The 144,179-nt window shown below is 36.0% G+C and overlaps 1 protein-coding gene across 1 annotated transcript; it reads right to left on the reverse strand.

Annotated features, from left to right (window-relative positions):
• Positions 1-23,350: 23,350 nt before the first annotated feature.
• Positions 23,351-104,392, reverse strand: LOC306799111 (cadherin-7). Its single transcript, XM_079299691.1, has 12 exons — positions 104,221-104,392; positions 95,102-95,520; positions 64,430-64,724; positions 56,893-57,012; positions 54,439-54,606; positions 52,891-53,078; positions 41,176-41,429; positions 37,334-37,470; positions 35,325-35,446; positions 33,822-33,939; positions 31,550-31,801; positions 23,351-24,166 (listed from the first exon to the last, which is right to left on the reverse strand). Exons 2-12 carry the CDS (start codon positions 95,309-95,311, stop codon positions 23,673-23,675), a joined length of 2,358 nt encoding a protein of 785 aa, XP_079155817.1. The 5' UTR covers positions 95,312-95,520; positions 104,221-104,392; the 3' UTR covers positions 23,351-23,672.
• Between the last annotated feature and the right edge of the window lie 39,787 nt (positions 104,393-144,179).

The following is a 144,179-nucleotide window of genomic DNA, read 5'->3' on the forward strand; positions in this document are numbered from 1 at the left end:
AGCCAGGGGAAGGTGTGTGAATGTTGGTAGTCACAACCAGCCTGGCCTTATTCTGAATTTAGATGCAAAGAAGTAGTGGTGGGTTCAAAAGTTTCATTTTCACAAATACACTATTTTTTCTATATAAAAATATTTACTTGTCATTGCAGTCTTGTCTCACTTTCATCCACTAAGTGCTTGTGTTCAGAAAGTGCTGGGTTCTCTCCATACATTTTAATTTCAGAATAAATATTTTGATTTTAAGTTGCTAAAATCCTATCTGGAAAAGCAAAGAAGTGAACAGTGGTTTCTGAAAGCAAGGAGGACAGATTTAGTTTTCTTTTTTTTTTGCTTGTGTTCTTGTAATTAGATAAAAGTATGCTTGCTATCAAAACTTCATGAAATATAGCTTCCCAGAAAGCTTCTGTTTTTTCATATGTGACTTTTCTGGAAGTGGGGATCACTAGGGTAAGATGATGCTCAAAAGCAGTACTGTCCTTGCTCTGTCCCCACAGCCCTGCCTTGGGCTCCAACAAGACAGAGGTGCCCGATGCTAGGGGCTGGGGCTGCCCCAGTGCCCTCCTGGCTGGAGAGATGGGATGGGTCCTGGCTGCCTCCCCTTGGCTGGAGTGGTGGGATGGGTCCTGGCTGCCTCCTCCTGCTGGAGTGGTGGGATGGGTCCTGGCTGCCTCCTCCTGCTGGAGTGGTGGGATGAGTCCTGGCTGCCAGGCTCTGCTGTCCCATGACCCCAGCTGCCACAGAGCCACAACACCCTCCTGCCGAATTATCAGGAAAGAAACTGCAGGCCATTTCCCACACGTGTTCAGCCTGTGTATGAGCTTACTATACTAGTATAATAAAAATTAAATAAACACTGAACAGGAACAAGAAAATGAGAACTCCTTAATTATTTTCAATTAATTTTAATTGCTGACATTTTAAGCACCAATTTAGTTACCTGAGTTCTTCCCTTCCCTGTCTCTGGATGACATGGTGGCTTCTCCTAGTTTTTTATTGTTTTGAGTTCTCTCAGTGCTGTTTAAAAAAGAAGAACTTTAACAGGTGAAAACTTTAAAATCCATTTTTGTCAAGTGACTACATGAAGACAGGATAGCATTTGAAAGCTTAGCAGTTTATTTCAAGGAGAGAAAAGGGATAAAAGGAGGCAGCTCATCAGCAGGAGACTGAGATCCACCTCACCAGTTTTGTTTATTTGTGTTATATATAGCCACTGCTGCCACACACACATCACACACTATAGAAAAACAGCCTCTGGAACCATTTGGACCAATAAAAAGAAAGAGGACTTTCTGACATAAAAATGGGCTTGGATGTTTTTTTTTTCAGTTTGGCTGGTGCTACTGTTGTTAAAATAGGACAAACATTTTAAGGTAAATCTTATTAAACAAGATGGAAGAAGACCAGCAGCCCAAACTGACAATAAAAGGCATGTGGAGTTTTAGATACCATAATCCATTTATAAGTACAGTCATTTTTCAGATGAATATTTCTTAAGATGCCATTTGCAAACACTTGCAAAACTCCCTGCAGTTGTCAGCTAGATTTGTCCCACATACTTTCCTATCCTTCACTGTGTAAATGCTGACACCATGCTCTTTTCTTAAATCCACAAGCCATTAATTACTGACAACTTGCCTTCTGCCTCTGAGGTACCTTAGTGACTATTAGATCTATTCCAAGTTCAAAGTTAACCATCTTATGCTATGTCAGGGGTTTGCTGCTGCTGCGGTTGTTTGCAGATAAATAATTGAAGTGTTCCAGCTATCTCATCTGAATCAATGTCTCTGTCTTATTCTACCTGTGCAGCTCACACCAATGACACACTTCTTGGTGCCAGTGTTTCCAGCATTATAGCCTGCATAGCTGTTTTTTATGCACATTAGCCATTATGATCAAAAACTTTGATAATCTGCTTGTTTCCTGTCAAGACATACTGCAAAAAAAAAAAATCCCTCAATAGCCCTCATGGTCAAAAATCACTAAATGATCAGTGATGTGTTCAGTGAAAATGGGAATGATTCAGATTGATTTTCCTGAAAGACAGAATTTTTATTTATTTTGAATAAATAATTAAAAACTCCTATAACTTAGTCCTGCATTTTAACAATTAAAATATGCTTCCACTAAATGTCCATATTTATAGAAAATGGTTACATATTGTACTTAGATAAAGGTGCAGCTGGATCTTTATGAGGCACCAGTTTTCTATAAATATAAAAATTTGGTAATTATCACTGTTGTGCAGCAGTAATAAGCACAGCTGGGGAATGCTGCTGCAGTTGTTTCTTTGGCTACAAAGCTTGCAGACTTGCAGGTTCTCTCTAGTTTTCATCTGTTTTTTTTATTCTACATGGAATAAAACAGCTCCATCATATCAGACATAAAGCTGTGCCTGGTCCATACATCTGGCTGTCAATGGCATGTCAAAGGCAGTGAAAATGGAGTTAGTATGACTGCTTCTGTGCCCGTGGATCAAGTCACAGACAACATTCAGAAGTGAAGCACTGACATATCTAAGCAAAAGATGAAACTGAAAACAACAACACACTTGCCTTCCTCTGCACCCTCCTCTGTTGTAAATTTCTTAGTTGTTACAATAAAAATCTGGAATTATCTCTTAACCCTTTCATGCTTTCTTCCTACCTTTGTCTCTTTCTCCTCTACTTTTTATTGAGCAATCAAAGACTGGTGATGTTTACACTAATGGGCAGTATGGAAGAATGCTAACTATGCAATGATAGACAGCTAAACTGAACTAATAGTCAGGAGGCTCTAATTGCTTTGAAATTATCCAGAGACATAGGCACCTGGTTGCTAACATTCTAAATTGTCACCTGCTAATTAAATGTGAGACATTCATGTACAGACTTCATTTATAGTTTGTAGAGCTTGAACTACCTGACTTAGTAGAAATTGCAGTTGTTTTCCTTGGTTTTCTTTAAGCAAATAGGCAATTAATTTTTACTTACTCTCACTTTGTATTCCTGGACCCAATATGGAGCTGTTTTGTCTAGTTCTTCTAACACAAGAGGGTCAGACAGCCCTTTTTTGAGGTTCATCCTCCATGACCTTATGCAATTATTCTTCATATAGAATTTACATTATCTCTGCACCTCCCTTTGGAAACAAGATATCCCCAAAAGCTGATTGGAAGAGTGTCCTTTGTTGCCTCTCTGCACTGGCCTTCCAAGCTGGCTGGCAATGCAGAGGACAACTGCATTTCATACTGTGAAAGCTGTGTGGTTGTACTTAATTCCTTATCCTTTTCTGATTTTATAACCAAGAAGTAAATCTTATTTCTCGAGTCTATGCCTTTGATACTGTCCTAATTTTTTCCAAATTACTTTGATAGAGAAGTCAAACTAACCACTGAACCTTTACTGAATTCCACAGGATTTTCAAGGGTTCAAGGTCTATGAAGTACAAAAAGCCAGAGCAAATTGTATACTCTGGACAGAAGACATTGGTTTAATTTCTGTTAAATAACACATTTTCGAAACTCGTTCCTAGTCTGGCTGTACTTCAGCTTCTGGCAATCTTTCTTTTAAACCTCTATGGCTGTAAAGTACTGTCTGTAAAACAAATTTTAGAGATTGCCTCCTAATTAGTTATTTGAGTTTCTTGGGGGGGGTTGTCTATTTTGTCCTGTTTTTTTCAGCTCATGCAGAAGGAAAATATTTGATTAAATAAAAAATAAAATAAAAACAAAACCAGAGAAAATAGGAAGTAATGTCATCACTTAGTAGAAAAATTATAGCAAAATGTAGTGCAAAATGTTATTTTATTAAAAATGAAATAAATGGAAATAAATATTTAAATAAACCCAACTACATTAGCTTACATTAACACCCATGCTCACATACTCACAGGTCCAGACTTCTATAGTTTAGCATCCTCTTCCATGTGCAGTGTCCAAGGTTCTTGCACAATCGTAGTTGTCCCCAGGACAATGCAGGTTTAAAAAAGCATCAACTCATCACCTCCTCAGTTTTTCTTAGGTGAGTGACTTCCTTGATCATTTTTCATGTGTTTATTGGACTCTTCAGAGATTAATCTCTCCATTTTGTTCAATCTCTACAATCCTTCAGAACTTATTCCTTTATTTGTCTCTTGAATCAGATGTTTTGCAAATCAATGCTACATCCTATCAGCACATGCTATTCTTACAGGCTTAGTTTTCTGCTTTTTCTTCCATTGCTTCTATAGCAGAAAAATCCTGTTAGTTCTCCGTTCTCAGCAATCCTAGTGATTTTACTGCAGTTCCATAGAAATGAAAGTTGCAGAACCAATTTCCTCTTAACTAATCGTGTCAACTAATAGATTAAAGTCATCTTTCAAAATGCAATAGCCTGGTTTTTACACAGTTTGTAAGGAAACTGTGCCAATAAGTAAGCATTACTGCCTGGTCAGATATGACAGCTAAGGAATATGCATGAACTCATAATGGATCTTGGTTCTCTGATGAGTAAACTTATCATTACCAAAGAATATGAAGTCTCTGAAGTATGTTTATGCAGCAATGGGTAGTTTGTTTTGAGGAAAACAAAGTATGAGTGGGATAAAAGGCAGGAAGAACATAAATGTCTAGACATGTGAAAGAACTTTCCATTCTTGACTTTCATCTGGGTAGTACAGATTAGGACATGCTGCATGCATTATGTCTTGAAAACACAATTCCCATCTCAAGCCTAGGAAAGTTTTTTGAGAACTTTCAGCACATAGTCTACTTGATAGGTTTCCTCTAAATCAGTTTTTCACTTTTGGTTACAGGGCCTTTATTCTGAACTATAGCAATTCTTAACATTTTTGTTGAACTTGCTCTCATCTGTGTCTTAACATACCAGATTTTCAAGGTTTCCTTGAATGACATCATCTTCTTATCCAAAAGGCTGATATAGTATTAGAAATTATTCACATAAATATGTTGTCATTTCTCAAAATTACAGCAGAACCTGGATATTTTATATCTGCTGCAGTTTCATCCAAACTGTGGTTATTACCACATATGAGTAAGACTGTGTGAGGAGGAAGAAGAACATAAATGATGGATGATTACTCTCCATTACAGTGCTGAAAAGCAGCCAGTTACATCCTTCTATGCTGTAGACCTCTACTTTCTGTGAATAAAAAATGTAAGTATGAATGAGAAACAGAGAGTTGATCATATCTTGTGAAGGGTTTTGTGGGACCATATGCAATAACAAACCCTGTTCAAATTGCAAACCTGCAGTCCTTCACCATAAACCTCCCTTTGAATATGTGACAAATTGATAAAGGTGTAGCAAAATGTATTCAAATACTATAAAAGATTGACAGATCTTTTAATTAGATGGTGTATAATCATTCCATGTATTCTTCCATGTTTTAGTTCCCTAGCACTCTGAACAAAGTACTAACAGCTACATTACAGCACCCCAAAATAATATAGGAGTCTAGTTTTCTAAGTATGTGTATAGGCTTTAAATAGGACTTTTGAAGAGATGAGTAAGTAGTATTTTATACAAGTATGCCACAAAAACGTAATTTTAAGTTGATCTGAATGCATTGGTAATCCATTGGAAAATTTTATACAGATTGAATATTTTGCCACCTGTCTGAATTCATAATTAAAAAATGCTTAATGCTACTGCAAACACTGGGGGGAAAAAAAAGCAAGTACTTATGAAAATGTATGTGTTACTTCTTGTTCTGTATTTTCTTAAATATTGATCATAAGGAATAACTCTTCCCTGTCTTTCTTGGTCTGATTCCACAGTGCCTTAGGTAATCACTATCTTGTGTGCAGAGAAATGTGGGTATGATCAGAATAGTAGCATTTTATATGCAAACTGAAAAGCTATAAGAAATTACAGAGGCTTCAGGCAGTAAAAAATTGGATTCCCTGACTGTGTTGGATTGTACACTGCTGGATGGAACCCAGTTTTGCAAAGGTAAAAGATGCACAGAAGATTTATAGACAGCTGTTCTGTCAGGCAGCGAAACTTTAAATCCGTACTTCCTCTTGCTCCTCCTGGTTTCTTACCAACTTATTTTTATTCTTGTTTTAACTAACATACAGAACCACAGATCACCCTACAGGAAAGCATATATAGAGTTTCTCAGAAGATTGAACTTATTTTCCTGACAAACTTTTGATAGGAATAATTAAAAAAGCCTATGTCAAGAAAAAAAATCACCTAAAATAACTAACTGCTAGTGTTACAAAAGTTATAGTTCTGAATGTCTTTCTGCACTGACTCATCCCTTGAAAGTTACACCTGCTTTGGGGAATTACTGTTCAGAAAAGCACATTGTGTTACCTCGGAAACAGCTGTGACTGCATGTGTATATTTAGATAGAAGGTATTTCACTTCCTTCACATTTCTGTCTGATATGCCATTTACTTTGTATTTAAGCTGTTAATGCAGTCAGTCCTTTGCTATCACATCTGCTTTCTTTTAGTCTTAAATCTGCCCAGCTGTAAAAGATGGTCTTATAAGTATGTACCTCTGCTGACACTGCCACATTTATTTTATTTCCAAATTTTCTACAGAAGAAAGAGTAACAGAATATTATTAACATGTTTAGGACCAGAAAGATAAATTCTATGCACCATCTTTAGAGGGTTCAATATTTCTTTAAGACAGGTCATCTAATAAAATCACACAAGGTGACTTCATTTCCTTTCATTTCACTTCACAATTGAGAACAAGGGTAGTTGTCTGTAAGACAGTTGCTTGGCAGGAATGAAGTATAGCTAGGTATAAAGGAGACTAGAATTATAGAATCTTATTTTTGTTACTGGAATTGAACTATTGTGTGGCCTTGGGTAAGTCAGTTAAATTGTCTGTGCCCTGATTCTTAGTTTTCTGTGTCAACAGAGTTTTAATAGTTGGCTAAATGCTACTGAGCTTCAAAAATACTTTGAATTCTTCACACACAGCCGATAATATATATCTGAAATATTTTCACTATAATTTTTATTTTTATTCTACACTGACCTTTCCGTAATCAGGGGAAACAGATCCATTACTGATTTAAATGCAGCATGATTCTACTGTGAGTGAATCTAATATTTTAAGTCATTCTGCTTTCTATATATAAATTGGTTTTGCTTCAAAAATATGTATTTCATAAAGATGATATGTAAAAACTAGTGTTTTAAAATAGATAATAAAAGAACTGAGAAAATACATCCAGCAATTTCCTGCTACTGTCTTGTCATGATAGAGCAGAAAAAATAGCAAAGAAAAATATTAAGAAAAAATTAATATCATCACACAAGTCTATTTCCAAACTGGTCTGCATTTATTTTTCCATATAAATATAGTAAAACTTTTGAAAATATTTTTATTTTTATAAGTATTAAAAATATCATTTTCTCCTTCCATAATTTGCCTTTTCTTTTTTTTTCCTAATCTAAGAAAACATATTTTTCTTTATTTCTCATTTCTCCTTTAGAGTCCAGTCAACAAAAAAACTGCACATGTCTTCTGGACTTCTTGCTCTTTTCTGTTCAGTGATATATATAGAACAACGTCAGTCATGATAACTTAGTGATGAAGACTCCTGTGTGCAAATATCACGAGGCTATTCCTGCCAGCCTGAGCTGTCTTTTCCCAATTAGCTACTAGGAAAGCAATCTTGAGTGACATACAGTAAAGGAATGACAACAGATAGTTTCAGGTATCCAGCCAGAAATGAGAAACTGGAAAAAGTAAGTTTCAGTAAAGAGACAAACAAACAAACAAAACAAAAAAAACAAACAAAAAAAAAAAAAAAAAAAAAAAAAAAAAAAAAAAAAAAAAAAAAAAAAAAAAAGAGAAAATTCAGAGCAGCTTAACTAAAACCAGTGATTATAGAGGTATAAACATTTACAGTGTTTAAGGCACTCTAACTTCTAGAATTTTGTTCCTTGCAATGTCAAAATTGTAAATTTCAGAATGTTGCTTTTAGGCCCCATCAAACAAGGATTGCACAAAATGGGATATTACTTCCATAATCATGTTGGAAAAAAAAGTCAGTAACATAGCTTAAATGCATAAATAAAAGCAAATAACTAAGGAAAGAGTAATTGCATGGAAAATAGACATTGATGCTCACCAGTCATGGATTGAATGGCATCTTCTTGGAAAGGCACTGGGAAATCTAAATTCAAAAGTCATAATAGTCTGTTCTTTCAACCAACTGAAGATTTCAGTATTTCTATATTAGATCAAAAGCTACAAAAATGCACAGAAATAAACATGAGAATGTCAAGGACATTGATACTGTCCTAGATTACAGGAAGAATATGAGCATTTGTCAGATGAAATTACTTAGGTAAGGAGACTGACAGCAAATTAAAACAAATTTCCAATGTTTTTGAGAGTCAATCTTCAATTACTTCCTGACTATTACTTTAATGATACATGATGATCACTTCAGTATCTAAGTATGAAATGCCATGTAGACACTCAAAATATTATCAGTATTGCTAGACCTACTTTTGAACCTGTACTCTAGTCAGTGATCTGTCTCCAAATGTTTTTTGGGAAGAGTGGAAGATGGAACACCAAAGGAAAAGAAAATTTATTTGTCTAGGATGCAGTCTTATTGACATGTAAATTTCACGTAGTATCAAAAAGCAGGATTGGCATTTTTGTTCAATGAAACCCTTATGTTTCTTTCAACGACCCTTGAAAATTTAATTGAATACATTAATTTAATTGAGTTTAATACATACAATCTTTCATCATGAGAATTAGAATTTTTGTTTTATATAATCCTTTTTCCTCTAATCTTTTCAACCTCAAGGTTAGAGCCAAGATCATTAGAAACACTATCCCAGGACCTTACACAGAAACACGTTTCTGATTATGTTAACAACATTATTCATGACCATATGAGATGAGATTCATAGGCATTGTCTTCTAAGGCAGATATCTTATCCTTCTTCCATATTCACATTTATGAAGAAGGTAAACTTCACATGTTTTACTATCTTTCTAACATGAATTTCTAGGGATTTTTCCATTTTCCCAGTCATCCTTACCATTTTTTTTTCTGTATTAAATTCTGGTAAATTTTATCCTTATCAGCTGAGTAATATTCTATACAACATTCTGAGTAGGATCATGACAATATATTTTAAAATAGGGGTAATATTTTCCTATCTGTAATGAGAATTCCTTGTTTGATGCACTTCAGAATATTATTATTTTCACGGCCATTTCACAGTCGTCCTGGTACTCAGCAATGTATTCCAGTTTTCCTTTCTTGCATACAGTGAATGTAGTTTACATCTATAGGCTCAAATTCTCATTAATTATAAGTATTTATCTTTAGAATTTGTACTATTCAATTTAATTTAATTTGCTCCCAAGTTCATCCAACTCTTCCTCTTACTGATCAGGTCTGGATGACGCTTTCTACTTTCTAACATTTCCACATTTCAGAGCGCCCATTTACTTCCTGCATAAAAGTCCCTAATGAAAACATTAAATATATCTGCCTCAAGAAGAATGACTGAGGAAAATAATTGCCAAATTTCTTCCCAGTCTGATCTGTTCAACTCAATTTTTGCTAGGTTCCTATTGCCTGGCTATTCATAATTTCTAATAAATATAAGTCCACTCCTCTATAGGGAGATGTATGAAATGCTTTGTAATTCTAAACAGATTGGAATGACTTGACTATGATGATCTAATAAATCAGCTGTCAGGAAATATGCATATATGTGTATTTCCAAAAAATGCATGCAGAATGAATCTACTGTGCTAGATAATAATTTTATAACATAAGGGTCCAAAGAGTTTCATAGATTTGGTAGATTTTTCTCTAAAATATGTTCTAGAACATTATACAGCACTGAGGCCTTTGATGTGCACATATGTGATGTACGTACAGAGCTGTGTTCTTTTCATTCAGAGAGAATTTCCATCATTCATTCATACTACTGGACTTTCAATTTCAAATTATATTTCTTTAAAGGACTAGATTCTTCAAGACAGACACTAAAGGACTATTCTGATTTTTTTTTTTTTTAATAATTTAAAATCAAAATTTTTATTCCATTTCAGATATTCTTATTTTTGTCGCATACTTCTTTTTTGTTGTCATTTCCTTGGTATGGGTTTTTAAAATTATAATTTTTTTTTTTTTTTTTTTTTTTTTCTGTATACCAGTTGCATTGAATAAAGGAAGTCTGAGGCAAAATTATTCCTTTGGCAATTGGATTAGATTAACATTGACCTTTTCTCCTTTCTGAGCAAGTATTAGTATCACTTCTCTTGTTTCCTTTTCCTGCTGACCCTTTTCTATTTTTACCTTTGTCATGGACAGATGTAATTATCTTTAAAAGACTCAGCCTAACTGTATTCTGGTTATTTTCACTTTTTTCTGTACTTCCTTGCAATTTTGTCATAGGAAAATTTATTGGAGAATCTTTTTCCATACTTTGTCATTGTTTTCCTAATAACTGTTTGGACATAATTTATGTTGTTTTTGTTGGTTCTTATTTCATTCAGTAAGACTGGCACTTCTTCCAAATAAATGGTCTCCTGCTTTGAATGAAATATCATATTCAAATTTGCCCTTTTTACATAAAATAATTCTTTGCTCATTCCATTCCAATACTTGTGTACATCATTCAAGCTAATCATCATCCTCAATTAGGAATAAAAAAGTCAGAGGCTAATGTTGATCTCCTATTTCAATATATCAGATTACTTTCTGTGGCTAACTCTGTTATTAATATGTTTTCTGATTTAAAATAATTTCTTTCTCTGCTTCATTTCAGCACTTGGTAGTGATATCTGCCCTCTCCATGTGCAAGAATGTTTTGTCCCTAAAGTTATTATGGTATCTATTTTTAAATATATGCCTAGAGAATAACAGAGTTTCAGACTTGTTTTACTTGTTACTTCCAGAATTTTACTGAGCTTACTACACTGTGACCTTCTGCAATTTCTAATAGCTGAAAGAAAAAAATAAAATAAAATAAAAAAATTTAAAAAAAGAAAACACACCAAGGAAAAAGGAAGACTGGAACTTTATCAAAACTTGGATTTAAAGTCTATCTAAACACATATCTAATTTAATGATTATTTTTGACATTATTTGAACATAACTGATGATTTGAAATTTGAGCATGGTAGGATATTAAACATCAGGAGGTTTTGTCACTGACCTTAACCTTAATTATCTTTGCTTAGTCAACAATCTTCTTTTTCTTCCAATGTTATAAGAGAAATGCTGAATAAACAGTTCATTAACATCTAAAGCTTTCTTGTTTTTCCTCTGTGACAGCTAATAAAGCTGGTATGGCTAAAGAAAAAGGCCTGAAGGAAACATTTTGTAATCAGAGAGAGGGTACTTTACTCTGTGTTGTTTTAGTTCTTTTTTGTCTTTACTGAGGTTGCTGGAAAAGTTGTTAAAATAATGGTCAGCAGTTATGTGAGGACTTACACTCTACGACCTAATTTCTAAACAAAATGCATTTGACACAGGCTTCCTGATTGCCATCTGAGTGTAATGTAATGCCTTTAACTATTATTGACTAGCAACTCCTTCCTACTCAAATCTCAGTTCTTGTAGGTTCTTCTAGAAATCAGGTTTTTCTTCATGATTAACTTCCTGAGGCACAAAGTACACAGTCTTACTCCATCCTTATGTTATATAGTGTCACAGCTACTTGAAAACTTTTATTATTTAATTCATAGAATATGAATATATTATATTCATGTGCACATAGATTCATGGAATACACATACAGATGAAGAAAGCATAAGGCAGTATACTGGGTTTATGTCTTTTGCCTGCCCTTTATAAAAAAAGGGAAAATTCTGACCATGTGTAAATAGTGTTGAAGGTGGATCTAGAAGGCAGCATTACTGGAAGCACTGATTACAAAACCCATTCCTGAAATCCAATTTTGTAACTCAAATAGTGAGAGTGCCTAGTATATCTTATCCTTTTAGAGACTGAGAGTTGAATAACAAAGCAAATTTATTAAAGGAGAAAATAAGTGACGGGGAATAAGAAGAGAGAAATAACAGAAGAAAGTGAAGGATTATGGTTTTAACAGAAGCCTGTAAAATCATATGAAAAGTCATTTATTTTCAAGCTCCAAGCATGGCTAACCTCCATAAAACTGGTGCACTATCATTGCTAAATACCTTTAAATTGTATGCTAATTTTATATTTTGTGTATATTTTAGAAATAGGAGAAGGTAAAATTTATTTTCTGGCAGTCTATAATTTATATATTTATCCTTTCATGTTCAATTGCATTTTCTTAAGTGCTCTGAGTTTAATAATTCATACCTAACAGCTCTCTGATGAATACACTCAGTTGTAAACAAGATGTGCTGTTTCTAAGCTGGTTAAGTTGCATTCTTTTAACCTAACATCATGTTGCCTTGTACACACTCAGTCTTCTGCCTCTTAGATGCAAATAACACTTCTCTGTGTCCTTGGACAATACATATACAACCCATAACATTTGCTGTCTGTCCTGTAATGCAAATGTCAGTAGGATCTCGCTTATATAAAAAGCATTTAAAAAATAAAAATAAAAAGTTGTTTCAGGAGCTATTACAATTTTATCCTAAGCGCAGGTAGTTTGCTGATCTTCTAAACACAGGATACTCTGATTTATGCATCTGTTCATATTGTCAAAGAAATTTTATAAAAGACTGAATAGTGTAAAAAAGAGCTTTATTTATGTATGGTTCTTCACCCAGCATATGGAGTGCACTGGTTTAATGCTGCCTGGATGCCAGGTGCCCACCAAAGTTGCTCTATCACTCAACTCCCAAAACTGGACAGAAGAGAGAAAATGTAGGAAAAGTTTCAGGAGCCAAGGGCTGGGTTTCACTCTCTCTGCTTACAGTCATGGGCAAAGCAGAATCAGCTTGGGGATATTAATGGAATTTATTGCCAAAAAAATCAGAGCAGGATAATGACAAGTAAAACAGACTTTAAAAACACCTTTCCCCCACCCCTCCCTCCTTCCCAGCTCTACTTCCTCCCACCCAATGCTGCAGGGAAACAGGTAATGGAGGTTATGGTCATTTCATCACACCTTGTTTTTGCTGTTGTTTGGGGAGACAAATCTTTCTTTATAAACTTCTCCAGTGTAAATCCTTCTCACAGGCTACTGTTCTTCTTCTACTGTAGTTACAGAAAGTCCTCTTTGAAAATTTTGAATTCGTGTCTTATGTTTCTCTGGGTATTGTTTTTATGTTTCTGTTCTCTTAAGCATGCTGAAAGCAAACAGTAGAACACATGTTCTGTGAGATCCCACTCAGTTCAGAAAATAATTTTGCTGTCAGAGTATTGGCAAATTTTTTATTCACTCTAAAAAGATACAAGGAGTCCAGATTTATTGGCCTGAATCTTGATGAATTATTTCACACATTATTTTTGGACAGCATGGCCACCTTTAAATCTAATAATGTGTTAATTTCTTCTGTATCAATTGGTTTGCATAATTTCCATTCACCAAAAAATTACAGAAATAAAGTGATAGACAAAAGCTTGGTTTTTTTCTGAAGTTGATAAGAGCTTACCTGAACTGCCTCCACTTTGGTTTTCTAAGAGTAGTGATTTTGCTTTTCTAACCTGATGAATCCCTAGGCACATAGCAGATTAATCTTAGAGATATCATTGGTGAGGTAGTCTGTTCAAGGCCATTAGCTTTTCTCACATATTACTTTGCCAATAAAACTTGCTGGTAAGGGAGCCTTTAATTTCTTTAATTTCTGATTTCCAGAGAGGACAGATTTTCAAATTTACAAAGCCATTGGGTTTTCTTATGATTAAATGGCAAGAAAGATGAATTAATTATCTCTTCTCAGGCAGAGGTTCCATATCAATAAAGTTTTTATTTTTTAGTCTCATATTAGTTAAACCATAAAGTTATAAAAATAGATGTTTTACTTTAGGATTGGGTAGTGACCAGCTTCAGCTATTGAAATAAGTTAGCTGAGGAGAAAATACATTCCTAAAACCTTTCTGGTTACTTGCAAATATGTCTTCTTTCATATTAAAACATCAATCAATTATTTGTCTTTTCCTCCTTGTATACACAACAGAAGGCTATGTAGCTTCATTTTACTTCAGTACAAAGTATACTAGTCTACCAAAATATTTGTATGCTACTATTTCATTGGGGATTTGAGAGAATGCTTACTTCAACACAGAATGACTAAGAAAATTAATTTAATGGCTCTTTCTTTGAAATTCTATGAATAATAAAAAGTATGAAATCAAAGTATTGGAAACCATTTTGTGTGCTTTTTTTGTTGTTTCTTTTTTTGCTTTTTTTTTTTCTTTTTTATGGCATTCCATCCCATTGGTGTGACTATCACATTGCATTTGTATGCCCTCTTGATGCCAAATATTTTTCAATACTTGTATTTTTTCTGAAGCTTCTTGGCCATCCTATATACAACACTGAAATTACATTTTTGCTGACATTGGCTAGGGAATAGTTTATTCCAGACTTATGCCAGAAATGAAATAAGTTAATAAAAAAACAAGCAAACTGTTGCATGAAGGCTGCCATATTATATTCTTTCTCCAAAATATTGAAAGTGCTCTGTTTTTCTTCAGGTCTTTTTGTCAACAGGCGCCAAAAATGGGTCAACCAGTGCCACAAATTAGATCACTGACAAAGCTGGGCAGATAACTTGATATTCTGATTCCAAGACCAACAATGTCTCTTTCTGACCATGTCATTGTTATTAGTAGTATGAATAATGTCAGTACTGCTGTTCTGTTTTTATGGTTTAATCAACATTTGCGATCAGTGATATAAACCACCATACCCAGGAACTTCAAAAATTTACAGCCCTCTTCTTAGAAATATCAGCTAGAGAAAGATGAGCAGTGGAAGGATGAAGAGTGAGGCATCAAGACATTGTCATTCACTGAAGGGAAAAACTGAGGCAAAAGTTAAAGAAGAACAGGAAGTTATAGCAACACAAAAAGAATAGAGGGGAAGGGCAGTTGCTGCTCCTTGGATGGAATGTGGTACACCCCCCTGATTTCCCACACACAATATATGCATGTGGGAAGGGTGGGATGAAACTGACAGTGGAGTAGAGAGAAATCACTCTTGCCGTATATAATTCTGATGCCCATCTCCATCCCAATGTTACCATAGATGTAACACTGATCCTCAGCTCCATCTCAAAGCTACCTGGCTCCAGGGTATGAGCGCCCCTCTCTGAGCATGATGTATGCCCAGAGTCACTCAAGCTCCACCTAGACACAAAGAAATATTATAAAAATAAGTTAATAATTGGGAGCAGTAAGGGAAGTCTCCATGATAAGTGCCAGGATTTCTTGACAAGCTGAACATGCCTTCGACCCCATGGGATTCTATCAGGTAAGAAACATTCTCTATGTACACTGAATTATTACTCTTCCAGGGGATTTGAGCTCATCCATATATAGTTTTGAATAAATTTTTTGCAGTCAAATACTATCATCGGCAACCTCTGGGCTTGTTAAAATTCTCTGTTATGATAATAATATTATTCTGTAAATGGTTCCTGTGAGTCCTTCAAGGGTGCTGGCAGTCACTGGCAGCTGGTAACACCCTGAACTGCAGGGACCTGGGAGGGGTCTCCCCTGTGCTGCTGGTGTGTGCCCTTGAACAAGTTAGTGGAACTGCCCTCCATTCCACTGGACTGCTCAGTGGAGAGTCTCCATGGTGGGATACTGACCAACAGGTTGGGCACAAGGATCTTGGCTTTGCTGAGGTCTTGACACACAAACCAAGCACAAGGGGTTTGAGGAAATCTTCACTTTCATGGGACATTCAGCATGGCCTCCCCACACCATCAGCTTTGTCCATATTGTAGGTGAGGTCAGACTTCCAGACTGCCAGTCAGTCACAGCTTTGATCTGTATTTGCTTTACCTCTTCATGAATGCAAAATGACCAGAAGGCAGCATAAATCTTTTCAGTTTCTGAAGTTGCATTTTTTTGTAGTACACAAAACCCAGACTGAAGTAAGACAACTCTTAATACAGATGACACTAATTGGCTAAATTAGGCTGATTAGAATGAACGCCATTGACAGATGCCTCCTGGGTTTCTGTCTTGCTTTCAGATGTAGTCAATTGGATTTTCATCCATCTTCACTATAGGTGTTAAATTCAAAGAGCTTGCCCTTCCTGACTTCTCTGGACATATCTACGTGTTCCCAGAAAGCCAAGCAGTATTGATTGTTGTTTACGTCTGTTTATTTCCAAGGAATAGAGGCTTCTGAATATTTAAATAACTCTACATTTCATAGTAGTTATTTGAATTAAAATCCCTTCATGGAGGTGCTTTATGCAAATAAAATGATACCAAGTTGGTCTACATTAAACTCTGAGTCCCAATAAATTATATTGACCTCTGCTAAGCTACAGTTAAAAAAAAAAATTAGATATTATATTAACCTATTTTTCATTATCAGCTACTACTACGTATCATTTTTCATATAATTTCATTTTGTTATCACGTACTAACTTCCACTGAAAGATAAGTCACAAACTACTAGAAACTGAAGAAGAAGAAAAATGAACAAATATCCAGACAGAATCAATAGCTGCATCAACAAGTTGCATGTCCTATGAGAGCTTTATTCATGTGTTCCTCATGAAGTTCCTTCACCTAGAACTGGAAAACTAAATCTCTTGACCCAATAAAATTTCTTATTAACCCTATCACTTATGTGTTTAATCTCTCCTCTTAATAACTGTTTCTTTATATTTGAATAAGAAGATGAGGCCAAGCCAGACCAAGCACTGCAGTCTGTTGGAAAATACTGTGTCCACAGGATGCAAATGTTATTACCTAAAATGAAATTGCATTCCAGTAGCAACTGGTAAAACATTATTTTCCAAATCATTAGATCATCTATGAAACACTAAAAATACCAGAAAAAGCTTGATACTTATAACCTCGCTGTTTTTTTCCCTTTTCTATTGTTCAACAAAATCTGAAGCATCAGCAAGATAAAATATTTCAAAACAAGAAGATTATGGTTAATTTGGATTGCAGTCCCTGAAGTCAGTAAAGCTACAGTTGGTCCAGAGTCTGAAGAAAGTATAATAATTTGACAGCCTGAAAACTTTCTATGTCATTTATTTTAATAAGAAACTGTGTTTTGGTTTGGTTTGGTTTGGTTTGGTTCTCCAGGCAGTATCTTACCATTGGTATTTCATCAAATGCAAACCTTTCCTAACACTGTATTTAGTGTGTGCACAGAAATGATCTTTATGAGTGAGGGTACTATTCAGGACAGTAAGATTATGTGTCCAATGCTGATAGTAAGTAAGTAGCTTATGCCATTAAAAACATCCAATTAAACTACTTTCATTATCATTCTAAGAGATTGTGTCTTCCAAACTGGGAAAGTCAGTCAAAGAGATTGTGTAAAAAGAAAAGGTATCCAGCTCAAAGCAACAATCTCCCGTCCTGATGATGTAAGTGATCATTTATCTGTCTCCCCTAACAAGGTATAAATCTTGACACCTCTTGAAAGCCATAGGGACATCTGCCAAGTGCTTCAACACGATCAAGATTTTGCCTAGCATTTGTAGGGGAATCAGTAAACACTTCTTTCTCCATAAAATTTCAACAGTCTGATGACAATAATAAAGGATGTTCTGATCATTAAGGAAATAGAAGGGCATTAAAATTCAGAATGAGTGTTCTTGTCAGACTCAAATGTCTAGTGTGGCTTGAATATCTGGCTTGATATCACACTATCCTAATTTATTAGTAGTTAGTCTCAAAGAGAGAAAAAGCTATCAGTGTATGAGGAATACCAAGGTAGAACAGTAATTTAAACGCTGCATTAAACGTCAGTGCACATAGGGGCATTTTGTACTAGGACTGGTTTACTTTGCAGTTATTTCTTCTTTTCCTCAACATCACGATATAAATAATTATGGTGAAACTGAGTTACGGGTAACAAACCTTGACAATTCTAAAATATGATTTCATTAAATGTGTAAAAACTGCTGATAGTAGTGCCAGAATACTTTAAGATTAGATCCATGTCATTATGTGACTGGTGGTAATGGCAGCTTAACTACGGAATTTATGAGTTTGTGTTTCAAGAAAATGACAGACCAGTTTCACTGCAGTCTGTTGATCCTCCATTTATCTTTTTCTTCATGCCTTCTTGACATCAAAGAGAGGGAACGTCTCAGGACTTTCATTTGGCTTTTAACAGTACAGAAAATAGTGGGTTTGGAGTCAAAATAGAAGAAAAGTCAGGATATACATAGCCAATATGGTTTTGACCAAAGAAAAACAAACCCAAACCAATCAATTAAAAAGGTCAGCTCATTCAAACATAAGCATTTCAGCAAGAATCTCAATTTTGACATTAATAATAACATGAACAAACAAACCTCACCCACCTCCCCCCCACCTCCACAAAACCACAATAACTTCACAGGTCTCAGGTAGAACGACTTAGGCAGTCAAGATATAATCAGAAAAGAATATGTGACTAGAATGTCAAGGTAAATAGTCTTTTAGCCTTTCTGAGGAAGAGACAAGATCTAATTACCCTCTGTGTTCTTAGACTCAACATGATTTTGCTTTGGTGGGCAATGAAATTTTGACTCTGACCAAGATACTGGGGAATAGAAGAAGAAAGTAAAATCCTTGGGTTTTTTAGTAGTGGTTCAGCATTCAGCACAATAGGTGTATGACCTTAGTTCATCATCCAAATATTAAATTCCATTTAACGTTACATAATTTCGAGGAATGGGAATTTCAATCTGATACCATCTCTTAAAAATTCACAGAAATCACAGTCCTTGATGCACTTCTAACAGCTTTTAAACTACTTTGGGTCAAAACATGACACCAATTTGTTTTCACTGTGGGGGCAATGTTAAAAGTTTTGCCTGAGTCTAAATTACATTTTTCTACATCAGTTATTGATGGGGATAAGCAAAGTTTTTGAGACTAGGATTACTTTTTTTCCAGATACTCTCTGATTGAAAAAAGATATTTTAAAAGAAATGTTTTGGGATTGGGATGTTTAAATATACATATAATCTTAGATCATATGTGTTCACAAATGGAAAGTGTTTGCAACACACCACTGCAGCTTCAAATGAGATTTTATTCTGATTTCCAGAAAATTCTTATGCTGATTTATTCTTTAATTGTGTTTTATTCGATATATAAGGTTTCACATAAAGATTTCATTGCAACCTAGTGTTATATAATGATGAGGTAAATCAAGTTTTTTCAACCAACATATTTCTGTAGGCAATTGTATGGTCTAAGGTTTCACAGATTTTAGGCACCATATGGAAAGATTTTTTCATTCTCTTATAAAAAAGGTAAATTATAGCAACAAAGTAGAACTTGCAATTTGCAGATTTTTTTTTCATTTCCTTCATAAAGAAAATAGATTATATTGTGTTCTGAGAATTGCTCTCATTCAAAGAACAAAAGTTAAAGAAGAAATCTATTTAAAAGAAACAATTAACACTAAAACACGTCTTTAACTGCATTAAAAATGAACTGAAGAATAATTTTTTATGCAAGGAATCATTCTGGCGAAAATATATCTTAGGATATATCCGAAAAACTTAGATGTAGATCTGGCAAACTTATGGATGGCATAGTTAAGAAGCGAATTTTTAGAGCTCTTGTAGACTTCCTTGTTTCTGTCAAATAAATAAAGTCTATTTCTATTTCTATTCTTTAGGAATTCCCTTTTAGAGCCACAGACCACTAAAAATATACTTGACCCCTTCTCTCCTAATGAGGTGAAGACAGTGATGCCTCAAAGCAGTATTGCTCTACATGGATTCTAAAGTAGACAAAAAAATGTATGTGTAAAAATTAAAATCAGTCAAATGATGGACTGCAACCAAGAATTTAATACTTAATTTGATATAGGTAATTGTGTTCACCTTCCATCTCTTCAAGGATCTTAGAAGCCAATGTAATTTTATGCTTTCTTTATATCTATATTTATTTCCTTTTCAAAAGGACAAGCTATGACTTATCTTTATATCATGCAAGAGTATTTGTCCATAAAAATAGGAGGCTGCAATTTTATATTTTATAGCATGCTTTCATCCAAAATCTCTAAAAGAATAAAATAATAGGAAATATTTTTTTATTACTTATTGCTAGCACCCAAATGGTAAACAGGAAAAAAACTTAAAAAATACCTTTACTGAAGAAGGAACTTTGTAATGAATTGTCCCTCTCCCTTTCAAAACAACAAATGAAAGAAAGAGTAAAAAGGAAGTTGGGTATTTTCTCCTTTAATTTTTAGACAGTAGGAGAAATTTCAGTTGATAGCATCAAAGTTTATGATTCCTACCATGATTGTGCTAAGTAGTTATCAGAACTAAAAGGCTTAGGAAGGCCTGTGCTATGTCTTAGTGGGAATATAACCTAAAGTACATTACATTTATTCTTTGAATAAGGAATTTAAGTCAGAATGTCCATTGTTTCACTCTGTTGAATTCAGGGGATTTCACAGGGGTCAAAACAGAAAAAGAAGTCATTACCTTAAGTCTTCTTTGAACAGCTTAATTTTATGTAAGGGTATTTTAGTAGTACTCTTAAAACTTCACTTTTCAAGATTCCTGGAAATATCAATTTAAATTTAGCCTATTCAATTGGTATAAGGGAAAAGGAAAGACATGTTTTTCTACTGTAAGATGGGAGTGATTGCAATATTTGACATATTTTTTATCTAGGATTTGTGGCCTTTAGTTAGATACTGAAGCTCTTCAGAAAGTTAAATAAATAAATATGATTAGAAGTCTTTAGAAACGGTTGTTCTAATTAATTTGCCCACAAAATTTGATTGCTTTTCTAGGACAGAGAAAATATTTTTTCATTTTACACTACTTAGTAGTAGAATATACTTTATGCCATCCAGCAATGCAACATAAATAAGACTCAGTGAAAGCATTTGAATCAGATTACAAATTGCAAAACCTATAGTCATGGTACTTTTTGGTGAGCATTATACAAGTGTGATTATGCACACCTTGATGTATATGCTATAGTAATATCTGTCATCAGACATAAAGGATTTCCACCTTCCTTTCTTACTGCAACAATACAATCAGTAGGCAAGCATGTAAAATGTAACAGGAAACAATTAAATTAGAACTGTGCAACTGAAAACATATGCAAGAGCTTTATGGTATCAGAATAAAGATTTTTTTTTCCTTTAGAAAGCACACCCAAAAAACCCCACCCAAATAGAGTTGCCTAATAGTGGAGGTTTTTGGGGGTTTTATGGTTATGGAAGTTGGAAAACCAAGGAAATTGAGCTGTTTGCTGTAAACCACATTTAAATTTCCTGCAAGTGTTATGTGCTAAACTCAGCATTTTTGACATCTTAATCCAGACACATGAATTATCTTCCCACAAAGAATAAGGAGATTAATGAAAAACTGTTCTCTCAGAACCTTGCTGATTTAATACCTGTTTAAATTCTGCAGCATATCTTGCTTTCATTAAACTGCATACACATGTTTCTGTTTGTTTTTTTTAATTTATTTTTTAATATTTTTATTGAAAAATCTTACATGTATGACTAAAAGTCATGGACCATATCTGTCAGTTCCATTACAAAATCTGTCATATATATATATAAGCCTATATATATATATATTTCGTACAACTAGAAGCAAATCTACTGAATTATGAAACAATGATTGTCTATTAAAATGTAACTCAAGTATGTTGTAGATGATTAAAATTGGTTTTCTCTTCTGTTGGAGCTGAAGGCCACTTTCACATAGTTAATTTATAATGCTGGGCTGCAAAAATTACAAAGCCTTAATGATAATTTCCCATCCCCCAGCCTCACATCATTCATACTTTAGGATTTTAGTACAATGATCCTTCTCTCAGAAAGAAGTACTTCTAGAGTGAGCATCAACCTCTGTTGAGCACCTTCCGTTCAAAAACACATTCTGTAAACAATTCTGTGTACCTCTCAATAATTGCAGGCAGGTCAAGTCATTTCAAATTAGGTACAAGCAAAAGTTTGCAGGAACACACTCGAATTTAGGAACTCATCTACATCTTATCTAAAGCAAAAAAAAATCTGAAATAATAGCTAAACCCACTATTTTACTGAAATATATGCCTTATTATCTAGTAATAAAACATGAAATATGAAGTATAAATATTGCCAGAATCATAAAAAAGTTGTCTTATTCTAAGAAATCCTACTTCAAAATCATACAGTATATTAACCAACAATAGTTGTCTTTCTGTTTTGGCACACCTGAACCAGCATAGAAATTATGTGTAGTTTGTTAACACCTTGGGGAAATAATACTTATGTGCAGAAGGATCTAAAGATGACTTCTGAATTTAATAGATTTACATTGCTTAACATAAGAAAAAAATAGAAAAATCTTAGACTGTGATTCATCAGCAGCAAAAGAGAAGTGGAAGGAGAAAAGCAAGGTGTTTACAGTCTTTGAAGCATATAGTGTGTTTAACCTTGAAAATTAAATCTTGCATTAAAGACACTCCCAGCTACCTCTGCAGTCATCTTTCAAAAAATTCAATGTACAAATGTTTTCTTTAATGTCTCAGACTTTGTAATGGCTCAGAAGAACAACTGCGCATCCTTGGAGCTGCTCTTCTTTCTGTGAGATGAATGGTGGGTGGCATTGTTTACTGTAATTTCTCCACTTCCATGCTTCATTTCCTACATTTATCTGAGACTGGAGAAAAATCAGCATGTTCTGACAAGTCTAAAACCATGAGGCAGTAAAATGGACCTGAATTTAGTGGAGATTGGAGTTCCAAAATAAATATAACACTTTATGTCAAATGATAATAAAAAAGGATAAATTCTCCTGTACAAATCAGAAGAGAGAATAAAAAATAGCAAATAGATAGCAACACCTTTTTCATGCCTACATGGGCACCACAAAACTTCCCAGTCATAAGACTGCAACTCCATATTTATCGTTTTATGTGGATTTTAACCTACTTTTAAGGTGATGACACACTGTGGAATTTCTTAGTACGAGCAATAATTTCTCAAAATTATTGTCAAAAACTACCTGGAAAATTAGACTGATTTCTAATTAAATAGCTCTGAGAACAAACAGGGAGAACACAGAAAAAAAGCCAAAAATTCCTGGGCTTTTGTTTGTTTTCATCAGTCCTTGTGTATGTACAAAGTAAAGAAAATTTGCTAAACAAAACCTTGCCAGTGTGAATACTATGCACTGTAATACTGAGTTGTACATTTGAAAATTTATTTCTTCTTAAAACAGAGACTCTGTATTTTCTATATAGCAATACTGTGAAGGTTTCTACAGAGTGTCACCAGATCACTGAGGAGACTGCATAACATACTCTTGAAAGTAAGTTGCCTCTGCAGGTATTCGAGGGTTGCTATCTATTTGAACGTGGCTGAACATTTCATTTTATCAAAAATGCCACCAAATGCTCATATTCTGTATGGTCAGTGCAGTCTCTAGGAAAAGTCTAATGAAGATATGTTCCACCAAGGAAAAAAAAAAAAAAAGAAAAAAAAAAGAAAAAAAAAGAAAAAGCAGAAACAAAAAAACCTAAAACTTTAAAAATGGAGAAATATTTACAACTTTCCTCAGTCTGTTAGGTTGAGTTTTCTGTTTTAATATTCTTCAGTGCATTTTCAGAGAAAGGATCCAAGGCTAGGAGTATAAACAGTCTGGTCCAGTCCCATACATGTCTGCAAGCCTTTTAAAGCGAGGGCCCCAGTCACTGAGGTAATCGTAGTTCTGGTCAGAGTTTGAGCTGATGGAATCTAAAGAGCTGAGCGACTCTGCCACCGAGCCATTCCCCTCAAATGCGTACGTCTGCAGGGAGTCGTAGGGTGGCGCGCATGGGTCCACGTCTGCTTCTTTTAGTCTTTCCCAGATAAATTCCCTAAAAATGACATTATCTGGGATACTTTTAAAAGTTGGTCTGCTCAGGAACTGAATCTCTGGTGTCACGTCCCTTCTGGTCTTGGTGTCGCGCATGATGTTGAGGTTCCTCAAGGCAGCCATGTCAAAAGCCTCTGTGTCTTCTTCTCCACCACCCTCATCATCGTACCTGACAATGTTTTCTCTGATATCTCTCTCTTCATCAAAAATGAGGGGCTCTTTTTTCCGTCGCCTCATGGTGACAATCAGCAAGACAAGAACTGGAACAAAGGAAAGCTAGAGTTTTAGATGTGCTGAAGGTTTCTTGTATTTTTCTTAATGTTGAAAGTACTCATTAATTTATATGGCAAAGACCCAAGAAAATAACAAGCAATTTATGCTGTTAAATGTGAGGCCTAGCAGATTATGAAATAACACTTAAAACATAAGCTTTTTAGGCACTAAATAATCTATTTCTCAAATCATTCAGGATTAGCATCTCCATCTCTAATTCTAATATCCGATATAGTCCGATAAACATAAATTTCAATACTAGTTCAGTCTGACTATGAAAATTTCACTGCCAGAAAATATAATAATTAAAAAAACAAACAGCAACAACAGCAACAAAAAGAAAACAAAAAAAAAAAAAACCCAAAAAAAACCCCAACAAAACAAAACAAAACAAAACCCTACCTTTCCTGAACTCTTAAATGCTCAAGTGATAAAAACACCATATATTGACAGAATAGAATGAAAATAGCAGGATTTGTTAAGTGACTGAATTAAAGTGTATGACCAATATCTGCTGAATAAAAATAAAGTTAAAAAATTTATATCGGAGAACACCAAGTTTTTAAGCAATGTGTAAATAAGACTGTCTTAGTTTATGGAATATAAACACCTCTATATAAGACCTTGCTTTCCTGAAAAGTGCAAAGTACTGCACTTGAGATTTATGCCTTACATCTAATGAGAACTGCTAGGGTTAGAGTTTACTGGATGAACCAGTACTGGAAATGCAATTGGTTATTTAATTTTATCTCTTAAAGTTTCTTTCAGCTTTAAAGTTAATACTAAACTACAGTGACAGTCCAATGCACTGCAAAAAATTAGCTCAAGGTTCCTCTTGTTTTAATACAGTTTTGGTGGAGAAACATCACTGGCGACACAAAAAATATGGAACCAATACTATGAATATTGCACCCATCTGTGGGACATGATGGAGTGTGAATCATGCTCCTGGAAAATAATTAATACTATATTGTAGCATCTGGATAACATTTGGTGAGTTAATGACACTCCTAGGAAATCACAAGCATTACTATGATTGTAAAAACAACAGTACGTTGAAAAGTGTCATTCCACATGTAATTAATCTCTTCTGATTTTATGATTTTAATGTTAAGAATTGTGATTATATGCTTTGATTATGTCTTCAATCTTTACTTACAGTGCATATAAAATGCTGTAGAAACATATGGACAAGCAAAAGCTAAAAGGTGATAGAGATAAAATTAGGCTTGAGGTTCCCTAGGTATTTCCTACTCAAATTGCATGATGCAGGACTACCATTCTTGAAAGCCTTTTCATGGAGGGATCTTAAAATCAATATCAATCTAATCATTGTGAGGAATGACTTAGTATTAGGATCACTTGGCTAGAATAAAACAAAAACTTGTATCTGCAAGAAAGCAGTATATATCTACAGATATTATGGTACTATTTAGAATTGGCTGAAGCTGGAGCTGCCTTTGTGCATTATTTTTATTTCCCTTTGGAGCTGCACATATCTAAAAATAAAACTGCAACTACATTCTTTCCCCCTAAAATTTTTGACAATTATATTAGGCAACAATTTTTTCCTCTTTTCTCAGTAGCTACCAAGCACATCTTCAATAATCCATCTACTAATAGGTGTCTCGTGACTATGTTACTACATAAACAGCATCACCCTTTTTTGTTTTTTGCCCCTGGCATCTACCTGATTCATCCTTTATGCATTGAATTCAGAAGCCACTAGTCTAGGGTATTTTGCTTTGAACAATATTTACATAAGCAGTTTAATAATATGAAATATTGACCTTTAAAGTGACATTTGGGAAATTTCAAAACATCCTGATATTTGTATAATACAAATTAAGCTGTAAATTATATGGCAGGGAATATAAAATTGTGATCAGATACAATTGCACTCCCCTCAATATTTTCTCCTTATTATAAAAGGTATTTTAAAATGAAAGTAGCTTGCTGACAGTACAAATAGATATTTAAACCAAGATTTCTATTGACATAACTTCTTTCTAATGAGTATTTTTAACCTTTACTGCCATATTTTTATTGCCATATAAGTGAGCATCTAATCATTTACTTTACTCAAGTGTAAATGCATTTTTACTCTACCGTCCCTCTTAACATACTTCAGGAAGAAAGTTAAAGACATGCTAATAAGTGTAAAATAAGAAACTTAGTAGGAAGGTCTGCCTAAAGGTACTATAAAAATCAAGATACAATGAATGTTTTATATAGTGTTCCTACTACCTCTCACACTTGCTTGAAGCCAAGAAAAATATGGAGTCTTTCTAAAGGTTAAATATTTTAGCATTTAGATGACTTTATAAGATTATTAATTTCTAGCCTTTCCAACAGCCATGAACAATAAAGTTTAACCTCTAAATGAACAAAGCTTTAACTGCATTGCAGGAGCTTCAGAGATGAATACAAGCCCTAAACAATTTCCACTGCTATCTAAATCAAATGCAAATGGTTTCAAATTTTTTTTTTTCTTCATTTCTCATTAAGTCATGGTGGGTTTTTATTTCCTATATTTATGACAAAAGCAGAGGATAAGTTAGTAATTAGGGACTGTCTGAACTTCTAAAAAACTATTTTCATGATTCTTCGAAAAGAAATAATACAATGGAAAAACTTTAGGTACATATGAATTGCACATTGAGGGCACTACATTGGCTCCATACTGATACATCCAACTTATACTTAAGGAGATTAAATGACAATACAGATTCTGCATGTGATGTAACAAATAAACCAATCAATATTTTAAGCGACTAATTATAAAGACTTAATAACCAGAATTAACAAAGACAGATTTAAACTAACCTTTTAATTCTTCTGATTTACTTGAATTTTTAAAAATATTGATTTCCTTTAATAGGTAAAATAGCCAAGAAAAATGTCTTTAGTTTTTATATTAGCTGTGGTAATACACAGTCTTATCCTTGTGTCTAGTACACATTTAATGTTAGTGTTTGCAGCTTCAGTACACCCAAATGAGTCTTTAAACAAACGCCTTTGAAAAAAGAGTGGATTTTTGCTTTGCGACTTTTCAGTGTGCTTTCTGGAATTACCATGAAATTTCCATTTTGGTGTGATCTGGTAATAAGGTTTAGTTCACCTGAACATATTTCTCTGGGTTAGTATTAATTTTTCCTTTTGTACTGAAGGCAACTGCAACATAATTGTAAGGAAGCCATAAAAGTCGTGAGACACCCTGAGGGAGAAGGCTACATGCAGAGCTGTAGGGAAAGGCACAGAGCTAAATCACAAGCATTACCATGCTTTGTATGCACTAGTCCCCTAAAGCCAGGAATTTACTATAGCAATAAGCCACATCAGCTGCGAGCAGATCTGCACACTGATTTGTGCCTTAGGAGTGTCATGATTCATAAAGCTGATGACTGGAGATCCTCAGCCATCTAAGCAGCACACTAATAGGTTATTACCTATTTAGTTATACTTTGCAGTTGCCAGTACAGTCAGATAACATTTGGGGATTACAGAGACCAAGACTCAGGAAACTTGAGTTTAATTCCCACTTAACAACCTTCTCTTATACCTGTTGTTTAATCAGTTTGAAGTGATATTTGCAAAGTGACTCTGACCTTTAAATGCCCACACTGAGTGACCCTAATCAGCTCCCTAACTTTCAGAAAACAGCTGCTTCATTTCATACTCAACCACTTTCTGAAAGGGTTGCTTAGGGTACCCCTAGTTAAATGTTCTCCCTCAGTTACACATTTATCACTTTTAAAACTGCAAGGACAAACCCTACACATAGCACATAGTCACATTCTATACACATGATACCAATTTAGAGAATAGAATTCTTATGACTAGCACTGTTTCTTCTTGATTACAAATCACAATTATTTGTTCCAATTTAATTTGGGTTTTGCAGGTATTTTGATAATGATAACAAATGATTTTTCAACTGAAAACAAAATTATTTAAAGCTATATTTTCAAGTTTTATCGGCATCTTATTCTTGAAAACTCTAGTGCTGCACCAAGAGGAAGCTTTCTTCAGTCTTCCTAAGAAAATATGTGACAGCAATAGGTTACATTCAGAAATATGAAACACAAAAATAATGAAAAAGTATTATGCCAATCTAGCTTTCCATTGTATCAATGCAAAGAAAATACTTAACCTCTCAAATAATTAGGCTATCTACAGGTGAACATTCTGCATGTGTGATTTTATGTAAACATTTTTTGCTAAACAGCTGTTACAAAAACAATTACTGTTTCTGGAAGATGCTAACTGAAAAACAAATTACCTTGAATTAAATTACCATACAATTTTCAGAAAAGTTAAAAAATTCCTACTTACTCTCCTTAAAATTATGTGCAGTCAAAAATTAATCAAACTATCTTTTCATATGCTTTTATATGATTTTTTAGATTTTTTCTTTCTGTAAAACTTAGCTTTACTGCATAATTGGAAAGCTGTTTTGAATAATTAAAAAGAACTGGAATTTTCTTGTGAAATAAAATTTACAATTTAAACTCCATCAGTTAGAGTGAAGATAGAAAGAGATTTTGTTTCTAAATGTTCTTAACTTTAAAAAATTTGTTTAGTTTGAAAAAATAGTCTATACCATGTTATATGCAATTATCATAAAAGAGTGTGATTTATGTTTATGAATAATCTTCCTTTTTAGAGACAGTGAAATTATTGTGCTTATCTAAAATTGATTAAGTAGAAGCAATAACACTAAGAAATCCACTGAGATAATCTGGGTCTTAGTAAAGACAAATGGTTAGATATCAGCCATAGGGATGTACATGGCAAGATCAAAAAAGCATTATCATGCTAACTTTAAGACACTAAGAGCTGGTTGAGAATTCAAGACACTGGGGCCAGAATGCATGTATTCATTCCACTATGCAGATTTCATGCTTTCTCTGCTGTACAACTGGCACCCCACATTAAGATGGCATTGATTAATGTGACTGGATTTGCACTGTGTGTTATTTTGGGTTAGGAAAAGATATTGATCCAGTAGACAGGATTCTCTTTTCGCTGATAAAGTCTTACAGAAAAAATGTGCATCCCTTGTCCCAGTCCTGGAACCACTTGCCAACAGCTGAAGCCTGTTTTTCATTCTGTGCTAGTGGATCTTCAGCATTTTTCTCAGAAATGAATGCAAAGAGCAAAAGGGAAAAAGAAAACTCCTAGAAATACCACCATGCAGCTGGTCCCAGAAAACATTTTCTAGGAGCAAATGAGAGAAGAAAGGCTCAGGGGCCAGACAAACAGCTGGGTTTCACTGGCCATCAGTGAGGCTTAAGTACCTCTTCCTTGTGAACACTGGCATATGGTTGAGACTAAAACAGGATACAGTACCAAAGTGCAGCACTCAAAGCCAGGGTTATACAAACCTGCTCCTACAAGCCTAACATATTCCTGCAGTTTTGACCTATACTCAAAAGGAACAGTTTAGACTAGAAGTGATGATACATGGTACATAAAAATATCTTTTTGGATAAACAATGCTGATGCCTTCATACAGATGACTTTGGAAACCCAAAGTCTTTGACAAATAAAATGGTGAGGTGAGGTGGTGATATGCAAGATTTTTTTACCAAACCCTTGTTCAGGCCACTTTAAAAATAACTGAAATATAAGTTCAAGTTTGTTGGTTTATTGGTTTATTTGACCTTTGGTGTACCATGTAGAATAAGCAAGTTATTTGGGGCCAACACGCTGTGTTTCCACTCAATGGTCTTCTTGCAGTCCTACTGCTTCTATGTAAGAAAAGTTTATGACCAGACCAAGCTTCATGGTACCTAAAGAAGTTTCCTATATAATCTTCAGAAATGCTCTTTTCATGTATAACAAAAATTGTGACAATTCATTTTGGGATCAAATGAATTGCTATGGTTCCAGGAGTTTAGTCCAATATACTTAGAAGTAAAAGTTTAAAGTGGGTGTTTTTTTACTGATATTAATGCTAGTTGATATAAGGGAATATTTTTATATCTTTTTGAACTCTAACATTTAGCTTCATGTCCAAATTCATTTGTGTACATAAGTTGGCTAGAAATGCCACTGGAGAAATGGTATATAAAAATCTTCATTAAAACTTTTGGCAATAATTCCCTTCCATTTCTTAAACCTAGGCCTAACCATGTGTTGAGTGAGAATGAAGTCTTATGGTGCTATAATTTTTTTATGTCACGGAGATGGAAAACTTTAGAAATGCCACCTCCTATATATATATATATATATATATATATATATATATATATAGCTAATGAGTAAGTTGGTTGAGTTCATTGCAGTGGTAGGGATTTTTATTATTCTGTAGAAAAAGTATGCAACTAGTTTTTTGTTTTGGAGTCCTTCAGAAATAGTTTAGCAGAAGGAAAATTTTCTTCTAATAGTTTCCAGATGCATAAATCAGAGCACACAAGAAAATATATCAATACGTGGTGGAAATATTGCCATGAACAGAAGCTTGGACACAAGTTTCTTGATTTTACCTATCCAAATTACTTTGATAAGAGTGGCAGACATAACACCCCTGTATTATTACAGCCTAAGAAGACTGTGGTCTTCTCCCTCCTTAGACTGGTATATAAAAACAGGGAATAAAAAAATCTCCTAATTGATAGCAACATTGATGAAAACTATGAAATTACCCATGTTGACATATGAATTTTCAGGTAAAAAGCAAAACTTCTTTTTTGCTCATTTTATCCTTCATCTTTATTTCTTCATTTGACCCTTTACTCTCTCATTTACTGTTTAATGACTAGGTATTACATTAGAAATGCTAGGCAAACTAGGATGTTGACACCATTCCACTCTTTTCCACTGCCTTTTATCTAGTTGCAGTTTCACTGCTCAACATAAAACCCAGCTGTGGTACCATTTGCAGGAGCAACAAAAGATCACTCTGTAGATAATTAATGTCAATTAATTATAATTCTCATCAGGAAATTGCATCTGTTTTATTTTCTGAATATCTCTTGTTCTATGCAAATCAATAAATGTTTAAAAACATTGGAAAAAACATATGGAAAAGGGACCCATTGATACTGGTTATATGGTGAGCATGCTAAACCAAATGCTTCCATTGACTGTGTTGTCTATCTCTTAAATATTGCATTTGATGCCAGTAATTTTTTTTCTTTTACTGTTATATGTGTTTGGAGGCAGCTTGAAATAGAAACAAAGTGTCTAAATTGATATTCCAATTCTAATGGGTTTTTGGTGTTATGTTAATAATACAAAATGCTGTTCTTTCTTGAATATTGTCTGTGCCTGTTTACAGAAATCAGGGGAATGTTGAAGCTTATATTCATGTATTTTTTGGTACAATTCATTGAATGCAAAATAAGAACAGAAAGAAGACATACCTAGCAGTGTCAAGACACAAGCCAATATTGCAATCAGGGCTCCAGTGCTAAGTCCTGCAGGCAAGATATATGCTTCTGCATTGCATGTCTGAGCAATTCCATCTGCGTCACAGTCACAGACCCTGATGGTGAGAGTATTAGTGCTACTAAGTGAAGGTGATCCACTGTCCACTATGAATATTGGCAGGTAGAAAACAGACTGCTCCTGTCTTCGAAAGCCATTTCTTTTGGTTAAAACTGTCGCAGTATTATCTAGACAAAGGAATATAAAGACAAATTATAAAATGTGTGACTTTTCTAAAACACAAGCTTATAAATACTATAGCCTTTTACTTAAAGACTTCATAAAAACATTGATATTATTTCAACAAGTTTACCTTTCCCAGTCATATATTTTTGATGCTGCAGAGGTAAGATCAACTGAGAAATCACATAAAACTAAACAAGAAGATTCTTATTTTCCATAGAAGAATATTTCAAAAATGCAGAAGTCCATTTTTTTTTTAGCTAAGCTCACATTTTCACAATCTGGATAGACAGCTGAAGATGAGATCATTATAAAAAGAAAAAATACCCTTCAGTGATCAGATTAGGTATCTAAATACGTTTCCACTTAATTTACATGCAACCATTTCAATTATTTACAGATACAGATATCATGTTAATGGAAGCAATGACCATATTAATAGCAGAATAAGTTCTGAAAATCAATGAAACATTTTTGAATGCAAAATTATTCCAGTATGTGAAAAAACAAGGTAAGCGTGCATGCAACAAATACATGCTGTTGTTTTCAGACTCTTCTGAGATTCAAGATGACTATTATAATCAATCTAAAATGCATAGTTAGACACTGATCTGATTTCTGTGATTAAAAATCTTGTGTGTTCAAGAAGACATGTAAAACTCACTGTGTACAATACAGTTTCATAGTTCCTGAGAGGTAGGGAGTTACATCCCCCAGGACATATATAAATGTTCATTCACTTGGTCTATCTGTCTACTTACCTATCTATATCTTATCTATACTTACCATAGACAGATATATTGCTAATCAATAAAGTTATCTTAATGTCTCATCTATTATGATCTATCTGGCAAAACATGCAAGCACTTCTTGATATAACATCAAATGAGAGATGCATAAAATTAACTAATGTTGAATGAGACAACTGCTGCTGTGTCATGTGCCTCCACTGATTTTACAGGCACTATTATTACTTTTATCAAATTATAAGTTGTCTGGAAGAGTGTCTCTATTCATGAACTGCTTTATGGTTCTTATGATGCCAGATTTCTGAAAAGCCCTATTCTAATGCTCTTTTATTATTTTGATCATTGCTACTATTAGTCTTCAGTTTTAAACTGCAAACTGTTCATATGAAGAAAATTAAGCATTTCATTAACTACTCATATGGTAAGGCAATGAAGATCTCCGTGAAGGAATTTTATTAGTTCACACATTGTACCTACTGAATATTATTCAGAGTCCTTCAGTGTCCATGTTTGTTTTTCTTGTTTAACTAATAGGATGACTTTGCAGTTCTGGTTAAGTACTGATCCATAAAAGAGCAATGCAAGAGCAATACCCTGTCTATTTAGTTCTGTTTACTACAGCTAATAGCTAAACTACTGACACGTGCCCAGCTGCTGTATTGTGCAGTGCAACTAATGAGGGCAGTAATTAGGGTGTGTTCTCATATATTTTAACTAAAAGTAATGGAATGTCATTGGGATTCTTTGAGGAAACACTTACAAGAAGTCTGTGCAAATATTCTAGGCAGCTTTCATTATCAAAAGCATCCTTCAAAAGGGGCTAAGTTACTGAAAAGATGTGTTTTTCTAAAATCAAAACAAAATCCCCACAAATCACAAAACATCTCCATCTATTGTGCACTCATTTTTTATCCCCTGAGTTACATTAATAAGGCATGAATTCCTGGACATTTTTCAATCACTGCCACAAGGTGAAATCTAATTTAGATAAAAAACTTGAAATACAGGAAAAAAATTTGAAGAGTGGCTAATGAAAAAAAAAAAAAAAAAAAAAAGATTTAAAGATTTGATGCTGCTCTGTTTGGCTCAAGGCTTTAAAAGACTCCAACAACAGCTTAATTCCTTTGAAAAATAATCTACAGATAAAATTATTTGGCAGGCTGATTGTAGTTTATGTCCTTATCAGAACAGAAGTTTATGTAGGTCATAATAAGCATGTTGCATCAAAAATGGAAGGTGCTAGTGGTGAATATTTACCAAATCAAAATTTTCTTACCTTTGTTGTCCTGCAATGTAAAATTGTGGTTATTTGCTGCCTCTGCTGTTAGACTGAAGTAGAACTGATGGCCATTTGGTGGGTCATCCTTATCAATTGCACTAATTTTTTGGATCACCTGTTTTGAGATACATCAGGGTTTCATTGAAGCATATGTACATATTCATTATATAACCCATCTGTTACCTATCAAAATATCAACTCTCCCTCAAGTTCCACTCATCTTGCATTTTGGTTTCCTAACCTCCTAAACAGGTAGAGATTGTTCATGTGTGACTCAACTCTTTCCATGTAGCAAATCTATTGGCCAAAGCAATGCTCTGCAGGATCTGGGAGAAAGTTAGGTCTTGTCATTCACCAGAGCTTGGAGTAATAAACTGCATAGCAGTAGAAAAAGTGAATCTTCTGGACAACTCTTAGTGTAGCTATCAGTGGCTACAATCAATGTTGTAAACCTTCACATGGAAACCGTGATTTTTTTGAGGATTTGAATTCCTGTACTTTTTGTTTTTATTATAATGAAAACCAGAGTAGCACTTCATAAGTATACTGTTATTTCCTGTAATTTCATTGCTATTATTATTTAAATTTCATTTTCTAAAATCCTGTCAAAATCTACCTCTAATGAAAGTGTCACCACTGCTTAAAATATTAAAAAATTGGAAATTACAATTCTCTGGTCCATTTCTGATCAGAGTACAGGGAAAATAGAGAGCAAAAAGAGAATGCATAGTCTGAGTTTCTTGTGAACACAAGCTAATAAACATAATGGCTTTTTATCAGAATTTAAATTATGAGATGATTTTGAAATATGTGAACACAGGAAGGACAATACACTGGGAGGAGGCAAAAATGACCAAAGCCTTCCAGGAAATATATTGGATCTATACAAGTGCAACATCTACTAACTAGTCCTCAGGAAGTGGGAGGAGGGACTGAGAAAGTGCATGTATTTTGTGAGGTCTTCCATAATAGAGAGGAAAAGGCAAATATGAGGGACACCAAGGAGAAACAAGAAGAGGTAGATTTAGTTAAGTCTAGAATCACTTGAAAATTTTGGCATTTGAAAATGTAAGAATAAAGAATAGTATTATATTCCCCTTGTGAAACTCTGTCCCTAAGGTCCATATTTCCTAGGGGGATTAAAAGTGAGTACTCATTTTTGGAATGGTGGGCATTTAGTCTCAGAATAACCTTTGTGTTACTGCTTCCCACTTCCCACAAAAATTAGGAGAAAGTATGCATTCTCAGTATTATTCAAAATTAGATGAGTTAAGCAAAATGTATCACTTATACATGTAAGAAAGCCAGAGATTTTAACACTACTTTCAACCAATAATTTTTATACATGGATCTTTTTTATTGTTTGCTTTTTTTTATTATTCATCAGGGCCTCATTTTTACTGTTATAAGATGATTTTTCTTTATCTTAAAGCTGGAAGGCTTCCATAAGAAATGGCTGATTATCTGGTAAAAATAAACATAGAACCTATCAAGACATACCTGACCAGGCTGAGCATTTTCACAGACAGTTGTCTCATACTCCATGGCAAACTCAGGGGCATTGTCATTGATGTCAAGAATTGTAATGGCTACATAGCCTCTCCCAATCTGTGCTGGATTCTCTATAGGAAAAAGTCCAATAAAACAATTAAGAGGAGATTCTGGCAAGTTATTCTGAAGGTCAATAGCTTTTTCAATCACATTCTTCTTTTGGATATGCATGTCAAATCAATTATAATCCCTCCCTCAAATATAAAGGAAACTCTTGTCTTGATTTTCTGGGCCAAAATTTATGTTCTTCAGCTGCTTCAGTTAACCTAAGATTTTACTCTCAGGATCTAACTCAGTAATCACAGCACTGAATCAAATCACATGGAAGGATAAGAGCAAGATATGCAAAATCATCACTAGACAGAACAAAAAAGCTAGCTAGAATATCATTATTCATACTGGGAATAGCATGATTATCATGGGTTAAACTTTTTCTTTTCTGAACTTTAAATGGACCAGATGTCAAAATCATAATTTTATCAGCTATGTGTAAGAGAAGAGAAGGCTGCCTTCTGAAGCAAATCCCAAAGTATTTAAAGTGCACACACAGCTAAGTATTTCAATACTGTAATTAACAGGTTGAACACTTAAATATGAATCAAATCCTCAACTGATGCACATCTCTAGCTAAACTTTGAGTATGTTCAGTGTCCAATGTCATAATTTAACCTTAAACAGTAATTATATTTTGGACTAAGGTCAGGGACATCAGTGAGTGCAATAGTTATTTCACTTTGCTTTTGGAGCAGGAAAAAGAGTTCTTGCAGCATTTTTACCAAAAATGTTGATATTAGTGTTACAGAAGGATAAAATTAAAAACTTTTCAAAACTTCAAATATATATCTATCTTTTTATACTGCATTGCAACCACATTTTAATAAATATTTTAAGCATCCAAATGTAAATCACAAGGTGGGGGTTTTTTTGTTTGGTTTTTGTACCACATGTGAAATACCAGAGAAGCAAGCCATTTTGACACCAAATTTTTCCTCCACTGGACTAAGTTTATTGAAAACTGAGCAAGGATGAATATAATTAAAAGCAGTACAAGTTTTTACTTGTGCTCCTAGACTCTCATTTGTGTGAAGTATGCCCCTTATCTGCCTCATCAGTTTTGCTACCATCTAGGAAAATTTTTGTTTTGTATTTTGGGGTTTTTAAACCAAAATTCTACGTATGATAATACAAGAGAAATTCATAAAGACACTAAAAGATAAATCTCAATTTTCAGGTTAAAAGTTAAGTTAAGCTCACTGAAATCAAGAAGTGATGATTTTTATAATAGCAAGACAGAGAACTTAAAACTTTTTTATTATCACAGCCCAACAGACTAGTAATAAGGATAAAATTTGAAGATATGAATTCTTCAAATCTAAAAGCACTTCACAAAGTGTATTCAAAGCAGAACGAGTTTTGGTTTGAACCTGCCTCAGAAGATTTCTTGTATCCATTTGAAGCATTGCATTTTTTTAAAACACTTTTCATCTTAAACCAGAAAAAAAATACCAAGTACAAAATAATTTCAGTGATATCTTAGAGTCAGGAAAATGAAACCACATTAGCATTCACATCCCCTTTAATTTATACCTTCTAAGAATGCTGTGGTTGACCAACAGCCATCAACTCTGAGTGCCCTCACTGAGATGGGCTAACAGTTCTCCCCTATCTTCCATATCATCTGTCCTGTAATAACTAGTGTGAGAATGCTCACTTAATATATTTTATCTTCCTCTGTTCTTGTATTTCAGAAGACAAAATGATACATAAGGTGTGAAGCAAATGAAAGAGTGAAGCATTTTAAAATTTTAATCATACAGATTTCTTTTGCATTAAGTAATATGTTATTTTTATTTGCAACAGTTTGCAACTGCCAGATTTTCTCAAATTGAAGTTCATCAAAACCAAGCCTGAAGCTTTACACATAAACTGTAGATAAAAATCTTTCTATGGATACTTACGACTTTCCATGGCCAAAACTGTGATGTTATGAACAGCATTAGTTTCCCTGTCCAAAGATTTGGCAGTTGTAATGACTCCACTGTTGGCATCAATATTGAAATACCTTTCCAGGTCTGTGTTTCGATCTATTGAATACCTAGGAAAAGGATGAAAAAAACTTTTCATTTATGTTCAATTACAGCTTGTAAAAATATTTCATTGATTTGTTATTAGAGGAAAACAGTTTCCACTTTTTCCTTAGCTTGAGCATTGCTCAGTCCAGTTTCCCTAGGGCATTGAGAGAAGAAAAGCCACATGCAAAGGAGAGAGGATTGCACAGTGACTTGTGCTGACAGTGGTGGGCTGCACCCCCACAGTGTCAACTGAGGTTGTAAGTATTCCTCTGTCTTTTCTTTCTTTCTCTCTTCTGTAAAGCAAACTCAAGCATTAATCAAAGAGCATCCTCCTGGGAGCCAGCTAAGGAGAAGGTGAATTGGAATTTGCTAGGAGGCTGTACCAGCAGGTGCTGATCCCATGGGGCTGGCAGTCTGAGCACAGAGCCTTCTATCACCAGCAGAGTCTCGGGCTGCAGGGGAAGGGGGAAAAAGGAAAGATGATGCAGACTAGGGTCAAGAGATTGCATGTCATCACTGTCAGCTCACAATGCTTTACTGTCATTAGACAAACACAGGGTCATGCCCTAACTCTTTGGCTTAACATATCTTTACCTCCAAATTTGTTTTAGGAAGGGGAGCTCCTTGGGAGCTCCTTAGCAAATTGAAAATAGCACAAGAGAAAAGGTCAAAACACCTGTGGGGGATTTGTTTAAATCTCTTCTGAGAGTAAAGGACAGTTCATTAGGCAGATCTAGATTTACAACTGGAATATTCTTGACATTAGATTTGTTATTGGGTCAGATTCTTGACTCTCATTTAGGTCAAGTATGTACTCCAGAGCACTTCCCTGTGCTCAGGATGAATTAAAGTGTCTGAACTAGATGAAGTGTGATCATTGCAATTACTGACACACTGATGATATATTATATTATTGATATAACATGAACCAAATTCTTTGAGCAGCATGGAAAGAAAGAATTATGCAAGACAAAAAATGAGACTTCCAAATACAATGATCTTCTGAAACGATTTGTTTGCTCTGTGTTGCAATATACCATCTTCTTTTCTGTGTTACTTTTTTATTTATCCCTCTTAACTGTATAATCAAAGTGCAGAGCCTTGTTACATAATTAGAATTGTTTTGCTGTATTATGTCACAGTGAGAGAGAGAATATCAAGTTGTAACAACAACAGTACCAGCAGTTTTTTGTGGATTACTGCTTTCCCTCTTTCATTTTTTCTTTTCTTCTTTCATTTTGTCTTAACTGTAGGCCATTTTTCACTTTATTTTTTTCCAGTACTGCTGTTTATTTGGTCATTGGTACTCTACAGCTGCATTTTGGCTGGCAAGTTTCCCCATGAGACTATACCTGTCACCTCTGCTGTGTAGTCAATCTTGGCAGGCCTCATAGGTGAGATTCAATCTCCTGCCAGATTTCCCTTAGAAATCCTTAGATTTCCCAGTTATTAAGACTATCACTATGCAACTTGAAGAGTCAAAGGAGGAGGAAAAAGGAGAAGGAGAAGGAGGAGAAAGAGAAGGAGAAAAGGAGAAGGAGGAGATGAAGAGGTGAGAAAGAAAAAAATAAAGAAGTAAAGGAGGGAGACAGGGAGGGAGGAAGGGAGAAAAGCAAACAAGTTATATAAATTGGATGACAGACCATTATGAAACAATGAAAAAAAATTATGCATAGGAAGTAAGCAGTTTCCCTTATTTATAAGCATTGTATCCATATTCAAATTCTAAAAAAAATATTTTAAATACATTTAATCCTTTAATTCCTCACAGCCATAGTACTTGAAAATCTTTGAGCTGCAGGAGTTTTAAATCCTTTAGTTAAGCTAGTTCAAACATCAATAGTTCTCTGGTCCTTATTTTCCTTATTTCCTCTCCCTCTTATTTTCAAAACATTTAGTATTTTCTCTAGCCCTTGGTATTTTCAAGGTTCTGTGTCTGATCTTGTAATTTCAACATTCTCCAAATTGTAAAAAATCTAGTTTTAATCAGCATGGATATAAGCCCAACCTATGGAGGTTGGAATATTTATTTATAGATTAATAGTTTAAATTCCTTAAACAGATCATGAAAAGATTTATGCATTAATCCTCCTTAGCACATTTCCAATTTTAGTGTATGTAGAACAGCTTTAAATTATATGATCTTTCAGTACCTTTGACCATGTACATAGCAGATTCGCAAGAATATAGATAAATCCTCACTACTTTCTTCTTTTGCACTCCCTCAAATTTCAAGAAACTTTGAAGCAGAAGGAATCTTCAAGATGTTAGCAGGTGATATAATTACTTTTTATGCTGAAATTGTAAAAATTAACCAGATCAAGGCCAAAAACCTCATCTTTATGTTTATAAAGGCATCAAAAACATTCTAAGCATTGTCTGTATTAATGGAACTGTTTTTGAGCCTATTCTAAATTATTCTGGTAACCAGATAATATACACCAGATGCTAGCATCAGTGCCAGAAAATACTGCCACAGTAAAGATAAATTTCGCAAGTAAATCCATGCCAAACACTCATCTAGGACTTGTTTATACATGATGGGAATCAGCTATTTGGAATATGTAGCAAATACATAATGAAAGAGATGGAACACTTGCATCACCTCTAGGAGTGAAACATATGCTTAATTTTTGCAGCATAAAATCTCTTCTTTAGAAATTACACTAGACTCCCAAGTTCATTTTCAATGCATGAAAGGAAAGACTTAACATTACCAAAAGAAGTGACACCCAAACAAGTACCCCACAAAGATCTTTCCAATGTATGGCCAAAGTAGCAATAAAAACAAATGAAACTATGCACTAACTTTTAATTGTGTATTAAGAACCCTGTGGTATTTAAATTCACAGAGTTCCTAAGTTATTACCATTACTCTCTAGATCCTTTACATGTTCTTTTGAGAATTAATATTATTACTCTGCATAAGAAAAATAACAAGTAGCTCATTACTGGTTTTGCTAAGGTGGTGAGTCTTTGCCCTTGAGCTCTGACCTTAGATGCAATCAAACATAAGATTGAGAATTTGTGTTCTCACAAATTCTTACAGTTTCTTAATGATCTTGGAAATTATATTGTGGAAGACTTGCAGGTTTTTCAGACACTGAAGACAAAGTAAGAGGGCCTTGACAGTTTATGAATCTCCAGTGATCATACCTCTTCCCATTCAAATGGAAGATATTTGGCCTGCAAAAAAATTTACAAAACTAAAACCCTTTAATCATCCTGACAAGAACAGGATGCATCTCATCCTGTCATGTAAAGATTTTTTTACTAATGTTTCCTGCTCTAGGACCTCATCTCCAGTATTCCTGTGGGAATTTATGTCCTTTTACATTCTGATTCCTAGGGCATATAGACTATGAATCATTAGTCAAGCATACATGTATATTATAGATATAATCTTCGATCCTGGTTGATTTAAGGGAGCATAACTTGCTGTAGATAGTAACAGACTCTTCCTAAGCTTAGAGAATAATAAATATGAGCAATATTTTTAGGTGATCTTTTTCCTTTAGGATTCTAAAACTATCTTATTTTCTTCTTTCTCTTTTCACAGAGAGCTCAGGTTATAAAAGTTAAAACATGCAAACTCATAGAACATCTGAATCTCCCTTCACAAGGGAATAAAGCTTATTAATTATTTTCAGTGTAATCAAAACCTGTCCCACCACAAGATGAACAACTTCAATGCAAAGGCTGAATAAATAGTTCCAATTTACAATTACCTGACAGGACTATTCGAGGCATCTGGATCATGGGCTGCTACAGTTCCAATGATGGTGCCAACCTTTGCTGCTTCAGACACCACCATGGAGTACAGACGTGATGTGAACACAGGCGGCTCATCAACATCTTCCACAATTATCTTCACTGTTGTCATGTCACTGAAGGGCCCCAGACTCAGGAAACGAGGGTCAACGTGCATATTGGCTGCTTCTATCCTCAAGGTATAGCTTGTCTTAGCTTCAAAATCCAGCTCCTATGCACGCAAAATTATTTGGAAATGTTATTATTCATAATAGCATCTTGATGCAAAACTGTTTTGTTTAAAACTTTCAGTTATGCTTTAAGTATAAAATGAAATTACCTTTGCCATTTGTATACAACCAGCACTTTTGACTGAAAGAGCATAGTTCATGTTTAGCTTTCTCAAAACACTACTTGCAGTGTCTCACTAGTGAGTATTCTGCAATGACTTTAGTGATAAAGATAGTTCTTGTGAGTGAAACAAAATTCTCTATAACTTCTGTGAGGACCAGATTCTCACTGATTATTTCACCATTATGAATTAATACTTATTTTTGTCTTATTATTATTTTATCTTAGCTAATGGCAAATACAATGTGACATACTACCCAGACATAAGAACTCAACATAATCTTTACAGGTTACTTACAGGTGAAAATTGTGTGTGGGATAATTTTGTTTTGTTTTGTTTTAAATTTGTTTTTTAGTTTATTGGTTTTTGCATAGTATTTGGACTGAATAAACGTTTTTTCTCCAAGCTCTTATAAATTTGTGTAGAAAATGTGGCAATGACTTAAATGTCACTGCTTATGTCAGAATATTTTGTGCTGAGATACAGTCTGAAGATTGTTTTGGTTTGCTTTGCTTATTAAGCAAAATACACATTTTTTTTAATACCTTCCTTCTGCTTTAATATTTTTCAGTGGAAGTGTAGTTTCTTTTCAAATGAATACTGTATTAGAATCAAAAATCACTCTCCACAATACAAGAGATGTCTGTAATCTGAGGATATTCAGACTCTTCAGAAACAAAAAAAATAATTTAAGGAAAAAATTTTAGCTCATGGACTGTTATGAAAATAAACATCAAGTTAATACTAAAACCAACTACCCCATATCTATAGTCTTAGTTTGTCAGTTGCACCGAACATCCAGCTAACTATTCCTTTGTAATTCCAAGTTTAATCATTGAAAACAGCAGCAAAATACTGAAGCACTCTTAAATCTGCAGTCTGGTTACTCAACTATGTTCTTCAAACTATAATTCTGAGTGTATAAAACAGATTAAAAATGTTTTTCTGCAGTTCTGCTACTGAATACATCACAGGGATCTGAGATGTGCTTGCAAATTAATCCTCCAGCATCTGTGAAACATTCCAGTATTCACTCAGAGGAGCAGCAGAGGTGAAACACACATCTGTTGACCTACAAGGGCCTAAGTTCTCCATCTAGTTGCAGTCAGATAAATCCCAAATGAGCATCTTAAAGTCAGCGATTATGTTGATGCTACAGTACAGCTGCAAACAGTCTAGATTTAAATATGAAAAATGAACTGCAGCGCAGCACACTCAGAAAGGCACTGAACTTCTACAAACTCTGTGTGGCAGCAAAAGGCTTCTCCAAATGGGAATACATGTGATCCTCATATTATGCAAGCACTTCTTGCATTGAATCAAAGCTGCAGTATCCCCAGCTCTTGGAAAACAGATATGCTGAAATAGAAAGTTTGTCTGGATACTGGTCCCTGTACTGGTCAGTATTTATTAGTAAAGCATGTCTAATAGTTTTTTTTTCATTTTACTTTGGTTTCATATTTAAAGTACAATACATGTGGTATGAAACAACCTCACAGTCATAAAAGTAAATGCAATGTGATGTTGGAATGATGAAAACTCCAGAAACTCCATTCTACAGTGATAAGAATTAGGCAAGTGATATGACCAGATGAGCAGCAAGGTTAAAGAAAGGACAAACAAGCACACAAATATCTTAAGACATCATATTATCTAATAAAAGCAAACTATTAGTTAAAAACTATAACCTGATAAAACAGCATAATAAATAAAGAAATGATAACCTGAAAAATGTCAAAGTTAAAAGGCTAGCATTTGTGGAACTAAAAATAAACCCAAAAAGCACCAAAACCAAAACTTCCCCTCAATAAAAAAAAACACCAACGCTTTCACAAACAGTATATTTTGAGTCAGAATGTACAAAAGTATGTAGTGAAGAAAGGACAGATAATTTATCCACAATAATTAAACCCTCACTAATGAGGGGTTTCTGCTGAAATTGGGTGATTGAGATTACAATGATACCTAATCAAACAGATGTAAACTTATCATGAGACTGCAGAAAAGATAGCTTCTTCTGATACACTAATGTCAACAGCACAGTCCTTCAAAGAAAAAAAACATAAATTTCTGATTTCTTATAGAGAGGATGTATACCAGATATGTAATTTGAAAAGTTATATCAATTTAAATTTTATTTTAATAGACTAGCATAGCAAAAAAGAAATACTTTTTTAAATTAAGGCACCCCCATGTTTCTATTTTGATTAAAAAAGACTAGAACTTTATTAATTGGAATAATAAATAAGTGTTTTTGCATATGGACCTTTATCATAAAAGAGTGTTAGACTAGTAGGGAATTCACCAAAAATACGCATTCATTAGAAAAGCATGGAAAAGGATGGAAAACTAACAGTGGTGTGGATACATACTCTAAACAGCCTTACTTACTAAGTGCATGTTCAACCTTCTCTAACTTAGCCCTGTACATCTGAGAAAATCACCATATGGTCCTTAGTGTGATAGTAGCAAAATTTTTCCGGGAAAGATATCAGCTGGTGAGTGCTTGGTTTCACCAGTCACTAGTAAGGGAGTCTCAATAACTGAAAGAAGTAAACATCTGCTCTCAGCAACATGAAACCTTCCCTAGCATTCCCTCAGATATCCTCTGGTACCCAATGCTGCTGGCAGTACTCAAAATATATAAGGGTCCTTGATAATGAAAAATAAATAAATAAATTTTAAAAATCTAATTTATGTACACATGCAGTTGAGAACAGTTGGTGTTTAGAAGAGGGTAATTCTGGATTGACTAATGGATTTTACAATATCAAGTGATTGTATTGCAGTGGCAGAAATGCTATTTTCAGTTCTTTCTAGCAGAACCTGTCTTCTGCTACAGTCATCTTCAATCTATTGCTGTAAAGTATACAACTTCAGATCCGGTGGGGAATACATAGCTATCAGAGTCTGAGGCAGTATATAATCTGGGAAAAACAAACAATATATCTATGGTATGATTAATATGCAAGAGCTTTTGAACTGGTGTAAATATTTCAATATTTCTTAGCTAATATAATGAAGAAATCGCATGATACACACACTAATGAAAGACTGAGAAAGTGAATGGAAAAGATTTTCTGATTTTGTTTCTTCTTGTCTAATTATCATTGTTGTCTGTTATACAGAGAGCATTATTTAAATGGCTTTTGGATCATGCCTTCATTGTTTCCTACTATAACAAATGCACAAGATTCCAGTGATGGAACACCAAGTTAACAGACTGCAAATCACTACATCGATGGTGAAGGTTAAATGGACAATGTGTACTTCAGTCCCTCAGTACTGTGAATAGAACTTAACAGCTTCATTAATATCTGTGCATTAGTATTATCTGATTAGATTCTGTGCAGGATCCATTAATCTTTCCTTTTGTGAGGTCTGTGTTTCTTTTTTTTTTTCTTCTTCTTCTTTTCCTTTTAAGGGATAAGAATTTTATCCTCTCTGAAGGAAATTGCAAAACAAGTCTTCTATATAGAGAGGCTAGATATGAAGTTATAACTCACAGAAAGCCCGTTTTTATAATGTTCATTTTTATTGCATGGTAACTTTGTAATAATGTACATTTCAGAGGTGAAAATCCCATTTTTAAGCCCAGTTGAGGTTTTATACTGAAAACTGCAGTACATCAAACAAATGCACACAGTCTCTCAAAGGAACCAGGGAAGCCTCCAGTTCTTACATTGTAAACTCTGATACAGAATTGAAAGAAAAAATTCTATCTAAAATAAAATTTAAAAAGAAATGTTAACAGTAATCGAAAGATAGCTTTTCACTCAAAAGCTTATACATAAACCCTCTCCTCCCCCCACCCCCATTTTATAATTACTAATATTGCTTTTAGAATGAACTCAGGATTTAAAATAATCTCTTAGCAGAAAATTTCTATGAGAAAATTTTTTAGAACATTATTTTTCCCTTTAACATTCATACCAGTTTGTGATCTTGGTAGTAGGGCTGTGTATTGAGAGTAGAAATGAAGGCAAAATGAGCAAGAACTCTACCATGGGAAATCTTAATGCTTGTCACTTTCTGCACTAAGACATTACAACCCTCACTCTACAGAGTATTTAGGGGATTTTGGTCTTCCCCTCCTACCCCTTAAACCCACTAAAATCTCTCCATAGACTTCCAATTGGCTTGAATCATGTCTCACACTTCAAAAGCTCACATAGGATACATAAAAATATACCTTGCAGCCTTTTTTAATTATTAAATTACCATAACTACTTTAAGTACCAAATATTTGATAAAAGTGTAGGTGGATACAGAGCATCATATTTGTATCTTTAGATGTCTTTATACTAAGCTATTAATAATACTGAAGTCTCATTTTAGCCAACAATTTGTGGATAAAGTGAGATCTGTACTTACATGATGCTTTCTTTAGTACACTATTTCTAGCAATAGTATTTTGGAAACCACAAGAAATAAGGGTTTGTATGTGCTCTTTGCTTAGAAAGCAAAGCCAAGACTCCATTCATGTGTATTACAATCAGGATTCTGTCAAAAATCAACATGAATTCACTTCAAAATTGTACATAGGTTTGCATGGACTCTTCAGGATCTGTTGTAATACATGAATCATCATTTACTTCCATAAATGTTTCTTCAATTCTAAGATTTCTACTGTAGAAGAAAATCTGACACATTTTTTAAAACTCCAATATATGCAGAAAAATTACGCTTTTTCTCCAAACACCCTCACCACTGTGAAACTGAGTTATGCAAATGATCTGAGTCCTTACTAACAGATCATTGATAGCAGTATGTAAATTACAAATGAAAGCACAGGAAGGAATTGATCCTACTCTACAGATGGAGAACTGAGTCACAGTGTGAACGAAGAAAGAATTTTGAGATACTTCTAAGAAATATAAATGCCTGATTCCTTTTAATAAACTCTACAACTCTATTTTTTTTTTTCTGAAAAGATCACATAAGACGGACATTTTCATAAATTGGGTTTAAAAGTAACTTGCACATCTAGTTTAGTTTTACTTTGGACTTGGCAGCCCATGGCTTCAACCTGTGCACTCTTCACTGAGTTAAAAACTGGCCAGGCTCAGAGAGTTGGTAGTGAATGGAGTCACATTCAGTTGCCAGCCCATCACCACTGGTGTTCCCCAGGGCTCAGTGCTCAGTCTAGCCCTGTTTAGTATCTATAAATAATTTGGTGGATTGAGTGCACCTCAGTAAGTTTGCAGGCAACACTAACTTGGGTGGGAGCATTGATCTGCTGCAGGGCAGGAATGCTTTGCAGACACATCTGGACAGGTTGGATCAGTGGGCTGAGGTCAATGGTCTGAGGCTCAACAGCAAAAGTGTGGAGTTCTGCCTGAGTGACAACAACCCCCTTCAGTGCTACAGGCTGGGGACAGGTGGCTGTAAAACTGCCCATCAGAAAAGAGCTGGGAATGCTGGTGTTGAGCCAGAGAGCACATGTGCCTCAAAAGACCAATCACTTGTATCAAATCCAGTGTGTCTGGATGGACAAGGGCAGTGACTGCCCCCTGTACCTGGCACAGGTGAGACCACACCTTGAGTCCTGTGCCCAGGTTTGTGCCTCCCACTCAGGATGTGCTAAAGTGCAGAGAGAAGGGCAATGGAGATGGTGAAGGGTGTAGACAATTAGTTGTCTAAGGAGTGCCTGAAGGAACTGGGATTGTTCAGCCTGGAGAAAAGGAGGCTCAGAGGGAACATTATTTTCTACAACTAACTAAAAAGAGATTGTAGTGTGGTTGTGGTCAGCCTCTTCTCCCAGGTAACTAGGAATAGTGCAAGACCACACAGCCACAAGATGTCCCCAGTAAAGGTTCAGGCAGGACATCATGAAGACTTTTTTTTTCACTGAAAGAGTACTTAAGCATAGAAACAGACTTCCCAGGGGATCATCATCCCTGGAAGTGTTCAAGAAATTACTGGAAGAGCCACCATAGTTTAAGTGACAGGGTGGTGTTCAATCCAAGATTGGACTTGATGAATTTGGAGGTCTCTTCCAACCTTAATGTTGCTATCTTATGATTCTATTCTCTTATATTCTGTTCTATTTTATGATTTACCACAGAGACTGTGTTACAGTGCTGAGATTAGCCAAACTCTCACATTATTTACAGCATCGGAATTGTAACATGAACTGCTCTGAACAGGATAAAAGTAAGAAAGATTTCTTCTGTTTAATTTGACAATGGAGAAATTTTAATTTATTTGTTGCTATTATTTAACAAAAGAGAAAGTGAGTAAATAAAGAAGTGGGAAGTTTTCCACAGGGGCTTGAAAGTGCTAGGCAACAAATTGTGTGAATACAGTAGGTTACAGGAAAAGTCCTTATTTGCTTTCTGACCACTTTCCCACCCTTCACTTAAACTGAGAACATTACTTATGGGCCTCATTCACTTGTTATTTATAACAACTTCTGAAGATAGAGGAAAGACAAAGGAAAAAGAAAGTCAAAGTTTGTCATCTAGAATTTTTCATATCCTATTTCAGGCAATGAAATAGCTGAAAATAGCCTAAAAGTGATTTACACCTTTTTATGTAGCATTGTAGATACCTGCTGAATACACTTTTTGCATATGAAATCACTTAATGTGATTTGTGCGAAAGAAACTAGATTTTATTTTTTCGTACCAATAACCAAGTAACCAAATGGTTCAACACTGTTTTACTAGCTTTTGTCATAAGATGAACTTTTAGCTTCTCTAATCTTACAAAAATCAATTCTACCCAGACATAATATGCTGTTATTATGCATAAATTCATGAACAAAATTAGTCCTTGTCCCAAATATTAAAAAAAAAAAAAAAATGGGGGCGGGGGGGTGGGGGGGATTGTTTATTTGTTTTTGTTTGATTGGTTTATTTTGGTTTGAGTTTTGTAGTGGGAGGTGGTGGATTTTTTTCCTTCGAAGGAACCTAGGCTTCTTCCTGGAATATGTGAACTACTTATCTCATTCATTTAATTTTGATTCAAATATCCTAACTGGGATAAAATAAAACAAGGTGTGACAAGTATGTGAAAGCCCATATGGCTGCACAAACTGTACAGTGATACAGCACACATGCTTCTTAGCTGTGCTGCATAAGGTAGTACAACCCTACTCTTTACTCTTTGTAAGGACAAAGACCAAATGGATAGAAACATAGAAAAAGCATTCTTCCCTTGTCTGGTCCCATATGGTCAAGGGAGTAATTACAAGAGTGCCAGACTATTGCCAAAATGTTATTTAGAGCTGAGGTTTAGTCCAGTAGCTAATCTACACTGACATTAGGCACTAGGTAGCAGCAGTGCTAGGATGTTCAGGAGGATATAATCCCTAGTTTTTCCATGGCTGTAAGAACAATGAGCAGAACTATCACTATTATGCAGAAAACAGGGCTATTCTCAAAGTGTTAGGATAAAAATCCATCCTGAATAAACTGCAAGCCAGAGAGATATGTCTTTTTAGCAATGCAGAAGACTTATAAAGAAAGGAATACACTCCATATATTTCAATGAATATCACTATTAATAGTAAAAACACTTTTTTCTTTCCACTGACTCGTGGTGTTTTGAAATCTCTTTGTTGCAGGGTACAGAGAAGAAATATGTTCAAACAGGTATGGAAAACAATCCAAAACAGAAAATTAAATGCACTCAAATCTATTCACCAGTAATCTTGAGATACACCTAACCATTTGACACTTTTCTCAAATATCATGATATTTGGATCTCCCTATTTCAAACCAGATAATTTTCCTGCAATTTTTGCTTGTCCCTAAGTGTATTTTTTTAAAATATTCTATAAAATTAATACTGTGGAATAAAAATAACAAATAAGACTAAAAAATCCATCTTTACACTGTGAATTCTTAAATCTCACTTCTCTTCCTACAGTTTTCTTTCTTACAAAACCTCTCTTTTTAAAAATTTAATGCTACTTATGTGCTAAAAGAAGTGTTAGTTTTGAGTAAGAAAGTCAACTTTCAAAATTGTCTTGAAGTGGTTATCCTTCTAAAAACAGAATGCAAAATCCTCAGCTTGTGTGGAACTCGGATAAACAGGTGCCAAACTTTCTCCGACAACACCCAGCACAAAAATGAATGGAGAAGTGCCTTCAGCTGCTCAGAGCTACTGACGGTGATTTTCATGCCCAGCCTGCTGAGCTTTATGTACAATTGCAGCAGAAGTATGCATAACTGAAGCACCCATTTGCATTTAGAACCAAAGCGTGTCTTTTCATAAGTCTTTGCCTTGGCATTTTACTGCCTGATGTGTACCCAGACGTGTCATCTGAGCATATCAATAATCAGAAGTTGAAAAGGATAGGCATGCATTTTGAGGCTGAGCTGTTTCTCAATACTTCAGCTGGTTTTAGGGCATGAAAAGGAGAAAGGTAATTGCACTCAGAGGAGTACAGAACATCATGTGCCGGACAGTAAAACTTTTAGGCAGATTCCAGGCTACAAACTTAATTTCTTCCCTGATTTCTTACTAGCAAGCACACATTATCATGCACGGATAACCTGACTCCATAGTGATCTGGCAGGTAAGGCTCATTGACTGAAACCCACTTGACCTGCATATGAGTTATTTATGATCTTTAATTCAATTTATTGTCCAGAAAACAGTATAGTGGCCTGAAAGGCACTGGATCGTCAGTTCCTCATTTCTGTCCTAGACAATGCTATCTTCAGGGCTGGCAGGGAGGGTCTTTCAGCACTGAGCAAAGCACAAGGTTCTCTGGAGTAAAAATAAAAAGCTAAGAGTATCCTGAGTTTTGGGAGGTGGCCCTTACCTTTGGGTATATCAGAGTATGTTGGGTTTGGGTGAAAGACAGTCAATTTTCCCCGCAGCAGACCAGTGCTGTGCTTTGCATTGCTAGCTGGAAAGGTATTGACAACATGCCAGTTATTTGGCTACTGCCAAGCAGTGCTGGCACAACATCAGTGCTGTCTCTCCAACATTTCCCACACAGATGGGCAAAATCTTGGGAGGAAACACAGTCAGAACAGAGGACCCAAACTGACCAAAGTGATATTCCATGCCATAGGGCATGTTCTCTGATATAAAACCTAAGAGAAAGGTAGGGGGATAGAGTGGGGGGATTGGGCATTTTTTATTCACAACCTTTGCCCTGTGAGGCAACTGCTGCTTGAATTGAAGCCTTTCTTCCCAGCAAGTGGCTGGGCATCTCCATAATGAATAAGATCTGTTTTTTCATTTTGTTGGCATGCACGTAACCTTTTTGCTTTTTCAAACTACTCTTATCTTGAACCACGAGGTTTTCTCCACCTTATTTTCTCACAGTCCCACTAAAGAGGGGGTGAAAGACTGCCTTGGTGGGCATGTGGCACTAGCCAAGGACTACCTACCACACAGAGGAAAATAAGTCAAAAATAGCAGGAAAATTAGAGAAAAGTCCTAATGTTGCAGACAAAGAAGTCTGAATCCTTGTGTCAAAATATAGCAGTACTTATGTACTAAAATTATTAACAGATTACACTATTTGATCAGGTCAACAATTTATACCTTTTTAACATAGTCCAACAGCTATTTCATAGAGCACTTCTCTGGACAAATATTTAATAGTGAAAATTCCAGTTCAGCTGATGATTTAGGTTTTAGCCTGTTTAGTTTCTGTTCCAGGTCAGCCTTTCCAGACATCACAGCTCTCTAGCTAAAATGATTATAGAAATAGCAAGCATTATTTGGTCTACTGTATAGCACTGAAATCAGGATACTCCAGGAATAAATATCATGACTGCATAACCATGCTAAAAAATTGGAAATGAACTCACCAGATATTAGGTCACTAAGACCCTGACTGATTCAGTGTTGCTCATTGTAACACTGGTAAATGTTCTATCTCCAGGATAGGCACATTTTTCCCAAATCCTTGCCCAAAAACTTTAAATGAACAAACTGAAGGAGACACACTGAATTTGGCTGTTGAACAAAAAAAACTACTAACTTTTCATCACTTGTATTTCAAACATGCTAAACAAAAGTACATTTTGCAAAAAGCCTAAGATGGGTGTTTTTTTCCCTTGAAAAAGATGATTCACATTACACATATTATGATCTTTCAAGGGTGAATATACTTCATTTGTTGTGACATCTATGGATGATTACCAGCTCTCAACAGGGGTTAAGGGCATCAGAGAAGTCACCCATTGCTTTGCAACATCTTGTAGTCTTAACTTCTTTCAAAGGAGAAATACAACTGAAGCTTTGTATTGCTTGAAGAAGAAATTGATACACCAGAGAAGGGAAAAAACCTCAACACAACAAGACAAAAAAGCCCCCCAGTCAACAGGTGAATTTATAGAAATTAAAGAATATATAGGGAAGAAAAATCTGTTACAGAATAATATTTAGTCCAAACATTGGTCCTTGTTTGGAAATATAGTTACATGTATTCCAAAATGGCAAGTCATTCCCACATTTCAAGGATATTAAATTGGTGAGGAATACATTCAGTATAGGTACCTGGGTAAGAAGCTGCAGTGGGAGCTGCAGGTTGAGCTCTGTGTGGGAACTCCAGGCTGTGAAATACCACCCTTTCCATAACAAAGGGCATGGGGACCTTGCCAAGCATTCACACATTAAGGATAGGAAATAATATGAGAGATTCCTCTAAGGTGTTGTATTTCTTTTACTGTTCAAAAAATTTAAATTTTCTTGAAAAATATTTCAACCCTTTTTTTCCTTTTTAAAAGGATAGTCTAAAATGTGTTGCAGCAATGTAAGACATCTTAGTTTTAATAATTTTGCATCAACGTGATTTTTCAATTTCATAATATTTTCTAACTGCACATGCAGAAAGTAATGAGGAAAAAAAATACTTATTTTAAATTTCCAGGATTTTTTAAAATAGCATTTTTTAATAATACATGATCTTGCAAACCTACTACTTTTAGTGTTACATAGTTTTAAATTAATAATATATGCTTTCTGAATAATATTACCTCAGCCAAAGACATTTAGATAATTATTTTTAAGGTTCATTTCAGGATCCTTTTTTTTTTTTTTTGAGCTTCTGTTTTTTCTGCAAGATACATTTTAACATTTTCTACTATTTAATACATAGACAAATGAGACTAAAGTTTTAATCCCCATTCAAATGCAGAGCTTTAAAACACCCTCCTTACAAAAATGCAGGTCTTGTCAAAGAAAATGCAGAATAATTTTCAGCATAAGTCATGAAAAACCTCAAAATCTCAGAGTGAAGTCAAGATTAATCATACCAATGGAAATATTTACAGCAGACAAGGCTTTTATAAACTAAAGTTTATACTCTCATTACCTGCCATCATCTTGAAGAGTTCAAAACAGAATCAATGGGTAAAATCAGACTCACCTTCTGAATAGTTATGATTCCCTCCTGGGTGTCTTTGTCAACAGAAATTTTGAATACTCCTAAACCATCACCATCCACAATCTTGTACTCCATTTCAGCATTCGGTCCAACATCTGCATCTGCAGCTTTTATTCTGGCCACAACAGAAGCCACTGGCAAGGACTCTGGGACATTATACTGGTATGATCCTGCAAAATTTAAAAATTTCATTAATTCAGAATCTTCTGAAACTGAAAGCAAAAAAATAAATTAAAAATAAATCTAGATTTCTTAAATCTACCTTCCTTTAAATCATGTGCCTGAATATTTGCTCAGTCTACGAGGATATATTCTTCAGTTTTGAAATAGAATTGCCCTTTTTTGCTGATTTTCTTTGGGACAGACTCTAAGTACAACAGGCATAACATCTTAATATTACAAGAGAATAAGGTAAAGATGAAAAAAAAAATTACAACTTAAATGCAAATCATGATGTGAGTCCCTGAAAATACAGATAGATTTACTTTGTTTTCCAGAAAAGAGAAAAGCAAGTAAGTAGATAATATCAACATAAAAATTTACTATTCTATAGCTTTATATTTTGATTAGGCAGTTCACAATCTGAATATCACTAGAAACACATATATACTAATTTATTTAACAGCAAGTGCACCATCTTGAGAATTCTAGCTTTTTTTTTTATTCAGCCCAAAATGATATATATGCTGTCAAAAGGGTATCAGAGTGCATTCTCTAGCTAATGACATCCTCACCTTCAAAAATACCTTCAGTTATTCTATTGTTATTTTAAGCAGTTGGTGGCTTGAAATAACAGAATATCTATTATGTGCAGGTCTATTTTTTCCATCGTTGGAGGTGAGGCTGGAGCCAACATGAAAATATCCTTCACATTACTTTCATTCTATGTTACCACATAATTTTTTTCTTTTTTATTATTATTAAGAAGAAAGCACTCCAGACAGAATGCTATGAAAAAAATGAGCTCTTCTGGCTTGAGCAAAGAACTGTGTGCTCCTTTCTTTAGGTTAGGAGGAGGCCCACCTTAGTCAAAGAAATCAAACGCAGGGAAGATGACTTCCCAGCTCTTTGGCAATTAATTCTTTATAAAACGCTGTAAGCAAAATGCCAAATGAATACCAAGGATTAAGCATCTAATTAAAGAATCCAGAAGTCTAACTGGCAAAACCTAAATATATATATAAGGATTTTTTTTGTCTATTTATTCATAGAGGAGAAGTAAAATACATTAATAAATGTCCCTGCTGCTGTACATCACTTCGTTTCAACTGATCTGGTGGGCATGAGGCAAAGAAAAGCAATGTTTACTAAATAATAATAATAATAATAGTAATAATAATAATAATAATAATAATAATAATAATAATAATAATAATAATAATAATAATAATGATAGTCTGGCAGTCAGTGTTTAAAAAAGTATATAACATGGAAAATAAGGACTTTCTGTTTAGAAATAGCAGAGTGTGTAAAGAAAATAGCGATGTTTAGGAATAATATTACAAGTCAGATATTTACAAAGTAACTTACTGCGTGGAAAGCGGGGTGGGTTGTCATTAACATCAGTCAGGGTGACAGTGACAGATGTAGTCCCTGACAATCCCCCATTCTGCCCAACCATGTCCTTTGCCTGGATAACTAACAGGTACTGGTCCTTGGCTTCTCTGTCCATATTTGGAAGGGCAGTCTTGATAACACCTGCAGAAAGACAAGGTGTCAAACAAAAATATGCTGCTGTGGAAGCTGAGTTTGTCTTTGAAAGGTGACAGGAGTTCAGTAATTGCAGCAAGAGTGAAATGAATTAATTCCATCACTAATATAACAGGTTTTGACTAGGAGTTGCACAGACATACTGTAATCTTATTATAAATAGTGACCAAACCCACCAATTTTTATTTAGTACTAGATTCACTGGGTAATGCTGAGCATGACTTTTTCAAGTATCTTCTGCCTGAACTAGTCTTCATAATGTCTTGGGTAACACTTACTTCCCTGGAAGATGTAATCTGTATTTGATTTCACATTCTTTTAGAGCTACTAAGAACAGAATATTCTGCATTCATTTTTAAAATTCTAATGTCAAGATTCATTTCAATATCTTTTGAATGCCCATCCAAGACATTAACTCTTGCCAATACTGATAACATGCCACACTTTGCAGATTTATGAAATTGTCTTATTTTGCTATATATCGGGTTTATCAATGTCCACTTCTAAATCATTGGCAAAATCAAGATTTTTTTTTTAATGTATTAATGAAGTATTTAAATATCTGAAGTATTTTTGTTATGTCCATTTCATGATCTGCATAATTAATTAATTTGTATGTAATTGACATGAAATAAAAACTAGAAGAAAATTCCATGTTTAATCCTTTCAGCTATGCTGATATACATCAAAAAATAAATATGCTTTCTCAAAATATGATGATTTTATGAATATTTCATGCTCAGTACATAGTACAGCTGCTAACCCTGATTTCCAGAGAGGCAGCCATTTGCTCCTCCAGCACTTAGTGTCAGCAGTAAAAGAAACATAAACAAACTAAATAAAGAAGAGGCACATTGGGACACATTTCTCTTCATATGCTATTTGTTGAATGTTTGCTTAGAGTTTTATTTCTTTTTTCCCCTATGAATGTTGGACTTGCCATTAATCATCTCTAGTTGGAAACATTTATTTCACAAACAGACTGCCTGGCACTATTTTACCCATTTTACAAAACATGTAAAATACCATTAATATACAATTTAATAGTGTTATTGTTTCTACCTTGCTTTTCTTATCATGCTTTTTTTTCTGTCATAGTTAAATTACCAGGCAAAGTTATCTAGTAATTTGGAAACAAGCTGTCATGAACCCAGGAAATTTGAGTATCACATCAAAGGGATGAAAATGTATGCAAACTTTTCAGTCTGAATTCTTCAAGATATTTATTTAGCAGAAACTTCCATATTACTCTTCAAGGGCTGCCTGCAGTTATTATCACAACATACATGTTACAGAAACACACATGGAGAGGGAGAAGCAGAGAGAAAACAACTATAAATCATATAAATCTTTGTATGCAAAAGGACAATGCTATATATCCCTGCTGAGCATGGATCTGTTGCAATATGAAGATAATTATAGCACTTATTTCAACAAATTTAGATGTTGCTAAATAGAGTGCGACCTTTTGTTCATAAAATTTGGATTCAGGTCTGATTCACATCACAGGTTGTTTATGATAAAAAGGGTAAATATTTTTCCTCTCTTTTGTCTCAGCTTGGTTACATCCAAAATGAAGATTATAACTCTTCTATTTGTAGTCATAAATGAAGGCTCAAGCACTAAGCTGAAATGAGCAGAGTAAGAAAATACTTTTCTGCTTTTTGTAATGATACAGCAGAATGAGAAATATTTATTAGACTAGCAGAGGATTAAAGGTTGTATTTTTTTATGGCTTAAATATATTCACAAAATTTCTAGAAAATTGTAAAACAAAGTTTCACCAGTAATATGTTTTGAAAGTGGCAGCAAAATATATCTGGTAAACATAAAAAGCACAGTGTTTTCTTCTTTAAATTAATAAAGAAGGGATTCATTTCCCATAACAAAACTTTAGTTTGAGAAGTAGAATGCAGAGTAATTGTGCCTTTATTCCTATGGAATCTGGCTATGTGACATTTAGATATGTCTGAAATCTAAAAAAAATGTTCAATGAATTTTGAAATCTTCACTGATAAGAGAGATGAAAACAGGCAGCTGACCAAGCAACTGGTACATTGAAAAGACAATAAATTATATTCCAGCAAAGCCTGTTTATTGCATAGCTCAGATGTGTGGCTTTCATAATCTGTTCTAAAGAATAAGATTAAAAGATCAACAAAACCCAAATGTATTCAATTAACCAAGAGGTCATACTAATAACTTCCTAGCAAGTTTTAATGCACATCTTCTTCATTTTCTCAGCATTGCTGCAAAGGGTTTATGTAACTTTACCTGTTTTGGGCTCCACAGAGAAGTAGGGCTGTCCTTGCAATATGCTGTAAACCACTCGAGCACTGTTGCCGTACGTAGGATCGTCTGCATCAGTGGCTGTCACTTGAACCACAGAGGTACCTGTAAAATGTTTGAGGGACTATTGCACATGAAAGATAGAAAAATCTGAACTACACTTACTCAGTATGCTGTGCCAGTACATATCTAGAACAGTGTGAGGTGGCTTTGTCACAACTGTTCATCATTTCCATGCTGATTCTGTTTAGTGTATCAGGTTCTATTTCTAAACTAGTAGTATAAGCTATTGCAGAATTTCATCTTCCCAAATAGTCACAGGCATTGACTGACAGCAGTAAAAACCATCTCACTCATTTGCTCCTCCTCTTCATCTCTGCCCTTTGTTGGTGGAGGACATGGCAGCAAAATTTCTGTATAATGATGGTGAAGCCTGAAGTTTGTTTGAGTATGAAATGCAGTAATATTAGTTTTCCTTTCAAGAGAAGTCTGCAAGTTGAAATTGTAATGTCTCAAATACACAATACATATATATGTTTTACAAATTTTGATAAATGTACATAAAAATATTGTTAGCCTATAAAACTATTTGCTTCATAAAGAGATGGATAAAGAGTTTCTTTCTCAGCTCAGAGGAAACCTCTTGAAAACTCTCTCTAAATTCCTTTAAAAAAAACGGTAATTTCTTTCAGCAATCTGCAATACTGATTTCCTTCAATATACCTGCAATATCAATTTTGGAAATCTATTGCATAAAGATTACTTGAGAAACAAAAAATAGCTCTATGTTGACAGGAATAAGAAAGCAAAATTTCTAACTGGCTAGCAAGAAGGTTATATTTTGTCAGGACCTCATTCTGCATCCAGCTTCTATTCATTATGTTCTCCATGTCAGTTCCTATTTTTTTGTTCTAGACAACAGCTTTCATGGTTTATGCTGAGAACAGAATAAAAAGAACACTTGGGAACCAAGGTTTTGACCATGGTTGCCATCCTTTGATATGCAGAAAGGACTATTTTTTTCTCACTGACAGCATTCACTGGAGCATTCAGACCTTCCATTGAACAGGCCAGGGACCCATCTGAAGGTGAGATTGCAAATTAATATTGTAGCAATTTGATAGATGCCCAGTAAAGGTCTTCAAGAGAAGATCAGACTGCTTGATAGACTTTATTTAGACCCATGATCAGAGAAAAGCATTTGTTAAACACAGTTCATTTTCTGAAAGGTCATGTTTTTGAACTGTGAAAATGAGACCAGCAAGTCTTGAAATCACTTTTTAAGAACAATCTGGAGTAACAAGTCACCAGGGTGAACTTAAATAATATTCTGGTCAGTTTAATTTGGAATTTTTAGGAAATGGGAAGAAGTTCTGAAATCCATCTTATATAGTATATGTTTCATCTGTTTTCCTCATCTTTTTGATTCTCAGTTAAGTAGAACATCATAAATGGAGCCTGGGACTAGGCTGAAAGTTTGGAGAGAGGATTAAGTGCAGCCCTCCATAAAATGGAATCAAGGATGGGTGCTGCTTGAAAGAATTCTGACCAGAAATTATCACTTGTAAGATAAATTTATTCAGGTTATGGCCTAGTTAGCCCACATTCCTGATCTCTATTCCTGAAGTATCCATGACAAAGTAGCATGGTTGCAATTCTATTTAAATGCAATTTTTCTCTCTTGTGACCTGTCTAATATTTTTGGACAGGGAAAAGGTTCTTCCCAACCTGAAATTTCCCGTGCAACTATTAAGTAAATGGAAAGTTTAAAATGAAAATTGGTAGTTAATCCATCAAGTCATTTATCATTTATCTATTTTCTGTTCACCAGTAACTAAGAGCTTTGATTCAGTGTGTCAAACTGATTTTACAGATTACTCTATAATGTAATTTCATACAGACACCTACTTTAATCTAGCCAAAATCTATGCAGCTTTTGAGAACAAGGGTATCATAATGACTCTTTGACATCCTGTGTTCTCTGTGAAAGCCAGGCTTACCACACTTACAAAGTCACTAAGCCCTGACAATGAAGCTTACAATGTCTGCAAATATTGGCAAAAGTGCTTATAAACTTCACACTCAGTTACATCTTTGCCCCCTGCTCTTGCTGCTTTCAAGGGCCTCAGACCAATACAAGATCAAAGAAATTGCAAACTCTGCAATCTCAGCAGAGACACTTTTTTTAATGCTGCAAGTTAAGAAGTGCTTGTTTGCTGTAAAAATCTATTGATGTAGCAAACAAACCCTCTACATTCCAGGAGATGAATAAAGTCATTATCTGAATTTGATTTTCTCTCTCCTAAAACAAATGAATCCTTCAGAAAAGGGTGATTTTTAAGTAGAAATTGTAACATCATATCTTTCTGTGATAATTCCATTTAAATGCAGTCAGTAACTAAAAACAATGATACTTTTCTAGTCCCTCTGTGTTAATCAACTTCTTCTAAACATCAGTGGGGGAAAGATCTGAAACCCATGCTATTGTCATTATTTCTTTACTAATTGCACACCAAAAAAAAAGAGCTTCTGAAGCCCCATGCTGAGAAGGAGATTTCTGCACTTTTTTTTTAAGAATATGCAAGATAACAGAAGGTATTTTAACTGTGTGAAAAGTCCTATGTGTAGGAAATCTGTTCCAAAGAAACAAAATGCAAAGAAATATCTGTATTTGAGGGTTTCCATAGATTTTTCCAGAAGAAGCAGATTGCTCTTGAAGAACAGGAGTTCCTTTAGAGTATGATAATTGCCATGCACTGCTGTCCTAATCTTTCTGCAATGGATTGATGTCAAATTAAAACACCTACCTCCCTTTTAAAAAAGCCCAAAACCTAAAGCTGTGGGGACACTTATGGATAGTAAATAAATCTAAAATTGTGAAGAAAAATGAGCAGTTGCATCGCAGTCCCAAGTGCATCATTTTAGAAGAGTTTGTGTTCCTGCACTGAAATTGTCTTCCTTATATCCATGGAAGCTTTGCCTCTAGCAGAGACAGTCAGCTGTCATACCTGCATCCAAGATTAGGACTTATGGGTATCAGGGACAGTCGAAAAAGTGTTACCACACCTTTATCCCATCCAACAATAAATCTTATGTGTTCCAATAAATCTTGTTTAGCCACATTTTAGTCATTGTTCACAGCCCTGGAATGCTAGTGTAGACAGGATGTTGACCCTACCCCAAAATTTCATTACTAACTTTATATAAACAGCAGCTTTTCCACTATAACTTAAAATATTACTTACACTCTGTGTATTTTTTATGGGTTGAAAAAATAAATTTGTTCTATTTATTTTAAAAATAGCTTTTTCTTTTAGATATGGATTCCTTTAAAATTATTTTTCTCTACAGTTGTCTTTTTAACAAAGCTTGAGTATCAGTTCATTAAAAAGAATTCTCCATGTAGCAACTTCATAAACTTATTCAGCAGTTGTAACAAGTACTGAGAAAAAAAATCTGTGCTGCTTATCAAAGTGTTCCACTGAATTTTTTATTTTTTTTAATCTTTTTTTTTATAGTAGCTAGCAACACATTTAATTCTCTGGACTGGCACAGGTTTCTGGTTTTATTTTCCAAAATTTTCAAGATAATTTGTAACATAATATTTAATAGATATTGGTAGAGATTAATAATTTGCAGTACTCTTAGAATTTATTTATACTGATATTAGGGTAGAAGGACCAGAGGATATTTGCAGAAAGGACCTAGAATTTAGAATGTTATTTGTGTTTAAATTTAGCCAAGTCAAGGTTCAACAATGTTCCTGACACAGTGCAGAGATTGACATTTTCTATGATAGGAAGAGAAAAAGCTAAACTGATGGCTGAAATTTGAGTTGGAGATCCTTCGAGGGGACCCGTTTTGAATCTCTAAGTGTATTATTTTAAAAACCTCTATAGAACTTTTTAGAAAGCTTGCAATTAACTTGCAGTATATTTTGTGCAAATTTTGAAATAATGTTTTATGAGAAATGATTCTGTGACTTTTATATAAATATTTGTGAGATCATTCAAAAGAAAACTGTTTACTAAAACTAGATTTATTTAGCAAATGCCTTATTTTGAAATTGCACAAACTCTTATCAATTTAATTTTAGCCGCGTTTACAAATTGAAAATAGAGCTTTAAGGCAGTTATTAAAAGTATTAATTTATATCAATTAAGGATGTGTACTATGTCTAACACATAAAATGAGTCCATTATGGCATCACGTTTCTACATGGTATCAGCTGCTGCTGAAAACATTAAACACTTTTACTATCAAGTTATCCAGAATTCCTGCATAATCCTTAGATATAGCAATCCAGACTGGTGCTGCTCAGTACCTTATGGTATTTCTTATGCTTCTACCACTGTCTCACCCACAGCTGATGCAGCAACACCTCCACAGCCTTTCCCACCAGGAGTGTGAAAGGGGAGAGTCAGGATCGTCTTCACCTCCTCCCTCCCCTCCCACAGTCTCATTATGTTGTTTTCATTTGGTGAAAAATCTCAAGAATGGTCCCAGCTAAGCAGTAAAGTCAGACAGAGGAAAGCAGAGGAGGTTTGTGCTGGAGAGAGACAGTTCATGCAGGATCTCAAAGCCCACTACACAGTGTATCAAAGATTTAAGCCTGATAGAGTGCTTTTGCTTTCTTTCCTTTTTATATAATCCAGATATTTCTATCCATGTCAGTCAGGGGTAATAAGCATGATAAGAAAGATATTTGTTGTGCTGAGTAACAAGCAAGGCTGCTGATATGGCTAGAGACCAGAGAAGATTAAACAAACCAAAAATTATGTTGGGCATTGGAATTCTCACCCCTACTTCCCCTGGCTATAACTCAAGCAGACCAGTATGCTTTTATTTGAAATGTAATGCTACTCAGTTTTTTAAGTACCAGACACACTTTGAAAAAATTACAGCAAAAAGAAATCCTTATGATTTTCAAATAAGCCATATTTTTGGCAGTTTTGTCATGAACAGATTTACAACCCATCAAGATATTTACTCTGTGCAGAATAATCAATATAATTGGGCCTGACCCAAATATAATTTGAACCTGACCTGAAGTCATTTCAAATAAAAGAAGATATTGACTTCAATTAGCCTTAGATAATGTCCAAAAATATTTGTCAAATAAAATACAGAAACATTATACTTGCATAACCAGCCTGGAGGTTAAAGGTTATAGTTTTCCTAGATTTATAGTTAATTTGGTTTTATAATCCTGTGATCTCTTTCATTTCCTTTAATATCCAATTAAAAATCCTTGTCATGGATATAATTTTAAACAAAACAGGAGAGAGATACTTTGTATCTCCTTAATATTTCATGGATGCTCTAGGTGATTAATTAAAAATTATGCTATATGAATAAAGTATGAATTGCTGTAACTATGTAAGACAAAATGCAAGAAAGTGTGGCAAAGGAATTTCATGGCAATCCTTAGCTCTGTGACAATGCAGTATTTGGTAGGTGTGTGATACTAACCTTGAAGATGTTTAAAATGTGAATTTTAAGGAAGTTCATGAATGTGACACCACCCTTAGTGACACAAACCTCAGAGAGTGTGCAAATCTCTATTAATGATTTTGGATAGTACTTCACCTGAATTGAGAATACATTTGGTGTTGTATGGTCCACATGGGGGAGAATTTCTTTTACTCCTTTGTGATGCAAAGGTTCAACAAAATATGCAAAGCAGCTCATTTTGAAAAACAGTTTGTATATTCTCCACTGCATACAGTGCACTCCCCATTGATTGATTTCCAATGTATTTTTGGAACAAATGGAGCATAGGAAGGAGTAGAGGCATGGATTTGCCTGTGTAGGTAAACCTCAGATATATCTGTAGTAGTTGTCTGTACATCAATATGCCAGTGAAAGAAAAGACAGAGGTGATAAGTGCAAAAGTGAAATATGGAGAAAATTTCTTTTCAGGTCATAAGACAAAAGTGAAAAAAAATCTAATAGTTGATGCGTGTTACATCTTAAATAATCTCATTCTAAAATAAAAGGGCAACTTAATGAAGGAAAAAAGAGATGTATTTTAAGACAACATATTTTTGAAGTGGATTATTTAGGTTTTCCAGTCTTAGATTATCTGTTGTCTAGATTTTTTCAAACTTTAGAAGCAAAAAGTTCCCAGCAGTATATCACAACTTCATCTCCTCCCTGTTACTCTCCAAAAGCTGTGGTGTCTGTCTTCCTTCCAAGACTAATATTGCCTCCTCAGCCAGCCACATAGTGCTTGAGTGACAATGAGCAAACGCCAAGTATCAATGAGAAATATTGTCTATGCTCACTGCTTAGTAAAATAAATGTATAGAAAACTCATTAGCAATGTTTTGCTTATCTTCTATGGACTCTTAAACTGAGTTTCAAATATATAAGCAATGTTTGCTACTGATTCCTGCAGGGCACTTAAGCAGGGTAGATTATTTTTCTCTCTCTCCAGCTCCAATTTAGATGCATTGTTTAACATTCAAAACCATGGGAGATCATACTGAGGAAACTGTAGCAAATTTTATGCACAGCCTTACTGTAAGAGTAGCACATTTTAACATGGTTTAAAATCAGTCAAGCAAAGAAAATCTTTATTTCAATCATCACAGAACTCTCCCAAACTGAAGTGAGCCTTCCCATATACATAATTGCAGTAAAGAAAGTTGTTTTTTGGTTTGTTGGTTTGGTGTTTTGTTTGTTTTTTGGTTGGTTGGTTGCTTACTTGTTTGGTTGATTTGGTTTGGTTTGGCTTGGGCTTTTTTGTGCTTGCATATATAATTTCATCTTAAGTAACATTTCCCAAAACATCTCTGGGCCAAGCCTTAATCTGGTCTGAAAGAGTCAAAGCTTTCAGAGGAACAGTGGCACCTGACAATGGATGACCATTTGGTCACTTTAGAATAAAGAGATAGTGGGTTTGATTTTGAAATTCTTCCCTAATTCAAATTCAGAAATAAGCATTTTTTCGTTTCCAACAAAGATCTGGACCCATTATTTTCTGATTTCAGTAGAACTTTGAACTATCTCAGATTGCACCCCAGTTCCTGCTGCTGACATAAATTCTTCAGCAAATGGTATTTCAGTGTAAGAAAAAAATATCCAATAAACTTTACTAAAATGTGCAAAACTTACAAAAAGGATTATGCTATTCACTAGAAGGAATTTGAAGAGTTTTTTATGGGCAGACCTTATCTGAATGAAATTATAAATTATAAATTATAACCTCTGAGTACCGTAACATAGGTGTGAAACTTATTACTGTTAATGGGAATTATAAAACAAAGCCTCTGGGCCCTGGAATGAGAAATACACCATAAAATGGTTATCTGAATCCTTGCATAGCTATTTGAGTTTCACAACATTTTTAAAAGGGGAAAAACTTAATCTAGCATGTTATTTCCAGTTAAGTCATGAAATATCTAACTGTTGCAGGTGCCTCATAGATAATTAAGTAACTTAGTAAAAAATAATGAAATTTTTAAAAAGGCAATCGGAACAAATTTCTCACAACACCAACAGTGTGTTTTGGACTTACCCACAGGAGACATCTCAGGAACTCCAGCAGTGTAGGGACCATCCAGAAATTTTGGCTCGTTGTCGTTGATGTCCTGAATCTTAATGACGAACTCGGACTCGGGCTCCACGGGTTTGTTGGTGAGCCTGTCCAGTGCCTGTGCTCTCAGTGTGTAGTAGGCCTGCTCCTCCCGATCCAGCCTCTTTGTGGCATGAATGTCCCCCGTGTTCTCATCAATAATGAAAATGGAACTCGCCCCTTCGCCTGACAAGATGTATTTGATGGAACCGTCTCCTTTATCAACATCAGAGTGGAGCTGGTGAAAAATTGATGAGAGGTGAGATTAACTTACAAGAGACTCACTGGCATGGGGAGATGTAAAAATAATTCCTATGTTGAGCAGTAGTACATGATTTTTATTGTTCCTGGAAATATAAGCTGAATGTTTATCACACACAGCATGTGAAGGGACATTAGAATCTGTGAATTCGCTCCTTTAAACAAAACAAACTTCATTCTTTCCTGCAAACAATCACACTCTTCTCATGTTAATTTTTACATAGGCAAACACATGCACATATATGATCATAACTGAGACTTTATTTCAACCTGAATTTAACAACATTGCACTTCAGTTTATAATACCACTGAAGGGTGAGACTTCAAACAAATGTCAGTATAAACTTAATGTCAGTGTGTGTTTGCTCTTGTGGGTATTTACATATTTTCTCAGTGTTTACTGTGGAGAGAAGTAAAACCTGTCAAAACTTCCTCATAAGGGAAGTACCAGCAGGGCAGGTACTGATCTCTTCACTCTCATGACCAATGACAAAATTCAAGAGAATGGCATAAAGCTAAGTCAGGGAAGGTTAAGATTGGATAGCAGGAAAGTTTTCCACCCAGAGGGTGTTTGAGCACTGAAACAGGCTCCACAGGGAAGTGGTCATAGCATCAAGCCTGACAGAATTCAATAAGCTTTTGGACAACACTCTCAGGCACAGGGTTGACTCTTGGGGTTTCCTGTGAAGGGCCAGGGGTTGGACTTGATTATCTTGATGAGTCCCTTCCAGCTCAGCATATCCTATGATTCTATAAAATGAGGTAAAATGTACTGCCTGATAAATTGCTCACTGCTATCTGATGTGCCTGTAACTTCAATTCTCCACTTCCATATCTTGCTTTCCATTATCTAATTACAGAAAAATGTAGACTCTGAGAAAGACCAAGGTGTCCTGGCAGTTTTGGAAGCACGCAGCATTGAAAGCCATGTACAGGTTCCCTGGAACTACTTTTAGTAGGCACACAAGAAATATACTTCAGCAGGTCAAAATGTATCTTCCATTATAAAGGCAAGATAGATTTACAGAATGAATTTTTTTTTCCTCAGCATGCAAGGTATTTTAACTTACAGAGCAAGATTCCACAGATTTTCTAGCTCTTGTATGTTCACTGAGTTTAATTTTCCTGTTACAGAACACAGACTCAAACACCTCTGACATACTTCTCAAACTTGTATCAAGAATGTAATTGATCTGAATATCATGTTAGAGTAACATGCACCTATGACATATTTAATACTGTACAAGTGAAAAGAATATCAGTAAAATTTAAAGTACTTTCTTGCTTGTTAAAAGTGGATTAACTTGAAAATAGCTGAAGACAATGTTAAATATGCTTGGATTTTTCTATCTCATATCTTCTCAGTACCTGTCCTAATTCCATGTTATCTTGAGTTTGGAGGTAAATTCACTGTTACCACGTTTGGAGGTAAATTCACTGTCACCACTCACCATCATTGTCACAATTTCCATCACATACTTTTTCTCTCTGTTAGGAATATCATTGTGACAGTATTCACTTCCCAAATACATGCAGAAAATTGCTATCTTGGGCATGATTTAGCACAGCTGCAAAATTGTTTCCTATTTCAGCAGGGAAGTATTCATGCTCAGTTTTGAATTTTTCAGCTGGATAAAAAGCTGCCTATTTCTTACACATTATTTCACTTACACTGTTTGGACATCTCATACTTATGCAATTACAGAGCACTCATTTCTTTTAAGACAAAAATGGAATCTGGAGCTTTGGACTGGATTAGGAAAACAAAACTAGGGTATCTAAATGAGATTAGCTACATTATTTTGAAACATGTTTTATCCTTATTCTGCTGCTACCTGAAGCCAGAGGCACCTAAACAAGACTGAGATTTCTTTCGTGGAGTTCCCCAAACATTTAAAGCCTTAGTTCTCTGCACATTTAGGAAACAACACTGCTGACACTATGAGCAGGCCAAGGTAAAATATATCTTATATTCATACATTTCTTTCAAGATCCACAGCACTACATATTCCTCAGTCCCAATGGCTGGGATTTATTGAACAAACCATACCTCTGTTCAACTCACACATCTGACAGCTGAGGCTTCCAATGGTTTTTCAAACTTAACTGGAATAAGTATCCATCTTCCCTACAGAGGAGCAGTGGCCTGTGCAAGTAAGAATCTTTTTAACTTGTCTTTGATTTTGGTTGACCTTTTTTTCTTTCCCCTTTTCTTTCTCTAATACCTACTTCAGGGTGCCTAAGTCTCCTGTGTGCTATAGAGGAGCTGTGTGGATTTCTCTACATAGCCAGAATCCTAGTCTAGGCTGAAATGCTGAACATCACATTACACAATAACTGAGGTTATGGGATACAAAGATTCTATGCCTTTGACTTTCTTAAGTCATTCTCTTTTCTCCATACCCCGTGTTCTATCTGGTCTTTCTGTGGTGGTTGAGACTCTCACATTCTCTCTGTTAAAGCTGTTCCATCTTTTCTGGCATATTTTAGGATGGATGCTGGATGAGGACACCAGAACACCCAGCAGTTCATCAGGCAGAGCAGTTTTCTGAATGTTAGAGATGTACAAGTAAATCTCTTCAAGCAGAGAAAGGAAAGTATCCCTTGGGGATGGACCTGAGCCCATCAGCACTCTGTGGGCTGCACGGTCCACTCTTCACCTTGTATCTACATCCAGCCCTATCTGAAATAAGTAACCAGCACTGCTTTGGGAAAAAAAAAAAAAAAAAAAAAAAAAAAAAAAAAAAAAAAAAAAAAAAAAAAAAAAAAAAAAAGAGACTTTCAGGGGAGAGGCCAGTAAATCCTTGAAGATGCACTGAGCAAGGCTTTCACATCCCAGGAAAGAAGAAATTCTGTAGCTTCAGCATTTCCCATTTGCTCACTCAGTGACTTACTGATTAACAACACATTGTTCTTTAAGGAGTTCCACTTTGGGGTTCATAAATCTCCTCATGGATTGCACTACAGTGGCTGGTGACCTGGAGTGAAATGCTGAACAGAATCCACTTTTTGGAACAATGCCTTGGTAAGAAAACTGCTACTGCATGGATTAGTAAAGTGATTAGTGAGGACCTTTGTTATTCCAAGGTTAAGGCTCTGGAACTGCAAACTTCTTTGCATCTTTTATCAAAACTTTGTTCTACTAAGCATTTAAAAACTATACTGGCCCATGCTCAAATTAGTAATGTACCATTCTCTACCTACTTAACCCCAGGAAGGTGATGTATCTCAAGATTTAGTTTTCTAGTCTTTGGCACTATAGAAAAATCAATTCAGTGTAAAGCACTCTAAAGAGTTTTTTTCAACACTTTTATATGCATTTTAGAGGAGATATGAGATAAGTTAAATGCACAGTACAAGAGAACAATGCAAAAAAGAAAAAAAAAGCATTTCGCTGAAAATATGGATAATTTTTATGTAGTTTTCATGTCACCTATATTTCAGTTTCACACAATATAATGCTTCCATACAGTGATCTTCAAAGTCATTAATGCAAAGGCATCAATGCTTTGCAACTACAAACAAAATTTTTGAATGTCCTGTATCATATTCACAACTCTGATACTACCAAACATGACTGCAAAGTACCTCTGGTTCCAGCTATTTAATTTAACATTGCAGGAAGTGAGAAGAAAAATTTCCATATAATTTTTGCTTTAGAAAACACTTTGTACATTTTTTTTGTCAGGTTTTCTTTTTTGCTTTTGTTGTTGTTTTGGGGTACTTTTTACCCCATTTTTAACAGAAAAAATATATGAAGTACTAAGACTTGGAATTTTTATTTGTTCTTATTATTAATTTGGCAACGATTATATAGAATTATTTTAGTTCTCAGGACTGTAGTACTTTACAGGAAGGTTCCAGAAAGAATCTATGGCCGTGCCATCTGCTAGCTTGTCTTTCACTCCTCCCACTTTCTATAGGGCCATTCTTGTAGTAGACAGAACTGCAGCTCAGTGTGTAGCTGCACATGGGGACTATGACTTTAGTAGTAGAGACTCACGGCAAAGCCACTTTCAAATTCTTGTTTCAAGAGACATAGAGGATTCAAGGATTCACTGGGTAAATATCATCTGGTTCCATTCTGGATCATTCCAGACAATTCTTCTTTCAGAATGAGTTTGCCATAGATATTGTAAATAAAACGTGTTTTCAGAAAGAGGAATGATAGACACAGTTGTATGCTTGGAATTAATTCCACCCATTGCCACCTCCACACAATATCCATGATGGCTACTCTCCAGTTTACCTTGGCTATTATCTAAGCTTATTTTCAGTAAAAGATTCATGATCCAAATCTAATATGCTGACCCTATAACTTTTTTGTTACATACCACATACATTTAACATGAAGATTTTAAGAGTTCTGGATTTGGGTGATCCCCTGCATTTACAACAGTACATAAGAACAGGAAAGGGAAGCAACAATGCTCTAGAGAGAGCTGATGCATTTTTTACCAAGAGAATAACTTTTGATGTGCTAGGAAAGTTAGTAGAGAGCAAGCAGGTCTAATAAGAAAAGCCACATAAGCCTTGTTGAGGCAGAAGAACAATGCACATAAAAAGTGCAGTTTTCTTGTTCTTTAGAAAATAATTTATTGAGTGCCCTCTGTTGACTCTGAACTCAAGCTGAGAAAGCACTTAATCTTTTTAGGCTCTCAGATTTAGAAAATACTTGTTTGGATGTGTGCAAGAGAAGAAAGCATTCAGCTTCACTAAACAGAAAAGGTGTTATTACCCTAACTCTTTTAATAAATCCTATTTTTTCTCACATGTTTTTTCCCCTACAGCAATATAACTTAGTCTAGGGTCTCCCCTAACACATTTATTTCTATGTGGACCTTTAAGGAGGTGATTATTCTAGGGAAACCTAAATAAAGCATTTTTTTTTTCAAAGTTCATAATACTCAATAGTTTCTAGATATTGCCTATTTGTACTTTAAGATCTGTAAAAGAAAAGATTATATCATTTTTTATTATTTGTCATTGAAGTACTAATGCAGTACTTCCAATAGAGAAGGAGACTTATTTTTCTTGGTAAGGAGAGATACTGCATTGCTTTATTAAAAGCATTTAAAGCATTAAAAGCAGCTTATCTTGCAAGTCTGAATGGGAGGTTTGCTCTTTTTCTGATTTTCAGTTCAGACTCCTTTAAAGCAGGTGCTATGTTCATATAACTCTCTTCTCTGACTTCTCTTCCCTAAAGATCTGTCTTTGCTTTTGTTTCTCTCTGTGCCAACCTAGTTAATGATTCATTGCAGAGTTTATAGATTATTGGTGAAGAAGAAAATTGAAGGGAGAACACGAGGAGCTGATGGTGTTTTGTCACTAGCAGAATGACAGAAGTAATGGAGAGGAAGAGAAGGACAGGAGAAAAATTAGATGCTTCAATGAAATCTAGCTTCATTGCTCTCTGAGACCATAGGAAATGTGCCCTCCTTTGCAGAACTGAGAAGTTTTCTCAAGGAAGAATTGCCTTGTTTGCACCCCTTCCTTTCTGTCCATGAAAGTAACTAGAATGGGAGGAGAGGAATGAAAACTGCCCTCTCCTCATGCCCTGTGCAGCATCCATAGTTATTGGTGATATTCCTGCCTCCTGAAACAATGCAAGGAGACACAAAGAATCAAAAACAACCATGAAAAAGAAAAAAATAACTCCAAGCCAGAAGCAATCTTCTTGTCCATTTTATAACCCTAATTTACTATCACAAAACAACTGAGAGCAGATTGTGGGAAGCAGAAAATTTTCATGCTACCTTCTCCCCCTCCTCCTTTCTGGGAAGACTTAAAAAAATGTGTATAAATATTAAACATGTAATTTCTAAAAGATTAAAGAAAGCTGGCAATTTGAAACAAAAACTCAATTTTGCCATTTCTATTGAATTTTGGTCATTGCAACCCCCAGATTGTTTAAACTGCTGTTCTCGGGTTTTCTTGGAGTTGATATTTGCTATGGTTATACATACAAGCTTTTCAAAATCCCTGTCCCCTAGATTATGATTGTTAGTACCATTGTTAGACTCATAAACTACTAGATATTTATAGGAGGTTTTTTGTTGTTCTTGGGGTGGTGTTTTTGTTTGTTTGTTTATTTGTTTTTATGTAATGCTGTATTTCTCAACTACCAGGATAACTAAGGGTTCAGTGTTGTTGTTTTGGAACAATTTCAGTGCAAATAATGTCTATATTTAAAATTCAACCTAGAAAATGGAGTTAACATTTCAATAAAATCCAATGTGTACACATACAAGATTTCTGGAATGACTATGGGCTTCACAATTTACTAATAAGGTCATTGTTTTCAGAGGGAGCCATGGCACTATCATTCTTATAAACCGAAACCGTATTTCAGTATCAACAGCCTAAGACATCTTTTTAAATTTATCTTTCAGTCTGATTATAGAAGTCATGTGGGAAAGAAAAAGATTCCTCAACATTTTATTGATGTCAGCAAAGGCCTATGATTCATATAATTGACTTTATACCCAGGCACCAGTGAAAGTATTATTCAGTAGGTAATGATTTTCTTATAAAAGTCTATTCTCCAAGAAATGTTGAGAAAGTGATAAAGGAGCTCCTGGAGGGCTTTTGTTTGCTTTTGGTTTTATTAATTTATGTAAAACTATAGTATAGGCCTAAGCTCAGAAAGAAATATGCTGGTCTACATTCTGTGCTTTCAGCATAATAGATAATACTGAGAACGAGAGACCAAGTCAATATAAATGGCTAGACCCAAAACTCCAACACGTTTAATTAGAGTTTGAACAGAAGGAATATGCTTGTAATGCTGCCAGAGTTTCCTTGCCTCAGCAGTGTTGTCAGCATAGTAGGGAACCAGCACAGACAACTGTGTCACTGTGGCACAATTTGCCATGTTGACGTGCTGGCAATTTCATGCACTGTTTTGTTGCCTTCAGACTTGCTCTTTGTCAGGCAAGTGCAGAGACAGTCACAAGGGAATACAGCAAGGTCTCATGCTGCAGACCACAGTATAACCACATTATATTTATCTAACACAAGCTGTTGGTGACAGGGTTGCTAAAAATCTGGTCAGTCTAAGCAAGACTTTTCTGAGTTGATTTAAAATATCCAAAACCGTATCTGTAGAGCTCAAGGCTGACCAAAGACCCAAGAACTTCTGAGACAATTGAGGTCCAGGACATTTGAGAGATCACATTCAGCACTGACCCTACAGGCTGCCTAAACTCAGACTGCCTCTGAATCATATTTTGTTTCACCACAGGCAATACTAGATACTATAAATGACCACAAGCAGATATATGTGTCTGCCCAGGATCACCACAAATGAGATCATCTGAAGTTACCTATCAAATGAACACATTTCAGATTCAAGGTAAAACCAAGGCACACTACTTTGGGAGTATCAGCTTTCATTCCACAGATTGTCCTTAATAGTTCTCCTGCAGTCAAAATGTATGACATTTGGTGTCATTTGAACCCCCAACAATTTCATATTCAACAGTATATAAAACCAGTGAAGATAAAGCTTCATCTACAATCAAGGTATTCAGGCATTGTTAAGAAAGCGTAGGATGAGGCAAAATAAATATAAATGTTTAACAGGGAAGTGAGAAAAAAAATAAAAAATAAATAATTAAATAATTAAACAAAATGTAAAAATATTTACAAACCAAAAAGCCAAAGTGAATGAGAACATGGATATGTCTGAAGTGCAATAATAGTACTTCAGAATAATGTTGTATAAGTTTACCAGCATCTTCTTTTCAGAAAATGCTTAATGCAACAGCAATTAAAAAAGATGGTTTCCTGAATCTGGGAAAAAAAATAAAAAATAAAAAAAAGCTTTCCCTGGAGGTGAAAAAAACAATCAAAACACAAAAGAGGTTTAAATTTAAATTGCCATTGATTTTTAAGTCCTGAAACCAGAGGAGAAAACAAAAAAACACATGATTAATGGGAAGGGAGAGTAGCATAACTGTCAGCTGACTGAATGAACTTGGTATTTTTTGCAGTTTTTGAACTCCTTTTCTGTTACAGAATGCATGTTTCTGTGCGTAAGAAACTAAAATAATAAGAATTTGTATTAATTTACTTATTCTTTTCCATCATCAAACTTGGAATAAGCAGTTAGGTTTTACTATTCCCACCTTCCACTGTATGGTTTCCAAAATAAAATGTTCAGAAATATTGGTGAGAGAGTTTAGTTAAAGCCCTTATACAGCTCTTGTGCTTTAAAGTGGTTGCTCAGTGCTTCAGGAGGATAATAATCTTATCACCTTAGCCACACAAAGTGAAGTGAATATTTAATTTTGCCAACCTTTCAAAAACAAGGGTTAAAGACAAAGGGGAGCAGTGAAACGTCTTTATTTCCTTGATGGTTGTTGTTCAAACAAAATTCAAATTAGAAGTACTAAAATTCCAAAACTTTCACTTTATAACATTCTCTTTAGCATCTAAGGAAGCCCTCAAGGCTTTTAGGTTGAAGACAAAGTTCAGATGAAAAGTTCCCCTAGGAATAAGAGATACTGTCATCTAATGGATAGTGAGTTGAATAATTAATCGGAAATACTGAAAACCTAATGTGATAAGAGCACCTGTGCCACATTTCTATATTTTTTTTCTCTTAATAATACTCAATTGTGTCTGTAATTTTCTCTCTCCTTGTGTATATTTATATAATGTAGCTTTTTGTATAGGTAGAGGTTGTATATCTACACATACATTTATGTATGTACACATACACATGTGCACACAACACAGAAACACATGTACCCTTCCCTTTTCTGTCCTCTTCCAGCCTCTGCAGCTGCTGCAGTCACAAATCTGTGCCTTCTCCACTGCCCAGTTTTAATAAGAGCAGAAAATGCCCTGTGGCGACAGGGAATTGTGCAGCCAGCCCATTAAGTTTGCTGCAGCTACAGAAGCTACAGAGCTCAGAAGCAGCTGCTGCTGTGGATGGAGCTGAGTGGGCATATGTAGCTGGCTGAGTATTCTTGAGGAGTCTTAATGGGCCATCTACATGACATGTCACTCCCCAAAATGACTATTTGTCATTCACACACTTAAAAAGACAGTTTGGCAGCTTGGGGAGGTAAAAACCATCTGCATGTTGTGCATCATCTTGTACTAATTGCATAATATTTATTGGGGGTGGGGGGACAGCAATACTGTATTGTAGCACCACCAAGAGCCTATAGATAACAACATTTTCATAACAAGAACTGGAAAAAGGAGTCCTGCTTTCCCCTCACACACAGGCTTCAAACTTTTCAGTAATGGGCTTCTTAGTATGGAAAAGACCACACAGTCTGCAGACAACATGCACATTGGAATCCTCATAGAGCTTTTCAATATTCAGTTTTGTGTGTTTTTTGGTTCAGTTGGTGTTGGTTTTGGGGTTTTTTTTGGTGGTGGTGTTTGTTTTCTTCCCCAATCTATCAGTATTTATTCCTTGGACTACACATTCTAAATATCTTAGTAACAAAACAGCATTATTGACAAACCAACACAGAATGGATTTGCCATCTGACTCACTTCGTTATACAAAAGCAGCTGTTTTTTCTCAAATAGATTTAATTTTTGATTAAAAAAACCAATGACTCAAACCTCATTTATTCAAGTGCCTAAAACAATTAAATCATGTGAAAATAGCACTGCAGCAAAGTTCTATTTACAAATTCCTGAATGTTTATTCTTACTAGCTGCATTTTGGGTCTTAATTCTTCTCCAGGAAAGGGCCTAAATTCCCTTCCATACATGCCAACAGCATTTCCACATGATCCATATCTATTCATAATGCACCATACAACTTCCTGTTATATACTAAAGCAATGTATTTTCTGGTCCAGTGGTTTGATTTATTTTGTTGCCAAGAATCACTGAAGCAGTAAAACAAAATTCTCTTAAAGTCACTACACTCTATTTCAGCAGTATAATAAACTTGTTTTAAGGATGCTTCCTCCCTGCATTCCCCACATATGGGTTCTGCAAAAGTGTTCAGGCTTAAAAAAGTAGCATGGCAAAAAAATACCAAAGTCCCCAGCACACTTCATAGAAGAATATCTCTGGGCTAGCAGATGTCCACAGGCTTGAAAAGTTTATATATGTGTAGCAGCTTGCAGAAACAGAACCTTCAAGAAACTTTGCTAATTCTTCTTCTCAAATTACTTCCTCACTATACCTGAAACAATCTCTGGTTGCACAGTATTAACACACATATGGTGAAGGACTGCTTCTTGTATTTTTCTTGGATGAAACACATAAAAAGGTGGGAAAATATATCTATTCATAGTAAAATGAATATTTTCTTTTCTTATACCATTGTACATACTTCTAATAATTGTTATTTCTGTATAGTTTATTTATTTATTTTTAAGTTAGTTATGTGATCAGACAATGCATTAATACATTATCCCTTAGAAAGAAGGGAAAAAGGGTAAATGAAACAAGAAGGGCAGTAACAGAATTTATGTTCCTTCAATAATAAAAAAAAAATAATGCTTTTACTTTTTTATCTGTCCTTGAAAACAGAAATAAGAAATTAGAATACAAATATGGTAATTGGAAAGTTGTTTCTCCCATAATGCTTTTTCTACTCAGCCATAATAATCTGGGCCTAGGATTTCAACCATGGAAAATGAGACCACATTAGAGAATCTATTTTTTCATCTCTAACTCTGTAATCTATAGAATTATCTGTAACGGCACTGCACAGGAAAAATAATCATACACACTGCTTGTTCGACTACCATATCAATAACATCAAATTTAAAAACAAAAATTCATTTGGCATTAAAGTATTTTCTGAGATATGTACTTATGCTGGATGTATTCATTTTAGATTGGAAATTATACCTCCAATATTGTCTCTTCTTTGTCAAACTACTGATCTATAGTTTAGAGTGATTATCCTCTCTGCTTCAACTATCCAAAATAGCTTGCAGCATTGCTTGGCTGATAATGATTTTTCTCATAGGAACCTGCTTCCAAAGAACATTAGTACCAAGGAATAGACACCCAGAGGGTGTAGAGCTTTCTACATTTGTTTTCATTTTGGTTTTATGTTGTATCAATTCCTCACATTTAATTTGCTTTTGAAAGTTTAATGCTACTAGAGATCAACTCATAATATTACCTTGTGTGCTAGTGGGAAGTGCTGACAGGCTGATGAACTGGAAGACAATGGTAAAATACCTAACTCTAAAGCAGTGTAAGTAACTAGGGCTATGTGTCTGGAGAAGCTTAAAAAGTATTGGGCTACAGAAGAGAGTATGATCTGTCCATTTTAATGATTAGACTTGCAATACAGAAAAAATATGATTAACTTGGCCCACATACTCATTAACCTTTAATTTTCTAAAAACAATTATGGACTTATCAATTAATATTTTAAAAACTGCCAGAAAAAAACCCAGAATGTACCTGTTGGTCTAAATACTAATTGTAATTTTAAATTTTAACAGAAATGATAATACAAATGTCAGGATAAGAGTGTTTTTCATTATATTTTTCTTCTTAAAAACAAAATTCCTTTTGTTTTTCTTTATAAAATTCTATGTGTTTGAAAAAAATGCAACATTTGATGCTGACTTTTATGAAAGTCAACTTTAAATTGATAGCTCTCCACATGAACAAATTTGGTTATATGTCCTGAAATATTTCACTCCACCCAAGTATTTCCCAAAGCGTTTTCACAAATCTAATCCCACAGGTTTTGCCACTAAGATCAATGGGACTACTCCTAGACCTGAAGTGCAAAATTAAGATTTTGACACAATGCACACAATGGACATAATTAGCACCTCGGAAGGTTTGTTGTGTAAAAAGTCACAACTGCTGACAGTGGATCAAGGAAATAAGTCAGTAAAAGAGAATTTGAATACAAAATTTCACGATAGCATTTTCAAATGAGTGAATTATTTCATATGAAAAGGGCAGGAATGAGTATCTATAGTAAAGCACTATAGTTTCATTGCTAGAATGACAATGTAAGATGAAAAACTAGTGCAAGGCCAAATAAAGTGGAGTCTTAGATACCTTCATGTAGACACTTATCTTGTGTCTTAAAATGAATTCAGGTAAAAGGAGCTAAAGAATCCCTTGGTTAATTTTGTAACATAGAACACAGGCAATTGTTGCAAGTGTGTTTGCATTTCATTCGGAATCTCTTTTAGAGTCTGGTTTGATCAAACACCCTAATATTTCTGTAAATGCTTTCCATTAATTACTGTGTCCCATTTGTACTCTGCAGTTAAGGTAGAAGTAATGACAAAATGAATGACAAAAAATATGCTCTTTTTTTCATTTTTTCTTTTTTTATAAGACAATTTTTATTTTCTTTCCCCTGCTATTATGTGTTTCACTGAAGGTAGTTTATCATATTGATTTTTACCCAAAATTTTTTCTCAAGTCCATCCATCCACCCATATATACGTTGGCTAGTTAATTCACAGCCCATTGTTCAAAATTAACTTCAAAACCTAGGGAAATTTGACCTGGTGCTACATCGAATTTAACCTGGTTTAGAATTTTCTAATTTAGGAAATCATCCTTATCTATGTGGATCGTGTCAGGACTTGCTTAACAGTCATGAAAGCTGGTACTAAGCATATGCCTAAGTACCTTTCAGAAATAGTGCCTTAACCCCTGTTCAAAGAGGAAGGTTGCTTTAATGAACATGTGTGTCACATATGCCTAATTATAAGAAGCAGCATTGAAAGATTAAGGGATTTCATTACAGAAATTCACACTGTAGCTGTTCAGTATTCAGAACAAGCTGAAGCAGGGTATGCACAGTAAATATGGACACTTGAAAGTCTGCTTGAAACTGTTCAGTTCATTTAAAGTGATCCTTTGTGAATACATACTTAAAGAAGTTTGATTTCTCCCCAGCCTTTTTATTTTTTTTTTTTAACCATCCAAACTTGCAGGCCTTCAAGAGTTTTCAGATATAACTGGGCTGATCTCAAGATAGCAATTCATATCTTCATAGGCATTTAAACTCCACAGGATTAAGGGCTGAGAAATAAATGCTCTTAATGCCCATGTTTTCTGCTTGTTTTTCAGAAAATATTTGAGGGGGAGGATAATGCCTGTTTCAAATCCATAAAAAACTGCCTTAACATGAACAATACTAGGTTAATTGTAAATCCTCCCAGCTTAGAAGGATTTTAACAGTTCTGTGCAAAAGGGAGTGCTCTCCCAGTGCCTTTTTCTATGCTGGTGTTTACAATGAGCATTTAACAAAGAAAGTCTCATCAAATTCCTCTGCAGTCATTGTGCCTTGTTTCCTTAAATCATATTTGACATTTCAAATTATGTCAGAAGACATTTATGAGCTAAAATTGAATTTCACTTGTATTTAAAATAAAAAACACAACAAGGATATGAGATTTGCCATATATGATGAGGATGCCAACCCAAGATTTTTAAATCTGTTTTCTCCATAGCATATTCATTAATATGCCATTAAATGCTCATGATACAGCCAATGCATGTGCCCCTGATAAAAAAATTTTGAGAAAATAGTGAAATGCAATGTGTCATTTTGCAATGTTTGTGTATACTTGCTGAATATACCTTAAAATTCAAATTGTGCAGACCTGTTCCTAATTCTGTAAGCTATCTGGATTCCACTGAAAATTTTAGTGTCTTCTTTCAAACTTATTTCCGAGGCTTCTGGTATTTCCCATATATTGGGAATTCTCAATTTCCATAAAGATCCCTCTGATTATCTAAAAAAGCATGTCCTTTTGACATTATAAAGGACATTGAAAAGGGTACATAATTCAAATTATGTGATCTCTGATGAAATTACAGCACTCTCACCTAATGATCATTTTCTTCTGAGTGAGCTTTGGTTCAGCAAAAATAGTGAACACAGTGGGCCAATTATGAGAATATTCCCTGCTTCTGAAACATTGTGGTGAACAGGAAGGTACAGGAGTTACTAGACTTGTGTGTTCTGCTGGCTGCAAACAAGATCAGCCATTTGAATTGACTCTCATCTGTCTCAAATGTTGCAACCCAAATGACTGCTACTATTTTCTCTGTCATACTTCTGGTACACCATCAAACATCTCCTTAAGGGATCTTTTATTATAGTATCTGCTTGTTTTATTTTGGAATCTGATCCATTTTATAACTAAATCTTAATACACCGAATTACTCTTGCAGATTAGAGTTTAAATCACTATAATACTTGCCCCCAGCACCCAAGACTGATCTTTGCTAAGTTTCACTTGACACAGCATGTAAACTTTCTACCAGATTGTCTGAGCGCTCTCAAAGCTTAATTGATCCAATTTGCATGTCTCATCCTGGCAGAATTGTGCATCATTTCTATCCTCTTGGACTAAGTGAGCACAATCTAATCACTTTGTGTACAAAGCAGATGGAAAGTTTCCAGCTCCTTTGCTATCCCCTTGCATACATTCATATTAAAGCAAGTCTAATTTGACAAACAATCTGATCTTTCTGTATTTTTATAGGATTACTGTCTTATTGATAGGCCTTCTGTCACCAATTGTAATGTTCAGAACCTTATCTCAAGGCATTTCCACTTTTGTCTCACACCTTCTGTGTGGTCCATTAAAATGATCATTTCATTTAAGAAAGTCCCCTTAGGAAAGTTCTGTAAAGCTTGGTGTAAATCAGAACAGCTCTGTGCACTGGAAAAAAGGTACTATTTCTATTAATTGAGGATCCTGGAGTTTTAAGGAAAAACAAATAATTAATTATATCCCTATTAATTAGCCTCTGAGCCTTGTACTCTAATTGATACTGACAACCTTTTATATCTGTTAAAAGGAAAATGTTATTTTTGGTAAATATTTTTCAAATAGTAACTGTTTCTGCCCATGAAACAAAATTCTCTTATTTATGTTATTTTACTGAACATTTTCCCTTCAAAATTGCTCAAGTTCTCATGTAAACACAGTGGCATTTTAGTAAATAGTTATGTTGTTCACAAATAGATGAAAATAACACAAATAAGACTTTCTGCAAGGAAAAGTCACAAGCAGATTAGTCATATTAATGAAGGATCTACACAATTCAAATCACTAAAATCAATTTTTTTAAGTGAACAGAAAGTTCTTCTTCCCAATCTCACTAGTGAATCACTGATGGAATTTATATTCTCCTCCTGTCTCTGGTTTATACATGTGTTCAGAGCTCGCTGTGTGTCTTCAGCCACACTCTTTCCACCTGTTCCTACCTGTTGAATCCTTTGTCCAATAGTACCCCTGCTCTTCTGGGAGTTTGTGTCTGGCTTATTTTTTCTCTACATATGTCCTTTCTGTCACTTCTTCCACTTTTCTTCTCTCCATTAATCTTTATTCATGTTTGCCCAACAAAATTTATAAGAAGGCAAAGAGATTGTTCAGGAATTTTTAAGATTTGTTTTCAGTGAAGAATACATGAGAAACTCTAAAGTATGCTGTTCACAGAAGTCATCAGTCATTGTTGGTCACTGTTCATGACAGCTCAAGATAAGGAATACCCTTCAGTTTGCTCTGCATCTACTTTTAAAACTTCTGGAAGACTGGAAGGTAAAATCAGTGCCTATATAAGAGAGCAAAGGAGCAAGAATACACTATTAAATCCTGTAATAATTTTTGTCAAAGGTAAAGCATGTCAGTTCACTCATCAAAACATGCTTTTGTGTCCATATATACACAAAGTAGTGGTACAAGTGGAAGGATAGTAGCAGTTCAATAGCAAATCTAGTGAATTCAATGTTAAATGATAAAAACTAAATTAATTAACCAACTAAGACAATTTCATCATTAATAAATGCATTAGGATAGTAAACAGACTTTCTATTAATGTGCAGTATGCTAAAAAGCATAAAACAAACAATGACTTTTTGTCTTGCATTTCAGACTCAGTGGATAGGTCATATGCAAGCTGTTCATATTGCAATTTTGGTTGAGTCTTACCCCTGGCTACACAAGCAAGTAAAACCCTTGCTATCTTCAAATTCTCTTCTCATTTTAAAAATACAGGGCCCCAAAGCTTAAAATGGGGGTTTGCAGGTGTAAGTTATTGGAACATAACAAACAAGTCTGTGGATGACACTGTTTGCTGTCTCTCAGCTGCGCTAGCTCAGCAGGAATAATGGCAATAATAAGTGGGAAAAAATTATCACTGGAACAGACAGGTGTGACTCACACATGGAATTCATCTACTGAGTAGCACAGTATAATTTTATGCAGTCACTTTTAAGAGCAAATTTTCTGCTAGTCTGTAAACTATCAGACACATATTAAACCATCATATTGTTTGTGAGAGTTTCCAAGCCAATGTGAAGACACAGGGCCCTGAGCAGCCTTTCCCATGGGACAACCTACTGCTTCTTCTTACACTCTACCCTGAATAGTGAGATAAAAATTACACTGAAATAATGAGATAAAAAATTTAGCAGTTTTAAATGCTTTTGTTGAGCCCAAAATTACAGAAAAATATCAAGGAAGGTCTATTGATTTCTGAGACAGGAATGTATACAAAATATATATGTATACAAATGTATACAAAATAACTCTTACCTTGTCTTGCAAGACATCATTTATAAAGTGATGTTATCCTCTGCCAAATTTTATTAAATAGTACCTTAATATTTAAGAAAATCTACCTTATTTTATTGCACTAGTTTTGTTGCAAACCAAAGATGCACTTTGATTTTGAACATTCACTGAATGTACTGTTCATCCTCAGTTGTATCTATATTTTCACCAGGTATAAGTTACTACGGAAGAAAAAGAATCTGGTTTCACTCCATAACTCTCTACAATGACACACATATAATTTTTTTTCTGAAGTTTTCTTATTAGTAAAGGTTATTTACAGGTACAAGAATTTTTGATTCCAGAAAAATCTGTGATATTGCAAATAATTTTTTTCACTCTAATAGACTTAATTTTTCTAACCTTGAAGGTGAAGCTGCAGCATGTTTCCCCTTTATCATGTTAATTACTTTACAGAGTAGTTTTCAAAAAAAAATTAATCTGAGACAAAAATTGTCAGCATATCCTGCTAAAGCATCAAACTGTGTTCCAAAATTATATTTGCATTTTAAGTATAATACAAAGCATGCATCAAATTATCAGAACTGGAAGGTGGGCCACTATCTAAAACACAGATGATAACACAATTTCAGAAGCAAAGGTAAATATCTTCCCTTTTTAATATGGTATACAGATACAGACCCTTATATCTCTAAATCAAAAAGATCTGTCATCAGGGTGGACATCTTAATCTTTCCATCTTCCTCACAGTCTCATTTTCTGCTTGGCAGGTATTTTGGAAGCCTGACAAAGCACCTGGGCCCTCAGTCTGTATCATCCCACACAAAAAGCAGTCATTGACTTCACTTTGTGCTACTAGAAGAAAGATGCCAAAAAAATAAAAATCCAGAAAGATCATTTTTTCATGAGACTAGCAGAATGGACCACCATCATCTACCCATCTCCGTTTACTAAAATAAGAGATGAATGGAACTTGTTGAATGTGATACTGTGACTTACATAGCATGGAACAACATCTAATTTTGACAAGACATTGAAATTAGTCTGCATGAAAAAATTCTCATGCAGCCTGAAAACAGATGGGAGGAAATATAATTACATGAAATGATCAATGTCAAAATATCAGTCTAGAAGGAAAGGTGTCTACTAAAGTTCTGAATACCACAAGTGTCATTATTTCATCCATTTAGCTCCCAAGAGAAAAAATTGCTTTGTAAGGTGTGAGCTGCTTTCTTTAGTGGTAGATCAGAGAGCTCATAATTCTGATTTTTGGCTCTTTATTTTGAAACAGTCTGGACATGGTTCAGTTACTTCCCTGGCAGCTGCACATATTTACATCCTTCCAATGTTCTGCTGAGAGTCAGTCTTGTATGGACTCCTCCAGACCTTCATGTTGTTTTTCACTTATCCATACTTTATCTTGACCCAGTAATTCTTGGAACCTCTATGTATATAGAGGCAGAATTGCACTGTATTCTGTCTTGTCCTGTGTTGTTTGGCACTCTGCTTTTTTAGGCTGTTTTAGGCTTTTTCGAAAAAATTTCAAATTCACTAACACTCTCCAGTAATGTTTTATAAGAAATGTTTACATCTTTTATTTTCTGTTCATTGCTCCTTACTCTCATTAAAGAAGCATAAAACCTTGTTCTACTAGCTTTTGTCTTGATGACATTTGCTTTTGATGTCTTGTGTCAGATTTTTGCTGCACATGGCATTTTCCTTTTTTGATTAAAAATGAAGTTTACTTACCTTTTTGTCTCCTTCAAATACATCTGCTAGTTAACAGATCTACTCCCCTGCATATTTCTCAAATCTGGATGTTACTGGATCTCTAGCTACCTGCCTTCCTTTTCCATCTGTGCTAACATAACAAAGTCATGCCGTCTTTCTAGAACCCATGGGGGGGATTAAACCACTGTGTGATCCAAACAGGTGCATATAGCTTCTTTAGCAAAGAGCATAGGGAATCAAGACCTACACATAAAGTGATCCTCACCCCAGTCTCTGGCCTCATTCAAATTCCCTTGTCTATCCATGTGCATGATAACAAAGTGATTGGGAGCAGTCAGCATGGATTCACTAATGGTAAGTCACACTGGACCAACCTGAATGCCTTGGGCAATGAAACAATTACCTGGAAGGACAAGGGCAGTAGATACTGTCTATTTTGACTTCAGCAAGGCTTTCAGTGCTGTCTCTCTCAATATCTTCATAGGCCAGTTCAGGAAGTGTGGGTTGCATGAGTGCACAGTGAGGTGGATGGAGAGCCGGCGGAACCGGAGGATTGCAGTCAGTGGCACGGGGTATAGCTGGAGTCCTGGCACTACAGTACAGCCTCCCAAGGTTCAAAACTAAGCCCAGTGTTTAGCTCATTCATCAATTACTTCAATGAAGAGGGAAATGTTTCCTCAGTAAGTTCCCTGATGACACAAACCTGGGAGGAGGTTATATATCCTAGAATAGGTGGATATATCCTGGAAGGGTGGAGTGCCCTTCTCGGGGACCTCAACCAGTTGGAGAGATGAATGAATGAATGGATGGAAGAATGGATGGATGAATGAACGAAGGAATTTGAACAAATTTTCAGTGAGTTTAGAGCCCTGCCCCTGGGGAAGAATAACCCCATGGATCAGGACAGACCAGGGTGACCTCCTGCAAAGCAGCTCTTTGGAGAAGGACCGGGGGATCCTGGTAGACAACAAAATGTCCATTTGCCAGTGTGTTCTTGTGGCCAAGAAGGCCAGAGGTATCCTGGCCTGCATTAGGAACAGAACTTTCAGTAGGTCAAGGGAGGTGATCCTGCCCTCTACTCAGCCCTGGTGAGATCACATTTGGAGTGCTGTGTCCAGTTCTGGGCTCCTCAGTACAAGAGAGAGATCCTGGAGCTACATGAAGCTCCTGGAAAAAGTCAAAGACAAGGTAACAAAGATGACTAGGGGACTGGAGCTTCTCTTACAAGGACAGCCTGAGGGAGTTGGGCCTGTGCAGCCTTGAGAAGAGACAACTGGAAGGGGATCTCACCAATGTCTATAGGATTCTGAAAAGAGGTGCCAAGAAGATGGAGCCAGACTGTTCACAGTAGTGTCAAGCAATAGAACAAGAGGCAGCAGTCAGAGACAGATGTACAAAAAGGTCCACCTGAACATGAAGTAGAATGTTTTTATTGTGCAGGTGACCACATACTGGAATGGGCTACCCACAGAAGTTGTGGAGTCTCCCTCACTGAAAATATTTAAGAGCTGTCTGGACACAGTCCTGTGTCAGATGCTCTGGGATGACCCTGTTTGAGCAGGGAGGTTGGACCAGAAAACACACTGTGTTCCCTCCTCTCATGACCCATTCTGTGGTTAGATTGTTATACCGTATTCTAAATTTATTTTCTCATTGATTGTTTTGCTATGTTGCTTTTAGCTTTACATCAGGCTCTAGAGTGATAAAAACAAAGCACTATTCTTCAATATGTTCTTTCCCATCTCACACTTATTCTTCAGAATACTTTTTCTTCTCTTTAACTTTTTAGATTTCTATTCTCCCAAACTAAAACCAATATAGATTAGAATTTTTACATTTTCTTTTTAAAAATCTTAAGATTTTGAATCTTAAGATAAATCTCAATTAAATAAATGTGTCAGTACAAGCAGGAATTATTCCTCAATGTGAAGTCCCTCCATTGTTTCCTAAACATATACCCATTTGTGTATATGCTTCATCACTGCTATCATTCTAATTCCTGCCTCTTTGCTCCATAAAACTTTGTTTGAAGTGGCTTCATTTGGTTTGCCTGTCAAACAAATTGAAACATTTCAAACAACTATTATTTCCTTTGCCTTGGGACTGATACACACTCAGAAGTACTCTTGATTCAGCATAAAGATAAAATAAACAGAAAAGCAATAAGGCTTTAAGATTCCCAGCATGGTAGTGGACATGAACTTGCAAAGAAAGAAACGAACATGAATAGTGCAATTTGTATCTTACAATGAGAAAGGAAGTAACCATTTCACTTGGCTTATTTCCTGTTTAGATGAAGCTACAATAGCAGGTATTTGTTCACAGCTTTTCACTGTCAAGAAGATATTTTAAAAAAAGAGGGGATGAATACGAGAGCAGTATGGAGAAGCACAAGACTACAGTGTTGACTGAAAAGGAAAACCTTTTAAAAGTCTTGCTTGGCTGAGCAACAGCTAAGAGGTAAAGGGTGAAAGATAGGTGGGAAGGATAAAAGTCTACATATGCATGAAGATTATGAGCATCCAGGAGCAAGTGGAATTATTTAAGCAATTTTTAATATGTAGACTATATAGAATTACAGTCCTGCCAGTTAAAAAAGAAACATAAAAATATGCCAAGGGTTTTCCAAATCCCACTCTGCCCATATAATGTGTACAGATTTTGTAAGAAAGACAAGTTAAGTATTTTGCTAATTTATGGCATTACGTTTATACCATGATTATGGAAACTTAAGAAATGACCATCTGCTTTTCCCAGCTGTGTCTGAAAACTTTTCCATTGTCACAGGATAACAAGCTAAACTTCTCCTAATACAGCACCTGCCTACCTTGTAAGGAAAATGAATTGCCTTATTGCCTAGTCAGCAGGGTTACAGTTTGGTACCTCAGTATGAAATGTTTAAGCAGCTTATCATCCTTACACATGTGCCATCCAACTACCAGATTTTCCACATTTTGGAAGCATTTCAAATGAAAAATAACTTTTTGGGTTCAATTCTTCTCACACATACTCCACAGCAACAGAATTGCATCTCAGTAATCCTCAAGGTAATTTCTCACAATTTGCAGAAACAGAAAAACTAAATGAAACATTATGGCTCTGGCAATGTTTTGTGGAATTCATGCAGCAGAATCTTAATATATCACCTAGAAAATGACATTAAATTTCTTTCTTTCTACTCAGAGAGGGCCTAAGAATTTTCTGTGATAGGTAGAATATTATGTCAGACTGTCCTTAGCTGTTCTTAGCATACACCTTTTCACCCATATGAAGTGCCACAATGCATCTCTTTGGTGCTTTAGGAATACTGAAGTACTATATTAAAGGAAGGCATTATTTCTTCACTGTCAAAAAAGTGGAATATGTTGATATATGTTGCAAATCAATCCTCAGTATTCCCCTTTCACTAACCAACAGAAAAAATATGAGTTAAAAATTCAATTTTTAAGTGACCAGATATTTGTATTACAGCATCAATATTCTCAAATGGTCTCCTAGGTTCAATAAAACTGATCTGAAGATCCTGGACTAAATCTTCAGTTACTCTATGAAGAGCATAACTTAAAACATATTAAAAAACTTCTTGCCTTCTTCTTGGATGTTTAGAATTATCTCTTCTCACAGGTGAGGACTCTGAAAAGAACAGGTTGTGACCAAGTCAGTAAGGCATATTTTGTGTTTTCTGGTATGAGTAATGGCACGTAAACTTCTGTATGCAAAAGGGCTATATCTGTCTTGGTATTCCTATTTATCTGGAAGAAAAAAATAAGACTTATTCTTTGCTATGTTTATGACTTGTAGTGTGCTACTACCAAGCTGTGTGCCTTACACCTACATAAATAACAATATTACTTTTGCCAGAGCACAGGACTGTAACATCAAATATTTTTACATTGACAAAACTATTAATGGTAGTATTTTTTCAATAACATCAAGAAATAATCCAAAAAATATTATTCAATTTTATGAACCCATTTATTGATTATGGTTATTAGTGCCTGTTGAGTTTTTTCACTGGCTAAGTTTATACTTGCTTGGAAAGATTAAAGGAGTTCCCATTTATACACTGAGCTCAAGTGATGTCCAGTTATGTGTTCAAAACGTTTATTTATATGAAGTAAACAATCCTCCTCGCTATTTTTAACTGGCTAATCCTCCATCTTATAGCCTTGAAATTATGAAAGATTAGGTATTATGACATGCTCAAACTTCTGCTCTTGGCATAGGCTGGTACTCATACTATGTCCATGGTTTGGACAGAATTAGAGTTCTCCTAGAGCACACACTCCACTGTCTTTTCTAAGAGCTACTTGTCTCTAATTTACATGACAGTAAGTGTCTCTTCCAGAGCAAAAGTGACAGAGAAGGTGCTGGTAGCCTAAGGTAGCTAATAGTTATCCTAAAATAACTGAGCAGCCTAGTGTATTAACATCTTTCTTCTCTCAGCAGTTTCACCATTAGCACTTTGCTCAGCTATCTCTTCCAAGGAAATGTGTAATGGTGAGAGAAAAAGATTATACTGGAGAGATTTTCCAGTACTTATCATCAGTGTATTTGTGTACAAGCTACTTAATTGCATGCAAAGGAACCATTCCCCGATTATTTTGTCAGGATCTTTAATTATATTGTCCCAGGTCCTTCCTTTAAGTGGTTAAAATTAGCACTGAAAGATTGACATATGTACACAGGTTCTATTTTTTAAAGTGATAATTGGGGAAAAAAACAGGGCGGGAAATAAAATTAAGAAATGCAGTACAATATTTAAAAACAAATGTGAAGCAAAGAAGAAATTCAGCAGTAGAATTATGACAAGGCAGCAAGAGTTCTGGCAGCACTTTTAGACAGTGACACACAGAAAATACTTAATACATGAAATGAATGCCCAATGAGTCTGTAGACAGACACTTATGGCTAACAGAAGATGTTAAAAAAAAAAAGGCAGCATGAAAAAGGTAGTGTGACAGCAGGCTACAAGATGTAAAACTATAAAGCATATGCAGTCTGATATTTTGAAAGCAATTGGAGAACATCCTTTAACTTTACTGGTCTAAAAGAAGATGTATCCTTGTACTAACATAGTTATTAAATAGGTCTGCACTTAGAAGTTTCAACCAACTTGTCCTCTACAAGCATTGGGAAATAAAGGCAAAGAAAGGAAAGTAAAGGAAAAAACTTTCTATTATATGTTCAAAATGTTTTAAAATGTTACATGAGTCTCAAAAATAAATATTCTCTCTTCATAGAAAACAACACCAGTGACCCACTGTTCTCAAACATTGTTGATTAACACTACACTTCTCTGAATTCTGTCATTGCTTCTTAGTCTGCTATTAGTTCTTGCTTTAGAAGACCACTGCCTCAGAGCAGGGGGTGTGTTTGCTTGTGTTTTAGCTAGCAAAATTATTCATGAATGAACTTCCTTAGTCTTAGAACAATACAAATACTCAAAGTTCCTGATAGCCATAACTTTTACAGTGCTGTATTTTCAATGTCATTAGCACAGACCTGTGAGACAAGAGAACGGACATAAAACTGGATGCTGGATGACAGCCAATATCAAGAACTAAGGGACCAAGTACAATCTCAGAAGATGAAAAGGAGAAGGAATGTCAGAACATCACTAAAAATGTCAGCTGAAGCAGCATCAGCTTGACTGACATCAGAGCTTTAAATTTAATGCTCTCCTGAAAATAAGGTATTTTCTGAAAACCAACCAAGCATACATATATCTACATATAATTGCAAAATTAGCTTTTACTCTTGCTTTTCTATTTTGTCAGAGACTCATAAAATTTAGTTTTAAATAGTGACCAAAAGATTTCCAGAGCAGAGCACTGCAGGTAGAGTCTCTCAGTCTGCTGAAATACAGAACTGGTATTACAGGATTACATAAAGAGCATGGCTGTGCCATTGAACGAAAAATTGCCAAGAGGGCTGCCTAATTTACTGATGCTGTCATCACCTTCACTAACCTTCCTCTTCTGTAATGGCACGTGTTAGGGATCAATGTTCTATATTATAGAGAGAGATCAAAAAGCTACATGTTCTGGTTCAGTATCCAACCGTAAGTCTTTCAACTCTATTATCACTTCTAATAATGTAATTACATACAAATTGTCTTTTAGTGCTTGGGCTTGTGAAATTGTCACCATTTAAGTCCCCGTCATAAAACCTTCTTCAGTATCCATTCAGCTATGAGAGAAGAGGACTTCTGGTAAAGAGGGAAAGAGGGAAAGAGGAAATTGCACTGTAGCTGTGCAGGCTGATGAAATCAACCAGGAGAAGGCAGGAGATTTTAGGTTATCCTTTTGGATAATTCTTTCTGTGTGTCTTAATCTCACCATTCTCCCCAGAGACACTTTAGCCCTGCATATGAAGGAGGGAACAGTTGGATTGCCAGTCATCTCTGTTATTCAGGGTAATCCACATAAATTATAACATGAAATATTACAAAATCCACAGTGACTATCCAATGTGTGATATTGGGAGTGGACAGAACAAGTTGAGCTGGTAGTCATACCTGTGCAGTACAACTGAAGCATCATTATCCTACGACTTATTCAATATATAAAGTAAGTAAGCAGGACTTAACTATTTTGTCTGTTTGTTCATTCCATTTGCAGCCCTTATGGTAGGAAAATACTTGACAGGACTGGCATGTCCCATTTTACTTAAAAGGTCAACTGTTATCAATTTTCATAGCACAGAAAAGCAGAGAGTTCTTGAGAAGGATAAATATCAGAAATACAGCAGATTTGCTTTTTCCCTTTCATAAATGGCCTTCTGGGAGTATATAAAACAACAGTGCTTCAAAGATTATGATAAAAGTAAAGATAACACAAATAGAAAGGGAGGAAAAAATATAAAAAAGAGAAAGTTTTTTTCTGAGTTATTATGATGTCTGTTTTCCACACAGAATCCACAAAGACAGATGAAAAATAGTTGGTCTGAGTTTGGTTTGTTTGAATGGTTTTTTCCAAAACTACTTGGGGTGGAAAATGAACAAAAACCTGTAGAGCTGTGGGTACTCTCAACCAGGAGCTTACTTGCAGAGCAGACATGAGCATTTACCTTGCACAGGATGCTTGGAGGGAACAATCCACAGACTGGAATTGAGCAGAGAGCCCCAGTTCCTGTGGGTGCCTCTAAAAGCAACAGGAGAGTCATATCCCTCCAGGGAATTGCACCTGACTAATCTTCTTCTTCACTATGAGCAAATGAGGCAGCCCAGTCCTTTTTACCTATATTTAGCTTTGTAATGTCACCCCATGTCTTCTCCATTTCCCAAAATGCCAGTAATATTCCCAAAGTTCAGTCTGAGTTTGACTGAGTGGCCAGCACTCCACAGCACTCACTGCCTTAAAGTAGCAAAGACACTTTTTATTCTACTCAGTCAAAATTCATCAGCCACATCTGAAATAGTCAGGCTATGATTCTATGAAAAGAGCCCTACTGATGACTGCACCTGTATGGCCTGAGACAAGGTCACACCACAGATAAATATAGTATGTGAGTAATTCTGTCACCTTATTGATATATTCACCAACACCTTTCAGAAACAAAGCATTAACCCAAAACCCCACTATCCTCCCCTATCCAGCCTCCATCCCTCCAAAATGAGGAGACTGGAAAAAATCTACCCACTCTCTATGCGAATAATAACTTAAACTTTTTATATGGCTGCTTTAAAAACCCTTTCCCCACCCTGCCTGTAAGTTCTCTTAAAACTTATAAAACCTGCAAATTCTCTTAAATGACATAATTTTACAGGAAATAACATAAGTTCACTTCTTTTTTTTTTTTGTTTTTTTTTTTTTTTGTATGCCACTCATCCTATACTACTCCAGGAAATAATAATGCAAATATTAGCTTTTATGTACTTTTGCCCATGTTTGAAAATTGACTCCAACGGGTTTATTTACCTTAAAACTGTCAGAAAAGGCAGGTAAAATTGTGTTGGAAGACAATGACTGAGAGACCTGGGAAACTACAAGCTCTTAGTTCAGTCATTTAACCTTTTTTCTTGATTTTACAATCTAAAAAATGCAGGTTAGGACTTACACTTTACTTACTCTTACATTATAAATAACAAACTACACTCGGGGCATCTTGCAAGTTCAAAGAGTTATTTGTGAGGCTTACTAGTGAGCATCTCAAAGTTACAAATGGATTTCTTGGGTTTGTGCTCAGTCAAAAGTCTATGTCTTTTATTTTCAGTCCTTCATACCTTAGTGAGATCTCAAGGGAAGAGTTCAACACAGCAAAAAGTTTGAAACAGCCCTGCAACTGTCCCTAAATTTAAAGCCATTGGAAAAGGAGAGTTGGTTTGGATCCAACAGAAAAACAGTGAAGCCAGCTATTAATCAGCATCTCACATGGACTTCAAAGACTTGTTTCACTGCTTCAGGTTTATTTGTGGCTTCTTTTGTTTGTTCGGGGTTTTTTTTAACTTTTTATTAAGAAAAATGAAACTATTAGTGGCAGAGATTATGTGTCATTATAATACTTTTGATGAGACTGACACTCTTGCAGCAGAAGACATTAAAATAAATAAATAAATAAATAAATAAATAAATAAATAAATAAATAATAATAACCCCCAATCCACCACACCAAAAAATCCCAAAACCTGAATATCTGATAGTTATGTAACAAAACCAAATATCAACAAAATTTTCAAGTTTTACTGCACTCCTTTTTGCCAATGTGCACCCATGGAAACTTCAATTACAAGACCGTATACAGCTTTTCAAATATTCAAGATAATAGGGTATACACTTTTCCCTAATTTTAGGTGCTCATGTTTCAAATCATTTAAACTGCTCTATACTATTTTTCCCCAAACAGATTCCATTAACGTCATTTACAAAGAAAATATGGGTTAAGGCATTTCACAAAAACATATTACCAAGCAATAGTAAACATTTTCCAGAAAACAGAAGCCAGCTATGTTTCTAGCTCAATAAACATCACAGTTAACTGCCTCACCTCCTACATGGCTTGTCTGGAAGAGAACAGTGCCTATCCAAACAGTTTAATGCTTTAAACAGTTAAATGTTTCAGCCTTTCAAGTGAACATAACATAGGCTGTGCTGACCAACAGAAAAGAATTGTATATGGTTCAATCCACAATCTGATTACATGCTAAGCACCTCCCAAGAGGTGCTCAGAATTACATCCAAGATTATTAAAATTTCTATCATAAAGAGGAAAGACCTAAATTTTAAAAGAGGAGAATAAAAAAAGGCACGAAACTTCTGTCACCTCTGGCTCCTATTAGAGTAAAATTAATGGAACTCCTCCAGAGGTTTCTCTAGTCACATGAGAAACAAGCCCTGCTGCCTTAATAAAAAAAATACACATACATTTGGGGAAAAAAAAAGATGTCCAAAAGGAAGGCTGCAGTATACTTCAGGTATTGATGTGAAGTCTTGTTAAACAACCATGAAAACACTGAAAAATTAGGGGAAGGACTTGTTTCACTGAAGTGAATAGGAATCCTACTACATTATTTACAAGGAATAGGATTTTACCCTGCATGATCATGTAATTAAAGTGTCAGCATGCAGACACCCAGGAGGACAGAGCTAGTGCTGAACATGGAATTAACATTGGTATTTCACAACTCTTGAATGATTTGCCATGTAAACCTAACATCCCCCAAATGCTGCTTTCCAACTAGAATTGCCTAGGGCTTTGAAAAATTGAATAGTGGCAGGAAGACAGTATTCCCCACTACAGCTCCATTTGCTTGAGTGTTTCTGAAGCCTTTTTATCTCACAGCCCTTAAAAGCTGGAGGAAGGTCCCTCCTTCCTGGATATGCAGCTAGATTGGCACCCTGCAAAGCATCCTGATCCTAAGGCAGCACAGGACTGGCCTCCTTGGAAGCAGAGCACTCTGCTGAGTCTGGTTGCTTCTTCCACTTCATTTGATGAGAAAAGTGAGTTATGCCAGCTTTTTGCTTGCTGCAGCTTCCTCTCCAAGGGGAAAAAATTTAAAAGGAGGTAAAAAAATTCCATCCTTTCTATCCAAATCTCGGTCTTCTCTGTCCCTACCTGCCTGCAAAGGATTTGAAATAAGAGCACCAATGTTTTTAAGAGGAGAAGAGGGGGAGGAAGGTGACTGCTGCTCACTTCAGAGTGGTGCTACACATAATATGTTAAGACACAGAAAGAAATTCACTTCTTCACCTTTTTGCTCCACTGTGTGGGAATGCCGCTTCGGTCATGATTGCACCTCAGGAACCACACAGTGAAAAACCTCTACAGTGAGAAGGTTAGGAACTGGGCACATCTTATCTTACAAGATGCTCAGCAAGGACTGTGTTTCCAGGAAGATGGGATTTCTTTTGTGAGTGAAAATTTTTATCTGCTATTCCTACAAAATGGATTGCTGGCACAAATTCCTGAGCCAACAATTCATACTTCTGATACAAAAGCAGACTGGGCACAGAATGTTTCAGGGAAAAAAAAAAAAAAAAAAAAAGATTGTGTTTTGGAAGATATCTGCTTGTAAATGCTAGGACTTTTGCAAAGGACAGGAAAAAGCAGACTGTGAATCTAAAAATAACCACATGCATGCAAATATCATGTACTATAGCACTACCACAGCATTTTTGGCCATAATATAGCAATCTACTGCATATGAAAATTACTACAGAGCAAAACTAGTCTTCACTTGAGTATTTCAAGATGCTTCTTTTCCAGGAGAGAAATTCAAATTTGCAAGCCACACTTCTTTTTTTATCAATGGGAAAGAATGCCAAATAGGCCATTTCCAGAGCCACAAGAGAAACTCCAACCTGGGGACAAATTTGCCTAAAAGACAAACCCACACAGACAACCAGCAGCTGTGTGGCATCAGAATGGATACTGCTACATAACTTTACCAAAACTTTCAAGACCACTGTAATGCAAGATGACATTTCTAATTCCAGTGTAACTTTCTTAAGGGTTAAATTATGCAAAATACCAGTCCCAGTTCAGAAAAGCACCTAAACACAACCATAGCTGCAATCATGAAAGCAGCTCCCTATTTAACTTGATTATTCAGTTGGTATGATTAAATTCTAAGTGCTTAACTGTATTAACACAAACATCAAGGTTTTGTCTCAGTAGGATGGATTAAGTAAGCTGAAATTCATTTTACTGGTATATTTGAAGCAGTGGATTTCAGATTACTTCATCTCTTTTTCTGTAAGCATGCTGTAGTGCCAAAAGCTGTCACTCCCTTGTTTTCTATGCATTTGCTGTATTTTAATGAGAAACTCTATTTATTGATTCTGATATTACGGAGAAAATGGGTTTTCCTTTCAATAAGATGATTACACATAAATGTTACAGAGAAACACAAGAGGGGGTTTTGTTTTGTGGTCTTTTTTCTTTTTCCCTGCATAATTGCTGAAGGCAGCGTATTACCCACTAGCACAAGGCAGTAAATGAGCTAAGTCCCGGATCCACAGCTGTGCTCAGCGAGCTCCATGTGCAGACACAGGCGCTCAGAACCATTTGGGATGCCCTGATGGAAAAGGGCTGCCTCTGTCCTGGACCCGTGCCCATCCCAGGCAAGGTAAAGCCACGAGGCTGTGCTGTGCACAGAGGACAGCAAGGCCCCCAAGGTGCCAATCTGCCAGCCAGGCAATGTCAAGGAAGAGCAGAAATGCAGACATGCCCTCCTTTTCACTCATCACACCCACAGACGCCTGATTCTTTCTCTCTTGCTTTCAGTAAAACTGAGTTTTAGGGAGCAAACAACATAATACAGAACTTCTTTTTTTTTTCTGGGACTACCTGTTAACTCTTAAAAAAGAATACTCATCATTATTTTCAAACAACAGTACTCATTATTACGTCCCTCTGTTTTAAAACTTAGTATAAGCAATAAATATTTTCTTTTTGTCAGTGGTGGAAAAACATTTTCATTACTGTACTCTTTAAACAAGCAGTGCTAATATGTAGAGCTCTTGAAGAAAATCACAACAGGAGCCTTGCATTCTTACAAGAATGCAGTGTGTTGTTGCTCTGGGGTAAGAGAATTACAGTTTTTAGGTTGACTCATATAAACACATCAAAAAGCAAGCATCTGAACCCTCCAAAGCTTATTTAAATCCCCTACCTTTCCTACATAGAGTGGGTCTGTACCCATGTATTCTTCCAGCACAAAGAATTGATTCCACACCCAGCTGCGTTTGGTTCTCGTCCTCCCTGATTGAAAATAGGGCTTTGACCTGGACCTTGTGAGCTCTGCTTGATTCATCCCAGAAAGACATAGAAAAAGAGCTAGTATCTGAAGAAAATGGCAAAACTCCACTTTGCCCAACTTCATCTTTTTTTTTTTTTTTTTTTTTTTTTTTAATTTTCCTCGGTGAAAGAAAAAACCTTGACCAAAGCAGGCACAATTCCAGTTGTCTCAGTAGCTCTAGCCTCCGGCAGGGTGTCAGCTGGGAGTCCAGAGATAATAATTTGCAGAGTGGTCGATTGGAAGATGTCACCACTGCTGAACAGCCTTCACCAAAGAAATGGTGTAATGGGTACCTATGCGAGAAAAGGACAAGAACTGTTGTCAGAATTTTTATTTTTTTCAGAGAATGCAAATTCTTTCATGTCATGCACAAAACTGTTTGTTTATTTATTACTTTTCTCTCATCAACACCAATGAGTTTACATAGTCTCTTAGAGTTTATACTTCTTTGATGGCATTACTGCTGCTGATACATCTGCACTTATAGCCATAAAGTTTTATCCTAAATCTTCTCTTAATGTATCTTTTTTTCCAGTATAAATGCTCAAATTGTTTCTTTTTAAAATAATCAGGGTAAATGTAGTCATCTACAGTCATTTGGTTTGATATTTTCTCTTCTCTCTGCTGTGGTTTGCTTTACTTGCCATTACCATGATATAATTACAAACCAGCTACAGGCAGCAAGTTGTATTAATGGCAGGGACATACCCTAGCTTAATTCTCTCACATATAACTCACAAGTAAAATGAAGGAGAATAAGATGAATCAGAACAATTTGATTGATTCTTAGTCACAGTACACCAGATGATATGATTTGTTCTGATCTCAACCTGACCTGGTGAAAAGCCTTGAGTCTCCCCACTCAATTTCACTACATTCCTAAAGCAAATGTCAGGCACCGTAAGAAACATGTTAGACTACTTTATATATTTATACAGAAATATGCTCAGAAAGATCAGAAGATAATGTCATTTTGTATTTTCCATGAAACCTTGATTTAATAGCAAATGATTTTTCAGCACTAACATGTGTAAATCAGTTTTTATTTAAAAATAGAATCGTTTAATAACTCATGGGACTTACTAATAAAAAAAATATTTTTTTTTTTAGAAACACAAACTTCAATACTTAACCAAGACTCTTTTCTGCATTTTATGACTGAGAGCCTTCTTTGCCTATGTAAAAATGTATGATTAGTATAATGTTTTTAAAAGTATAAATTCTGTCAGTCAGAACCAAACATAGCTTTGCCTTTTGGGAGAATCACCAGGTAAGCAAACCTGTCTCTAAAATAGACATCCTCCTTTTCCAAGTGAGCAATAAGGGAGACAAGGAGCATTTATGAAGTGCCAGACATGAAGTGGAAATAAGGGTGAAATTAAAACAGATAACAGCATTAATTTGGAGTGAACTGCTGCTACTTAGGAAGCCACAGAAGAAAGAAGATTTCATCCTTTATACTTTTAATTAATCTAAAAAGGCTAGACATTAAATCACACACACATTAAACACACTGGACTGATTATCATAGCCCTACTCATTACTACTAAAAGTGAGTGAAATGTGATATCCACTATCTGTTTTCAGTATGTCAGGCTCTTTTAGCTGCAGAATGCCTATGCATCGTGCTGCCAAAGGTACCTAGAGGGCAGAAACATGAAACAAATAAAAAGCTCTTCTCATTACAGACTGTATTTAAAGCTTTTTTATAGTAATCCCTTCTGTGGTACTGCCCTGCACCAGAAAAGCTTTGCTTAGAGGTTGGTGGGATAAACCACAAACCCACTGAGCGTGTTTGCTAAGCAGCAGCAATTTGAAAGCTTCCATATAGGAAAATCCAGTGTCTCCCTACAGGCAAAATGAAGAGAATAGGCAAGCCTTACCTAAAAACCCTAAATTTGAAAACATGATGCTACAGTTATAAAAGATATCACTCCAACATGGACCAAAATTCTTCTCACAGCAGGATTAACAAGCAGGTGTCATCCTCGTTAGAAGAGCCTAGTTTGAAATGATTAATCCCAGCTAGTCATAGCTCAGTTTTGATCTGGCCCTTTGGGTAAATCATGACCATATGACAGTAATTACTGAGAGGGCTGCCAGTGAGTGTTAAGGAAGTAGCTGTGCTTTCCCTGTGATATGTTCACTTCCTACTGCTCTGTTTAACTACGGTAAGTGTTGTTTGTAGTAGAGGCTGTTTATGCATCCTTGATTTCCCCTCTCTGTGTCTAAGTTACATCATGCTAAAGACATCTGATATTGATAAACTGTCAGTTTATTTCAAAGAGGCAGCAGATTGTTATTTAACAGAGATAAAAATACAAAATGGATTTTCTTAAGAAATGTCAGTAAAACATTTACAATATGTTAGAGTCTTTCCACTAAGCAGTTTGAAATGTCTTGTTCTTGCTCAGAACAGACATTTCAAACCTAGAATTGCTCTAACCTTTATCTCGAACACTGTTCTCTTATATCCTTTCTTTTACACCTGCAGGAAAGTATGAAAGCCACCATATGGAGTGCCATGGTCCCGAGCCACACGCCACAGCACAGAACTGAAAAAAGCACCCAAAATACCAACTGAAAAACAGTCCATATGCTAGACAGCACAATCTGATGAAAAGCAGAATACTCACACCTCCTGGAAAAAAAACATTGTTGTGGTTTACTCATTCTCAAATACTTTCACCACACAGACTCCAAAATTCCAATTATTTTTATTCAGCTGTGTGGCAGAACTTTCTGCTCTGAAACACTCTTCCCTCCTTTTTTTTCTCTTCTTCAGGATAAGTCTTCCTGAATTCCTCTTAGAGCATTTTTTTTTTTTTTAGGTTTTTATTCATAGTTCTTCCAGAACACTACCTTTTATATGTGATGCCTTCAAAAGCAGAAGTCTCTTGTATTTAAAAATCACTTCTGTTTTGGGAATAGTTCTTTATTAAATTGCATTTCATTAACTTTCTTACTGAGATAGACAGATAGTTGGATAGACAGTGATTGATTGATAGATAGATAGATAGATATGCATTTTATACAGTTTTTTTTAAATTTATTTTGTCCAAGCATAACTAGCGCATCAACATCACCTGTTCTATCACGTCCATAAGTATCGAGTCCACAAGACCACATAAGCAATGTCATAGCATTCATAAAACTGAAAACTAAGAGGTACTGTTGGTGGGTTTTTTCCTCATTAAGGCATAGCTTGATTGTTCAGGGTTGCACTTGCAGCAGTGGATAAAACTAACACTGACAGTGACAGAGGGTGTTCAGTGCTCTGATTCCAGTGTCTTCACTGTCATCTGTGTTTACTGACTTGAGTGTGATGACAAAACCGACCTGCAACCACTTTGTACATTTGTTTAACGATGCTCTTTTATGAAACGCTATCTCTTTCTGCACAAACAAGATTCAGAGTGTACAAAACTGAGAAATATTTACACTTTTAATTAACTACCTTAAAATAAAAGTGTACCCATACATCCTTTTTCTTTGCCAACCTAAAAAGTAACTTAGGCCCTTAAAAATAAAATAGCCTGCTAGTGTATTTAAAGCCTTAGCTCTAGCTTTCACATCTAAGCTTTTCCTCCCTATTTGCTTTACCTGTAGTCCTAGCAATCACCAATATAAAAAGTCAAAGTAAAAGTACTGGCACATAATTTGGAGAGTATGCTATGTGATCTGGACAGTACAGGTAGCATATCTTAACTGCGCAGTAACATGCTGTCCAAGTGAGCAGCTGAAAGAATAAAAACAACAAAAAAAACCAGAACAAAAACCCAAAAAACTTAACATTAAAAATATCCACCAGATATCTAAACTCTCATGCTTATGTTCTTAAATAGTTGGCTGATATATAAAACTTCAGACTGAAGAATACACATTTGAAAAAAAATAATAACCTCTTCATTCAATACACATCATAAACCTTACATTTTCTCCCATCTGCTGTACAAAAATTAAACCATATTTAAGCTACAGTGTACTGGGTTACGCTGCTAATCTGAAAAATGTTACTACTCTACTTTGCCAAAACAATCTGCTAGTGTCAAAGAGACACTATTATGCACTGTCTCCAAGGGGCAATCTTGATTTGTTGAAAACATTCATATCATGAATAAGATCTTCAGCTTAAAGGAATAGTCCCCCACACTACAAGCAATTAAGGGTAATTTACACCCACTGAAAATCTCTCTGAATATTTTGCTTCACTCCATAATTTCTAAAACAACTCATCAAGTCTAGTGTTCATTGTTTGTGCGTCACAATGAGCACCAGTAGATAAGCACAAGTTTTCAGTCTCAGAGATATTGTCTTGGAAGCCCTCCTTCCCCACCTCTGCAATTTCCCCAGCTCCACAGAGCAGTTTGCTGAAGGCTCTTGAGATCATCTTTGCACCACCTAACCTTTGCAGCCAAAATGCAAATTCCTGCAGACTTCTGCTCACACATTGCTACCAGTGTCACAGTGCCAGCTTAATCTATGAACCATATCATTTTCCTGTCAACCTCTTCAACCCAACAGAGAATTTTGTCCTTCAGCATATTTTGTCCTAAAGTGTTTCTAATGTGTAAAATGCTTCAGGAAGAAGTGGAAATCCAAACCCTTTTCCATTACTAAACTCCACCAGTCTGGGTTATTCTAGTTTGAAATTTCACTGACAGCCACTCAGTGAAGTTGCAACTGAAGAGTTTACCACTCTTATTTTACTGCCTTCTCTCATCCTCCCCCCTGCCACAATATTCTTCTCTCATCAAATTGCTTCATTTTTTGATACCATTGCAGAATTTACTGTGCAAATATGGACCTTACTGACTCTGAGCAGCCACCACTTGCTAGTAAATCTTGCGTTAGCTTAGCCAGCAATGCACAGTTATCCCATGGGGGGTTTTCTTTGTGTTTTCTCTACTTTAGTCATTCAGTAAAATCAGACTCAGGGTGTTGAAATAATTCCAAGGGTGACTGTCACCACTGGATTTTGAACTATGATCCCTTAAACAAAGTAGAACCAGCAGGTGAGCCCCCTGACAGTTGGACTGCCCTCACTGAAATATTTATGCTTTGACATTCAATTTTACAATGCCCATTGGACAGGGTGTTGCATTTAGTGGCAGAGAAAATTCCCCTTTGTTACAAGCCTACAGCTCCTCCATGTCACACATCCTAAATATTACAGGAGACTCCTTCACAGGCACATGAACAGGAATGTGATCTTTGAGAAAAAAAGGTTTTGAGAAGATAGCATGTCTAATTACGGTGTCAGTTGCAATGTCTGGTTATCACTTTTTTCAGGGAAAGAAAAAAAGAAAAGGAGGATGCCTTGGAGCAAGTGAGGTGGGGACCCTGTGACGAAATGAAGCTCTGCAAGTCAAGGCAGTACAATGAAACCTATTAACTCCCTGTGCCAGATGACATTACAACTACAGACCACAACCTCCTGCCGCTAACTGGCCTAAATATTCACATGGGAGGTCTGTAAATGTAGTGCACATCCTGCAGTCTGCATCTGGTTATCAAGCAAAAAAACTATCACAGCTCCAAACATATGGCGCTGTTACACTAAACTGGCTCCAGTACCCTCTGACTCAGGTGAAAGGACCTGATGAGACAACAGAAAAACACTAGGCACACTGCAATAAATTATATGGCTTTAAAAAATGCATAAAGAAAACCAGGTAACAGTTTTGGTCTTTTATACTGCTCTGCAGTTGGTCATAAGATTGCACATGTCTAGAGTGCTAAATTGTTTGGGTTGTTGGTAAGTTTGTTCTGTTCCCCAAGCAAAATTAACAAAAGAAAGATTTTTTTTCTAGTATCATTTTCTCCATGTGAGTTTTATTTCTTTTCCACCCTGCCATGGTACATTTGAAAGATCTAAGTTGCTGGGAAGGATTATGCTAATTTGATCAGTTATTGAAAAGAAGTGCCAGCAGTATTTGTGGATCTAAGACCAATCAAGGCAAATATTTAAATTTCCACAAGCTCAATTTCTGCAGCCTCATTTCATCTGAAGAACGTCACATAATGCCTAGGAATGACTTTCTTGCAGAACTGCTGAATTCCCAGAGGAGGCACTCCTGCATTACTGCTTAGAGTTAAGCCTGGTTTGACAGGAAGAACTGAAGCAACCATCTATTTTATCCACTCTTCCTCAGAAAGAATTTAATGATTTTTATTGTCACAAGAAAACAATACCCAGTAGTAGCATGAAAGCATACATGAAAAAAATGTGTGTGATAAACTAAAGGAAAAAGAATGGCTCAAGAAAGGCCTTCATTGAAGAACCGCTGAACATACTAGATACTGAAGCCAATAGACTAAAACACACACAAAAACTTGCTAGACATCACTAAGACTGACTCTCATCAGTATATTCATCTCTAAAACACTTGAAGTTTAAAACACTTTCTATTTTCATCACATATTGGAGTCAATTTGTAAGTTGAATGCCTTTTAGAAAAGGCTTAGCCAGGTTTATAGCAAAGTAGGAATTTAAGCTGGAGTAGAACAACAGAAGGTCTTGCATTAGCAATGATTTTCTTCAGTCAAGTCTCTGACTGCTGAAGAAACATAGAAAAATGTGGGCACAACATGTACATACACAGTCATATGTGAAAAGGACAGGCAAAAATCTATGTGGATATTATAGCCATTCTCCTCATCAGAAAATTCACTTTTAATCTGCAGCTGTACAAATGCTTTACAATCACCCCTTTACATGAAAAAATAAAAATACTTTTCTATTAAATCAATAGCAAATATTCAATAGTGCCTTGCTATTAAATCAATGAAAGTAGACTTAGGAAAGTTGTGAGGCTGTCATCTGACTTTTAACACAATTCTAATGACCTACATCAGCCTTTAATTACAGTGAAGTCTCCCATTATAAGGGTTCAATGTTCCTTGATCAAAACTGCAATCTTTAATGGCTTTTTGCAAGAAAGTAGGCATTATTATTGATGTTTGCATTTTCACTCATATTAACTGATATGCATTTCTAACTTGCAGTGGTATCTCAGAATTATTACCTTTGATATTTTCTGGTATTATCTTTGATATTCCTGGTAGTTTTAAATCTTTTTCAAGTACTGAAATTCTAGATAGAGCACGTACTTAATATTAAAAGCTGCCAGAGCTAGGCCCTCCCTTATTGTGGATTTTATTGCATTTGTTTTTTTAAATCTTAGCCTTTCTTCATGACCCTGAAAAAAAACGTGTGTCTAGATGCCTAGATTAGATCCCCTGGTAGTTGCAGACTGAAAAGCTATAAAATTGTGTAAAAGGACTTAAAAAGAATAGCACATTTGGTCCCTGGGTAGTTCTTTTGGGTTTGTTAAGTGGGTTTTGTGTTCTTTTTTCCTCCAAAGATGGTATCACACCCGTTGCACTGAACTAGCTCTAATGAGGCACAATCGTACCATTTACAAATATCCTCACTTCACTTCTGCGTCATTAAAACTGTTACAATATTGCTGAGAGAAAATCAGCATCACTTTAGAGCTGATCTTTATCTGTTGACCTGTTGTACCTTCAGAAGCTACATGGTAAGCAAACTTAATTTGGTTATGCAACTTTCGTGCTACTGCCCATCTGAACAGCTCTGCACCTGAGATTATGTAGACTCACCTTTCCCAGAAACAAAGTACCTAGCTTTCACCAGTAACAATTCCCTGCAAACTCAAATAATGTAACAGAGAAACAATTAGCAGACATAAAAAAGACGGAAAAGTAAAGTCATGCATCAATGCCAAGGAGAGACTGTTTCAGAAACTGGCATGCTCAAGAGTTTTGCTCTTTTATGTATTTATTTATTTGTGCTGGAAAAGCAATTTATTTTCTGCAAAGCTGCGCAATCACCTATGTTTTAGCTGAAAAATGGCAAGTCAGTATGTCTTGTTAGAGAGACTATGAAGTATACTCTGCCCTTTCAAGTCTCTGGTTTGGCATGAGCAAGTTATCTATCAGAACATAAGATTTTATCCTTGCAAGGGGAAAAGATTAAAGTATCAGCATTTCAGTTCCCAGAATCAGAGCACATCACAAGTATGCATCTCCCATCCTTTCCCACATCCCGGGGAAGACATCCTTTGTAGAATCTTGGCTCACCTGAACTACTTCACCTTTTGAAAGCAGTATAAAGACTAAACCATCTTTCAAAAAGGGACATTTTTTGCCTCCATTAGCAACTAGAAGTCTGGGGATCCAGATGACAAACCTCTTGTTACTGGTGTACACAGCCTATTGTAGGAAAGCAGGACATGCCCGTGTGTGGATATGTGGATGAATTGGGGGACGGGGCGGAGGGGGAAGGGTCAGCATCAGCCAAGCACTGCAGAGCTAGTCTTACCAGCTGAATACTAATCAAAGAAACAGCTCCCGTAATTTCAACATTTGCAAACTCTAGAACATCCTTGACATAGAAGGACGAAAGCTCTGGGAAATAACTCAGGAAATTTCCTTGTCTCTGTCATCTTTTGCATAGTAGCATCACTGCCAGACTTCGAGCCCGAGCAAGACAGATGCTTTGGCTTGGCAGAAAGGACTGAGGCAGTAAGGACTTCGGGCTGCCTGTATTTTGCAGAAGTCTGTGGTCCTCCCTTCCCCCACCCCACTTCTCCTCTTGTCTGTGAGACTTCTCCAAAGAGTCAAGAGTGATGCCATTGTTCTCTTATTTCTCAGAAGGTGCACACGCGCCTATAGTCCCAGTCCTCTCACTTTCCACGGTTTCCCACCACCCTCGGTGTTGGATGCTCCCACGGCCGGTCCCAGCCGCGCTGCCCGGGCCGCCCCCAGCCCGGGGAACGCCAAACTTGCGGCCGCGGCCGCGCCGCCCCCGGCGGCTCCGCAGAGCCGCGGCCCCGCTCGGGCAGGAGCCGCTCTGGGGCGAGCGAGTGCGGGGGAGCAGCACACAGCCCCTTCCTGCCACTGCTCTGCCTACATGCAGGGGAAGGGAAAGGAAGGCAGGGAAAGGCACAGGTGCAGCCAGCACTTACCTGCTGCCCCTCTCCCTGCGCTGCCCGGCGCGGTGAGTATTTTAATCCCAAGGGCCGGCGGTGCCTCCGCGGCGAAGCGCCGGCGGGATGCTCCCAGGCGGGGGGGCGGCTGCGGGCGGCGGGGCGCCCACCGGGCATGGGGGCTGCGCGCCCGCCCGCGCACTCGCCCGCGCCCGCGGAGATGCGAGCGCTGCCGCCGCTCCGCTCCTCCTCCACGGCACGGCACGGCGCGGCACGGCACGGCACGGGCACACGGCGGGAGAAGTGGGTGCCGGTGCCAAGCCCAGCTCCGACTGGGTGCGGATCGTGGCTGCGGGAGGAGGAGGAAGAGGAGGGAGGGAAGGAGCGGGGAGGGAGGGAGAAGGCAGAGGAGGTGGGGATGCTGCTCTGGGCAGGGGATATCACGGCTCGCTGGCTGGAGCCGGCTGCCAGCTCCGTCCGAGGGCGCGCGGAGGCGGCACAGGGACTCTTTGTACCTCCCGAAGACCCAGTGGTGGCTATTGAAGCGGGATCCAGGGAGCAAGCAGCCTGCCCGGCCCCACTATCCCCCCCGCCTCTTCTCCTCCTCCTCCTTCTTGACAGGATATACAGATGGAGTCCTTTGGATAAAAATCAGGAGCCGGGCTAGGGGGTGGGGCGGGAACCAATCTCTCTCCCTATTTGCATTTGAAACGGGGAGTTGAAGGAGAGACTTCAAGATTTGGGGCTTTTTTGGTTTGAGCTTTTTTGGGGCTTTTTTGGTTTGAGCTTTTTTGGTTGGTTGTTTTTTCGGGTTCTTTTGTTTTGTTTTTTTCCTGGGAGGGGAGGGGTAATTTGTTTCTGTGTTTGTTTTTTTTTTTTTACTTTTCCTCCCAAAACCCACCATGCAATTTGCTGCGACTGAGCTTTCGAGGCGTGAAGACAAAGTCGCAAAACTAAACCGAACTTGCGGAGTCCCTGCTTTAAAGCTTTGCCCTTTCAGCCTGCCCCTTGTGAAACCCACACTCCCTGCCCTGGCCCGTCCTCCTGCCTGGCGTGGGGCAGCCGCGGGCTCTGGCCCGGCCCGGGTCGCCGCTCCTGGTCCCCGGCAGGGCGCGGAGCCACCACCGACCTGCTCGGGGGACCCCAAACCTCGCAGCCCTGCTGCCCTCTGTCTCCAGAGAGCTGCCGTCGCGCCTGCCCGGCTGCTGGTGACACCGCGGGGTGGTGGTGAGCGGGGAGATGGGGATCTGAAAAAGTGGAAAACGCGTTGAATAACTAAGCCAGGTGCTTTCCCAGAATAAAGGGTGGGGAGAGCGGAGTGCGCGCAGCGGCAGCAGGAGAAGGTTCGGTGTCACGCTGGGCTGGTGCCCGGCAGAGCCCACGCACAGCCCGCAGCCCGGAGCTGCTCGGCAGCTCTGGGAAATGAGCCCCTGCTTTGTTCGGACGTGGTCCGGCTGTGAAAGCCGCAGCACAAACTTTCTGCCTCCCTTCAGCACTGCTGAAGCCGTCTGCGTCTGCAGAACGAAACAGATCTACAACTGAATCCAGGATCAGCCAGGAGTCAACACGCCTCCTTAAAAAAAAAAAAAAAAAAAAAAAAAAAAGGCGAACAGAGGTTCCAAATGTTGGCAGAGCTGCTGAACTGACATTTTCCGAGGACAAAAATATTTTTAACATGTACTGTTTTTAGAACAATGGACTGTACCAAGGGCAACTGCAAGATATGCACCTTGGCCAATGTCTTTTGGTTCATTTTTACCATGAAAGCATTTTCAACATGATAAAAACAAATTCATAATGTGAATATATAATTACTTTTCATTCTTACTATACATCTTACTATTAAATGTGTTGTCAACACAAATAATGTGTGGATAAAGTCACTTCAATAAGAAAAAATACAGCACAAAACAATTGGTTTGGATCACAAAGGATTTTGTTTTAATAATTTCAACTTCTGAATTATTTTGTAGCCGTTGAATATATAAATGCAGCATGCATGGCTATTTTAATAGTGTAATATGTCACTGCTATGTGTTTCTTAAGCGTCACTTTCAGATGTGATCTCCAATGTCACCCTTCTAATCAGAATGAGGCAATTCAACATCATGGTGTTTGTGAGCTGAAAAAGTGGTTTAAAGAGAGTAACTAGAAGCAATCTACATTCTCCAAGTTGTAGAGTGTCTGAGTGCATGGTTACAACTTAATAAGATGTATTCAGGCAAGAAAATCCTGAAACATGATTGCACACAGTTGCTTAAGATTGTAATTAAGGATTCGCCTTTCCTTTGTTCTCCTTCCCCCAATCCCTAATTCATCTTTTACAAGTTAATCAAAATAAGACTCTTTGCACTGATCCTTAGAGGACATGGTTCAAGGACAGATTATCCTTTTTTATCATGAAATATCATAAACACCTCTACTTTATCTTCTTTCAAATTCATTCAGAAATATAACCATGCAAATTTATCTTTTACCACTTAATTCAGTAGCTATGACTTCAATGATGAAAATAGAAGAGTTAAAAACAGAGAAAAAAATCTCTGCTTGCAACTTACATGACATAAGAAAGGAATCTACAGGGGGTCATTAGCTTCTCAAACTTCAACTAAGATCCTCAAACTTTGTATTTGCTCTTCAGGTTTAAAATAAGGACTAAATAGTTTTACAGTCACTTAAAATCATTATAAAGGAAGGACTCTTTCTTATTAATTTTGATTCTGATCCAGATATTACTAATGGAAAAATAGAATAGTCAATTATCACCCAATTAAAAAGCTTTCATGTGTAGCTTCACAGAGTATTTCACGATGTTCTTCCTAACAGACCACTCTTAAGGATGTGCTTTATGTTCCAAAAAATCTAGTCTCTCAAGCAAAACCTTTTGTTAAACTGTGTGTCAGTGAAAACACTTGAACTTATTTTTACTCTCTTGAAAACAGGATAGATACTTTTGTCTTATTATTTTTCTAAATGCTTTTGTTGTCATATCAAAATAAAATGTGTGAAACCCTTTGACTTTCATGGGAATAAAACAGTGACTCCAAGCAAAATATGTGACTAAGCAGACCAATTTAATTTCATTGCACAGGCAGAATAAAATATAAGGAAGCAATTATTCTTAGTCACTTTTGGCAATCTACCATTTTTAGTAACATAAGCAAATGTATATTTTTTAATACAATTTGTTCTTGACTGTCTTGCTTGTGGGTTTTTGCCAATGAGTCAGTCCATTCCAATGCATTGACTGGATCATTTTGGCAGGAATCTGCACCTACAATGCTGTTGTATTTCTTTCCAATATGTTTTGTAGTGGATTTACTCATCCTGAGAGGTACGGGTGTACCATTTCCAGAGGGAAGTCTGCAGCTTGTACAAGCCTTGGACTATGCTAGACCGTCTCTTAAGTAGGTGCTGCAAAGAGTAGCTGCAGGCATCAAAACACATTGGTACTGGAGCCCATCTTTTGAATTCTGAAACTCTCAAAGATGCTTCTTCCCATTACAAGTTATGTAGCTGTTCTGTAGAGTGGATCCATAGGCAGATTTTGGTCCACAAGACCTGAAGCTGCATGTCTTGAAAAATGCTGTTAAATGCTTCTTAGGCAGTGAGAGTCTTGTTGGCCACTTCTTATGGAGGATCTTGACCTGAAACACAAAGCAAATTTGTTTAATGGTTGTATTCAGTCCCCTGAGTCTCTGACTGTCTCTCGGTATTAACATTTCTATCTGTACACTCATTGTACACGTTCTGAAAAGAGCAGTGTCAGGTAACTGCTACCTGGATCATGGTAATTCACTGTGTGGGAAGAAGCAACTTCCACTACATGCTCAGCAATAGCTTGTAGAGTTCCTTCAGTATGAAAACGTATTACACTCAGAGGCAAAATGCTAACTTTTCCTTTCCTTAAAAAATTATGTGGATATCGGTCTTTCATAAAGCAAGCAGGAGAGCTTGCAGTTTAGTATCTTTTTCACAGGAAAACATTTCTTAACACCATTAAGACATGGTTTCTCTGTACAAGTACGAATGTCTCTGTATGTTACTCTTAGCTAAGTGCTTCAGCTGTCCAAAAATAACGTTTACAAATGGCTATAATTCTGATGTGAATATCTTTCCGTCTGTATCACAGGGAAAGTCACTGTCCATTGCTGTGGTTACTCTAGCTCTGATTCCAGTATAGAAACGAGCAATGTTTTTCTTTAGTCTTCTTTTTTCTCTCATTTCTACAAGTAGTAGAAGAAAAAATAAATAAATAAAAATAAAGCTCATTGAAATTGAAGACACTCGTGGCCTTTGACAAGATATTTAACAGAGGGGTGTCTCTGACTTTCTGTATCCTCATATTTATGATTTAGTTTCCTATTTAAGCTTCAAGATTTTTGAGACAATTATAATGCTGTCTGTATTCCAAGGGTGTTTACCACAGGGGACCTGATTAACAGTAACAAGTTCAATAACCTGTTCTTTAGAATATATTTTGCAGAATAGTCTCTAAAGATATGTCAGCCAAAATTACATAATAACATGAACTAAATTGTAGTAAATAACTGTGGTGATTCAGTTGGAGAATTTACGAGGTCACTTTGTGTATCCACAACCACCATTCTGCTCAGGAATTGTTACCTTATCAATTCAGCATTACCACCATGGCTCCATCTGTCCCTCTTTGGTTCCTCTCTATCTTCCCTTGAGTTGCCACAATCTTTTGATGACATATTTGGTCCACATATACTGGCAAATCTGAGTAACTGGTATATTCACAAGAGTAGTATTCTTCAAAAGTAAATCTAGTTAATCTAAGGAAATGTAACAGGAAAAGTAATAAGAAGTCACAGTTGGCTGAGTTAATAAAAGTAAAAGCATTTAAAAATTGAGTTTATGTTGTCAAGAAGAACAGAGAATAGCAACAAAGGGAGTTGTATGAGAAGAACGTGTTCAGTTAAGAAATTGTAAATTGAAAATAAGTTTGTTTAATCATAAGGAAGCTGCAAAATTAAAAGATTCTACTATTGAGGGTAATTTATTAGTCACATGCCAGTAAGAACAGCACATGAATAAATCAACTGAAATACAAACACATGGAAAGAATTTTGAAAATGTCACGGGATGATGGTGGCAAATGGCAGGTAGGCTGTCAGAAGACTGAAAAGAGAAATGGAGAATTTCATTGTGGCCACACAGGAATGGGCTATTTGTTCAAGCAAGGATAGATGGCTTTAAAAGGCCCTGAGACCAGAATGGAGGCTGTGTGGCCAGGCTCCAGATGCTATTCATCATATTAAAAGTGGATATACCAAGCTGCCCAGCAGAGACATACAATACAGAGTGACAAAGCTGGCAGTGTGGTGCAGTGAGTGTTCTGCAAGAAGTATGAAATACCAACGGAAGAATAAAAAAAAAAAAAACAATCAGCAGCCAATGAAGAAAGGTGTGCAATCAGTGCTGGAGCAGAAGAGAACCCATTTTCTGGATTCCCTGGATGGAGAAGAGCATGCAAAATACCAACTACTTTTATAACATTGAACTCACACAAACATTGCAATGGTGCAAAGTTAAACAGTAATTCTTTATCAGATGTCACATAGCTGCTTTTATGAGAATCTCTTGATGAACACAATAATTCAAATTGTGTTCAAAAAATTACATGGGTCTTTATGATAGCAAGATCCTACTGGTGGAGAAGAAGCATCACTGTCCTTAGAATCAGCACTCCTCTCTTTTTTTATATATGCTGAAAAAAAATAGGTTAGATTCATTTCTTCTGGATATTAAGATAAATTCTGCCAGGAATTCATACTGTGGCAAAACTGATGCAATTTTTTCAGAGGAATTGTGATAGAGAATCACAATTTGTCTGATTCTATGAAAAGTTATGCATAGGAAGTCCAATTGACTTCAGGGATTTTTGCATGCTTCAGGAAGATTGCTACTGGGTAGCATCCATCAGAAAATCTGCAGCTAAAATATTGGTGAAAAAGGGCCAATATATACACAATTAAACCAGTAACTTCCCATATATAGCAGCATGTCTGTCTTCAGGCCAGACCCTATATTCTGCATCAACTATACAAAATTCATAACTCCTCCACTGACCTCTAAACCCAAACCAGATTTCAGTGTTCCAGTGTGATTTGTCAAGACAAGCTTGAACATTTTCACAAACAAAATCCATGATTACAGCTGCAATTTTAGCAGTATTTTCTGAATAAATGGCCTGAATTATGTATACTTCTGCATCATAACCAGCATTCAAGATGCTCATAACCTTCCCTGTGTGAAAACTTTAGCTAAGTAAGCAAGTTTTTTATTATTATTTGAAGGTTTTTCCCCTGACCACAGCAAAAATTGGACAAGCATTCTCTCTTTCAGAAAAACCCTCCCAAAACGGAAGACAAAATAAAGGCAAAAAGTCCCCAACAACCCCAAAACACGTTTTCAAAATGTAGAGTATTATAAGCACAAGAAATACTAAAAGCAGGAGCATGCTGATGGCTCTTCCTTTTCCCTTTCAAGCAATCCAACTTTTCAAGTCTGGACTTTAAATTAAATGCTATTCTCTTATACCTGAGTATTTATGTAGAAAGAATTCTACACCAGCATGTAAGCAGTTGCATATGAAGCAGATGGAAATGTCTTCTAAGTGAGTTAGAGAAAAAAATGTCACTATCATCATCATCCTGAACTGCCCACTCTCAAAATTATTTGGTGTGAGTGCTGAAGGAGACATAATTTCACATGTCAATTTTCCACCCAGCTAATGTATCCATCAAATTTTTTATTCCTTAAGGATGACAACTTAGACATTACTTTTATACTTTAAATGTTAAAAACCTTATAAATCCCTTAATCCTATCCAGCTTCTACCTTTCATTGGGCTAGATTCTACATTCATTAAAATCAGTGGGAAAACATTATTTAATCAAAGAGACAAAAATAAGTTTTATGAAAAACCTAAGTTATTGTGGGCTTGAAAACTAGCTTAGAATATGAAGCACAACATTTTGTACCACTCCTGCAGAAGGTGGTGGAAATCTTTGCAAGTCCCAAATGGTGGAGATGAAGATGCAGAAAGCATTACACCAATGGTTGTGCTACAAGAATAAAACCAGAGCCTGATCAATCCTTATTTCCTTCTACTTCTGCCTATGGCTGCATGCGTATGGGAAAAAAAGGGACAAGGGCAGATGAAAGAAAATAGCAGTTCTGTGGAACTTGCTTCCTCCCACACTTAGCAGGTTAATAATGCCCTAGCACTAGAAGTAATTCACTCAATCCCCTTCAGTCTTTTATCATATTTCCTCCAATCTGGTCTTTGGGGACATCAGAGCTGGTCACTGGGACGCTGTGCCTAGTCATTCAGCAGCACTGACCCTGGTGTTACCAGCCCTGTAAGACTTGCTTTTTCCAAAGTACTGCTTTTGTTTTCCTCTAAGTCACTGAAGTTTGTCATATATATTTCTGTTGGGAACTTTCTGGGACAAGGGGTTTTTTGGGTCAGTCATGGGACACAGAGCACAAGCACTTTATCTCAGGCTGAAGTACTACCATTGAGATATTTACTTGTTATTTGCTACACACATGAGTATTATCCATGAGTCAGATACTCTATGACATCCCAAGTTGTGAAGCTTGTGCTTATCCATAGATATTCATCTTGCTTGAAATTTAATGATGATGGCCTGATCAAAACAAAATTCAGTAATACTGGAAGCTCCACAGGATTTCTCCTTGAGGATTCTAGCTATATCTTTTGTGTCTACAGATATGTACTTATACCAAGCTTCATTGCAAATATATGTAATTGAATAACTACTAGACTTCCTCCGAGTAGCTTTTATTTAATTTACTGTGATTATCCCCAAAATAGGGAAAGGCTGATAAGAATGACTTCATGCATGGAATGCAATATACACCCTCTGTCTCAAGGCCAACAAAAGAATAGGTGCCTTTTGAGCAGCAGATGCCTGCAGGAGGATAATATACCCACCAGTTACTCAGCTGCTTCATCTGTCATTTTTATGAAGGCATGTCATGGTTGGACAGAGCAAAATTGCCTGTGAAAAGCTATGTGAGGAAAAAGGGAGAGAGAAACAGGTAACTGCCTCTTCCTAAGTGCTGGATGAAATTAATGTTTATGGGGGAGGGGGGTAGAGCACACAGGAAAACAAACATAAGAAATAACTTTGCAAAATATATCTTCATACACTATCAGTCATCTCAATAGTGCTAAAATGCTGCAGTTGCTCCACTGCTATTACTAGTTACTTTAAAAGATAAATTGATGTGGAAATTAGAAAGTAACAGATGTGAAGCAATCTTAAGCATAAATTCCTTCACACTTCTTATTAACTGTGGTTAAGATTTTAGTCATCAAACACAATTTAGTTCAGACAATAAAAGCAAAGAAAGGAAAATTTAACTGTTCTTGAGTGTTGTAAGCCCACTGAGCTCCGTAATTTGCTGAAGATTTGTTTTCTGACACTTTCACCAGAAAAGGGGAGAGTGGGGGAGGGAGTGGAGAAGTATTTCTCCAAAAGCATTCTGACCCACAAAAAGACCCAACTGTATGTGTTGGGAAACATGTCCAAACACTTCTCTATTTAAGTCTTTCTTCTCTTTCAGAAAAGTGTCAGTAGCTCTTTGAATAGCTATTGGCCTTGGCCAAGACCCTAGTGAAAGGCAACAGATGTTGCTAAGACTGTACCCAGGCTATCCTCTATCCTGTTTCATTTCTGAAAGGGAAAAAGAGAGAAAGGGAGAAAAAAAACTTGCACTAAATCACTGGACCATTTTGTACTTCAGCAAATCTGTTTGCACATGCTCGACTGGGCTCACCAAAAAGGCTGAGCCTTTTGCATTCAGCCTGAGGTCAGTCCTAATGCTCTGTTCAGTGGTCCACACTCCTTTCTCTAGGAGCAGCTGCCTCTGATTGCTAGAACAAATTGAGGTGATTCAGGCCACCAGCAGGGCCACGGTACAAGTGCTTTTCACTAGAAAGGGAGGGAAAGCCTTAGAACAGGACCAACTGGGGCTGCCCACAATAAACCGTAGGATTAATTTGATACAGTCAATATTAAGACATGCTCTTGCTGAAAAGTGAGACATAGTGACATAAACTACAAGACAGTTGGACTGACAGAAGAGGGAAGAAAGTGGTGTTGAAACATTTATTAAGTTACACCTAATTATTTAATTGGGGGACATTTAAAATGGTAATACTGACAGTTCAGCCTTGGGAATGACTTGCTGTTTAACCCCTGCAGAATATTCTTGGCATAAGTGGAATTCAAGATCTGTCATCATCCCCCTCACAATATTGTTTGAAACACTGAATGCAAGTTCTCTAAACTATTTCTGTGATTGGTTTAAAGAGAAGAATAATCAACAGCACTATTTCTACCAAATTCATAAAACTGTTTCAGTGACTGGAAGTGTCTACATAGCTGTTATCCAAGGGAGGGAAAAAAGGGAAAGAAAAGAAAAGAAAAGGAGAGAGAGAGAGAGAAAGAGAGAGAGAGAAAATTTAAATTCTTTCCCATCTATGAAAAGACATAATAGCACAGAGCAGGCACCAGCAGGGTAAGATGTAGGCAAAACCCTCCCCCTTTCCCTGGTGCAGACAAGCTCTTGCATTACTTGCTTCAGTCCCAGATATCAGATCACAATATTTTCTGCTGTGTGAAGGATCAGGCCAGCAGCTTTTTGAGTCTGAGGCCAAACAAAACAATACAGTACTGCATTAAGGCACGATACCAGGCACTTAGCACTTCAAAAGGAAGCACGCTTTGATGCCTCTGAAAGGAAAGCAAAATCTCTAAAGATAGATAGGTAATTTTACCAGACTGGTCAAAAAAAGAGTGCTAATATTAATTCATAAAACTGTGGATTTAAGATCAGGGGAAATTAGGAATTACAGCATTTAGTCTGGCTCTGCATTTAGATGGAATGGCACATGGCCTTTGAAGTAGAGTTATCCAAGAGGTAGCTTAGTAAGCTGAAGAAAAAAGATCTTACTATTTACTTAATTAGAGGTATAGAAACAGAATTTAAGGAGAAAAATATGCAAAAGCCTGCCTTTTAACTCACAAAAATTGAGATGTAGAAAAGTGTCTAAATAGTATACTAGAATTCTGTGGTACAAGACCTCACAAAAACAAAAATGAAATTAAAGGTATCTTTTAACTACTTGAATTATGGAAAAAACCCTGAGGTATATCTCAATCTTCCTTTATTAGCATTTCATCCTATTACTTACTACTGTTGTCACACAGAAAAATAGGAAGAAAAAGAGCTGCATTTTTAAAGGAAAGTTCTGAAAGAAGACCAGGAGTTGTACCACAAACAGAAAATTCACTTTATATTCTCCTTAAAAACATTAAGATGGCAAATATACACATCATAAAATCTTCATACCACTTCTTAAAACTTTCTTTTCTTTAAGGCATTGCATACAAGTGTATGAGCTTTAAATTGCTGCATCTGAAAACTCATTCCCAATTGTAATACGGTGTTCAGCTAGGCAAGGGGTGGAACTGTGTGTTGCTGCTGACAACAAAGCCAGCTGAGACATTCGTCTTCTCCTTCCTTCCTACCCCCGGTGCTGGCACTCATCACTGGGGTGTGATGTCACCCCAGCTGAACAGAGAGTGAGTTTGCTTTGCAAAATAAATCAGTTCAATGATTCAAGTTAAATCAACTAAAAAAAAAAAAAAAACCAAAAAAAACCACCCCCCCCAAAAAAAACCCCCAGAAGTTTTCAATTATTTCTTTTTAACATATTGCTTCCCTGATCAACTTCACAACATGAGTTCATATGTAACTGTGCAAAACAAAGAGTAGGGATGAGAGGGCAGAAGCAAGCAAACTTACACTTTCAGTTTCCTTCAGAAACTTTCCAAAGATTCCTTCCTTTGGAAGCTTAATGTAAAAGGTATTTGGGCATATTGGCTGCTTTATTATCTGGATTTAATGTCATTGTTCTAGTTGGGTTTATGCTTTTCTGGCCTTCTCTTCTGGTCTTTTTCCAAGCCTCTGCCAAGCCATAGTTTCCTGACATACAGATATCAAATAAGAAAGGGGTAGGAATTGAACCTTTCCAAGGTCTTCAGTGGCAAGTTCTGGAGATGGAAATGGAGCCTTCTGGGATTAATCTGACAAGAGAGATCAGAGTCACTTCAGCATGCTTCTGCCTACACTTGCCAGATTTATACAGCATGTGAGCAGGAATGTATGACTGACAGTGTCAAACACTGCTGAGAAGAACAGTGGAAAGGGTATGGGCATTTGCCAGTTGTCAGTCTGATGTGATACAGGCTTTAATAAGATAGGCACCAGGGTATAGAAATGGGCTAGATTCATGTCTCATAGAAGCAAATTCTCATTTGGGCTTCTACACAGTTTTTTCTTATGCATAAAAGAAAATAAAATAATAGTGAGTGGGCAAGAGCTTGTGCCTGACCTTTCTGGATAACATATCCTATTTTAAAAAATATTATCAGTTCCCATGCTTTTATTTTGAGGGTACAGGGCTCAGTATTTGGGTTGAATACTTCACATAATTCACATTGTTTTGGTGACATACAAAAGAGTTATATATACACGTGTGTATGTGTGTATATATGCTTCAGCAGAATGTAGCCCAAAACCCAAATACCCAAGACCTCAGGATTTAAGCAGATAAGCTACAGAGAAAAGAAATTTTAAAGACCTTCTCATTAGAGAGAATTCATGGATGGTTACTTCTATACCATGTTTTAATAAAGGTACCATCCATATCGTATTAGTTGTGCTCCAAGCACTTTCAATACTGAAAGGAACAGGCAAGAACTGTACAGATCTGAGTCTGACTTTCTGTATGTGTGTGCCTCCTAATTGCCAGCACTGACCTAAGGTCTGTAAGAGTCTCTGATGAGTGCAACATGAAAAGGAAAAAAACTACAAAGCTTATTGTTACAGCGATTTTTATGTTCTTAAAGGGTTAGCACCATTTGGGATAGTTAACAAAATACATAATAGAGGCAGGCAATATAACTGATTGAGAATTTCAAGAGCCTTATGAAAGATTTCTCCTTTTGAGGATATTAAGCAATGAGAGGGGATGATGCACAGTCATGTCATGGATTAAAAACTAATTAGGAGACAGAACAGAGCAGGAATGTATTCCAGCTCACAACCCAGAAGTGAGTGATTGTTTTTACACAGCAGTGCCAGAGCAAACCTTATTTGCACAAAACTGCAGTCATTGCTCTCCAGTATCCTTATAAATTAAAGAAAAAATAAAACATCATTTCAAAACATCCTTCTTCCTTTTTTTGCTATAACTAGTATAGTGTGATCTTCAACATCCAAAGGATGCCAAGAATTTCAGTTTTGTTCTTGACTAGTTACCTGGAAAAAAGGAGCAAAAATGAAAATTCAAGATTAGCATGGCATTTCTTTTTCTACTTAAGCAAGCTGATGACAACTGAAGGGAAATGTTCAGCTCTGAAGTGGCTTCTTTCTCTGCAGAGAACTACACTGGTGGTAGTTGGAATGCAGGATGATCACTTCACTAATTTCTTGTTTGCATGCAGTACCTATATTTGGCACATTGGAAATTCCAGGACTGTCAAGAAGACTAGACCACAGTTCTGAGATTTTGCCCACTATGGATCCATGGGAACACTTCAAGGCATATTATGCCCATTTTATCCCTTCCTAGTCTGTCTTGGCACTCTCTTCAGCAGTGTTCATTTGCTAACCAGGACTTCTGGCACCCATTAGCATATGGCCACGGTGAAGGGATGGGTGATCCTCGAAAGGCCATGCTGGCAGCAGAGGATACCCCAGTAAGAACTCATTATCTCACTTTAGTTCACAAGCCTCACTCTGTTTGGTCCTTGAGGCCACAAATTGCAGGTAGTTGCCTAATGAAGCTAAGAGCCTAAGGAAAGGACCTTCTCTACACAGTTAAAAGCTTTTTACTGCAGGGATCTGCTATCCTCGTTTTTAAAACTGAACAGAACCTGATAAGAGATACAGTGAATATAGACTGAAATGCTAAAAAATTAGGAACCTAATCAAGGATTTAGTATCAACTTCAGGCTTATTTTCACTAAGAAGGGACTTTACTCATTCTCACTTGTTCAGTATCATTTTAGTCTTTTTCCAGTATCTTTAAAGTCTATCAAAAATTATCCAAATGAAAGACAAACCAAAAGATTATGAAGAGTTTTGATCTTGATTTAGTTTTAAGCCCAGAATAAAGAAATGATTTGTGGGTGAGAGGATTAGCATATACATAAAGTTACGCTGCACTGTAATCCCTTGATAGAGAAATAAAACATCAGAGAAAGAGAATCAGAACATGGATGCAAAATAGTTGACTGAAAATGAGACAAAATAGAGGTAATGAAGGTTTTAGGAGATTAAAAGAAGCTAAGAGTTGGAATTTGTTTGCATACAGTATTTTTCTTTGAGAAACCCTTGCACGATTGTGATTGTTAGGGCAGCCTATTGATTCACTCAATTGCTTCCTTGTACAACTGCCAAAAACCTTTCTCCACCCACATCTACTTGCAGAACTTTTCTTTTTCTGCTCACAATACATAAAGTATTATATTTTTGTACATAGGAACATATTGAAATTCTTCATGATTCAAGGTTTAATCTCTGGTTGCAACCAAAAAAAATATCAGAAGTGGAGAAAGGCTATGTGATATGAAGTGCCTGTGGAGAGGGCTCCAGGACTTCTAAGCATCCAAATATGGCCACTTTCTCAAATAGTGTGTATGCTCAGGAAAGACTTGGGATTTGAATCAGTATCGCAATTCCCGTGTCATAAGACCATAAGGACTAATCACAGTTTTGCAGGAACACTTCTAAATGTATACAGTGTGAGCATAGAGTCCCGTCTTTGCCTTCCTAGAACAATTCAATGATGTGTTCTTTCACACCAGTTTTACCCAGGATGGAAGGCTGTATCTATTACTAAACAGTTTTAAATGATGTATTGTGAGAGTAGGAAATAGCTAAAGGAGTAGCATGACACTATGTTAAAAATAAGTCTTCTTTTATGTAATGCTATGGTTTCTCAAAGCACTTTGTAAGCATTAACTAATTAATACTTAATAGAGTATATATTAGTATTATTTTTAATTTGTGAATTATCCTTAACTATTCTACTTGAACAGACAAGAACAAAACAATACTAATAATTTCCAATAAAACCCTTTTAATGTCTTCATCTTCCTTTTTTTGATGGGATTAAATCATAAACATCTTAAAATAAAAGCACTTCTGTGTTGTTGAATCTAAATATAGTTTTTACTTGGCAGCCAAAATGGTATCCTCACCAGTTCTAAAATCTGATAGTCATGTTTTCTTAATTTTTTTTTAAATTTAACTTCTTTTTTTTATTTATCATATTTTGAGATTTTCCTAATCCATGCTTACGGTTCCAAATGCACAGTTTTGTGTCTATGTGTGTATGTGAACATATGTATAAATAAATATAAATATAAATATAAATATAAATATAAATATAAATATAAATATAAATATAAATATCCTTAAGTACTTAGTAAGAAAAAGCTCTCACTGAAATAAAAAAGAATTTTATTAGCCATACAGTAAAGTTTTAGTGTGCAGATATCTATCCAAGACAAAATGCTCCATAAAGTAGTATTTCTCCACTTCTCCAGGATACATCGACTTGAAAATATGTGACTGAGTTGAGTACCACCAAAAAAACCAAGACCAATTAAATTCTTAATTTAAATAATTAATTAATTCTTAATTTAATTCCCTTAAATTTCAGAAGTTTTCATTACTATACTAATTTACATTCAGTATATTTGTACTTCCTTCCATACCTTATGAATTTAGTGATGTTCAAGTGAAAAAAAAAAATAATAAAAGAAGGCATAAGTATCAAAAAACCCACAACAAGATGTAGGATAATGTGAGACAAAGTCACCCCAAGAGAATACACTTCTTAAAATACATGAACTGCAGTTTTGGACTTCTTTTGCTATTTTTAGTTCAGAGTAAAATATTGCTCTCCATTTGACTAGACTGAAAGGATCATTTGGATACTTTTCTGTTAGGAGGCAATTACAATGGGGATGTAACTACTTACCAGCTTAGAAGCCTCCAAACTATTTCATGCTCTTACCTAGGATATACAAAATGTTTGAATGTTGTTTCAAATCCCAAATTTATGGAGAAATTCTGCTTTGAAAGGCAATTCCCAAAAAAACCCCTATAGTACAAGGTATATGAAATATTACGTTAGTTAATTAATATATCAGCTAGTCTGATGTAGCAAAATAAAACTGATAAAATTTGTCACTAGAATTTTGCCACTGTAGAATAGCTGCAGGTTACACAGGTTAACTGACCTTCTCATCAGACACAGTGATACACTCACAGAATAAAGCATGATAAAGCAGGAGAAATCTTCTATAGATTCCCATCCAAATATTTTTAGCCGTTAGAAGTTCATTTACTTGGTCCAACAGCAGTCCTTAGATTAAAAAAAAAAAAAAAAAAAAAGTGCATAGGAAATTAAATGAAAAGTGCACTGTAATTTAACAGAAGAAATCTATAAAAGAAGACCAGGAACAAGTCATAGTTCAATTATGGCTGGAGTCTCTTAGAAGTCCTATGGTATAAAGCACAAGTCATGAAAACTTGCATATCCAATTAAATACATTCAGAGTGAGTTTTGGGTTTCTTTTCCTGAAACTCAACTCTGAATTCAGCTTTGTCCCCCAAGTAATATTTATGACATCCTGAAATATTTATATAGAGATAAAAAAAAAAAAAAATAAAGTGGAGCAAGTAAAAATATTTTTAGAGTTTTTTTAACTTCAATTATTATTTTCAATTGATAAAATATACCCTCTGGAAACCTAAACAGTATTTTTCTAATTGTTCTATGTTCAGTAAATACAGCAGTCTTAACATAGAAAAGGACGCAAAGAGCACACAAACCAAATGTATTCTTAAGAAACATCATGGCTGCTTAGAGCCACTTTGTCCCTAGCATGATCTGTAATTAGAGAGATTATGGCAAAGGGCATTCCACTACTGCTTGTTCCACTGCCTTTCAAAAGAAAATATATTTTAAAAGAGCATTTATTCTCAAATGAAAAGAATTATGAAAAAACCTGATATCTAGTGAGGTTACTACTTTCTTACAGACATGAAGAAATTGAACTAGATATCAAATATCCTCTAGACTTTCAAAAATCCTAGTCATCTATCAGACACTGAAATGCATAAAAAAAAATTAAAGTACACATCTATTTTACTGTAAAGTGCATTGGAGAAACCTTGAGTAAAAATGCATAGTACTATCTCTAAGAGATAAAACAATATTTTAATGCAGTGTACAAACAGCCAAAAGAAATGTGTTTATAAGAAGAAAAATATTATAAAAAACAAAGAAAAAAAAAAGATCTGAAGGAAGTATTATCTATTTATTATGTAGAAATAAAGTCTTTTAATATCTATAGTGAATTTTTAATTCCCTGAGTATAAAGTAATAATCATTTTAATCTGTGAATACATAGACCTCTCAGCATTATGACTGGCTGGAATGAGCATTACAGCATTACAACTGCAAATGTGTACTACAACCATAATTTTTAAAACTAATTTTAACTGTGTGGAATGCTGGACTGATTTGTTAAACCTGAACATAACTCTGTCCCTAGGAAAGCTGTTCGTACTTAGATGAGCTTGTTGATAGCAAGAATATCAATACTGTAAGATTTACAGGTTCATGAAGATATAGATGATACTTCATTCATTAAAACAAAATACCTCATTCATTCTACCTATAGTTCTTAGATTTTATAGTTTAGTTCTATAGATTTTATATATTCTATACAATGCAGTCTGGAATTTAAATACACATTGAAAATTAGAAATGTAAGGATACGAAAAATTCAACTAGTTGCTTGGGTCATCACCAATAGTTCTGAGATGCAATCAGAAACTGAAATGTAGAGTCACTTTTCAAGAAAGATTGCTTAATTTACCTAGAAGAAAAAAATGCACCAGACTGATCTTCTTGGATGTTACAACATAAATCAATAACTCTAGACTTTAGAATTAATGTAGATGCTGAATCAAGGCAAGGTCTATTAAAATTAGTGTAAAAGAATTAAATTGCAATACACTAGATATATATCTAAATTCATTTACTAGTCTGGACATACAGCTTCTCAAACAAATGCATGGCATGCAATTGAAACAATTCTGCAAACAATGCAAGTCCCTTGAAATCATACAATTTTTAATTGTAGAGCGTCTAAATTTAGACATTTAATGTTTCAAATTTCTTTTTATATTTTGGAATCTTAGCTTCTCTTTCTTGTCTGGAGAGTCCCTCCACTCTGGGTAGTTGTTTGTATAACTGATGAACAATCTCTCAAAACACAAAATGTTCCTCTGGGCAGAGATCCCAGGTAAGGAATCACTGGAACTAAAGGACCCAATGACTAATAGAACTGTGTTTCAAGTCATTCATGGGGTCAGTTGTCTGTGGCACTGCACTGAAGATTGATAACAATAAAATGTATTCTCCATTCAGCTCTCATTTGCTTGAGCCTGAGAACCAGGATTCCAGCTCCATAAATTTATTGAATCTCCTCTTTGAAAAAAATTACATAAGCCACATTTAACCAGGCCTTGGCTTTCTTTAGAGATTGTTCAATAACTGATTTGCCCTCCACTTTTGTTTTGACCTCTATTTCATGTTGATTTGGGGACATTCTGCTGATAAATTCACAGCAACACTTCCTTTGCAGCAGCTTGCCCTGTAGCTGAACTCAGTGGAGAGAAAGCACAAGGTATAGGGCTGATATGCTTGCTCTTTTAAAGTGCATCTAAATGCCTTTGATATAGATTCAAAGCCCGTGCCACAATTTCTTGGACATATTAAGAAGGACTATCCCTGCTTATGTGAAATATAAATGGGAACAATAAAAAGTGTTAAAAAAAGGGGAACACTCATGCCAGTAAAAAAAAAAAAAAAAAAAAAAAAAAAAAAGTTTGTCACTAAAATCTCCCCAAGAAATATTAGCTTGGGTAGAATACCACTTACCTTACTTTTCACTATGCCATCAGAAGAGACATTGCATCACTGGGCACAAGACAGGTGTATTGGGTTTGCATGGCCAGGTTCTGGTGGAGGGGGGGCTACAGGGCAGCATCTGTGAGAAGCTGCCAGAAGCTTCCTCCATATCCATCAGGGATAATGCCAGCTGGCCCCAAGGCGGAAGTGCCACTGGCCAAGACAGGGACAATTAGAAATTATGGTAATGCCTCCTTGGTAACATATTTAAGAGAAAAAAAGAAAATAATTAAAAAGTTATTGTGCAGATCTAACTGTGGCCGGAGAAGAGCGGAGTAAGAATATGTGAAAGGAACAACTGTGTAGACACCAAGCTCAGTGGAAAAGAAAAGGCAGGAGATGGGATTCCCCTGCATCCTGTAGGACAGACCATGGTAAAGCAGCTGAGCCCCTGCAGCCCACAGAGAACCATAGGGATGCAGAGGTCTGCCTGCAGCCCCTGAAGGACACCCATGCTGGAGCAGTGGAAGCCTCAGGGGAGGCTGTGACCCTGTATTGGAGCTGCATCCTGGCAGGGACCTGCAGACCTGTGGAGAGAAGAGCCCACACTGGATCAGGTTCCCTGGTAGTGATTGTGACACTGTGGGGGATCACGATGGAGCAGGCTGTGCCTGAAGGAAGCACCCCGTGGAAGAGTGACTTGCATTGCAGCAGTTCATGGAGAATGGTTGCCCATGTGACAAACCCATGCTGGAATTTATGGAGAACTATATCCCATGGGAAGGACCCCACGCTGGAGCAGCAGAAAGATTCCTCTCCTGAGTAGAGGCAGAAACAACATGCCATAAAATGACCATAACTTCCATTCTCTGACTCACTGAAGTGCTTGAGGGAGGAGGTAGAGCTGGGAAGGAAGATGGGGTAGGGCAAAAGGGGTTTTTTAAGGTGTCATTTTATTTCTCATTATCCTGCTCTGATTTTGTTCATAATAAATTCAATTATTATGTCTAATTCAGTTTTTCCTATGATCATATTTGGTGAGTGATTTTTTCTAATTCTTATCTCAATCTGTAAGCCCTCTGTAAAATTTCCTCTCCCTGCTCCACTTAGAAAGGGGAGTGATAGAGAAGTTTTCATGCCTGACATTCAGCCAGTGTGAACACACTGCAGCAGGGAAAGCCCAACCTAGTTTCAATATTATTTCAGAAATCCATGATGTTCCTCTGGTTTGTGATGCCTTAAGACCAGTTTGGCTACCATGCAGGTCTTGTTTTTTTGAATGTTTTACCAAAGAAAAGTTTTAGGACATAATATCTGAAGAAGCCTGAGCAACTTTCTCCCCATCATCAAAACCAAATCAGTTTTACTGTGTGGGTCTAGGACCTAGTTACGGATGCAACCCTTTATGCCAGAGAAAGAATTTCAAACTAGAAAATGTACTTCATCAAAAGTTTGTACTTTAGCAAGTTTGTTTAAAATCGAGAGTACACCTGAGGGTTTGCCTTTTCTGGACTGTCAAACGTTGTTACATTTTGCCCTTAAAAACATTTTCTATTGACTATGTGATTAACCCTGGAAATCTCATGCAGTGACTCTCCAAGTCATCTAAATAGTAAAAGGATGACTACCTTTTATTTCACAAGTGTTCTTTTTGAGATACATTGGCCACAGGCTTGTCAGAGGGGAGTCTCTTTAATAGTGGTCTCTAGTCATTTAACAAGATGTTTGAAAGTCAGTACTGCTTTAAAACCCCAACAAGTCATGCTTTATATTAATGATAAATATTAGCATGATTTCTTTTGGTAATTTCTCCCACATAAAAATTTCTAGAATTCAATTAGATGCACTTGAAGAAAACAATTTTCTCAACAGAACTTCCTTGTCTTATATAGGACTATATTAACTATTTTGCCACAAAAAATTGCTTTTCACAAGCCTGCTCTGAGCTGCAGAATCATTTATAGACTTCAGAAAATAAAAAAGGTGCTTTCTACTTTTGTGACACTTTCTACCTGAGGCTCAAATAGTGCTTTCTGATACTTTCATTTCACAATCCTTGCAATACAGAATTGTGATATTATACATGGAGAAATTTAGGGAAAAGAATCTCTGACAATTTATATGCTAGAAGTCCTGAGCAGAAATATACACAGGACAATGGAGCAGATTATTAATACACATATTACCTAGGGATCATACAAGTAGTTTTCCATGTAGTTATTAACAAAACTTACAGATTTTTTATGTTTTTCAGGAAAATTTAGGCATGTCTTTGAGCACGCAGAAAAATACTTGTCTGATACGTCCTGGACCTGGTGTTACAGCTAATACTACACAATATTTCTGTCTTCATCTTCCCAGACAGAGACACAGCAGCCAGAGCTGGGTCCCAGGAGGGCCAGTGGGCATCTACTGGGAGTTCCCACTTACTTCAGATCCAAGAAATGTCTAGCTGGTGCATTGATTGCTTAGTTACTGTGTGTTGTCAAACAGTAGTAGCCTTGTTGTTTAGAGCATGTTGTGGTCAAGTTGTGCTGAACCTTAGTAAGAAAGCAGAGGAGGAAAAGATATCTCAGTCTGCATTTTCACTCGTGTTCAGAGGATGAACTATGGCATGATGAGCCACAGTGGATCAGAGTGGGCTAACACATGCAAAATAATCCAGACAATTTATCTAGTTGCGTGGGTTTAAGCATAAGTTTGGACATTATTTTGAAACACATGTGTCCTAAATCTATGGATTAAAAGATTGTGAAAATCTTTTTGTTTGTTTGTTTGTTTTGCCTCAAGAAAGAAAAATGCTGCAGTGATGATGTGCCAAAGGAGGGAATTTTGTGCTAACATATGACAACAAACATGTTGGTATCTATTCTGGAAAATTCCAGGGAAGTAAATAACACTATTTTGCTTTCATACTATCTAATTGAGTCCAATGTTATTCTTTAATTCTCTGGTATCAGCCCAAATAAAAGAAAGCTGGAAATATTTGCCATATTCTTTAAGAGAAGTACACTGCAATGTGTTTTCCCTAATACAAAAAGGACTAATTCACATGCAATGCACCAGCACGCTATATTTCACATTTCCACTCAGAAATATACACATGTACTCACTCTCACAAGAGTATACAGTAGCTACAGTCAGATTTATGTCTCTGTGGAGCAATTTGAAAGAGTGTGATCCAGAAACTAAGCTGAACATTAAGCCTGGAGGAGCTGTTAAGCAACAAGGCTTTGCTGATTAAAACATGAACTTTATTTTAGTTTATTTAATTCATTTTGCATTCGGGTGTTTTATGTTAATTAACTCTTATGCAATTTTTATTAAATTTACTTTAGGCTCTAAATGAATATTTCAAGTTGCTATTGATAATTGTTTATCGACTATGGAACCCACATTGAATGTATTGCCACATTTAATTCCCAACAAAACTATGAAAAAGAAGAGTTTCTCCATAGTAAAAGACAAGAATAGAAATTTAGAAGGTATAAATATAAACAGAAAACTGCAGTGGGCAGATTCACTGTGCAGGCTGGAAAGCTACAACTTCTTTAGACTGGGATGACGACTGATTTTTGGAAGAGTAGCAAGTCATAACCTTTAAATGCTTGGAAGAAGATACCTTGAAAGACCTAGTTAGAGGATGCTCAAGCCAATAGTAGGCCTCAAAATGAAATAATTTGAAAGGCTCTGCTTTGTACTGTAGTGGAGGATAGGGAGAGTTACCTTAGAGGAAAACCCAAAACTTGTATGTCAATCTCCTCATTTGTGTTTGGTCATGGTTGCCTGCACGTTTGAAGTGCTTCAAATTCTATAAAGCCTTATGAAACAGATTCAGTTCTGGTATAAGCAGATACAGTTTGACTGGCAGCTGTACTACAACACTGGGTAATCTTTTAAGTAATAAGTACTATCAGTAATAACGTTATTAAAAAGCATTACTATCTTAGCTTTGCAGTGCAAGGCAGAGTGGTAAGATGATCTTGTTGTTACAGGACAGAAGTTATGAGTTAGACATCCAATATCCAGTTTATTATACACTTAGCAAGCCAGGAGTAGTGTCTTCACATTTCAGCAAGTGGCCTTCCTGCAGAACTACAAAAATTGTTGAGATTAATTTTTCTGTTTCTATGTTTAGCACCACAACAGCTGGACAATTAAAAAGTATTCTGAGATATTAGCAGAGGTTTTTGGTTTGCCCTGCTGATATTCTCTGAAACAGTCTAAACAATTAAAGTACTTTTATCTGTTACTATACTTGCTATTTTTTAAAATTTTGAAAAATGCAAAGCTGGCAACAGCAAACAATAAAATTCATTTATACACAGTGTAGGAAACTCAGGAAAATGATGTGCATTAGACACTTTCACATCTGGAATTTTCTGCAAGGTAGTTTAACTCTACAGTGTCTTCTCTCTTAAAGCCACTTAAAGACAGTAACATCTGTTCTAATGTTTTTTGCTGATTGGTATGCCTGATGAACAGGAAATAGGCTGAAATCAGCAGTTTGTTTGTAGGCCAAGCATGATAAGTAGAAATAAGTTCAGGCAGTCAGCTTCTCTAAAAAGAATCAGGTGAAATGGTCCTCTCTAGGGGCAGAAGGACTTGCAGCCCCAGCAGATGGCTGCTTTACTCACAGGAAGTAGCTCTAATTGGGATGTTTGTAGAATGATGTCAGGTCAATGAAAAACGGTGCCATCCACTGAGTTAAAGGACTGAGGAAGTATAATGGCTTTTATCACTTTGCTTCAGTCTTTTTGCTAAAAATAAGAGATGGTAGTCTTTTCTCCCTGCAGAAATTGGTACTATCCTGTCCACCGACCCTATGAAACAAGTGATAATAGTTGCTGAGTTCATAAATGTGACAGGTCTTCTGGAATTTTAGATGGATATAGTTATGAAAATGTAGGAAGATGAAAAGGAAAAACAATTGTTTTTATGGCCTTCTCTAAAGAGAAACGCTAATATTCTATCTTGGAGTTGCTGCTTCAATATCTACATGTGGAAGTTCTTTTGGCTAATTTAGAAAATGGCAGCGCTGTTACAAAGAGGAGGGGGATTCTTTTGTTGTTTGTTTTCCACTCACTCTTCAGGAACATGTCTGGGGAAAAAATTCTAGGAGAAATCTGTGATACTTCCTCTGTTATTCCTTATGCCTTCCATTTTAGGGGCTTGCTGAAATCAAGCCAACAGTTTTCCTTCCTACAGAAAAATATGAAAAGGATAGCAGTGCTATGGGAAGAAACCTCTTCAAGGACCTTCAGCAGAGCAATTACATTATGGCAGAAAACAGATGGCAGATCTGAGTACTGGTAAAAGGATGTACAAGAAGTTAATCTCATACACACTGTGATTTTTTTTTTTTTTTTCCCACTCAGCTATTGGCTTCTCTCCTGTATTTCTGGTACACTGGCTGAACATGGGTGACTGATGGCCTGGATAACCTGAGTTCCATTCCCTCATTAGTGTTGCTAACTGCAAGAAGAAAAAATGCTGGCTTGTGGTAAAATCATGTTAACTATTAAAAATTTGTAATTTTTTAAAAATTATCTTAAGCCATTAAACTGAGAAATAGGACAGATGCAATTTGTTAAAATATTGCACTCAGTGAAAAAGAGTGCTAAAGTTAAATTCCTACTTAACATTATTATCTGATAAGGCTTTCCTCATCTGACTATGCTGCACAAAGGCAAAAGATAAACAGTATGTACTTTAGATGCTTGCAGTCTCTGGAAGAAAGGGCCTTTGCCATTCTGCAGCAGGGGTTTAAATGTTTATTTTATATGTGAGTGTAAATCCCCCCTGGAAAAAGCACTGGGGATGATGGAAGATTATGGGGTGCGATTTACTCACATCTATATCCTGAGGGACAAAATGCCTTGAAATGGCCCTCCATGTAATCTGATGTAAATTATCATGGAAGTAATAAAAGTAATGAAGAATGTGTACTGTTTCATATGTAGAAACTGTTGTTTCTCATTTCTGAGAATCTACTGGCAAAAGATTTGTGTTTTAATTGCACCGTTATTTCTGACAAATCATTCATGGGTGTTTTGGTTGGCTTTTTTTTTTGTTTTTAATGATGTGCACTTTTGCCCCACCCAGTGGCCTTTACCTAAATTGCCAGCTCTGCTTGTTTTTGGAGACGTTTTCTGCCCTCCTGCCCTGTCTGCAGGCTGGATCTGCCACTGAAAACAGAACAAAAGCAGCATCTGTCCCCTGTTGCTACCCTGAGTATATTAGGCTATCATTATCTGCAATGACACTGCCATCTGTAATGTGCTCTGGGGCAAACACAGGCACTGCCAGTAGCTTCAGCACCACAGGCAGATGCTTCATCATGCAAGAAGATACATGAAGCCAAAATACACTGTACATGAATTCAAGTACTTGAGAAGAGAGAGAGAAGGAGAGGGAAGCCAGGAAATAAATGCTGTTCATGTGTCTCATCAACAAAGACAGAAACAAGGAAGCATAGGCTAGGTCAGGTGCATTACTCAGTCTAAAGAAATAAGAGGTATAAAAAAAGAGACTCATTTTATTGCACTAGGAATACTGAGAGTCTATAACTTTTTATGGACTTTTATGTCTTCCCTCTTTTCACAAAGACCTTACAAAAATTGGTTTCAAATATAAGTAATAAATAGAAGTTTGGGGTTTTTTTTCCTCAAAACTCTTGCACTCATCCATAACAGAAAACAAAATACACACACATTGACATAGAAAATAACGACACAGAAAGTAGATTATTTTTCTTTTTTTTTTTTTTCTTGCATTTTGTGATTTTTTTCTCTCTAAATCTCAGATTTTTTTATGTAGAGCTCCATCTTCCTCTCTCTGAACCAATGTCTCTGTCATCAAGTTCTCAAGGAAACAACTCTCTCCCTACACCTCGCTGTCACATGCAAGGCACGAGTGCAAAACAGAAAAATAAATCTTTTCAGAAGCCACAAGCATTCTGGTCAATACTCTTTTGTACTGCCATTGAAGGTTGGAATGCAAAATCCTATATTTGAACCAATCTCCTGATTTTCAACCTGCAAGACATACATTCAAAGAACACAGTTATCTATCTTTTTGTTATAAACTAGATACTTACTGAGCATGTGCATTGTGTTCTCTTACAACACTTGCTAGGTCTCTTGGCCAAGACTCGACCTTCAGCATCATCTGTCTTGTATTCACACAGCAAAAGAGACCCACTATCAATAAAAAATGCACTTTCCTTCCAGAATGAAATGCCTTCAACAGCTGCTTCAGTGCTCTGCAAAGATGTTAACAGCATCAGTTTTCAGAAGTCCCCTAATACTGGGGAGCAACAGATCTGCAATTTGGTATCATTTTGTTTCTCCCTCTCTGTGTCCTTTCCCCCATATACTGCATTGGGAATTTACTGTGGACATTCCAGAAATGGACTGCATTGCTGCAGGCAAAAATCCATCTCCTGAAATATGCAAAATACAAATGCTCTTACATGACCATACACAGCACATAAGCACATATATAAATCAGCAATGCTTTCCCCAGTATTTCATCTACTCCATTAAAAAAAAAAAAAAAAAAAAAAAAAAGTCATTAAGGCCTGCTCTATTTTCACCGAAGTAGAGAAAAATATTTTTTCTATTAATATGTTGAATTACATGACCAGCTTTAATGACCAGCTTTAATAGGTATGGAATAATTCAGTGTTGAACAGCCACCTGAAGGATTCTGGCTTTCTAATGTACAAATTGTTATATGCCACCCCCCAGTCACTCTTTTATTGAACCACAAGGACACCATCTCATTGTGGGAGGGAAGGTATGAAATGTTACCTTTGTATGAGGTGGTCCAGTGCTGCCTCTATCAAGATTAAGTAAGTTATTTATAAGAGCCCAAGCACACACTGTATTTTGCAGTAGGAGTTTGGAGTTTGACAGACAAGCAACCATCCAGGCAGCAGCAGTGATCACATTGTATATGAGAAAATATTTTTTCTGAGATACTCTGCTTCCAAATAAGAGCAAAGTATCTTTAACATGTCCAGAGGGAAAATGCTGCTTTCACTCTGTTTTTTCATATGGTAAAGGTTCTGTAGGCACTCTTTACACACCATCACAAGAAATCTATTGTCTGGGCATTTTTACAGGCTTGTTATAGTATTCCATACAGTGTTTCTTCTTTTCTAAAAGGAGCCTAAAATGTAAAAATACACTCCTAAAGAGTTAAACCAATTGAAGCTATTCTAAACTTGCCACATTAGTCTAGGAGAAGTTTCAGGGGGTTGTCAATTTTAATTAGAAATGGCAAATGATTGTGCACAATGCAGCAGATTATCAGGGCTACTTGTTAAATTATAAAAGGCTGGCTAAGCTTCAGAGTAAAGCCAGTGTCCAAATTAGAAAATCTGATAGTTTATAGTTTATGCTTACAAAAATAATTGCTTTTTCCTCCTTTCTTTGTAGATTGTGTTCTTTGAGGAAAAAAAAAGTAAAAGTCTTATAGATCTCCAGCTAATTTCTGTGAATTAAACCTGTGTTCACAGTAATACATCTAAGTAAAATGCTGTGCCCTTTCATAAGCTTTATCTTTTTTTTAACATTTCTAGTTTTTTATGTTAAATCCATAATACACTCCTTGCATTTTTCACTTCAGAAGGTCATTTATTGTGGATTCTGAAAACACATTGAAATAAAAAAAAAAAAGTCAATGTCTAAGAGGTGCTATACATGGATAGAAAGAGAGGAGGAGTAGCTCACCACATACCTCTTCTATTAGGATTGTCTGACATGAAACACAGCTCCTGCTCCAGCACTGAGGCTGAAGCCATGTCTTCCTCTACCAGTGTGGCCTGAAGTAAACTAACCCGGCACTGGACATGCACAAAGTTGAAGCTTGGGCTTCTGCATCCTCCCCCATCATCCTTGGGTGATTTTCAGTGTTGTTTAGACTTGACTTGTGGGAGAATTCTGATTTCATCCCCAAGGTCATGCGCTGGTTTTCTTTCCTGTACAGCTAACTCTGGAGATAATACAAAGTCTTCAAGAAAGTTAATCAAAATAAAGATAGGGACTAAATTCACCAATTATAAAAGTCTCAAATGTTAATTCATGACACATCAGCCATTTAATAACACTACTGGTGGTCACTGGAACACTTGGTCAATGGAAGTCATTCTTTTAATCTTCAAGCATTATCTCATGTTCAAACACAGTTGAGAAAATACTGGGTAGGAAGATTGAAAACTATATTTTCAAGTAAACAAAAATAGATATCAGGAAAATCTATCAGAAATACACAATCTGAAGCTTGACTAGAGGTAGTTCTTAAGGTATTTTAAGCAGATCTGACTACCCAAAATCTTGGATTCGTTAACTAATTTTTTTCTTTCTATGAAACAAAGGTTTTTCAAGTTGCATGATTTAATGTAACCTCAAGCTCAATAGATAATGCACTATTAAAAAAATGAAAGAAGTTTAAGTCCTGAACTCTGATGAGACAAGTGAACCAATGACAATGTGATTCTGAAAAAAAAAAAAAAAAAAAAAGAAAATAAAATTCTCAAGCATAAACTGGTAACAGAAGCTAAAGTCTGATTTCTGTGTATCAAGTCCAGTCTCCCTACTGATTATCTGAGTTGCATTGGTACCTGAGGGAAACAATAACACAGTTTGAAAATGTACCAACCGTGCATCTTCCCTCTTTGCAGTCATCTTCCATCTATCACATGCTCACCAACCAGATGGTTTGCTGAGGTCAAATGATTCCCTGTACAGGTCAAAGGGCTCAGAGAAAGGTATGGAGAAGAGCTATTTTTAATTTTTTCCCTGTTTTCTTCCTCCCCTCCCTCCCTACCTCCTGCCTTCTTTTCTCCTGCTCTCTCTGTTTCTCACATAGGGTGTTGACTGTCAAAACAGCACATCTGCACTAATATATTCCATCTAGAAATAATCTCTTGCAAAGTACCTTATTAAAGAGTAAACCCATATAATGATTAATTTCATTAAGCAACATTCTTCCCTGAAGGCTCCTGTTTGTAATGAAATCTTCAGACAATCACTACCAAGGGAAGCAATATGCCTGCTAAGAGAAGTGCAAAATAATTATCAAATGACAAATATGACACACCAACCTTTTTAGGTGATTGAGTAATAGTACTCTAAAGAACACTACCCCACCTCCTCACCGTCCTTTTCTTTTCATCTACATTCAAGCCATTTACACTGCATAGTGCAAAATGACCGCTGACTTAACTAAAACTTTACAATACCAAACCTCTCTCACTACAGCATACTGAAAACATGCATTGTTCACAGATTTTACCAAATGTAGGAAATATGAAAACTGCCCAACACATGCAAGAAATGGGATTTTATTAAAACCATAATTTAGAGATCTGATTAAAGCTCTTTGTGGAATCTGTAATAAGGAGCTTGTTTATACATGTTTATTGAATGAAAACATCTCGATGCCAAGACTTATTAAGTCGTGGAAGACTTTTTTCAAATTAAAAGAAGTTTCATTTAGGAGCAAGAGATTAAGTTTACATTGGACAAAGTATTTTTTTCTTTTCTCTCCACAGACAACTATCTTGTATTGACAATAAGCTATACTGAAGAGGCCTTCCTCTGAATGAATAAAGAATATCTGCATTGTGCACACATTCTTGTGCTGAATATTTACATTTGCCTACAAGAGTTTAGACTCCAGCAAATAAGGATTATGCGGTGGATCTACCCTTACAAAGGTTTGCTTACTGTGTGAAAAAGCTAGCTTCCTCTATTGCTCCATTTATTGCTGATTTTCTTTTCATTTCTCAAGAACCTGGAGATAAAACGTGTTTTGAACCTTTTTTCGATAAAGTTGCCTCATGTGCACAATTCACCCTGTATCTCAACCCCTACATTTTGCTAGTTTGCTCTAATTTATTTAAATGTAAGCGTCTTTCAGCACAGCTTTGTTCTGTTCTATATTAAAATGATTGCAAAGATATTAAATTTTCAGAATAGTGTATTAGCTCAAACTACAGAATGGGCATTCTAGTAGAAAAATTCTGATTATTCAGCAATGCAACTCATACTTCTAATGTTCTGCACAGAACAGATGATGTAATCCCAATTCCCCTGTTGTTGCAACTGTCTGATCTGGGAGTTGAAGAAAGGAAGAAGATAAGCAGGAGGAAAGTGTGTCTATCATCATATGTTGTTGGTTTTTTTTTCAAATTATCTTGTTTTATGCTTCAAATAAAATTATGAACTTCAGGAAAGTACTGGTTTTCATTATTTTTATCACGGTTTTGAGAAAACAGGATTCTATTTCCTTAGTAGATAGCAGGTTTTTAGCATTCAAAAAGTTGCAAAATATTTGCAATTTACTGTCTACTATGTGCAACATAATTTATGCAGTAATTAAAATGCCTTAATTGCCATTATGAGTTCAGTATTTGCTCACAATTGTTGCATGCTGATATCAGAGACAATTTGAAATTACACTTTCCTTACCATGGGAAGGTATGGCCTCATTCATATCCCATGCAGAGCACTGCATTAACCACTGCTGACACTCTCATTAACTCCTGGATCTTTAGAGCTATATTTGGTATGCTGTGTAGGATCATCTGTCATGTGTACTCTCACCGTTCTGTGCAGATACATTCATCTTTTACCTTTCATTTCCCCTTTTTCATCATCTCCAAATGATGGGGCTAAATGGAAACCATTTCAATGAAGGATACAGTTTTCACTCCTTAGCACTGCCTCAAGTACCTGAGATTTTCACATGATTTCTGTAATCCTTGGATGGATACAGAATGGATTTGTTTCCAGGTTCACACTACTGCCATTACAGGAGAGAGAGTACTTAATTGCTGTGGTAATTTATTTCCTCGCTTTTAACTTATAGCAGAATATTCCAGTCAAGTGTTTAGTATCAAAACTGATAGTCTTGCCCAGTCTGCCTCAGGCACTATTTTCTGCTTTGAAATCTGTCTGGCATATGTCCTGCCCAGGGGTTCAGAGCTCTGTCAGCTGCTGGTGATGACCACGCTCCAGCCCAGGCCAGATCCCTGGGGTGGGAAGACTCTGGAATAGGCTGAACTTGCCTAACCCAGAGCAGCCCCAGGTTCCCTAGCACAGTGGGGCTGTGGGCTTGCTTGGGCTTCTGATCAAAACTGCAGTGCAGCAGCATGGGAGAGGAGAAAAGGTGGCCTGAGTCAGGCATTTTCCCTAACTTTCTTAGGAAACAGGTAGTTAAAAAGACTTTTGTTAAAACTGTGTATGCTGAGTTTGCATGGCAAGGTTTTGGTAATGGTGGTGGGGTGCTGCTGCAGGGGTGGCTTCCAAGGGAATTCTGCTAGAAGCTTCCATGTGAATTCTGCTAGAAGCTTCCCTCGTGACAGCCAGAGCTGATGCCAGAAGGATCCACCACTGCACAAGGCCAAGCCCATCAGCAACTCTGGTAGTGCCTGAGGGATAATTCAGTTAGGGGAGAGTGAAAAACACTTCAACGATTCCATTCAGAAGGGGGAGTGAGGATATGTGAGAGAAACACGTGAAGGCCAGTGGAGAAGGAGAGGGAGGAGGTGATGTATCTTGAAACTAAAGCATATTGCAGTAGTCTGCACTGAACAAGGAAGGAGAAATCCAGAGAACACGAGTTCTTCTGCAAACTGCAGCACTCCACACCCCAAACCCACTGTGATTGTGCTCTCCCTACCCACTCGCCCTCCTCTCTGCTCCATTAAATTTAATTTCAGCCTATTAAGCTCAAGAGTCAAGAAAAAGAACTTTAAAGAAAGTTACTTAATAATAATTTGAACTCCAAACTATTTCAGTGAAGGAAAAAAAAATCAATGTTGTTAAGATGTGCAGTCCTTTACATAATAAGGCTGGATGAATAATGAAAAAAAAAGTTAAATATTTTATTCTGAAAACCTGTAAAATGTATAAATGAACTGTTTGGTAAATACAGCACTTCCAACCAAACCCACAAAATAATGTATTGCAGATATTTTAAAGTACTACATACAAAATGTGAGAAAATATATCCCATTTATAATTTGATGAACAGTATAACAAGACATCAACAGAAGCTATTGTTCTTCTTGCACATTGAGAGTTATAGTGTATGAATGGGTTATTCTAATTAGGTTTCCATGGTTAATGTAGAGTTTATCTCCTTTGCATACTACTAAGTACAACTTCACAACTGCTTGTTCTTCAAGGTATTTAAAAAGGAGAACAGTTAATTAATTTTCTTTGAACTTGATGAAATCTGACATCAAAATAATATAAAAAAATATCTTTTAGTAAACTCTATTTAGAGATGATAAATTTGGCCCGTCAAAATGATTATTCTTCCTGCTCCATTTTTTTTTATTAAAACTTGCTCATATGAAAGTTTGCATAATTATAAAATATATTATTAAAGTATGATCAGGATTGGTTAAATCCTTTGAACTTGATATTAATGTGTCAATACTGCTCTTTTCCATCCTCAATGCTGAGTTTTCTGATAAACTTAACACCTGGAATGTGCATTCGCCATACAAATGTATGAGAAATTAGATAGCCAAATTATCCACTAAAATGTCCTCACTACTTTCCATCAGGTTATACCAGGACACAATTAGATATATCAAGTATAGTGTACTTAGTCTTGGATTCAGTGTGGTTGAGGGCAGAAATTACTGAGTGTTATCCAAAGAAATCTGTGGTGGTGTTGTTCTCACCAACACCTTTCCCAGATCCTTAGAGATTTCAGAATATCACTTAAAGCTGGGGAACAATTTTGACTTTCTGAATTTTGTACCTAATTCAACAGTATAGAGTGTAGAAGACATTTGTTTCAGTATGCTCTAATGAAGTATTCATGGAATCACTGAATCGTTCAGGTTGGAAAAGACCTCTAAGATCAATTCCAGCTGTGATGGACTTAATTCATTGGATAGGGGCCTTTTTCTGTGTTACAATGCAATGGGAAAACAATCCTCACCATTAATCTTGAAAGGGAAATCAAAACTTTTTCCCAAACTGTAGTTTTCCACACTATGTACCTTGAGACAGGAATCCCAACCTGCTGGTTAGTGATTTGGCTGGTATTGTACTCTCTAGCACTGTATCTTTGTAATGCCAAAGTTACCAAAAAAGCTGCCTGAGAAGTAGGTTGTTTGCCATGTAAAATATTTGTAAAAATCACTGTATTTTTTTCAATAATACTTTCAACTTTTAGCAAATAGATATATCTTCCCCCTGGGAGATGAAAACTCAGTATGTTAAAAAAATAGTCATGTTACATGTTGGCCAAAAGTGCATCAAGAGGAAAAATCTTTGCTAATGAACCAAACCTACTGAGAATAGTGGCATGAGGCTTCTGAATGCCCATGGGGCATTATTATCAGCAGATGTGAATAAAATGTTTCAGCTGAGTATTTCTGACATTCAGGTGTTTTTGGGTTTGTTGAACAGATGCAATTTTCTGCAGAGGGCAGACACATCTTTTTAGTTTTTATTTTAGTCAACATCTATTTAATATGCTTTGAGAAAATATTTTCATGAGATATTTGTGTATATGCATCTCTTTCTTCTACCCTGCACCCTACCACAAAACCAAGAATTATTTCATTACCATTGGATTTGTTTTGCTTCCTTGCTCTCAGAGAGATAGCGTGTTTGAGAGAGAGCATCTTTTCAAACACAATATTCACTTTGATATTAACAAAAATAGTAAGAAAATATAATAAAAACAAAAATGTAATTGCTTTTGCTGCATGACTGATTGCTTCCAAAATACAATTAAGCAGAAGGGAAAAATTACTTCACTTTGGCAGTTAATTCAGAGTGTAGCACACCACTAGTCCTCAAAGAACTTAATTTTCTGCCAAAACTAAAGAAAGTATATTAAAAAAATATCTGATCACCAGTAAAGCTGATTCAAACAATGGTTTCTAAGTATTGGCATCAATTCTGCTTGACATCTTTGTCAGTGACACTAACAGTGTGACAGAGTGCACCCTCAGCAAGTTTGCAATGATACAAACTGTGTGGTGCAGCTGGTAGGCTGGAGGTAAGGGATGTCATCCAAAGGGACTTTGACAGGCTTGAGAAGTGATGTATGAGAAACTCATGGCGTTCAACAAGGCTGAGTGCAAGGTCCTACACATGGGTTAGAGCAATCTCAAGCACAGATACAGACTGGTAGGAGAATGACTTGATAGCAGCCCTGAGGAGAAGGACTTGAGGGTGCTGGCTGATGAGAAGCTCAGCATGAGCAAGCAATGTGCAATCACAGCCCAGAAAGCCAGCCGTGTCCTGGTCTGCATCCAAAGCAGCAGGGACAGCAGGGGAAGGGAGGGAACTCAGCCCTCATGACACTGATCCTGCAGTGCTGCATCCAGCCCTGGGGTCCCAGCGCAGGAAGGACATGGACCTGCTGGAGCAAGTCCAGATAAGGACCATGAACTGATCAGAAGGCTGGAGCACATCTTCCATGAAGACAGACTGAGGCAGCTTGATGACTGGAGAAAAAACTGCTACAGGGTCTTCTTCTTATTCTTTATCCTTCCAATACCTAAAAGGAAGCTTCTAAAAAGCAGAGAGGAGTTTAAACAAGGGCATATAGTGATAGGACATGGGGGATATAGGGGCATGGCTTTAAACTAAAGAGGGCGTGTTAGAAAGAAATTCAGAACTGTGAGTGCAGTGTGGCATTGGAACATGTTGTCCAGAGAGGCTATGAAGGCCTCATCCTTGGAAGTGTTCAAGGTCAGGCTGGATAGGCTTTTGAGCAGCCTGTTGTAGTGGAAGATGCACCTATCCATAGTGGGGATTGGAATTTGAACTAGATGATTTTTAAGGTCCCTTCCCACCCCAACCATTCTAGGATTTCATGATTCTATGAAGAAGATTAATCTACAAATTTTAAATCACTGTAAGACCACAAACAGATTGTTTTAACTAAAGCCATCCCTGCCATGAATTGAAGGGCTTTATTTACAGGCAACAGTTTTTCCTTCAAGAGAATTTTTACCTACTAACTAAACCATCATTATGTAATGCAGCAAAACATTATTTCTTTAATGTTAGGGAAGAATAGCTTTGACAGATCTAAATATGTAAGAGAAAAGATTGGTATTGGGTTTATAAAATAGAGAAACTCACAAGTATAAGTATATATATTTTCATATCTTTATATGAATACAGGTATGTATACACACATACTTACTTATATATACACGTATAAGGTCATTTGTCTCATGCCAGACTACTCTTATACTTTAGGTGGAAACAGTTTTATCCACCTATGAATACAATATTACCTAGGTGCACACTATAGTGATTTCACTCACTATTTAAAGATTTTCTAATTTTTGAGGCAAAAAACACCATGAGATGGTGGTATTTTAATGGAAAAACACGGACATTTTAACTTCAGTTAATTTCCTTTTTTGACTTTAAATTATGTGATTTGTTTTAGTAGAACATGGCTAAGCTTTGTGCTGTCTTTAAAAGAAGTAATTTTCCTTTTAGTTTTGTTTACTCTAGATATGTAGAAATTTATATACAGCATGATATCTCACTTTAACAATTCTGTTTAGTAGTAGTAGGGGAAGGAGAAGTATAAACAACCATAGACATAGTAATAGTAAAATCTTGCAAAATCTACTTCCTCCAGGTGGCAGAGGTGAAATCAAATTGGCGTTTCTGTATGCTCAGAACAATGGGATTTTTGTGAGTATTCTGATATTTCTGTTTTTGTATCTTACCCTCCTATTTTTTTACAAAAAAATCAATTTTAAAGCTATTTGCTTTAAAAGCAAATTGAGGAAAACTATACTCATCTGCAGGTAAAGTCCCAGCTTTGCAAATATAAGTGCAGTGGAAAAAGATTGATACACTGAGTAGAGCAAATATGTAAATACTGCTTAGTTGAAAAACCTTATTTATTTAAAGTTAATGCAGGCTTTTGAAAGCAAGTGTTTTGTGTGTTCATTTATCTACCTAATTCACAGTTACTTATAGTAGTCTGGCAGCAGATACTTGAAAAATTGATAAAGTCATTATAACTGGCTCACCTGTTCTGTCCTGTATTTAATTTGATAAAGGATAAAATACTAATTCAAACTCAAAAATGGGCCTGTCTTCTATGTTTCCTGACAATGCAAACATCCCCCCAGTAACTGTGTCAGGCTCCAAGACTCTTCTTAATAAGAAAATTACTGATAGCACACTTTATTCATAAACTGTAATAATAACTAGTAATAGGTCAAATTTTTTTTTTTTTTCAGTTCTCTCCACTGATTCATTTGGAGACAAGTTTTGAAAGTATATCAGCAGTCTGCTGTCTGAGGATCCTCTTTACCACAGCAAGAAAAGAAAGAATGCTGCAAGATCTTAATGACTTCTCTTAAATACATTGTGCAAGAAATAGAGCAAGAATAGAAAATGTATCCAGCTGTCTTCTCTTTGTTCTTTTTTTCCTAATTTGTGCTTGTTATCCAGAGAAAAAATGTGTAAGCTTTGACTGTATTTAAAAAATTCCCAAACAAGTAGTTCTGTGTAAAGCATAGTCTCAGTGACAGAAGAATTCTGATGCAGTTGCCACATAAAAGAATTCCATTATTAAAATTTTGGGCCTTTTTAAAACCAATGATATTGATAAAAGATTTAGTTGATATTCAATGCATTTTATTTTGAGAATTTATGCAAAGACATCAGTGATTTCTCTCAAAATTTCCAATAAACATGTAAGGCAGTCATTTCCCTGTGGTCCAATACCCTGACGAATCACACAAGACAAAAAAAAAAATGATTAGACATAAAAAATTATGAAGCGTGATAGCAGCAGACAAGTTGGGTTAGAAACAAAGCAAATAAGCTCAAGACATGCTAATTCATAATTATATGTGGATGGATGAATGTAGGAATGAACTACTATACACAAATGCACATGCGTCAAACTGAGAAAAGCAAATCTATGCAACCGAGCAAGTGATAAAGATAGGTATAGATAAGGCATAGATAGGATAGAAATAAATGGGTTGAATAAAAAATGCAACTGATTGAAAAAAATGGCACTGAAATCTTACCATTAAATGATATTTCCATCCTTACATCATTTTTTCCCCCTCCTTGTCAAATAAAATATATATGGGAATGTAGTTATGATATCTATTTAAAGGAATAGCTACTATAAATAACAATGCTTTTAAATATACTGCTGGGAGGTGACTTGATGAATGTATGTTTTCCATGTAAAAAGGATAAATTAATATCACAGAACCAGGTTAAGAAATGTAAGATTTTAGCATCAAATTGACTACCTTCCTATTAAAAAAAAAAAAAAAAAGTTAAAAAAAAAAAGGAAAACATAAGGAAATTAAAAAGACTAAAAAAATGTTTTGAATCTTTCTTTTTAATTTGGTTATAGTTATGTTTGTATTTTGCATAATTCATGTGTACTAGCATCTGCATTGTAATCCTGATGATAGGAATTCTCCACTGAATGCATAAGGAAACATTAGAAACCTGAAAAAAGCCTCATCATTTTCAAAACTGGTGTGATGTTTATTATTTCAACATTTACCACAGGTCTCATCCCTAAGGAACTTACATGGAAAATTATCATTAGACAGAGTTGGAAATAAGCTAACACACACCAGCAGAACATATCAGGAATTTCCATGCTGGGACCATGATTTTCTGCAGGATGGAGACAGGATAGAAAAGGCTTAAGAAGACATTTGTACCTACACAGCACAATGGTATTTCACAGCCCAAACATTCTCAATATGCACACAAACAAATCCTCAGCAAAACCAGCAACTCAGTGAGATTTAGATATGAATTTTATCTAAGTCTACTATCTTTTGATCAAGAGTTTTGGTGTGGATCAGTCACTAAGACTGCTTAAAACATGCCTGTGCTTTGAAAGGTTTTTCTAGTAACCAGACATAGGGGAATTCAGTGATTTTTTTATTCTTTTATTTTTTTTTTCTTTTTAACTCTGTGTGCCTGCATATTGGTATCCATTCTGATTTTGCAAAAAGAACCACATTTTACAATCTGAAAATGAACACAAAACTATTTGCATAACATCTGCACTGCTTGGAGGATTGGAACACTACAGCAATTAGGTCCATGCACTATTCACTTGCAATTCAGACTACTATTATAGTTGGGCTAATTTAATGTTTAGTTAAACGAGAAGATGCATTTTTATTTTCCCTTAATGATTAATGCTGTATCTGAAACCATCACATAAACTGTTTTGCTTTTGAACAGGTAGCTCTAAAAATATTTTCCATATATATTTTTAAAATGAAAGAAACTTTGAAGGATATTAATTTAATCTGTTTAATATGTGACTGTTTTCATCTACACTGTGTGTTTTAATTTGACTGATTTTACACAGCTGTCATTCTAAAGTCTATAATCTGTATGCATACCATATAAGCATAACCTTTAATGAACAAGATTCACCAGCAAAAGTTGCTAATATAATGCTAGCATAGCAGCACCTGCCAACACCTCTACAATTAGAAGTCTGTGTCAGCATTTCAATTATAAAGCAACTTCTAATTTACAGGATCATAACTTGACAGTAAAAATTCTTTCTGTGTTGCAAGTTGACATGCAAGGTTTGAGTTCAAAGCATTTTTATTAATACAGATTTAAATTGGTTTAGATATTATGAAGGTATAGAAAACTACAGTGAAAAAATGAAAACACTCTGTGGATGTTTTTTCATCACCACTGTAGCTGTAATACTGTGAAAGGATAATCCACAAACATTACTGTTATTTATGCATAATTAGTATCAGTGTCTGATTTTATTTTTTCTATTAATTTAGTAGTAAGATCTAAATTTTAGAACTCCAGACTATTAGGTTTCTGTCTGTTGTTTTGGAGATGCATATTTATCATTAGCATTAGGTATAATGCATTAATTGTTTAAAATACTTATTTCTGAGTGCAACAATTCACTCCTAAAGCAGACCATGGCAGTAAATGCGTGAACCCATGGAACAGAGGTCTCTCCATAATGACACATCATTTGCTAATAGCATTTCCATGAATTACAAATTTCCCAAGTGTGTATTGACACAATTGTTCTGGCTGAGAAATTACCATGTACTGTGTCAATAAGCTACTTATCATAGTTGCCTATTGCTTTGCCCTGACACGGTAGCTACTAACTACTGCTCAGACATTGCACTATCTGTTGTGGAAAGGAAATAATTTTCAGTTTGTGACAGGGTTAGGATCCACTGAGGGAGATAAATGACAAGGATTTCATTCTATTCTTAGATGGGTGGCTGTAAGAGGCAAAAATGTCAATAACAACTAGATCATTTTTGTGACCTTGCTGAGAATACTCCCTTCCACCCTATTTCTAGCCCTTTCATGCCGTTTTCAAAGCCCTAGAGGACTGAAAAGCATTGTGAGGAGCTCCTAGAGTCCAACAGTTACATGGAATAATGTGCAAAGGTTCACGCTGCATTCTTTTGTTGCCTGATAGAAAAGTGCATCTGAGCTTGACAGGAAAAGTAAAGAGAATTACCTCTGAGGAAGGTCAGAATACTGTGGGCAGCCTGAGGTGCTGGAGAAAGGGTAGCTTGAAAGCCACAGCAGCAGGGGAAGCTTCTTGGTAGAAGCCAGCAGCCAGCTCATGGGGCCAGAGCTCGATACAGAGCTGCTCTTCATCTGGGGCACGCTACCACACAAACACGTCCCTCCAGCTGCTGCTCCATGGCAGAGGGAACCCACACCTCCCTGCAGTCAAAAATACAGCTCCTGGAAATGTTTTCCAGGCAAGGTGTTGAATCTGTGCCCTTCACAACCCATTAGACCTCTTGTGGACACGGCAGCTCTTTCCCTGCTGGGTCACATTGCTCCCACAGGTGGAAACCTATTTGTGTTCCAGCAGAGCTCCAGTGTCAGAGCTCCAGGGCTGCAAGCAGCAGGTCCTGGGGATTCACAGGTCTCAAAGCATGTTATGGTGTCTTTTACTGACCCTTTAAGTTCAAAAACAGTATCAGTAAATATACTTTGCCACTGGGCAGTAATTCATGCTTTGTAAACACATTGGAAATTAATTTTAATAAAGCTATAACAAAGGGAAGTTGGGGGAATGAAGTCATTAAAAAAAAAAAAAAAAAAAAAAAGAGGATGCACATGAATAAGATGGGCTTCTTTTCTAATCCTTCACCTCCATGTACTGCTATCACATCTGAACTGCTTGGCTGAAATTATGACAACCATACTAGTACATGTGTCATGTATGCTCCTGCATCACTCTTCAATGCTCATTATCTTACAGGGGGCTTTTAAATGTTTTCTCTATTATTTCTCAATGTCTTAAATCTGCCAGAAGTCCAGATATTGTCAGTGCCCTTCACTGTAATTTAGTGATTTGGTAAAGTCACAATGATTTCCACCATCTTTAAGAGGTCATAAGTACACATGATAGTTCAGAATTGTCGGATGTGATTTGTATTATTTTTACACAATTCAGCCAACACCATACCACACACTATTTCTTCTATTGGTTTATTGCTTCTATTTAGAAGTCTTTGTAACAACGATTGAAAAAAAAAAACAAAAACCACCTGGTCCTCATGTAATATAAAAGAACAAGATTTTACTTCAGTCTTTCCAGAAAATTTCAGTTCTTATCTTCTTAATTAATCTTCTAGATTCAACATAATAGCATGCTAATGGTCAGAAGACATGCACGAAATAAATTTGAAGTATTATGTAATTGTGCAAAGGTTTCCCAATCAAGACCCTTCCTAATGTGTATAAGGAAAACCTAAAACATACTATTATTCATTAACTTATGCTTTGGGTCTCTCATTTAAACTTGAAATTTTTTCTACCTTTCTTTCAGATTATGACATTCAAGCCTATCAGCCAGTGATAATTCATCAGTACTTCAAAGGGATTTTTCTACC

Source organism: Erithacus rubecula, assembly GCF_903797595.1.
Source record: "Erithacus rubecula genome assembly, chromosome: 3".
In the NCBI taxonomy this organism is placed as follows: Eukaryota; Metazoa; Chordata; class Aves; order Passeriformes; family Muscicapidae; genus Erithacus; species Erithacus rubecula.

Bases quoted from the DNA above. Each gene is read 5' to 3' on its own strand.
- LOC306799111 (XM_079299691.1), bottom strand. From the start codon at position 95,311: ATGAAGTTGGGCAAAGTGGAGTTTTGCCATTTTCTTCAGATACTAGCT. The intron at 64,725-95,101 runs GTAGGGGATTTA...ATTTTTCACCAG, and splicing joins ACCCACTCTATGTAGGAAAG to CTCCACTCTGATGTTGATAA. The intron at 31,802-33,821 runs GTAAGAAAATTT...TCCTTTGTCTAG, and splicing joins TACATTGCAGGACAACAAAG to ATAATACTGCGACAGTTTTA.